Raw genomic sequence first — 144,179 nt, 5'->3', positions numbered from 1 at the left:
TCTCTCATTCTCTTTTTCCGCATAAGCTCCTTCTCTCATTCCGCATAAGCTCCTTCTCTATTTCCGCATGAGCATAAGCATGAGCTTATGCTTATGCTTATGCATAAGCATAAGCATAAGCTCATGCTTATGCTCATTCATGAGCATGAGCTTATGCGTAAGTTTCCGCAAGAGCTTATCCGCAAGTTTCCGCAAGTGCTCCTTCTCTTTTTCCGCATAAGCTCCCTCTCTTTTTCCGCATGAGCATAAGCATGAGCTTATGCTTATGCTTATGCATAAGCATAAGCATAAGCTCATGCTTATGCTCATTCTTCCGCATGAGCTTATGCGTAAGTTTCCGCAAGAGCTTATGCGGAAATAGAGAATGAGAGAAGCATATGCTTCTCTCATTCTCTTTTTCCGCATAAGCTCCTTCTCTCATTCCGCATAAGCTCCTTCTCTATTTCCGCATGAGCATAAGCATGAGCTTATGCTTATGCTTATGCTTATGCTTATGCATAAGCATAAGCATAAGCTCATGCTTATGCTCATTCATGAGCATGAGCTTATGCGTAAGTTTCCGCAAGAGCTTATGCGCAAGTTTCCGCAAGTGCTCCTTCTCTTTTTCCGCATAAGCTCCTTCTCTTTTTGCGCATAAGCTCCTTCTCTCATTCCGCATAAGCTCCTTCGCAAGTTTCCGCATGAGCATAAGCATGAGCTTATGCATGAGCTTATGCTTATGCTTATGCATAAGCATAAGCATAAGCTCATGCTTATGCTCATTCATGCTTATGCTTATGCTTATGCTTATGCTCATGCTTATGCTCCTTCTCTATTTCCGCATGAGCATAAGCATGAGTTTCCGCAAGTTTCCGCAAGTTTCCGCAAGCATAAGCATAAGCATAAGCATAAGCTATCCGCAAGTTTCCGCAAGAGCTTATCCGCAAGTTTCCGCAAGTGCTCCTTCTCTCTTTCCGCATAAGCTCCTTCTCTTTTTCCGCATGAGCATGAGCATGAGCATAAGCATAAGCTCATGCTTATGCTCATTCATGTCCATGAGCTTATGCGTAAGTTTCCGCAAGAGCTTATGCGGAAATAGAGAATGAGAGAAGCATATGCTTCTCTCATTCTCTTTTTCCGCATAAGCTCCTTCTCTTATTCCGCATGCAAGTTTCCGCAAGTTTCCGCATGAGCTCCTTCTCTTATTCCGCATAAGCTCCTTCTCTCATTCCGCATAAGCTCCTTCTCTCATTCCGCATAAGCTCCTTCTCTATTTCCGCATGAGCATAAGCATGAGCTTATGCTTATTCATGAGCATGAGCTTATGCGGAAGTTTCCGCAGGAGCTTATGCAGAAATAGAGAATGAGAGAAGCATATGCGGATCTCATTCTCTTTTTCCGCATAAGCTCTTTCTCTCTTTCCGCATAAGCTCTTTCTCTTTCTCTTTTGCGTGAGCATATGCGGAAATAGAGAATGAGAGAAGCTTATGCTTCTCTCCTCCTCTATTTTCGCGGAAAAAGAGAAGGAGCTTATGCAGAAATAGAGAATGAGAGATGCTTCTCTCCTTCTCTTTTTCTGCATAAGCTCCTTCTCTTTTTCCGCATGAGCATAAGCATGCGGAAACTCATTCTTCTCATGCTTATGCTCATGCATGTGCATGAGCTTATGCTTAAGTTTCCGCATAAGCTCATGCACATGCGTGAGCTTATGCGGAAATAGAGAATGAGAGAAGCATAAGCTCATTCTCTATTTCTGCATAAGCTCATTCTCTATTTCCCACTCTATTTCCCCCTTCTCTCATTTCCCCCTTCTCTCATTCTCTATTTTCCCTCATCTCTTTCCCTTTCTCTCATTCTCTATTTCCTCGTTCTCATTCTTTTCTTTCCTTTACATCTTCTTTCCCTCTTCTTTCCCTCTTTCCTTTCCCTCTTCTTTCCTTTCCCTCTTCTTTCTTCTTGCCTATGCCTATGCCTATGAGAATGCTCATGTTTGTTTATTTGTTTTCTGTTTTCGTGTTTGTGTCTATGTTAGACATGGGATCACGTCGCTCATCGGACGAGTACGGACAGCCTCGCAGGAGGAGAGCTCATGATCTATATGCTCCAGAGGACTTTGATTCCTCTCAGGCGACTACCCCGAGGACTACCCCTGGTCCGACTCCTCTCGGTCCTAGCACTGTGACTACCCCTGGTCCGACCCCTCTTCCACGTAGCACTGCGACTACCCCTCAGGGGACTCCTTTGCTGGCCGCGCATGGCTTTGTTGGGACTCCCGACGAGTTTGTAGCGCAGATGAGCGATGAGGAGGCAGCGAGATTCTTCTCTCTGCTCTCTCAGAGGACCTCCGCAATTCCTTCCCCTACACCGACGGGTGGACGTACAGCCCAGCCATCCCCTCGCGCCCCTTCGACCGCGGGATCATCACCTGCGCATGCCTCCCGCAAGGGAAGGAAGAGTAGGATGGGCGGCTCATGTTGTGCTGACTCAGGAGATGTAGACGAGTCAGCACACTCACGCTCCTTTAGGTCTCCACTTGGTCCGGAGACACAGTATCAGTCAGGTCCCTTTCCCTCTCCTACTCCCACAGCTACTCCTCGATCCGGAAGCGGTCGCGCAGCTTCCACTCCTTCAGACTCTGCTACCGTCAGTCCCCCTTACTCATCAGGGGATCTCTCCTATCAAATCACATCTGCCGGAGAGATAATAGAAGACAAAAAGGGCAAAGCAGTGATGGCCGCCATGAGGCGGTTGATGAGTCATCACTTCAAGAGCGGCATAAATATCGATTGGCGGTATCAAGATAGCCAAAAGAAGCAGGCGGTGATCGATGAGTTAAAACTCAGATTTCCTAATCCGCCAAATGTGGAGTTTAATAACAGTTATATGCTCGAGCGCATGGGTTTGGTCCTAAAGCATCGCAGATCAACCATGCGTACTTCCATTACAAAGGGGTTGTCTAAACCCAGCTGGGCAGACAAAGCTGATTGGAAGTTCTTGAAGAAGCAGAATAGGGACCATCCTGAAATGTTCGAGGGTCAGAGGAGGGCTGCGAAGAGACGGCTGGATGTCGTAGGGACTTCGCACTTTGGTGCAGGTGGACGGTATGCGTTCGAGGCAACCGTGGTAAGTTTACTTCTTTCCATTTAATGTATTGTTCTATTTGTTTTACTTACATATTACATGCACTTTAGCTAACTCTAACTCTCGTAAATTGGATCCACAGCAAGCTGCGATGGGTCGTCTTCCTACGGATGCAGAGACGCGGCGCGCATTTCGGATAGGAACCAAGCCGTGGTTCATTGAGCAAGAGGCAATGGGAGCGACAGTCGATTGGGCTGAGGTGGCTGCTCGCACGGTATAAGTTTACTCCTGCTTGTAATCTCACTTTTTAATTTAAGTTCCAATCTAATTTTCGATTTATATGGTTCAGTCTCAGGGTCAAAGCTCAAGCGTCCCATCATCAGAGACGAGCGATCAACAGGGGCAAGGATCGGACGCAGGTGCCGATGACGAAGGAGAAGACGCAGATGTCGGGGACGAGGGAGAAGATGCAGGTGCCGAGGACCAGGGAACAGCCCAACAAGACGATTCGGATTCGGATTCGGATTAGTAGTGGTAGTAGCATTTTTCATATCCACTCGTTAGAGCCATTTTGTATCGCCCTTTCACAGGGTAATTTTGTTTCAAACACAGTTGTATATGTATATGCATTTCTTCCTCATCGTTCACAAGAACAATTTTGTATCACCCTGCAAGCAAGGGAAATTTTGTTATAAAAAACTTTCTTTTGTAATTACAAAAAAAAAAAAAAGGTTAGTGGGGCTAAACAGGGCTTCCTTTTGGCCCTGTTTAGCCCCACTAACCATTTTTTTTACCTTCTGTTAATCGTCGCTATATAGCGACGTTTACCAGTGTCGCTATATAGCGACGATTAACAGAGTCGCTATATAGCGACGTTTATATCGTCGCTATATAGCGACGTTTACATCGTCGCTATATAGCGACGATTAACAGCGTCGCTATATAGCGACGGTTTATAGCGACGCTCCTTTTTCGACGATTTTAACGACTTTTATAGCGACCTTTGCGCCCGTGAAAAAAAAAAATTTTAATGTAAAAAGCGTCGGTATTTCCGTCGGAAAATGACCTATGCCTTGTAGTGATGTATGCAGAGAAAGGAAAATTCCTTGAAAAACACAATGAAAATTTAAGCCTGCCACCATGAGAGTTTCAAGTTCTCATATGAAATTGATTTATTAGAGGAAATTTCAAACTATGTGATGGTTAAGGGGATTGATGCAGAGCAATTTGAGGTAATGGGCAATGAGCCTTGGGAGAACCCATGTGTGTTCTTCTTTGATGAGCTACAAGATCTTCTAGTATGAGGGATGATTGAGATTATACGAGTTGTGAAACAAGGTCCTATGGCACATCAAGAAAGAGTAACACTATACAATTTCATCATAGATGCAATTGTATATCAATTTGAAATCTGCATTGACAAGACCAATGATGGAAATCGACAATGGAGAAGAAGAAGATGACGGAAGATATCACACTAGATTCCCCCGCCCACCACTTGGGGCTGCCAAAGGACAAGATTTGGGAGGTGACTATGATGTTGACATGGAAACATCAGACAAAGCTGATGGCCTTGACCCAACAGGATCATCGATCCCATCCAAAGTGGTATGCTGATGTGACTTTTGAGGACGCATTCCCCAAACTCCCCATTGAGAGAAATCTTGCAACTAACCTCCACCAGTCGAGCTTGAAAAGGGGCTCAAGGGAACTCAAACAAAGCAGAGTATCTCCCATCTTGAGAGAAACTTCACCACCTCAGGAAAAAGATGGACATTCCCCGTCAACCTTCAGAGCTGGGAGAGGGGGATCCACCGTATCTTACTTGATGGTTGCGCAAAAGGCTAGAGGAGGGTTCTTCTCCCTTCCAGTGAGAAAGGAGCTTACTACTCACTTTGCAAGCCTAGGGAGGAACAACAACAATGTCATTGAAGGACGCGCTTCTTCTGACCCCAAGCGACAAGAAGCCAGAGACCCCCAACGCAGAGCAAAGGAAGCCGAGCGAGGCGAAGGAGGTGAAAGAGGAGCCATTGGAAACACTCAAGGAAGTAAAGAAGGAGATAGAGGAACACCAAGAGCAACTGCACACCGAAAAACCCTTTGAAGCGAGAGCGACGGGCTCTAGGGAAGAGAAGAAAAAGGAACCAAAGAGCCCCTTCACTGTGAGAAGGAAAAGGATGACCCACAGTCCCCAGAAGACAACACCAAATCTACTGAAGAGGAAGAGACTACTTGTGGTCAGAGCCAAAAATCTCCAAGAGGTAAGCAGATTGTTGCCTTCATCAATGAAGACTTGCTTTCTGATTCCATTGAATGGCTTAGCACCCATGCCTTAATTGGATTCGTCCTAGGTCTTCGACCTCCTCTAGCCTTTATTGAGAACTAGGTGAGAGCAAATTGGGTTAGACAAGGTATTAGTGTTACCAATGTTAGATTTTTGAGGAAGGGGTTCTTTGTCTTCCTCTTTGAGTCTCCTAGCATGGCCTCCAAGGCTCTCAATTGTACCCTCTGTACTATCAGACATCAACCTCTCTACTTAGAGAAGTGGAAGCAGAACTTCAACCCTAATCTCCCTAGATCCACTATTACCCCTGTTTGGATTGAGCTCCTAGATTTGCCCCTCTCCCTCTGCAACCAATTAGCCTCTTTGTGCAGTGGTTTGGGTGAGGTAGTTGGTGTCGAGAAGGAAATATTCATTAATCCTAGAGCTAACCCTCAGGTCTGTATCAAAATGGATATTGTTGAGGACCTATCCAGCACACTAGTAATTGTGAAAAGGAATGGTAGTGTGTTTAGGGAACAAGCCATTCTCTATAAAAATCTTCCAAACTCTTGTTTCCTGTGTGGACTCTCTAGCCATGCAATGAAAAATTGCCCACAGAGGAGAGCCAAAGTTAAACCCAAGGATCCTGCAGCTACCAATAGTAAACAAACTGAAAAATGGATCCCCAAGGTCCCAATGTCCTCTGAAAAAATCCTTCTCCTGAAGGAAAACCCTGCCAAGCCCTTGCTCTCTCTAGACAAAGGCAAAGGGAAGCTTGATGACAGTATAGTTCTCTCAACAATGCCTTTGACTCCCTAGCAGAGAGTGAAACTAAGGAGTGGATAAAGAAAAATCAAAACTTGGATCTTGACTCTCAAAAAGAGCTAGGCTGGTCAAAAGATTTTGAAGAGGACATAAACAAAGAGGATGAATTGGCCTCTTCTAAAATTAGTGAAGAAGACCATTAGGGAAAAAGGGAACTCATTTTGGGGCCCTGTAAGAAATTCACTATTTTTTGATTTATTTCTCTCCTAAAAGACCTCAAAAATAGTAAAATACGGAAACGTGGCTCAGAACTGTCAGTAAGGACTACAAAACTGTCAATTCAAAAAGGAATAAGATAACCTTTTGTCTGACTAACACGATTTTGCATTAAATATCCTCTTAGATTTTTTTTTGTTTACCAAAGATTCCGCATCTCTTTGGCCGACGTGTGCAGGCCTTTCATAAAGAGTCCATCACTGAACTTAGTGATTGCAAGTTTTCAAAATATTCACATGGATACCGCCACACTTCCACGATTCATGTTACAAAATGACTATGAGATTGAAAAACAAACTTCGCAACCTGAGAAGCACAAAAAATGGCCGATACTAGTGAGTCACTATCTCAGAAGAAGCGATTACACCATCTTCACATTGACTTAGAAGAACAATATGCTCCAGCACAAAAAAGACGAAAGGATACGGTGCTGAATGCTCAACAGCGGGAAAATATGAGAAGAGAAGGGCTTCAACATATTGACTTATGGTGCGATGGAAGCATATATCCAAAATGTCAAGTAAAAAACTCTACACCTCCATTTGTCAATCCCACCACATTACTGAGGTTTGTCGGCGATGGACAAAATGGACTTCTTGGTTATATTTCAGCGCAGTCTGTATTTGCGGAAACGTATAAAATGATGTACCTACAAGAAAAGGGGGCCAAGATGGAGGAGATAGCCATTCGTGCAAAATTGGAGCAGCAGTTGCAGAATGAAATTGAGGAGCATTCAAAGAGTAAAAAAGAGTTGACAAGAGCAAGAAAGAAGAGAACCGTGCTTGGAGACAGACTACGTAGCAGGAAGATTAAAAACATTGCAAATTTGAAGGCTGGGACTGGTGGATGCAAGCGACGAATTTAGGAAGCAAGGTTAGATTGAAATTTATCATTTTGTATACTCAAAAAGGCTCTCTTCCAGACTATATCTATTTCGTCGATTGTCGCAAAATAAGAATGGAGGTGCTGAATGATATAGTCATATTGTGTTGTTACTACAGGAAATTATTGGAGCCTGCAAAAGAAAATATGGACCCGAACCTTCTTCCTGTTAAACAAATGAAAGGATTGCTTTCTTGCGGTGTAGCAAAAGGTTTGATTGAGGAAAAAAAATACAAAACAGTCAAACGCAATGTTGTAGAGGACTTTGTATCCAATAATCAAGTTGATGGCACTATAATCCAAGAGGCTCTTGATGTTAGTGGAGTTAGCAGGAAGGGATATAGTTCGATTTTCCATGCGATATCCTCAACTTTGAAAGATCAAAGGATTAAACGAGTTTTACTGCCAAATCCAGCAACCGTGTGGAGGATAAGAGGTCATTTGAATGAAAGTATAGATGAATTTATTGGGCAATATATCCATATTGAAGAAATATTTCATGGTGTTAAAGGAACCACTGTGTATGATCCTTGGAACAATATATTTTTAGATCTGCAACAACTTCAAAAAAGAATGGTCGAGTTTTATGGAATAACATTTGAGGAGTGCAAAGGCATTTTGAAATTTGTTATCAAACTGGATGAGTGTGAGGTTGTAAAGGAAAAGAAAATGGAAAGAGTTACTATTACATTGATGAATGGAGCAATTGATACATCATTGACTGAAGCGAGTTCGAAGTATTTTAGTGTGCAGCCAGAGAAACACATATGGTGGTTAGGCTCGTTCCAGGTATGATCATTTTTTGTTTTATACTTGATTTTGGTCATTGTTTTCAAATCTGATATAGTAATACTTTTGTTTTCTATAATCTCGTAGGTGAAGACCGAAGACCATGAAACACTAGATTGGGTGTTTCACCATACAGAAATACCAAGAATAATCAAAAGACAAGTGCAAGGCGAGAATCTCCATGTTGCAGGAAAAGGTGATTTTCAAGTAGAGTGGCACATGGCCGGCGATCTTAAAACACTTAAGTGCATGTATAACATTAGTAAAGGAGGCAACTCAAAGTCTCCTTGTCTTTACTGCAAAGAATCAGCTCAAGTAATGTATTCAAAATGGTGGAAGAGAGCACCTAATAGAGATAAAGTTGACCCTGACTTCAAGGCCATTCTGGACATTCCACTATGTAATGTTCACATCTGCACATTGCATGGTCTATGTCGAATTATTGAGAAATTGGTATTTTTATATATTGGATTTGCTTGGAAACTCCGTCCTGAAAAAAATAGAAAGGATGCTCTTCAAGCATTGGAAAAAGTGTTATCCGATATAGGTCTGCATGGAGGAGATGTTCAAATCACAAAGGATTTTAAAAAGTCTACCAATGGCAAGGAGGTACCAATCAAGCCCTCTATTGGTGGTGTTAAGGCAAGAAGATTCTTGTCTCGACCCAAACACAGTAAGCAAGTAAGGCAAGGTAGAACAGTTTCAAAGATTAATTATGGATTGTGGAAACAAGTCCATAATGCTGTGAAAGATCATGAGGCAGATGGGGAAGCACGAAATAGGAAGGCAGAGGTGTGGAGGTCTCTTGAACTCTTCATGTTCTGTGACAAAGTAACATGGACAAAGAGTGATTACAAGAACTTTGAGGAGGCAATTAAACATTTTGGAAAGTCAATGAAAGACGCGTGGACAGCCTGCAATATAACTCACTACATGGTAAGGTTATGTCTTTTTCTTTTACTTAAGTGTGATCCTTTTTTTTTAATTACTTACTATGCATTCTTATGTCTTACAGCATATCATATACAACCACCTTCCCTATTTTGTCAAAAAGTATGGATGCCCAGCTATTTGGTCTACCCAAGGCATGGAGAAGTCTCACTACATGGCACGTAATGCATTTTTTAGACACACACAACACTATAGAGGGAGTCAGAAGGCAAATAGTCTGAAGGAAGTCTTCCAATGGTTTTACCGAGGCATACTACAGAGGCTGCATGCTAAAAGAAAAGTTGCTAGCTCCAAAATCAAGCTTGCTTTTCTTCTAGCCCAAAAGCAAAGACAAAGACAAGCTTTAGACAATTCAATTGCAGCAAAGAGACATAGACAATGGAGGGAATCGAAGATATTTAGAAACCATAAATGGACAAGTAAACATGAATAGGACTCATTTGTAACTTATTGGTGTTATGTCCACATGTTTTCAAACTCATTCAATAGAAATTCTTTTAGTGGAACAAGTGACTCTTGGTGTTATGCATGAAAAGTATTTCTTTTCTGAAACATATGATCTAAACTTAATACAATTTGTTTACAATTTCAATATATTGTTCATTTAATATTTAACGACACCACTCTATGTAAATGTACAAATCATTTCATCATCAACTTATTAATCATTTATACAAGATCATACCAGATATCAAAGACTTTATACAAATCAATTCAAATTTAATATAATGTTTGTGCTATATTCGATGACTAAATCCTATTTCTCCCAAGGCCTGCCGATCGGAACTCTCTTTTTGATCTTGATTGGAGTCCTTTTCTTCTTTATTGGCTTGATGTCGACTGTCTCTTTATCCTTTTCTTCAGCTCTCTCCACCTGTTCCTCTTCTTGGACTGTGTGGCCTGATGCAATCATGGGTGGCTCTCGAAACCTTACGAGCTGGTGTTTTCCATAGCCCTCCAGATATTTGGGCTCCTTAACACCACATGCTAATGCATAAGAAGTGTAAGACAAAAAGTAAGCGGCCCTAGAGGCCTGCTTATTCACATAATCTCCAAATATATCTATGGCAGATAACCTCTCTATCAAAATGATCTTTTCCTTTTGCCATGAAAGAACATGTCCACCTAAAGCCCTGGACAAACATTTTAGGAAGTAAACAATGGCTTCTCCATTGTTGCTCAACTGCCTATGGTAAATCAAGATCTTGGCACTGCCTAGATTATGAATATAATGAGCTAGGCCTGACATTTTGCGAAACCCAACCTGCCTACTTCCACTTGATCTTTGGAGGAATGTGTCATCCTCAATTTGTAGCTGCCACATATCAAAGGATTGGAGTGAGACAATACACAACCTACAAAAACAAAGTTAAGCAGAAGTCAAAGTATTTGATTTGAAGTACCTTCTCATTTTCATCAGCAACAAGCAATTCATCTTTCCAAAGATTTATCCCTCTCCCCTCTTGTCCAGCCTCTTCTTTAGGCTTTTCTGTGTATAGTGCTAAGAGATTCATAGCTTCCTGTGTGAGCTGGAAGGCAGCTTCATCTGGCTCTTGGAACTTTTCAGCCTCTTTGAAACAAAATGAAAGGGCCTCTATAGGATCAAACATTGTTTCCAAAGCCAGTAGTGAATGGTCATCCTCTATGCCAACCTCCTTGTCAAGCCTTGAAGCCTGGGCAATAAGGAAAATGGCATAGTCCTCCCTCAAATCGAACATACACTCTATATCATGGAGGAAAACATAATCCTTTCCACCAATCAACACACCTGGAAGCATGGGCACTACATAGTTGCTGCTCTGAACATCAAAATCTTCAACAAGCTCTGCAAGCTCTGCTCCCCTCAGAGTTTTTGTCCTCAGTTGAACAAGGTCAAGAGCAGCCACTTGCAGCCCCTCATCCTGAAGGTTGATATCTTCTTCTTGCTCTGCCATTTCTGTGACCAAAGAAACATCCTCCTTTTCCTCTGCTTCAGATGTGTCTTCTTCTTCTATTTCCTGCCCTTGTTCATCCAAAGACTCCTAACTAAAGACAATGTACATAAGAAATGCCATGCTCTCCTCCAGCACTCTACACTTTCTGGTGTGCAAAGTACAGTTAAATTTATAGTGATCAGGCAGGCTGTCAAATCTTCTGTTCACATGGTACCTCAGCCTGTCATTGGAGACAATATGATTTATGTGCACAAAAACCTTTTCTCCTTCCACAATTCTTCCTGCCTCTGTCAGTTCTTTGAAGGTATCCCAATAGTCTGAAAGAAAATCTTTGTGCTGCTCCAGTACAGAGCTCATTGTGAACTCCATGTTGAAAATACTGTGGTATATATGGAAGTTACTCTGAGCCTTGCATTTGTGAAGAAACTCAAATAGGAGCAAATCTGGAGAATTGTCCTCTTCTGGTTCCATTTGTTTTTGATGGAAGAATCAGCACTCTGCTCCAGTCTCTTCTTTTTGCCTGTTCAAAAACTTATATACTATGAATTCTATATGCTGACATATGCAATCAGTGAATGCATTGTATATCACCAGATAATTCCTTCATGATATCTCATGACTCACCTGGTGATTGCTGTGGTCTAATAATAACAGCAGAAAAGTCCAGCTTCCTCTTGAAAGGTGGGGCCTGGGAGCCAGCTGTTCCAAAACAAAAACATTTCTCATCATCAAGGAAGATTTCCACAGGGCTAAAGATAGCAAATTAATGAGGTAGAAGTGAGAACCAAATCAGACACAGGAATTTGCAGCAAAATGCGATATGGGCTGTTTAGAGAATTATAAACCACTCTCCTCGCATTTTGTTGCAAATTCTCAAGTTCTGTTCATGTGCATGTCAAATCAAGCACTTGGTTCATCTAAGTGATTCCTGGACACTATGATCTCATATGCAAGAGAAATAATGGAATGAGTGAAACTTTTCATGAGAAATGTGTCAACAACAGGAATCTGCAGCAAAATGCAATATGGGCTATTTAGAAAATTATAAACCACTCTCCTCGCATTTTGTTGCAAATTCTCAAGTTCTGTTCATGTGCATGTCAAATCAAGCACTTGGTTCATCTCAGTGATTCCTGGACACTATGATCTCATATGCAAGAGAAATAATGGAATGAGTGAAACTATTCATGAGGAATGTGTCAATAACAGGAATTTGCAGCAAAATGCGATATGGGCTGTTTAGAGAATTATAAACCACCCTCCTCGCATTTTGTTGCAAATTCTCAAGTTCTGTTCATGTGCATGTCAAATCAAGCACTTGGTTCATCTCAGTGATTCCTGGACACTATCATTCTCATATGCAAGAGAAATAATGGAATGAGTGAAACTTTTCATGAGGAATGTGTCAACAACAGGAATTTGTAGCAAAATGCAATTTGGGCTGTTTAGAGAATTATAAACCACTCTCCTCGCATTTTGTTGCAAATTTCTAGTTTCTATTCATATCCAACTCCAATCTAATTTCTGGGTGATTTACCACATTCTTGAACAGTATAAATTGAAAATGTAACAAGAAGGATGGAGCTGAGTGAAGACATTGGGACATCAAAAATCCAATGGATGGAAGAAATAAATGTTAAAAAACATTGAAACCAATCTAGAATTCTGACCTTTTTTTTCCTTTTCCATGCTGATGGAGTTGCACTGGTAAATCTCCTGCTCTTTCTCTAGCTTGAACTTTGCACTCTAGGTAACCTCTGGAGATCTAGCAGTAGTAGTAGTCTTCAGGTAGGTTGCAGTCTGGATGGAGTGTGCTGGGTAGGAAAGGATCAGAGAGAAGGAAATGGAAGATGCGAGGGTCATGGCAGGGATGAAAGATTGGGAGATAGGGGAGGGAAAAGTGGTTGTGGTATTGATGATGAAATCATGAATGGCACAAGTTCCAAGGCATAAAGTGTACTTTCACACGTGCCAAATTTTAAACTCCAAGAGATTTGGGTCCCATCCACACGTGTGAAAAACGACTACATTCCACACGTGTGGGATTTAGAGATTCTTTATTTCTTTTTGCACTTATTTGTGGTATCCTGTTTTAGACCTCTTGCCCTCCAGTCTCTGCTCTCTTGCCTCCCTACCTCCATACTCTGCAACATCAGCATCCTGTCCAGCAGCACAGGTTCTCATCCTCAGCACAGGTTACTCCTCAGTAGCACAGCACATCCACAGATAGATTCCAGGTCAGTAACAATGGGTTCTCCCCTTAGTCTCTGCAATCTTCTTGCCTAAAATAGAAAAAATCCATCCTGCATGGAAATGCATAGACTCAAGTCAAGACAGAGAAATCACTGTAGGAATGCAGATCTTCAAGTGTGATATTTGCATGTGAGGGTAAAACTGTACTTATGGGTTCTCCCTTCAGTCTGTGCACACTTCTTGCCTTCCATAGACTCAATCCATCCTGTAGGGTTATGCAAACACCTTCAAATGACTGAAGGCATATTCCAGCATGCTGCCTCATGAATTTGCAGCAAAATGCGAGGAGAAGGCCTTAGGAATTTCAAACTGCTGAAATCGCGTTTTGTTGCAAATATTGAAATATTGCTTCATCAACCCCTGTCATTCTGGTTTTGTGACTTCCATAGCTGTAATCTTCTTGCATAAACTCCATTCATATTGTATTTAGTTGGAGAGACATAGAAATCAGTGTAGGAGTGCACCAGCATGTCATTTCAAAAATTTGCAGCAAAATGCGATGTGGACCTGTTTGAAATTCCAAACTGCTCATATCGCATTTTATTGCAAATTTCTCTATATGGCTTCATCCACCCCTGTGATTGCCTTTTCTTTGTTAGAACATGTTCTCCATGTCTGTGATCTCTTTCCAATCCTTTGTATGCAGTTTTTCAGAGTGATGGACAACTGCAAGGAAAGTTGGCAAAGGGCCAGGGCTTGCAGCAACAGCAGCTAGGGCAGGTACCAAGAAATTTAGTGTGCCTCCAAAGGGAAGAGCTGCACATGGCAGGAAGGGTAAGCCAATGAGCTTGCTCAAGCAAAAGGCCAAAAGATTGAATCAGGGTGCAGGTGTGCTAAGGGAGATCAGGAGGCAACAGAAAGCTATAGGCTTTGCAATACCCAAAGCACCCTTTCAAAGACTGGTGAGAGAAATTTGTGACAGTTGGAACCTTGGGTTCAGGTGGAATAGAACTGCCATTCTTTCCTTACAGGAAATGGCAGAGGATTACTTGGAGAAATATTTTGAAGATGCAATGCTTGTAGCAGCCCATGCTCATAGGGTGACTTTGATGGCCAAAGACTTCAACACTTTGTCCAGAGTGAGATGGAGGTATGACAAGCTTGTTCATCCTGTGGAATGGCAGGACATCAAAATGAGAGACATATTGCTAATTCAGTGAATGATTTTGACTTGACAAAACAATGCTTAGCAGCATTGGCTCATAAGAATGAGTATTGCTCAGATACTATCATTCTTGCAATGCTCTAGTAAGTGTCTATAAATTTTACATTTTTTGCAAATCAATCCTCCTTGTACCTCCTTTATAACCTACTCTAATTATTTTCTGATCCTATGCAGCATGATGAGCAGCTGGCTTCACCCCTCTGTACAGCATACAGTCCATATTGTTGATCCAGCCATTTCTTCTAAATTAAGAGATGCAAAGGAGACTCCCATGAGTATTTCCAGCTGGTTCAAACACCTGGTTCAAACACTGCAATTTTGAAGTAATTGATGTTTTGCTACTTCCATACCATAGCAGGTATGTGGGTGACTACTTCTTTTAAGATTCTTCTTTAAGATTGGGAACTCTTGTAGCCTTTGATTTTCTTATGCTTTTTTCCTTATGCAATGACCACTGGAGTTTTGTGTCTATTGACATCCAGCAGAAGCAATGCTTTCTATTCAACTCTCTAAAAAACACACACAGAGAGCTGAAATTGTAAGTGCTATGTGTGCTTTTTGAACTTAAAACTTCATTATTTTGATATCATACTAACTAAATTATACATATTGCAGTTGTATTAGAAGGCTTTTAGATGCATTGGATCACTGTCCTCCAAATGTCTCTCTTTTGGATTCAATAGAGCCAATAAGTCTAGAGGTAAAAAGTCTATTAAATGCTATGTCTTTGAACTTATTGAATAATTTTGTTTTGTGCTGATGCTAACAGTTTCTAACATATCTTTCTAACTGTACAGACACCACAACAAAATGATTCAAGTAGCTGTGGATGGAGGGTGCTGATCAATGCAAAATATATACTTTCAAGCTACTTTGAGAAGGAACAGCCAGACCTGGTAAGGAAAAATACTTTTCATTTAGCTTGAAGATAATTCATAATGATACAAAGTGTTCTAAATTATCCTCTGCCATTGCAGATGAAAGAGGATAGCTTCAGCTCCAACTATGTACATAATTTTAGAGCTCATACAATTTGGAGGTTTTTGAGCTATGCCTCCCCCAAACCTATTGTACCAGCTACTGTGGAGCTGGGTGAAAGCTCTAAAGTACAAGAAGGTGTCATACACCTTGATCCCACAAATGAAGCACCTAATGCTGAGGACCAGAAGCCACAGGAGCAATCACATAGTGCTGAGGAGGAGCAGACACAGGAGCAAAGACCTGCTGCTGATGTTGAGGAGAAGGTGGAGAAGCAGCAAAGAGAGGCTCCTGGGGCAGTGGAGGAGACAGGATGGTGGAGCATGGACAAGATGGAGCAGCAAAGAGAAGATCCTCCAGAAAATGTAGAGCAGCCTCTGGATCAAGCTGTACATAAATAGAAAATGGATGTCAAAAATATGTTCTACAAATTTAGCTAAACAGTTCTGTACAAAATCTTACTTGATTGAATACAAAACCTTTGTTTATGGAGTCTGTGTTATCTCAATTTTTAAATTTTTGATGTCTTTGCATTTTATTGAGCTCTCTCTTCTTTTGAGTAACTGCAAAAAAGCAATATGAATTAGAGTGGTAAATTAAACTAATAGCAATGCTTAATGAGACTAGGATAAATCAGATGGTGTACCTTTCTGTTGTTGTAGATAAATAAAAAGTCGTTTGAGATAGAACCTTCAGTCTCAAACAGAATGTCACTGCGCAATTGAGCTAGGGAGCAACATTCTCTTAATGAGATATTGACTAGCATATCACCATTCTCAACAACATCAATATCAATAAGTTTATTTTCTGCACCAAAAGACTCTTCATCTTGATCCATTGGGACAAGCTTTGTGCCTAGCATTCGACTGCGCTTGTAATAAAAAGAGAAAATAAAATTTTGTGATGCAACCATGTACTTCAGTTGCATAGAAGGTTGGACCACCTCACAAAACACTGAACTACATGTCTTCTTATCCCAACCTTTATCCAAAAATTATGGCATGCATGTCGAATTTGTTGCTTTAACTGTGAACATTGTTTTTGAAACCTTCACTGGAAAGGTATTAAACAAGTCCACAAAAACTGAGAGAGGCATGCACAAAGAAATTTTTACTATCCTAGTGGCAATATTGGGCCTCAGAGCTTTCTGTACTTCTGTAAAAAGCTTCGCCCTATATGCCTCTGTAACACTAGAATGTGGGTGAGGCCAATCCACTGAATTCCACGCCGGAAGGTCTTGTTTTATTAATACACCATGTGTGTTAGCTTTGTCCAGCAACTGATAAAAATGATCAATAAAAAATATACCCGATTGAGCTAGCTCTGTTGCACATCGACCTTGGTATTGTTGTTCTCCTATCGATCCATGCAGAACATCTATAAATCCTAGAATAATACAATCGATGTTTTGCCATGTCTCATATGATGAAGGATATAAATCTGAAATAAAACAACACAAGAATGTCAATAAGCTAAGAGAGAAAGCTTCATCTTAAAAATCCATACACCTCATGAAGAAAAAAACCACAATAGAAAAATATACAATTAGGCCTGTGTTGCGGAAGATTTTTTGGATAGTCTCGCAAGACAAGTTCTTTATGCATGTACACGTGCTGAATCAAAACTTCTTTCACGGATATCTTCCCTTTGGTGATTTTAAAATCTCGTACTCTTCCCTTCCATGACGCCAAGAAAATGTTTTTTGTCTAGGGTCTTTTCTTTTGCTAGGTTGCATGAGCACCCATGCTCCTTTCGAAACACTAAACCTTTCCCAAGTTCCTTCCGTTTTGACTGTACTTGAATTCTCTACCGACGAAATAGAAGAAGCAGGTCGACGGGGTAAGGATGTTTGGTATAATTCTGCCTTGGTAGCATTATCATCCACAGAGTGTCTTCCACAAGAACGGTCGTGGTTTTGGTTCACCATGGAGATTTTTTGAATATGTAACAATAGCAAAGTAATGTAACTAAGATAACAATTTGAAGTTTCAAGAAAGAGAAAGTGGGCAGACAGACAGTTGACGAGAAACATCTTACTCTACGCCAAACAGGATCAAGGGAGCAGTTTTGGAAAAGAAAGGCTGTTGCACAATGAGGCAATGGTGTAGAATGGTAGACCTTTTGCACGAAAGGCGGCACAACATTTGAAAGTTCAAAGGAAGGTGGAAGCGGGAAGGATCTTGTCAGATAAAATGTCAGTTTAGATTCTATCTTCTTGTCCAAAGATCTTCTGAGAATAAAAAACCAATCTCCACATTAAAGTAGCACGCTTGTACTTACATAAAGTATTGTTTCTTTTTTCTATTTTCTCTTATTTTCGTGAATTTTCAACGTTACGTTGGCCTTCTATTGATTGGTTGAGAGCTTATTTTTCCAAACCGTAAAAGGCCCCAAAATGAGCTCCCTTTTTTCCTAATGACCTAGAAGGTGATCAAGACATGGGTGTTGAAAAGGATAATGTTGACCAAGGTAAGGCCTTTACTCGGGTACAAAGCAAGAGAAAGCTCAACATAAAAATGCCTCCCTCTAGGTCAACAGCCCCTCTTTGGAGAAGAGAATTAATGATATTGACAAGAGAAGGAAATGGTTCTTCACTCAGCATGAGGAGGGAAAGGGTGATGTAGTAATTGGAATACTCTCTAACTATGCCCATGGAATACTTGATGTGGTATTGGACACACAGAACAGATGGACTATGATTAAAAGTAATATACATGGGCAGTCTTTCTTAGTGGTCTCCTTATATGCCTCTAACAGTACACATGAAAGAATGATGAGCTGGGAGTCACTACTTCTAGCAGGAAATAAATGTTTTATTGTTGGTGATTTTAACATGGTGGAAAGTTCCAATGACAGATGGATGGGAAAAGGGACAGTCGTCAGAGCCAGAGAACTAACCCTTTGGGAGGATTTAAAAGAAGACCTAAGTCTAGTGGACATGGGGATGAAGGGCACCTTCACTTGGTCAAATAGTTAAGTGGGTGACAATAGAAGAGAGGCTAGATTAGACCTATGCTTCACAAGAACTAGTTAGACAGACTAGCTCTTGCCAAACCCAGGTCTTCTCCTCCTTTTTTCTCTCTGATCACAAGCCAATCCTTCTCAAATGTGACTTTGGCTTGGGTCAAAAAACCACCTCATGGTTTAAGGCTGATCCTAAACTTTTTGACTTGAGGAGTGTCCAAGAAGGTGTTAAAGCTATTTGGCTCAAGGCCTTCACTGATTTTCCCTCAGCCAATGAGTCTTGGTGTATTGCAATGGACCAGACTCAAAGGCTATTCAGAAAAGTTAGAAGGGATAGAGCTAAAATTAGGGCCATGAGAATGGACAGCATCTAGAACATGATTACCTCCTTGGAGACCCTAGCCAAACAAGGGGACTCACAGGCACAGGCTGACCTGGTTCTCAAAAGAAATGAATTTATGATTCAAGAACAGATTCTTTTGAATGACTCCAAAATATACTATAGAGATTGGTGGGCTAGCAAAGCTAAAAGACCCACCAAGGAGTATTTCAAACTTATTAGAAGGAAAGGTCCAATGAAGACGTCCCCCTTCTTAGAAAAGCTGACAACTCTTTGGCTCTATCCTACTGAGGAGAACATTGACCTCATCCAGCTTCATTTTTAGAATTTACTGTCTTCCACCATTCAGGTAGACATTGAAGCCAGGGAACTGTGCAAGGACACTAGAAAAAACACTATTCTCAGCTTTGACAACAAGTACCTGAAAAACCTCTGACTATAGATGAGCTATTTGAAGTTGTCAAGGTGATGGATGATGGTAAAACACTAGGAGAGGATGGTCTACCAATTGAATTCTACAAAAAATTATGGTCCACTATAGGCCCTTACCTCCTTCTCTTATGGCAAGAAAGTGTTGAAATTGGGTACTTGCCTACACACATCAATGGGGGGTATCATTAAACTTATTCCTAAGGAAGGAGATAAGACTAAATTAAGGAATTGGAGACCTCTCACTATGCTCAACTACAGCTATAAAATCTTTGCTAAAGCTCTGGCTCTAAGGGTAAAAAACAGAATGGCCAAGTGGATACTCCCAGAGCAGAGAGGCTTCATAAAGGGCAGACATTTACTGGAAGCCATCATCAATATCTAGGAGGGTTGTGAGCTTGCCAGAGAAACAAAATAGGACATGTGTTTTTTGAAGGTTGACTTTGACAAGGCATATGATAGACTAGAATAGGATTTCATCATCCAAGCTCTGGCTGACATAGGCCTTGGCCCCCTGTTCATCTCTTTTATCAAACTCCTTCTCACTAATGCTTCAGCCAAGATATGTGTTAATGGGATCATGAACCAACCCTTTGAGTTTAAAAGATCTATAAGATAGGGATGCCCTATAGCCCCTCTACTCTTTGCAATCGCTGCAGACTCCTTGGGGTAGCTTATACAGCAACAAAGTCAAGAAGGCAAGTTGAAAGGTATTGAGTTACCTACTGGCAAGCACCTTATTTGCCAGCAGTTTGTTGATGATACAAGCTTAACCCTCAGGAATGAGGCCCAAGATATTAATGTGGCAATGGAGTCTTTAGAGATATTTTGCAAAGCCTCTAGATCCAAAATCAACCACTCTAAAACTAGATATGCCACCCTCAAAGGGGATGAAAAGCATGTTTTGGAAGAAATGGGATGCCAAAGAATTAAGCATGGTTCAGTTTTTAGATTACTGGGTATCCCCATGGGTTTTGATATTTCCCTCAAGCAAAGATGGGATTGGTTCCTGAACAGATTCCAAAACAAGATAGAGAAATGGAGAGGATTCCAAGCTAGTCTGGCTAGAAGAAGAACTGTTCTCAACCACTGCATATACCCTATTGTCATCTTCTACCTCTCAGCATGGTCCCCCTCCAAAGCTGGAATTAACAGATTCATAAAAATTTGCAGATCTTTTCTTTGGGGAGGCAAGATAGCCAAGGCCAGATGGGACTTTTGTATCAAACCCAAATAGGAGGGGGGTTAGGGGTTATTGACATAGAGCAGGCTGCTCTGAAACTCTCCTCAACCTGGATAATTAAGGCAATCCTACACCCTCTTGAGGATTGGGCTCAAATTCTCCTAAGGAATGTCAGCTTCCTAAGACCTCTTAGAGCCCTCAAGTGGAAAAATTACCCCATGTTGCCAGCTATTTGTAACCCAGAACCCTGCAAAGCTAAAGGCAGCCAGCTTTGGGTCTCTCTTTGGACAGCCTTTGAAGGGATCAAAAGCAAAATTGTCTTTTCAAGAAAAGGAGCTTTCATGACACTGGACTCAATTTGGATATCTGTTATCTTCAAAGTTGTGCTGTCTAATGAAGAATTAGCTAAGGCTGCTCTTCTCTTTAAAAAGGGTTTACAATGTTGGGGGCAGCTGTGGAACAAAGCTCAACTAAGGTGGAAATCCTGGGCAAAGATTAGGAAAGAGTTCAATCTAAACAACCAAAGCCAATCACTTGTTATGGATAAAATACAATTATGGAATAGCAATCAGCAATGGAAGGGTGGATCTTTCCTAGTCTATAGCAGAGAGTTCAGCTGGGTGGAGAGTACCTCTTTCTTCCCTATCCCCATACCAAGCAGAGACATGGGAGATCTCTGCAGGGTTCTTAATGACAGGTGGAAACTTCATGACTCCAAAGAGAAATGGAAATTCAAGTTCTATGCCATATGGTCATTTGCAATCGCAGACAAAATGTATGCCCTGATGTGGCTCATATTGCATAAAGCTGTGTGGACCAACATCAAAGGACTTAGGATTGGGAATGGTAATGGCAAATGCATGAACTGCCCCTCTTCCAATGAAGATATTTTCCATCTATTTGTTGCTTGCCCTGTGGACGTTGTGCAGAAGCGGCAAGAGACGGAGGAGCTCGAGAAAATTAGAGCAGACAAGAAATACAAAAATTGCCTTCAACTAAAGAAGATCTAATAAAGTTGTTTACTGAGATGTCTTACAAAAGAACTCGCTGCTGTCCATATACGAGAGACAAAGCACAAGTGATTTGGAATAGACATTCCACTTTGCCAGAAAGGATCTCAAATTCTTTGTTCCTCTTCTGTTATTATAATTATATTGATGACGAAGCAAAGGATGAAGCAGAGGATTCCATTGCTTCTGAGATAGTCATAATATGCATTGCCTCTGAGACACACAAGGTCATTACTTGCATGTATCCTTGAAACTATTGAAAGGTGTTTATTAATACCATAAGTACTTTGAGATTTTAGTAACTGCTTTTCATGTAATGAAAATTTTATGTTTCCCCCTCTCCCGCGTATGGCGTGCACCTCATGTTCCCTGCTCTCCCACTTATGGTTTTTGTAGTTAAGCTTTTGATGTAATGAAAATATTACGTTCCCCCCTCTCCCACATATGGCATGCACCTCATGCTCCTCCCTCTACTAAATATGGCTTTTGTAACTAAATTTTGTAATTCCATCCTTGTGTTATGTGTCTTTTTATTATTTTTCTTCCCTAAGATAGGTCAATCATAGCAAAATATTTGGTTAATCTTAAGGAGATAGTACAATAAATAATCATACAAAGCAATTTTATTGGTAATTTCACCAAACTTTGGTTTTAAAAGTTAGCTTTAAAAATCACATTAGCATAGTTACATTCATTATTTTCAAACTTTTCTTTAGTCCAGTTCTAAAATTGGACTTTATGCAAGACCAAAAATCTTGAATACAATGTTAGTGGTGGTTTGAACATGATTCATTGTTACAAGAGATCATGAACTATATACTAAAGAAACTCTCATTGATGTCAACAAGAAAGGCTTTATCGCCCTCATACATAATTCGCCTTCACAAATTTGTACTTTTGCAAAAGAATACTCTAGTGAATGCTCAAAGATGCCATTAGTCTATATGCACACACATCAACAATCATAGAATCTCCCTATTTGTAGTTTGTTAACTGGAACCAAAAATCTTTGTGATATCCTATGGTTACATACACCTATACGTTTCCCTAGTTCCCCTACAGCAATTGCTTTAGTATTTGCATCATTTACATATACACAATCTCTTACATTCTCACATTGTATTCATTATATAACAATGATACACAATCTCTTACATTCTCACATTGTATTCATTATATAATAATGATAACATAGATATGGCCATGCTGTATTCTAGATTAACATCGATTTATATCACATGACCATGGTCACATTTCAAAAAGGCATCAACCAAATTAACTCAGCTAGTACAATAAAACCAAGAAAAATCTTGCAAAATAAGGTTCTCACACACATCAAATGATAAAAAGAATACCAATCACAATAGCGTGTGTTTCATAACCAAAGACCGGCACATGAAGGCCTCAAAGCAACTAGACATCACTAATTTAAATATTCGCATTAGGTTGACGATTGTGCTTGAATGATTTATGAAAATAAACAATCTAGCAAATTTTCTGTTTACAATGAGGTCTCTCCTTCTAAAGAAGTTGTGCCAAATCTATCAAGAGTGCGATAGGAATGTCATCTCTTGTATGTGATGAATAGATAATGCATAGCCCAAAAGAAAGGACCTTGTTTTAGCACAATAGTTGGGAAGATCCACATCCTCAACACAAGGATCTTGTATGTGATGAATAGATAATGCATAGCCCAAAAGAAAGGACCTTGTTTTAGCACAATAGTTGGGAAGATCCACATCCTCAACACAAGGACATGTAGCTTCTCCAGAGAACCCCATACCTCCCTCTAAAGTGCGAAGAATCACTCACTAGGGTGACTAGGATTTCCTGAATTCATTTTCTAGGAAAGCACTGCATTCAAATAGACTACGAATGAAGTTAAAGAATACAAAAGTATGTAGACTCACGGGCAAAAAGATTGGCCAACCGTATGAGTTTAGTTTGCAAAGACAATAGCATTTCTAAAGAATCATAAATGTATTTTGCAAACATTGACTTTCTTGAATAGAAAAGTTTTAGCTATACACCACTCTTTCATCTTTTGTGAGTCCATTCTACTACCATGCCTACCCCTCTAATTACATATTACTAGCCAAATTTCTAATGACACTTTTCTCTTGCTAGATTGGATTATGTACTTGTACACAACGAAAGAAAGCTATGATGACTTCAATTGTGATCAAGGGAGACGTTATTGTAGTATGGAAACCTAACATCAAGCCCCACATTCCTCAAAAACTCTTATGTGGGACCATGTGGATCATTACATGAGACTCTCATTGTGGATACACATATATCCAAGACTACATTAAGAGATAAAAATCTATAACTTCCATAATCAAGACCACAAGATACGATACACATATTATCTATAATTACCACACTCATATTGATGTTCCATATATCTGTGAGTAGCAAACCACTCCTAGGTTCTATACCCACAGGCAAAGGGCTAATCCCCCCCCCCCCCCCCCAAAACACACACACACACACAAAGGGGGGGGGGAGAGGGTTTAACACTAGTAGGAGCTACCTACCATAAAACAATAAGATTGCAACAACCACAAAAGTGTAAGTAACACCACAACCAACGATCCACCAAGAACTCGAAGCACATGCGATAGAGTTCACACAGAACAGAGGCATGTATTCAAATAGAGCCTATACACGAAGATGGGTCTATATAAATAAGGCAGCAACTTTGCAGCTTGGCAAACTGACTATCCCAGAAGATTGGAAGTGCTTACTGTGCAAATCAAAGCAAAACTAAAGGCAGGCACAATGCTAAGGCACAACTACACACCTCAAAAGAATCTCATGTACCGATTACCAGCACGTCTTCTCATAAGATTTCAGCCCACAGACCTAACTTCTCAGGTGTACACCCTTATTACTCCGGTATCTAAATTAAAGGGTATTTTCTCTGCACTGATCTTGGTTTGTTGTCCAAGATAAAGTAAACAAATAAGAACGGAAGAAAGACAGGTCCCTTTCTTTGTAAAGGAATTGGAAAACCAATCAAAGTGTAACCATCCAAATCATTCGAAAATCTTAGTAATCCTTTGTGCTGATCCTACGCTTAAAACTGGGGAAACCATTGCAAGCTTCACGATGTTCCTGAGCCAAACTTTTTCCCCAAAAATCCAAGTCGCACTTTCAAGTCTGTATTTTGTACTCGACTTTCTTGAGACATGCATTCAGGCCACATTGGGGTGAAAACTCAAGCTGACAACCAATCAAATTGACCAATAATACAAAGAAAGAGACTGACATGTAAGCAATCATGGGGAAAAATCATCAACAAGTGAAAGAGCATTTACAACACTTTTATTTAAAATTTTTAAGGCCATCCAAGAATACTAGCTGACCATGATGGTGATAACCCATGAGGTTGTCTAGCTCTGCTGTCCGGCCATGTTTCTTCCACAATAAACCCTCTACTCACTTCTACCCATGCCCCTTTTACATCTGGACCCTCTGCACGATGATGCTTCCCAGGATCTTGTTTAATCTTAAATGGATTAATCAAACTGGTACATAACTCCGGTGCCCAACATACCTCAACTACCATAAATCGTCTCTTCCTGCATGGCTTGAACTCAACTGCCTCTTCAGCAATCTTGGCAGCGATAGTCATCAGACCAACTAAATTAAAGACCCGGGCACAACGGTGCTTTTGTGATGAGCTTATAATTACAGGTGAAAGCCATTCAGTTTTAGAAGCAACATACCACATACTCTTCTCACGAGAAGGGGACAGACCAAACTCTGCAAAATCACTAGCATACACCCACCATCCTATCCAATGATCTGGATTAAGACTTGAGGTTGAAATATTCTTCAACCAGTCAGAAACAGTTACCTCAGTTGGCTGCTTTGCCGATACACTACCACCATTTTGGGCCCTTTGTAAACTCAAAGCAAGCCACAATTTCCATTCGTAAAACAAATAGCCCTTGGTCATAGCTCTTGGTATAACCCTGATGATACTTGGATCCTGCCTATAATCTCCCCAATGAGACCCATGAAGAGCAATTTCCTCTTCATTTTTGACAGCCTTGGGTTCAATCATAGCAACGTGATTGCCATTAAAGGCACCATTTTCATGCTGATTTTCCTTACTTGCATTTACCCCATCATGCTTCTGTCCTACTGCAGCATAAAAAAGGTTACATATTTTTGCCGCTGAATTTGCATTGCGGGATAATTTGAGCTGGTTGTGCATCCTTTTTTTCCAGTGAAAAAAAGTCTCTCCAAAAACAGGCCCCACAAGGCATGTATCCAAAACTGAAATTGCATTGGTCTTTATGTCTCTGAGTGTCTCAAAGATTATACTTTTCTCGGTGTCACTCATATTACCTAAACCCTCCAACTCTGTAAAAATCTTCTTTCCACTCCTATTCCAGACAGAAGAACCCGGTGTGACCAAACCAAATGCTTCCCAAGGCCCAATATACAGTAGAAAATGGGCAGTAACTTCCCAATGGTGGACTTCTGTCCAAACATTATCCACCAAGCCTTCTGATGAAGTACTAGAGTTAGCTTTAAACAAAAAATCAAACTCACCCAGTATTTCAATCTTCTTATACTTGAGTTTTTTTTGCCTGCGGACAACTTGGACTGGTCTCGTTGATCGTTTGCTATTCACACTCGCTGGATTATTCCTTACTACAACCTTCGAAGGGTTGGAGGGAGCATAAATGTTTCTTTTGTTGCATTGTTGAGTACTTTCATAGCTGAGAATATGTTTATCTTCCGATGAGCTACTATGCCACTCTTCTTTGCCATGAGTTGAATATGGTAGCCTCCATATTTGTTTCTTTTTCTTTTGAAAGTCAAAGCCAATCATGTTGAAGAGATTATCACTTCCCTGGTACAATAAATCCAAATAACTGTGTTCAATCAGATGATTTTCTTGGGTAATTTCCTCTGTATGCAATTCCTCATAACCTTGATAAGGAAAAAAATGATCTTCAAAATGTGAACGTTTGAATTCATTTATAAGATTTTCCACTTCAGAATCAGCAACTTCCTTGAATGTGCCGTCTTTGTCAAAGGAAACTGTGCCGAAACGCCTCATTAGTACATCATTTCCAAACTGTTTCACAATGACTTTCGAAAGTACCCCTCCATCTTTTGTCGCAAAACATCCAAACATCCCCTTGGATTGGCTAAGCAGTCCAATGGAAGGCAGATGTGGCATATGAGTCTCCACTTGTTGTGAGATAAAGAGAGGATGTGCTAGCAAAACTGGCGAGAAGATCAAAATATACTCCATACAAGAAGCAAAGAGATCCTCTGCAAAGTTAAAATAGTAGAGAGTCATTAAAATTGCAAGTCAACAGATAAGTACGTGGTTGAAACACACGTTCATCACTTTTATATGCTCCCATACAAGAGTGTCAACAACACAATACTAAAAAGCTTTGGCCAGGCAAGTTACCATCCAACAAAAGATATTTACATATACCTTCATGAGAGTGGAATATATCCAATGTTACAACTTAAATTTTTTTATAGAACAAGCAAAGATCAAAGGAAAGGGAATTTGTAAGCGACTTTATACAAGATTAAGATTAATTAATAAACAATACAAACTTAGTAAGCAAAGCTACGCTTATGTTCTCATCAGTACCCAAGCATAAACTGCCATCTAGGTTTCAAAAGATTCCGGAATCTCTTGGATAAACCCAGTGCTTACTAAGCTTTGAAATCTCAACCAAACAACAAAAACTTTGGTAGCAAAAAGGAAGAAACAAAGCAGAAAATAAGATTAAGAAATGTGGAGAGAGAGAGAGAGAGAGAGTTATATCAGGTTAAATTTCCACCACAACACAACCTAATCGAAAAAACAGAAGAAAGAAAAGAAAGAAGCAGAAGAAGGAAGGAAGAAAAACAACTTATGCTAACACAAGGGAAAAAAGATAAGCTGATATACATATAAGAAAATAAATGAAACACCAACACAAACATAAGGAAGCAATTCTTATCGTTATTTTTTAGTTAGTTCGCTTGTTAATTGTTTACTTTTTAATTTAAAATAAGAATGAATTAAGAAGTGAGAGGGAAAATACAATAAACAACACTCACACTTTTTTTTGTGAAAAGCAGTATCTCATTTGTAAGAATGTACATTCATAGCTTCCCCAAAATGGAGTAGCTATTACTCAAAACTAAAAACAGAGATAAAACACTTTCAACTGGGCTAGAGGAAGATCTCCAAGAGAATGCGCATCTTGGAGAGACTAATGCAGGGAGGAACATAAGAAATGATAAACATCCACAGAAGAGTGCCCATACACATACACACACACACACTTTTTTTAAGTGAAAACTTATATTTCTCTGTGGGAAACCTCAGAAGAGGTGAAAACCCACCATGAAGTACAAAAGTTAAAAGATTATAGGAGGCGAAGTGAAAACTAGAAAATAAAAAAAGATCACAAGTCACCATGGGGAGTATCCAAAAGGATATCCTCCACGATGAGATTGTTTGCATGCAAAAACTGTTGTAAAGGAACCACATCACCATCAGTAAAGTGAAGGTGCTTTTTACCCTTGTGATTCTTCTTGAGATAAGCGGGCACCCAAAATTTTTGAATCACAGGGTCAAAAACCTGCTTCAACCAGGGATGGAAAGTGTCTAGGGAAAATGGAGAGGCAAGTGCAAGATCCGGCTCGGCATCTGTATTCAGTCCAGCAAAAGCATCCATAGTATCAACCCCAGTCTGAGTATCCTTGTCAACATTTAGTGCCATTACACTATTATGAACTGTATCCAAAGGAGAAAGATCCACTTGTAGCTCAATAGACTGTGTCTCAATAACCAAAGAAGCCCGCTGAATGTCAATTCCAACCAAAGAGGGCTGTTGAGTTGAAGAAGGCTCTTGAGAATTAGAAGCAGTGACACCAGAAGATTGAGGAGTTTCAGGCATAGGTGTATCCGGCATTGACAAGCCCTGGAAAGGATTTGACAAAGAAACCGAAGGAGACAGTGAGATGATCTATTTTCCGGGAAATGTACCCGTCTCCATTCTTTTCTTGCGGCCTTCAACTGTTGCATCTTGTCTGACTGAAGAGGCATAGAAGCATGAGGAACAGATAAAGAGCTGTTCACATTAGCAGATTGGCCTGATTGCAAAGGGCAGCTCCGAGCAAAATGACCAATTTGTCTACACCTGTAGCACACATTTGGGAAGGAAGAAAAAGATAAGGGAATGCGAGCATAATCTATATCCAAGCATGAAGGAACCGGCTGCTCCATATCCCATAAAATGCAAATTCAGATAACGAGCATCTGAAAGAATTATCACAATACCAACAGGCCGCAACTTGGACAAAAACTTCACAAGGTGAAATTTGCATGTCTACTAATACGGCAGAAGCATATACCTAGATGAATCCAGGAACATTCCCAAACTCATCCTTTAAAAACACAACAAAGTGCAGTTCCAATCTCACGATAGTCACTCATAAGATTGAAAACCATAAACTCCATTACGCATAGCAAGGACTAGCTACTATGACATCCCCACTGACATCAACAGCGCCCAACAGTATTATAGCCCCTCTTGAGAAGTGATAGGATCAAATTACTAAATTGAGAGATAAATGCACTCTTACTTGTGCAAAGATGAGAGAACCTATAAATTGGGTGGATGTCTGGGTCAATGTGATACAATTGTATGATATTCACCATAGCATACTCAAGTGCTTCTTCTTTATCATAGATAACAACTTCCGAACCTAAAGAACATTGAGTAGTGCTAAGATCCAAGAAACTATAGTAGCTTCCACTAGCTGTACAATTAAGTTCACAAAACTCTCGAGGTCAACAAAACAGTTCGGGTCTTTGTACATAAAATCTTTAAAATTGGAGCATTTGGACAAATAATTCACCTATGAATCTTCTAGCTTGAATAAGTTTATGAAGAACAACCAGACAAATCTCACAAGAGATCAATCGTTGCATAGACTCAAACTCATAAGTAAAAAGGTAGAAGTTTACTACAAAAAAAGTACAAATGTGCCCGTTGGAATACCAATGCTTTGTCGAAATAAAGAGTCTCCTTGTCACATGCACCCCCACACTTGGGTGCAAGGTGACAACTAGCTTCATCGACAAAGTGCAAATATTGGTACGATAGCATATTTTGTCGTATGCCGAGACCCCATTGTGAGCCCTTGTCTAGGGATAGTCAGGCAGCACGAGCTACGGAGGTCAGCCTCTCAGCCTTAGGTGAAGTCAGAAAGTCAGTCCTTGTTCACTAGTACCCACTGAAGAGCAATAGGTTAGTGTTTCCATCTTAGGGTTCCGAGTAGGTCTAGGTCTCAACCTAGGTTAGGAGCCCAGAAGGGCCCCCTCAGGGCTAGACCACTGAGCTCCCATCAAGGGATTACGAGCTGGGGAAGGGCTGCCTTCTATAGGCTGTGCCATGTACCCCTCCCTAGGCGGCTTTTTATGGGGCAAAGAGCCCAACCAGCCAGCCAAACCAACCGACCAGCTGGTCGGCCAGTTTAGGGCTGGTTGGCTCACCCCACAGCCCCCTATATAAAGGGGGGGCTGCAGCCCTCAATCCTCACTCAGCTCCAGCCTTCCTAGCAGCTCTACAAGCCCTCCAGTGTAGCCCATGTGCACCTCCAAAGATCCCCTGCACAGCAGCAAGAGTTAGCAGTGTAGATCAGCCTCTAAGGGAGGAGTACATGCAGCACTACAGCCAGGGTTTGGACCACAAACAGAAGAAGGTTTGGTGTCTATTTCAGCAGCTCTTTTTACAGTTTTCTCAGCTCCTCCCTCTAGCCGGCTGCTCCGCCATCCCACTGCCTCCTCCACCCAAGCAGTGCCACCCTCCCGCCTGGCCTCCCCCGCCTAGCCTTGCCACTCTCAGCCTCCTCCGCCTACCCTCAGCTAGCCTCACCACCCCTCAGCCCTCACCACCTCCACCTAGCCTCGCCACCCCTCAGCCCCCCCCCCAGCCCTATCCTATCCCCGCCCTATCCTACCCCGTCACCTGGCCACTCCTCCATTCCCCTCCACATTCACCCATTCTCCTCCATCCCGACCTACAGCCCCGCCTTCTGCCCCCTCCACAGCTCTCTGGGGGTACATCCCGTCATGGGGGAGGGGGGGGGGGCTCATGCTCCCACTCCCGCTTGTATCCCTTGTCTCATATCCGTAGGTAGACTCCCATGTATACCCACTGACTACTGGTAGTGGGCGCTTTGGACTCTGATGTATCTCTATATAAAAGACTTGTATAGGATTCCGAGAAGTTCCCTAGTTCTGACCATAATGTACCATTACAGTTTCAGATGGTGCAGGATAGGGTCTCCGATGTCTGAGTCTCATAGACCCTGCCTCCCTATGTGGAAGGAGAGGTGGGTGTGCAACGGGGGCCTGTAAGGAGTTTTCCATCTCGTACTACTGCCCACTTCCCCTCCTTGCAGGCCTGATCCCGCTACTGCAATAGAAAGCGCCTCTCCTTAACCCGCCATGCTCTCTCAATCCTGTGCTCAGTCGCCCTAGAGTAGTGGCCACGAAGACCGTCGCATCTGCCATCGGTGTAGCCTCAGTGCGTGGGATCCCACGTACTCTGATGTTGAGAGCCTTGTTGGCTCTCTGCTGCTGCTCCAGGAGGGTAGCCGAAACGGTTACCCTTGCAGGTTCTTCTTTGGCTACGTTGACCCATTTGGACGTCTCCTCGATGGAAGATTGCATGCTCGCAATCTGTGCCTCCACAGATGCTCCCTGGGATTATGCGTATAGCAGTGACCTCTTGTCGGAGCTGCGAGATCTCCTGTCTAAGCCCAGCCTAGTCTCGGATAGCCTGAGACTACTACTGTATGAGACGCGCTTGCTCCTCGGTGAAGCGTGTCTACTCTTGTGCGAAGCGTGACAACTCCCTCTCGTGCTCTCGGATGCTATGCACCTCCATCAGCAAGTTCTTCCAAGCCTCTAATGGGTCAGCTCGTCCATGCTCTAGTGGAAACGAAAAGGACTGTGGCATGAAAGTGATGAGACTGGAGGATGGGTGATGACTGGGTGAGATGGGTGCGGTATGGAGATGATAGTGGCCTGGAGGGGTGATCCCCGTAGGGTGTGGAAACGTGGGTTGACTAAGAGGCAGAGGGGAGAAAAAGGTCGAGTAGTGCGGAACGGTGTATGACCCCTCCAAAGTAGGTGTCATAATCGGAGAGAACTGTAGTGGGAGAAGAAGGGAGAGATTAAGAGATGGTGTCAGTGACAACCCCTCTATCCTAGGGGAGGGTGGAGCAATCGATGTCATGGGTAGGGGCATATCGGAGCCAGTAGCTGTAACTGTAGAGGCTGTGGATGGAAGTGGAGCTGAAACTGGAATTGGAGCTGATGTTGAGGCTGAAGCTGAGGATGAGGATGTAGCTGAGAGTGAAGCTGAGACTGAAGCTGAGGCAGAGGTGGACCTTGCCTTTGCTTTGCTGTCAACTCCAAGTCCACTGCGGTTGTAGCGTGTGTTCACATCCTCGAGTTTCAGCTGTGTTTGTTTCTTGGCTTTGTTGTCATCTTTCTTGGCGGCTTTATCCGTATCTTTGCCTCCTTTCCCCATTTCGTTTGGTTGATCCCGTGTTCGGTGCAGGTCTTAGTGCAAGACAGGAGGGGTTCCAGGATCAGGAGGAGTTGCAGTCCTTTACACATCCACACTTTTGGGAGCCATCTCAGTGGAGCAGAGAGATACACATTCCAGGTTTCTTTGGATCCGGATTCGGCACATGGACAACCGGGTTCTATTTATTGCAGTTTGCAACTTCCTCCCCGAGACCTCCCGCTTTGCCAGAGATATTCGAGGGGAGGATGAGACATCCCCATTTGCTACTCTTTATCAGTCCATTGTTTACTTCTCTAGCCGCGGAGAAGTCCTAGTTGGGGACTTCAACGCGAGGACAAGTGCTTGTCAAGCACCACCCCTCGACTTCAGGGATGATTCCACTCTACTGCAAGACATTGACCTTGAGGAGGCAGATATGCTACGAGTTTCGGCAGACAGACGAAGACCGTTCACATCTTATGGGCAGGCCCTATTAGACCTCGACAGGATGCATGATCTCATTATTTATAATGGTCTTGACAGATGGCCCGCATCGGGTGGCTTCGCGTGCTTTCCATATGGGGGAGGCTTCAGTGTTGTGGACTACATCATGGGATCCCCTACCTTCACATCTCGGATCACTGACTTTACCGTAGCACCTCTCCCTCCAGGGGCTGATCATACCTATCTTTTCTTTAGCATTTCTACCCCCCGCCGCACAGCACTTTCTACCCCATTTAGTTCTTACTCCACCTACGATTATATATGCTTTGATCGCGATCACTCACCTACTTACTCTAGCCGTCTGTACATACTTCTCGCATAAATTGACTTTATACCCCTATTAGAGGATTGTGCTGCCCTAAGCACTCACTCACTACACGAGGCTGCTCTTCACGCCTTTCTCCACACCACCCACCTACCACCACCTGGGATCGTACCCTGTAATAGCTAGTACGATGATGAGTGTAAGGCTTAACGCCGTCAACTCAGATTCGAAACCAAAAACAGTCTTCCGAGCGAACCAGGGACGCTACGCGAGTACCATCCACTGGTACGCAGGAAGAAACTTGACTTTGTTCGCCGGAACGAGGAGGAGCTACTGAACATTCTGTTTAGTAATAACTCTAAGGACTTTTGCCGGAGATTTCTAGAGGGACGGTCCCCCTCACCAATCACTGACGCTCAGGTGTGGTTTGATTATGCATGCACACTCTATGATATCCCAAATCAGCTAGTCCCTAACCTATCACATATGCCACGCCCCACATCTTGCACCCTCTTCATTAGGGAGGGGGTAAAGGATGCCGTAATGAAACTTCATAATGGCCGAGCGAAGGATCATGAGGGACTATACACTGAGTTCATTGCATATGGAATTAACCTCCTAGCCCCAATCTTAGCAAAGCTGTTTGCTTGGGGTTTCCACGCACCTGGGCCATTAACACTATCTCACCCATTCACAAGGCTTTTCAAGCAGAGTCCAGACAGGATCTGGATGGACAGACGAGATCATGAGCACTATCGGGCTCAAACAAAGGTGTCCATCATCACCTACCTTGTTTGGCCTCTACATTGACGAGCTCGAGACAGTGATGCAGACACAAGGGGGTAGGTTGCTCTCGCGGGCACGCTGATCCGGATATTGCTTTACGCAGATGACGTGGCTCTCTTGTCTTCCTGAGCAAAGGGGCTCCAGAGACACCTTGATGCACTACAGTCCTTTTGTGAGTCTCATGATTTGAAGGTCAACTTGGGTAAAACCAAGGTTATGATCTTCAATACATCTCGAGCGAGCCGTCATGCGCCAGGAGCAATTCGCAATTGATGGGTCCCCTGTTGAGGTAGTTTCATCATACACTTACCTTGGGGTCGTCTTTTCCGGAACCATCTTCACTATGAGACCCACAATGCATGCACACTTGAGCAGAGGATATGCTTCATTGGCTAGACTAGAGAGGTAGTGCTTCCGCTCTCACTTTCAGGATCCATGGACCAAAGGGTTGCTTTTTGACTCCTTGGTCCGCCAAACTTATCGGATACAGAGTGGGGGCCAAACTTATCGGATACAAAGTGGGTCAAGGTGGAGCAGTTACAGGTTCTCAAGTTATCACGGATGATCCGAAGTAAGCAATCCGTTCCTCACTAGATCATTTGGGCGAAGTTTGAGTCACCCCCATTACAGCTAGATGCTGCATTTCAGGTCATCACGTATCTGTACCGAGTCAAGGAGTATGGGGATTACACCTTTGGACGTAGCAAGATACCATGGCTAGCACTGTCCTCTTCTATGGCACTTGCAGAAGGGGGAGACCAGAGGTGCTGGTATGCACGCACAGAGAGATGGTTTGAGGGACTAGGGCTCCACATACAGACTACCTCCATTCCAGTACAACACGGATGCTCCGTTCTCTCCCCTCCTATCACACGAGGTCAACCAGGTTATCCATGAGGATCTACTACAGCTACACACATTCCGGACTTGGTTGGGCCCGAGTGATCTTCCAATGAAGCTGGGCTTCTACAGAGATCACTTCTTACATATCACAACAGAGGGTTTCATTGATCCACCAGGATACACGTAGCTTCACCTACCCCACTCGCTGAGGATCTCTCTTGGGCAATTCTAGGTCTCTTCACACAGACTTCGTATTGAGAGCGGCAGAGCAGAGCGGTTACCCACGGAGAGGCGCATATGTACACACTGTGATATGCAGGAGGTTGAGACAGAGGAGCATTTCATCTTCAGGTGTCATGTTTACTATGAGATCCGAGGGCGTTTCTACTACCTCTTCACAGATAGTTATAGGATTTTGGCCCGTTTCCTCTCCTACCCAGACCAGCGGTGTTTGGCTGGTTTCATTCATGAGGTGCTTAGACACCGCGACAGGATACTCCGAGCATGGAGACTGTGGCAGACTTCTTCCTCAGTTGATCCCTCTCAGAGCTCTATCACAGAGTTCTTTCAACCAAATCACATAGACCCCCATGAGACAAGACCTTGACATGACCGTGACCCGGAGCTTGTGACCCGACATCTCAGACAAAGGGTTGACACACTGATCATACTTGGGGACATCCCCTCCTTGTTTAGAGTCGAAGCCCGACCGACAGGGGTCACAGTGGCCCTGGTTAGACGCAGAGCTACAACAAGGAGACGTACCAGGACTGCACCTTTGAGGGGCCGACAGCGCTCTATCTCATTGTCTCCGGTTTTTCACAGTCTCATAGACCCATCGGTCTTCCGAAGACTTTAATAAACTTTCTTTCTTTCTTTCTTTCTTATCATTCAGCTCTGAGTTCACATCACAGCTCTCTCTTAGCTTCCATTACTCTCAGATTTCTGTCTTCCCTTCATCTCTCACAATCAAGCAGCTCCGATGCATGCCTAGGGACAGCACAAGCCTCTTCAATAGCCTTGCATAGTGGTCCACACCTACCGTGTGGGCAGCGTGGTCTTGGTCGAGATTTGGGTTGCTTCTTAGGCATTTGTGGATCAGCTCTCCGTATTGGGCCATCCTCAAAGAGGTCTCTCGAGCTCTCTGAAGGAGTGTCAGTTGTATTCGTTTTGCAATTCTCCAAGATATAAAGCAAATTCTTCCCCATTTGGGGAGGGGGGCCCTCAGTGGGTACAGGGATCCAATCTCGTGTCATCTACATTTTCTCTCTAACCTACTCTCTCTATGTCTCTTATGGTGCATACGCATACACCTCGCACAAAGGTTTAAAGAAGGTCTTGCTACGCATGACACGATCATTCACCGTTGCATGTTACATTGGCATCAGAGCTTCAGTCTGTAATCCAGCTTGACAACCGCGAGTGCATGGTCTTGTTGAGATCCGAAAAGGACACACAGGCCAGTATCAAGGCCAGCACCGACTACAATGTAGGACAAAGGGAGTTTCTTCACTATTTTCTTGTATTATAGCCCCTCTTGAGAAGTAATAGGATCAAATTACTAAATTGAGAAATAAATGCACTCTTACTTGTGCAAACGCGAGAGAACCTATAAATTGGGAGGATGTTTGGGTCAATGTGATACACGCGTATGATATTCAACACAGCATACTCAAGTGCTTCTTCTTTATCATAGATATCAACTTCCAAACCTAAAGAACATTGAGTAATGCTAAGATCCAAGAAACTATAGTAGCTTCCACTAGCTGTACAACCAAGTTCACAAAACTCTCAAGAAGAGTTCGGGTCTTTGTACATAAAATCTTTAAAGTTTGGAGCATTTGGAAAATACGTCATCTATGAATCTTCCAACCTAACTAATTTTATGAAAAACGACCAAACAAATCTCACAAGAGATCAATCATTACATAGACTCAAACTCATAAGTAGAGATCAATCATTACATAGACTCAAAGTCATAAGTAAAAAGGTAGAAGCTTGCTGCTGCAAAAACAATACAAATGTGCCCATCGGAATACCAATGCTTTGGCGAAATAAAGAGTCTCCTAGAGGAAGTCTAACCAACAAAGGACATCTTCAAGATCTACAACTTCCTTTTCTTTTTAAAATCAAAGTCTTGCTTTTTAGGTTTCATCTAACAAAGATCATAATGCAAGGCTGATTTTTCCCCCTCTATAATTTGGCATCTATCTTGTCCAATCTGTAATTGAAAACTTGTGAAACAAGCTTTCCTATTTGTGCCTTCAAATCTTCCAAATCTATCTTTGTATAGTGTAGAAAAATCAATTGTTTCAAGCAAGATTGGAGTACAATTCTCTTCTATAATTCGAGAGAGTTAAAAACCTTTATGATTGGTATAACTTCCACCAAATCATTCAAAATCCAACTTAGACCTACTGGAACATCAGCCTTCCTCAATAAGTTCCTCCAAATTTCATGGACAGTTGGTAATATGGCCTTGAAGCAATAACTCAAACCACTTCGAGACATCAGCTCGAGAAGTCTTACAAGCCACTGCTGTTGAAGAAATCATAGACAAAGAGTGTGTGTGGCGTGTTGTACTAGGAGTCTAGTAGTGGTTTTATGTGTGAGTATCACGTGTCACCTTGGGAGTTATCCCATATGCACTTCGTACTAGAGTGTGTATGCCTAGTCTATTAAAGGCTTGTACTTCACTTGTCACATCATATTGGATGAATGAATGAAAGCCTTTTCATGATGTCTTCATTTGAGTATCATTTTCTCTCACCCATCGCCATAGTTTCACGTACCGAGATGAGCCAATCGAGATAGTGTAGTCTTACACATATTTGGGGGTAGTGTTCACAGGACCACTTGAATCCTATCATTTAATGAAATTTTTTCAAAGAAAAAAAAAGGATGAGTAAAATAATGGATATGAGACACAACACAGGGTCCATTTAGGACCTAATCCTTCTTGCAAATGGCAAGGGTGACTTTGTAATGTCCACAGATTTGTGCCTTTTGGGAATTGAAGCCCAACAAAAACATGCATAAGGCTATGCTGACAAGAGCTTCATGACGACGCTTGCAGCTACAGCACGACTCACACGAGGACGGGGTGCTCTGGACCCACTAGAAAGGTAGTGCTTCCAGGCAAACTTCCAGGACCCTCCAACGAAGGGTTGACTGTTTGACACTCCAAGAAACTGACTACCATGTATGCAGCTCCTTTCTGGAGGAGTGACATTTCAACGACAGAGTGTAAGAGATTTGAGAGGCTACAAGTGATTATGGGATCCAGGATGATTCAAAGTAAGCCCTCGGTCCCCCATCAGATTATACAGGCAAAGTTCACCATGACTCCCCTCCAGGTTGATGCCATCTTTCAAACAGTGACTTTCCTCCATAGAGTTTGGGACTTACCCCACTAGAGACTACCGAGGCTAGCATTGGGGTCTTCCAGGCGACTGGCAAAGAGTGGTGTCGATATAGCATGGTATGCACAGGTATCCACATGGTTTGGTAGTCACGGCATTCAGATGGACAGACTTCCCCCCTTTCAGTACAGCATGGATGCACCACTCGAGATGATCCCACGAGATTTGAGCAACCGTATCATACAGTTGGACCTCCTTCACCTCCATATGTCTAGGGCTTGGGGGGGAGAGGAGTCCCCACCAAGATCCAATTCTACCATGCCCACTTCTTCAAGGTCTTGGAGTATGGTCTCGTCATCAGACCTCAGTACCTCGAGGATAGGAGAGTCTCACATGCATTGAGGATCACCAACGGGCAATTGCGAGTCTCGTCACATGAGCTAAAGATTGAGGCAGGAAGAGCTGCAAGCATACCCAAAGAGCAGAGGATCTGTAGACTATGCTGGATGGGGGAGGTCGAGACAAAGGATCTCCTCACGTCACATCAGAGAGCCACCAGGGTACCTGGATATATGGAACTTGATCATGTACTAGGAGTGTTAGCTTTGAGCACCTAATACTCTTTTGCTATCTTGCTACTCTACTATTTTGCTCACCAGTTTAGCACTTTAGCTTTCAGCAAGGGCCTTAGTGAGCCCTTTGCTTCAGCCCTTAGGAGCTTGTATGAATTACTTTTGGTTTTGTACTTTGTCGGCCTCCTGCAAGCATTAATACATCTCTCTCTCTCTCTCTCTCTCTCTCTCTCTCTCTCTTCACAATGTTTCCTTCATGGTATCAAAGCAGGTCGGCCCTGCCCGAATTCATCCTGCCACATCATCTCCCTCTTCAGCCCTGACCCTAACTCTGCTCAAACCTATCCTATGCTGTCTTCTCCTAGCCAGTTCACTTCACCTCTAGCCATCTCTGCTTTTCTGCTGTTTGCACCTGTTTCGAGTCTTCATTACCTGCCACCTTCATTCGGACTGTCTTGGAGCTGTAGCTAGGCCCGTGACAGCCTCTCCGATCACTGGTCGGCGCATTTTCTCCCTGTTAGCTTGCTGGTCCGCACTTCCTTCAAGACGCACCTGCACGCATGGAGTTTTCCATCGCCAAAATCAGGGTTTATGGTGTTGCTGTTGCATAGCCTCTTACATCAGAGCTGTTTTCGAGCAGTTTCAAGCCCTCCAGCACACCTATACTATCCGATTCTTAACATGGTGACCTGCTGCAGCATTTCGGTGTGCTTTGGACAGCCGCCTTGCATATTTTGAGACCTGCGCTTGCACTTTGGAGCACCTGAAGGCATCGACCAGTTGCTGCAAACACCTACAGGAGCACTTCCGTGCCCGCCTTGCACACATGGAGCCCAACAAGAGTCTCTCTATGATAGAAAATTTCAATGGAAGCAATTTTCCCACATGGCAAGCAAAGATTAGATTGCTTCTCATGCGCCATGGTGTGTGGAACATTACCAGAAGCATGGAGCCTCGTCCTCGTGGTGAAGACAAATCAGCACAAGTCCAAGCGTGGGATGCGAAGAATGACAAGGCACTAGCGCTTATTGGTTCGAGGCAATCTAATTCATCGTCTTGACCTCAATAGCTCAGCCAAGGAGACATGGAACAAGCTTCCAATCTTTTCGCTCCATCTACTGGACCTGAGGAGCAAGGTTTACCTGCTACATTGGATGATCTATCCCTCTCTGAGGTGGTAGATGATGCTTACATTAGATGATCTATCCCTCTCTGAGGTGGTAGATGATGCTTACTGCTACTAGTCCTTTTGTGTGTTTTTCAATTGAGTCAATAAAGGTTATCAGCCTTGAGTAGTCCCTCTAAAATGAATGTATTTCGAGTCAATAAGAGTACTCTGCCCTGGGTTGTCCCCCAAAAGTGATTGTATGGTTTTTTACTTTGGTACGATTTTATTGACCACCCAGATCAGAGTAAGGGGGGGTGACGAGTGATGGTCTACCCTTGCCGGTCGCAAGCTGACTGAAAAGTCACTATCACACGGGAGGTGTTGGATAGTTGGACTTGCTCTTTGCAGTATTACAGTGGAGGGGGGATCGGTCTACTCCTTATGTGTTGTGTCTCACACTCTTTGCTCTAAAGGGGGGTGTTGGAGGAATCATAGCCAAAGAGTGTGTGTGGTGTGTTGTACTAGGAGTTCTAGTAGTGGTTTTATGTGAGTGTCCCACATGTCACTTTGGGAGTTCTAGTAGTGTGTTGTACTAGGAGTTCTAGTAGTGGTTTTATGTGAGTGCCACGTGTCACCTTGGGAGTTATCCCATATGCACTTGGTACTAGAGTGTGTGTGCCTAGTCTACAAAGGCTTGTTCTTCACTTGTCACATCATATTGGATGAATGAATGAAAGCATTTTCATTATGTCTTCATTTGAGTATCATTTCCTCTCTCTCTCTCCACCATGTTTCCTTCATGGTATCAAAGCAAGTAGGCCGTGCCCTAATTCATCATGCCATGTCATCTCCCTCTTCAGCCCTAACCCTAACTCTGCTCAAACCTATCCTATGCTGTCTTCTCCTAGCCGGTTCACTTTGCCTCTAGCCATCTCTGGTTTTCTGCTGTTTGCACCCGTTTCGAGTCTTCATTACCTGCCGCCTTCATTCGGACTATCTTGGAGCTGTAGCTAGGCCCTTGACAGCCTCTCCGATAGCTGATCAGCGCATTTTCTCCCTGTTAGCTTGCTGGTCGGCACTTCCTTCAAGACGTGCCTGCACCCATCGCCAAAATCAGGGTTTATGGTGCTGCTGTTGCATAGCCACTTACATCAGAGCTGCTTTCGAGCTGTTTCAAGCCCTCCAGCAAACCTGAACTATCTGATTTTCACCTTGGTGACCTGCTGCAGCATTTCGGTGTGCTTTGGACAGCCGCCTTACATATCTTGAGACATGCTTGCACTTTGGAGCACCTGAAGGCATCGACCAGTTGCTGCAAACGCCTACAAGAGCACTTCCGTTAAAGTTCCGTACCCGCCTTGCACACATGGAGCTCAACAAGAGTCTCTCTATGATAGAAAAATTCAATGGAAGCAATTTTCCCACATGGCAAGCAAAGATTAGATTGCTTCTCATGCGCCATGGTGTGCGGAACATTGTCAGAAGCACGGAGCCTCATCCCCGTGGTGAAGACAAATCAGCACAAGTCAAAGCGTGGGATGCAAAGAATGACAAGGCACTGGCACTTATTGGTTTGAGGTAATCTAATTCATCATCTTGACCTTAATAGTCCAGCCAAGGAGACATGGGACAAGCTCCAGAATCTTTTCGCCCCATCTATAGGACCTGAGGAGCAAGCTTTTTTCCTACTACATTGGATTATCTATCCCTTCCTTTTGTGTGTTTTCCAGTTCAGTCTATAAAGGTTCTCAGCCTTGAGTAGTCCCTCTAAAATGAATGTATTTGGAGTCAATAAGGGTACTCTGGCTTCCTGTGTGATAGTGACTTCTCAGTCAGCTTGCGACCAGCAAGGGTAGACCATCACCCGTCAGCCCCCCTTACTCTGAACTGGGTGGTCAATACAATCATAACAAAGTAAAAAACCATACAATCATTTTTGGGGGACAACCCTTGGGATCAGTCTACTTATTACGTGTTGGGTCTCACACTCTTTGCTCTAAAGGGGGGTGTTGGAGAAATCATAGCCAAAGAGTGTGTGTGGTGTATTGTACTAGGAGTTCTAGTAGTTGTTTTATGTGTGAGTGCCACGTGTCACCTTGGAAGTTATCCCATATGTACTTGGTACTAGAGTGCGTGTGCCTAGTCTATAAAGGCTTGTACTTCACATGTCACATCATATTGGATGAATAAATGAGAGCCTTTTCATTATGTCTTCATTTGAGTATCATTTCCCCTCACTCTCGCCACTCTCTCGTCATCTCCGTTCCTCACCCAGTTCACCCAGTCACCGTCCAGTTTCCGAACTCAGTCCCACACTTTCATGCCACAGTCACCACAGTTTCAGCATGGACCTGGGTGGGCCGATACACCAGAGGCCCGTGAGACCTTGCTCATGGAGATACATAATTTCCATTGTGTGGATAAAAATGAAAAAATGTTTTTCACTTGTTGCATGTTGATGGGTGAGTGCATAGCTATGTACATAGCTAGTTGGTGGTGGCCTTGAACTATGGACACCCTCATGAAGGACTCCACACTGATGATATACTTTCTTGAGATGGTAGGTACTTCCACAGGGACTTCTGGGAGATAATGAAGTGCAGTGTAGGTGCAGACAATCCAGAGCATGGTATCCAGAGTGTGACGGAGTTTTGTTGTGGGATGACATGTACTCTTCATGATTGTCTCGAATCCTTTTTGTATGAGGGCATGAGCATTTTTTTGTCGTGGTTGTCTTGAAAATCCATTGTGTCGGGATGGTGTTTACCATATGTGGTAGTCTGGGCAACTAAATGCTAAGTGTTGGAGGCATGCAAGTGATTGAATGCCTAACTAGAACCATATGTGCTTTAAGTGCCTTGGTCTATGAATTTGAGGGAATCCTTGGGAGTGGTAAAAAAGGAACATGAGGTGACGTGGCTAATTTTAAGAAAAGCATGCATGTGGCTACGTAGAGAAGGAAAGGCAAGTCGACGAGCTAGATGGAGATGGAGATGACAGCTTGCAGGAGCATTCCAAAGGGGATCGTGGGCTCACGGAGAATAAGCATGTGAGCTTCGTGGCTCTGGAGAGGAGGAAGGCTTGCTGGAAGGGGACGATACGCTGGCAGGGAAGGAGTCCTGAGGTCGTGAGCTGCATGGTAGAAAGGGAGGCGAAATTCGAGGAGCGGAGGTCGATGGTTGCTCGGGGCAAAGCTTGGTTGGAGAGGCTTGTGTTCGAGAAGGAGCAGGTGGCGGAATCGCGACTGCACGTGGAGGATAGATGCGAGGGAGACAATGAGAGCAGGAGAGCTCCGGGAGGATCTTGGGCGATGGAGAGAACTGCATATGAGCCGAAGGTTGGTCCCAAGAAGAGAGACAGTATAAAGCACGGGCAAGAGAAGGAGATACGGGCCATGGGATAGTGCAGGTAATATAAGAGCGGTGGCTGTAGTTTAGTGGAAGAATTCCACGTTGTATGAGCAAGAGGAGAACCAGGAGCTGGGGGGGTCGCTAAGAGGTGCGCGATCAGTAGGAGAAGCCGAAAAGGAGCTCCGAGGTCCATTCTCATCTTATGGGCAGGCCCTATTAGACCTCGACAAGATACATAATCTCATTATCTGTAATGGTCTTGACAGATGGCCCGCTTCAGGTGGTTTCACATGCTTTCCACATGGGGGGGGCTCCAGTGTTGTTGATTACATCATGGGATCCCCTGTCTTCACATCTCGCATTACTAACTTCACTGTAGCACCTCTCCCCCAAGGGGCTGATCATACATACCTTTTCTTTAGCATCTCCACCTCCCTTCGCACAGCACCTTCCACCCCACTCAGTGCTTACTCCACCTACCACGATATACGCTTTGATCGGGATCACTCACCTTCTTACTTTGGCCGTCTGTACAAACTTCTCGCTTATATTGACTTTATACCCCTTTTAGAGGATCATGCTGCCCTTGTCACCCGCTCACTACACGAGGCTGCCATTCACGCTTTCCCCCACACCACCCGCTCCACCCACCCACCACCCTCTGGAACTATATCCTATAATAGTTGGTACGATGATGAGTGTAAGGCTTTACACCGTCAACTCAGATTCGAAACCAAAAACAGTCTTCCGAGCGCACCAAATACGCTACACGAGTACCGTAGACTGGTACGGAGGAAGAAACTAGACTTCGTTCGTCGGAACGAGGAGGAGCTACTGAACATTTTATTTAGTAACAACTCTAAGGACTTATGGCGGAGATTTCTAGAAGGACGGTCCCCTCCGCCACTCACTGGCACTCAGATCTTGTTTGATTATGCACGCACACTTTATGACATCCCAAATCAGCCAGTCCCTAACCTCTCACACATGCCTTGTCCCACATCCTGCACCCTCTTCACTAGAGGAGGGGTAAAGGATGCCGTAATGAAACTTCATAATGGCCGGGCGAAGGATCATGAGGGGCTATGCACTAAGTTCATTGCATATGGAATTAACCTCCTAGCCCCGATCTTAGCAAAGCTTTTTAATGAAGCTATTTGTTTGGGATTTCCAAACACTTGGACCATTAACACTATCTCACCCATCCACAAGGCAAGGGATCCCATGAGCCCGGAGAACTACAGGACCATTATGATTGGACATGTCATGTCCAAGATTTATGCATCAGTACTTGACTCCAAGGATAGCAGACTTGCAGAATGTCGAGGACTTAGAGCAACAGGACAGGCCGGATTCCGGCGTGATCATGGAACCATGGACCACATTCTCACGCTCAGATGTATCATCGAGGAGGCGAGCTCACGGAAGCAGAGGGTTTATTGTTGCTTTGTGGATTTCCGCAAGGCATTTGACACGGTTCTGAGAGCCCACCTCATACGATCCCTATTGGATTTGGGTTATGACCAGGAGATCATTTGGGCTGTCATAGCACTTTACGAGAGAGTTTCAGGCAGAGTTCGGGCAGGATCCGAATGGACAAACGAGATCATGAGCACCATCGGGGTCAAACAAGGGTGTCCTTTGTCGCCTACCTTGTTTGGCCTCTATATTGGAGACAGTGATGCAGACACAGGGGGGTGTAGGTTGCTCTCTTGCGGGCACACTGATCCAGATTTTGCTCTACACAGATGACGTGGCCCTCTTGTCTTCCTGAGCAGAGGGGCTTCAGAGACACCTAGACGCACTACAGTCCTTTTGTGAGTCTCATGATCTGAAGGTCAACTTGGGTAAAACCAAGGTCATGATCTTCAATACATCTCGAGCCATCATGCGTCATCACGGATGATTCGTGGTAAGTCATCCATTCCTCACCAGATCATTCAGGCTGAGTTTGGGTCACCCCCTTTACAGCTAGATGCTGCATTTCAGGTCATCACGTATCTGTACCGAGTTAGGGAATATGGGGATTATACCTCGGGGCATAGCAAGCTACCATGGATAGCCCTATCCTCTTCTATGGAACGTGCAGCAGGAGGAGACCAGAGGTGCTGGTATGCACCTACACAGAGATGGTTTGAGCGATTGGGGCTCCACATGGATAGACTACCTCCCTTCCAGTACAACATGGATGCTCCGTTTTCTCCCCTCTTATCACACGAGGACAACCAGGTTATCCGTGAGGATCTACGACAGCTACACACATTTCGGACCTGGTTGGGATCGAGTGAACTCCCAGTGAAGCTTAGCTTCTACAGAGATCACTTCTTACATATCACAGCGGAGGGTTTCATTGACCCACTTGGATACACGCAGATTCACCTACCCCACTCGCTGAGAATCTCTCTTGGGCAATTCCGGGTCTCTTTACACAGACTTCACATCGAGAGCGGCAGAGCCGAGCGACTACCCAAGGAGAGGCGCATATGTACACTGTGTGACATGCAGGAGGTTGAGACAGAGGATCATTTCATCTTCAGGTGTCCTGTGTACTATGAGATCCGAGGGCGTTTCCACTACCTCTTCAGGGATAGTTATGGGATTTTGGCATGTTTCCTCTCCTACTCAGACCAAGGGTGTTTGGCAAGTTTCATTCATGAGGCACTTACACACCGTGAGAGGATACTCCGAGCACAGAGACAGGAGCAGACTTCTTCCTCAGCTGATCCCTCTCAGAGCTCTATCACAAAGTTCTTTCAGCTAGATCACATAGACCCCCACGAGACGAGGCCTCCACATGATCGTGACCCGACAGCTCAAACAGAGGGTCAACACACAGATCACACTTGGGGACATCCCCTCCTTGTTTAGAGTCAGAGCCTAACCGACGGGGGTCACAATAGCCCTAGTCAGACGCAGAGCTACGACTAGGAGACGTGCCAGGACCGCACCTCTGAGTGGCCGACAGCACTCTATTGCCGACTTCATGCCTCCACTGCCTCATCCATCCTGATATCTTGCTGCTACCGATGATGATGATGATATTGATGACGATGCTAAGATTGATATATAGTCGACCATCGACATGACTATGTTGTACTTAGGACTTAGTACTGCCATTTTGCATTTTTGCATTTGGCATTGGTATGGACGCTCGTTTAGTAGCTCCACTACCACAGCTTGTTGTATCAGGATTTTCACAGTCTCATAGACCCATCGGTCTTCCGAAGACTTTAATAAACTCTCTCTCTCTCTCTCTCTCTCTCTCTCTTTCTCTCTCTCTTCACGATGTTTCCTTCAACTCCAATGAATCGAGGTTTCTTAGGATTTTTATGAAATTTCCAAGCTACATCGACATAAGGAAGACATAGGTTGCAAATGAACACAAAAGACTTACTGAGGTTTGATGTTTCAAAATAAAATCCTTTTGAGGTGTAGAACAACTAGCATATGTCTTTGCTGCAAAGGTAACCTCACCAAGCAAGGATTTCAAATAATACTTGTTGCGGGTGACGACAAAATTATTTGGGCATTTGTTGAAATAAGAATCACAAAACTTTTGCTGAAATTTACGCAAAGAGCTACCACTATCAAAGGTGCGAACCAAATGAACTTCTCTGAGTTTGGAAGCAACTAGATTCAAAACTGTATATTTCCAATGTGATAAGAAACATTGGAACCCTAAAGATTATTCTACCTCGATGGCAAAATTTGAGACTCCTTTCTCTATGCCTTCTAAGTTCTAATAGGCATGAATCCTTAGAAGAAGAAAGTCGAAATTTTGTGCCTTTTGAGAAAAGATCCCTTGGAAAGACAATAGGAAGGACAAAAGTATCAACCATAACAAAATGTCCTAAAGAACTAGGAACGAAAGGAGCAAACTTTTTACTTGTACATTAACAAGGGCTACTAAGAATGTCCTAAAAGTTTTTTTAACCTAATGATTTCACATATTTTCAACCAATCACAGAATGCTTCCAAACTCCTCTAGCCCATGAGGAAGCGCACTCATACCTTGTGTAATGAAGGCCAAAACTAGCCTAAGTTAGCGTGGGCTAGGACTAAGTAGTGAAGGACTATATAAGCCCACATCACTCCCATTGTACTAACCTTTTTGATATGCCATCTAATCCTATATACTCTCCCTCCTACTTGCTGCACACACTCTCTCTCTCTTTATCTCTTTCTCTCCCTCTCAGGGGTGTCATTGAGGCGGCCAAGGCACGGAGACAGAGGATATATTGTTGCTTTGTGGACTTTTGCAAAGCTTTTGATATGGTACCGAGAGCCCACCTTATCAAACGCTTGCAAGATTTGGGTTATGATCAGGAGATCATCTGGGCCATTATGGCACTCTAAGAGAGGGGTTTAGGCAAGGTCCGCACCAGCACAACATGGACAAAGGAGATCATGAGCACTATTGGAGTCGAACAAGGGTACCCATTGTCACCCACCTTGTTTGGCCTCTACATAGATGAGATTGAGAACTTTATGGTACACTTGGAGGGGCCGGTTGCTCTCTCGTTGGCACGTTGATTCAAATATGCATTTAAATTTTATACCCCTCACTTCTTCGAATGCAAATAAATTTCAAGTTTCTTGTGATGCTTGTCCCTTGCCGAAGGCTTCACTTAGCTTCCATCTATGACCTTCCATAATCTCTCAATGTCAAGAGACTCTTAACCTAACCTTCCACAAAGAATAGTTAGGTCCATCAACTTTACCCATCCCTCCCCCCCCCCCCAGCAAAAAAGTAGAGATTGGCAAATGCTTGGTTAATGCCATCTCAAGTTCATATACCAATTGTCGGAATGACAGATGCCTGATCCATAGCTGCATAAACATCTTTCATTGGTGCACTTGTTGGGTTCACCCAACCTAGGAAAATTGCATGGCCATATGCCATCTCCATACGTCAGCCAAAGACTATCCTACTGCTCTTTGCATTTTCCTCACATCGGGGCCTTTTTTAGCATCTACATCTACATGCATGTCAAGAGCACATAGCATTAATCCTCCATCCCTCCATCCATTACTAGGCTGGCATGCACCAACCCACTACCAAATGATAAAGGTGTGTATGCATGCACGCAATAGTGACACGTTACAATGGTAGGCGAGGTGACCATTTTAATCTGAAGTGCCCATGCCTGGAAATATAGGCCAAGGGCCTCAACTGGGTCATCTAGAGGCAATGAACTTTCCCAAGATGTGTCATGAAAGCATTGCCTAATGAGGTGAACATCATGAGCAAGAGTCGCTATAACATCACCCTCATGGAGAAGAGCTTTATGGCATGGGACACAAGTTCTTATTGTAGAAATCAGCTCAGCTTGGAATGGTCTAGATTCAAGCTCGTGGATCACTCGACGTACAAAGCCTATGGCTGGAGGCGAAGCCTCTAGCCCCATTGTTGTTTTCTTGATCATTTGAGATTGTAATTTTGCACGTATATTGTGTAGTGGCCCTATCCCACTTGGAAACGCAACCTGCCTATATATCTCGGTTCGCTACACCAATGGGCATATTGGTTGGTTCAATGGAGGTGTCAACAGCCCACACAGCATGGCTGTCTTGTTTCATTCACAGCTACATAGGATCATCCAATTGTTAGAATGTAGAAAAGATGCCAAATTCACACCCTCACAGCTATTGAATGTCAAAATCTGTTATTTTGCGGAAAGTATTTAGGAGACTCCGAACATGAAAGTAACAATCAGCACATTAAGAATTGACGCCTAACTATTAGTAAACCTAGCACAGCTATATTATGTATGTGGTAGTAAGGGAAAGGAGTTTCTCACCTAAACTTGTCGTATACCGTCTGGCTTCAAACCATTGAGCCACTTCATATGCATCTAAACCCTTAAGCCATTCTGCAGCAATTTGCCAAGTGCCAGATTCCCCGATCATTTCTTTGCTCACTAAAGGCAGCTTCAAGAGGATTCTCCAAGTCAGTCTTTTGGAGCTTAAACACTTAATGCCTTGTTTCAAGAAATTTGATGTTTATTCATAAAAACCAGGTGACAAATTTTCCCTCACCTCATTCGAGTCCATGATTATAGAAGGACATGCGATGGCAAATGCAACATCCCTAAGAAGCCTGCAATTCTAAGCATTCACACCGTTAGACAAACCTCCACTATTACGACACTCTCTCTCTCTCTCTCAGCTAATGGCAAAGCTTCAGATCACATGAAGATACATGCTGAATTTGTGAAATGGACAGGAGACCGAGCAAGAACATGGCTCTCGCACATCTTAACACATGCTTTACACCATGGTTTCCCTCAGGAAAGGCAAGAGAATTGGGTTCAGCCTTTATATAAGGGAGGAGATAAAATTTCAGTCACGAATTACAGAACTATAATGGTAAGCTCCACATTAGCCAAGCTCTTCAGCACAGTGCTTGAAATGAAAATCAGTTCATGGGCAGAACAAGCCCAGAAACGGGCCACTGGACAAGCAGGCTTTCGCAAGGAACACAGAACAAGAGATCACCTCATTACCTTGAGAGTCCTCATGGATGAGAGTAGACTAAGAGGACGTACTCTATTATGCTGCTTTGTCGATTCCAAGAAAGCATTTGACACAATGAGATTGAAAAAATGCAGAAAGCATTTCTACGCAGGCACCTTGGTGTCAAACCCACTACCCCATACTCAGTGCTTCTATTGGAAACAGGTAGGAGGCTGATCGAATTTCATGCATTGATCAGAGTTATGCAATATTTCCTAGAGGTGCAGCAAATGCCACCAAATAGACTACCTTACAGAGCATGGACTGCCAGCACAAAGCTTCAAAAGAATCACAAAAGTAAGATCATTTGTACAAGGTGTGCAACAGACATAAGGAAATGGTTCAGCTGATGGAAAGTAGATGCATACTTGATCATGCCACCTGAAAAGGTCAACATGCAAGAATTTCAAATGTCCCTACTGAGCACTTTGCAAACCCACTAGTTGACAAATGAAAAGAGGACAAAGCTGGAGTATTATCAAGACAACATAAACCCTTCATGTTGGTCTACATACATGTCCATGGAGGCCTCTGCTCAGCCCTACATTAGCACACCTATTCCCCTTCTCTATCGCAGAAATAATGCCAGGTTTAGCACCAGATCCCATACGCTTGCTATAGAGAAGGGAGCTTGGATGCATCTATTGGGTGTTGGAAGCAATGGAAGCTCAAAAATGGAAGCACAATGGATAAAAACGAGATGTTGTAATAGATTGCTGCAAAACTGAAGTGTGGAGGCTCAAGGGAGAGCCAACATAACAAAACCCTAGGGCTAACTGCCCTAGCTAGACTAAGTGTCCTAACTGACCTAGATGGTACATAAACTAACTGTACCAATAGTTACTGACTATAACTAGGCCTACAAGGCTCATACCAAGTAAAGTGGCATATATGGATAGCCCATGAGATAGCCTACAAACCCCCCTCCATGGTATGGGCTGAAGTATCCTGGACATGGCCCAAGATACCTAAATATCTAGTGTCATGGTTGCACATGTTCGTTCCGTAGGATATAGCAACCTATGACTATACAAAGTACAACAAATCAAGTTACAAAAGCTACTAAGTTTAGAGCTTGCCGAAAAGCCTCAAACTTAGGTCGAGGTAGAGCCTTCACGAAAAGATATGCCAAGTTGTCTTCAGTGGGAACATAAGATAACTCAATATCATCTGCTGATAATCGCTCTCTGACATAGTGATAGTGAACCTCAATGTGCTTTGTGCGAGCATGGAAAACTGGATTCCGTGCGACAGCCAAAGCACTCTGACTATCAGTGAAGATGATGGTAGGAGCAATCTGGCATGCACAAAGATCTACAAGTAGCTTCCGAAGCCAAACACACTCCACTGTAGCTGTAAAAGCCGCTCTGTACTCAGCTTCACAGCTAGAAGTAGCAACTGTACTCTGCTTCTTGCTGAACCAAGAAACACATGAAGTACAAAGCATAAAACAGTTGCCACTATGTGACACACAAGTGTCATAACAACCAGCCCAATCACTATCAGTGAACCCATGCATGACAAGTACTTGCCCTTTCCTTTGCCAACGTAATCCTTCGCCAACAGTGCCTTGTCGTCTTTGTCATCCTTGTAGAGCTTCTCCTGAGCTTCCTCCTGTAGCAGTAATCGACCCAACTCCTCAAACGTCAAAGGTTTGGTCCTCTGTCCTACTGTCACGGTCGCAACAAAGCTCTTGAAACTTTGAGGTAGCCTCCTCAATACCATTAAGGCCAAATGGCATGAGTCCACCTTCTGACCAACTGCCGCCAATTGATCCCTCACCACCTTGACCTTCGTCACGTGGCTATGTACCATATCTCCTTCCATATCAAGATCGTAGAGTTGATGCTGAAGAAACAAAATCCGGGAGGTATTGTCTATCTCGTACAGATCCTTCAGAGTGACCCACGTCTCTACTAACGTCTCGACCATCTAGATATGTGGAAGAATGAAGTCCGCTGTAGTCCCTATGATTAATGCCAGGGCATGGGCATCTCTGTCTTCCCAAGCTTCGAACTCCTCTCTGTCTACTGTCATGAGTATCTTCCCTTGCCTATCCACCATGTCCTCCGGCTTCGCCTCCATACCCGTTGTCAGTTTCCATAGCTTTCGAGCCACTAAATGACTCCATATCTTCACTTTCCAGATCGGGTAGTTGGTCCCGTCCAATCTTCTAGACTCTCCGAAGTTAGGGATAGTGAATAAGAGAAAACTGGGGGAGGAGAAAGGGAGAGTAGGGGCTGAAGAGGCTGTAGCGGTCGACATCTCTGCTGTTATACCACAAAGCAAAGTCAACCAAACTCAAATTTCAGAAGACCAAAACTCTGAACGCACCTGACTAAACCCAAGTCACCCTCCTTCTCGCAAGGGCACTATCCTCCAATCATGGAAGTCAATTCCCAAGAGCTTTTGAATCAGGGCCGTCCTTCAGCAAGGTCCCTGCCTTCAAGCTCCCACACCTATGAGCCTCCTACTTGGGCTCTGATACCATGTTAGAAATTACCCAACAGAGGGTACGCACAGCGGAAGACTGATAGTATTGCCCAGGAGCTCACACAATGTGCGTGTGCGGTATGGAATCACAGACTTCTTAACTTATTGTGCAAAGATGTGCAAGCCAATAAATAGACAATGCTCATAATCAAATATAGAAGCAACTCTTTATATTTCCGTCCGTCCACAAAGTAGGACAAGATACAATACCAAAAGGTTCTTCTACTAGATGTCAAGCACTTCTAGATCTCTAAGCCCGCGTGCTCCACCTCGAGCATATGTCGTCTCTGTCTAGATCCCTTCCACCTTGCTGTCCAAAAGCCAGCCTAGGTGGGCAGCACCTCTAGCTTAGTCTGCAGCTTGTTCTGGGTCATGTTCACCTCCCAAATGTAGGCCCAAAGTAGGTCCTTCTGCTGCTCCTATCTGCTGGTTGAGGGCTGCTCCAAGTGATGTGTTATGAGGCCAAATGCCTCTCCTTTTATAGGGCACAAGGGCTGCTCCAAAAAACTGACAAGCAGTCTCAATCTAGCAAACCCAAACAGGCCAACTAGGCTGCTGCAAAACCGCCCTAAAAGGGCTCTCATTACCAGGGCCCCTGGCCCACAAAACTAGGGCTTTGGCCCTCACTTCTGTTGGATGTTGAAAGCAATGGAAGCTCAAAAATGGAAGCACAATCGAGAAAAACGAGATACTGTAATAGATTGCTGCAAAACTGAAGTGTGGAGGCTCAAGGGTGAGCCAACATAACAAAACCCTAGGGCTAACTGCCCGAACTGGACTAAGTGTCCTAACTAACCTAGATGGTACATACACTAACTGTACCAATAGTCCTAACTAACTATAACTAGGCCTACAAGGCTCATACCAAGGTATAAGTGGCATCTATGGATAGCCCATGAGATAGCCTACAGCTCAAAAACGGAAGCACAATGGAGAAAACCGAGATGCTGTAATAGATTGCTGCAAAACTGAAGTATGGAGACTAAAGGGTGAGCCATCATAGCAAAACCCTAGGACTAACTGCCCTAACTGGACTAAGTGTCCTAACTGACCTAGATGGTGTTGGGATAAGTATGATCAAGGGCTTGCTCTATGGTGCATGTGTGCATCTAGGGGAGTCACATGTGTGTTTGTGTGTGTTGTAAAGGCACATCAAGTGCTATGATGTGTCTAGTGTGTGACCTAAGTGATGATGTAAGCCAAAGGCAATCCCACTGATGTAGGGACTGATTCCCACTGATGTAGGGGCAGATTGCCACTTATGTAGGGAAGGTATTACCTTCTCCCCCTTTCTATAAGAGAGAGTCCTCTCTCTCACAATCCATAATAGAGAACTACATTTTGTTTCATTGTGCTCTCACACCTCTTGCAACATGCATCTATTCTATCCTACGGGATTCTACACTTGGTATCAGAGCTTTAGGTTCTAGTTCTAGCCTAGCCTAGCATTAGATGCTTTCTCTAGCATAAACTACTAGTTTCTCAAAGCTTCTTTATCTTCTCCATTTTCCTCCTTCTTCCCCAAATCTGTGAGAGCTCTGTTCTCTACCTACAAGCGACCATTGCTCCCTACAAGCGACCATTGCTCAAACCCTTACTCCTCACGTACGGGCGACCTTCCAGCTGCAAGCAATTAGGGAAATTTCTTCTATACACGAAACGCCAACACGAAGATAGCTCGACGATAAATCGCACAATGCCGCCTCTGTGCTTACCTATCTGCAAATCCCTCTGAGCCCGAGCTGCACGACACTACAGGCAAGCTGCTGTTGAAATATGAGCTCGTTTGGTCAAGAAATGGAGGCGCAACAAACAAAAAACCAGTCGGTTTTCTCAAGCTTAGCTATGGCGACCTGGCGCAACATTGCGCCCTTCCTTGGTGGAGGACCTTCTCTGGTATAAGACCTTTCTTCCTGCATAAAAATCCCCTTGAATAGAGCTATGAGCTGTGAGAATTGCACCCTCCAAGTTCAGGCCTCTGTTTTGGACAGTTTTGACAATGTTGTGAGTTTGATGCTACATTAGATGCTACTTTAGCATTTCTGATGTTTTAAAGTGTTGAATAGCATCAGTACAACTGTGGCTACAGCTTTCCTTTAAGTTGCTATACCTGGATTTGCTTGGAATACTTTCATTTAGCCACCTTTATGAAGCATGCAAGTTGAAGCATCATTTCCATTATGATTTGTAGTATGGAATTTGTTTACAAGTCTGTGCTACACTAAATGCTTGTACTTTGAAGTTTTTCAACTCTTTCTAGCCTTGTAAGAGAGTAGACACTGCCCATTTTGGGTTAGACCCTCTCGTGGCTACCTTATTGGACATGGATAAGTTCAATGGTAAAGGCTTTCACACATGGCAGATGAAGGTTAAGTTTGCATTGATGAGGGAAAACCTCTGGGGGCTTGTCAAACCTGCTTCAACTTCTTCTTCAACAACCTCTAATGCTGGAGAATCCTCAGCTCCGACACGCCCGGCACAAGATCCTGCTAGAGAGAAGAAAGCCTATGGCATCATTGCTCTTGGCTTAGGAGATGACTATATTCATCACATTTCTGATTTGGAGTCTCCTTCTGAAGCTTGGCAGAAGCTTGATATTATTTTTTGTGCTAGCTCTCACATCTCAAAATTGTCACTTAAGATTGCTTTCTTTGAATTGAAGATGGCTAGTGGCACTCCCTTGGCTGCCCATGTCAATCACATGCGGAGTCTCATGACTCAACTTGCTTCTATCAACTCTCCAATCACTACAGATGATGCAATGGCAGTGTTGCTCAAAAGTATGCCTGAAGATTATGATCATGTTGTTACCACTTTGAAACATCTTCCTAATCCTACTCTTGAAGGTCTTATTACTGCTCTTCAAGAAGAAGAAAGGCACATGGAACTCCGGAGAGGCAATGCCACAGCCTATGCCATAAAAACTCATAAGGGCAAGTTTTCACCTTGCAGACATTGTGCAAAGACTAATCATCTCTCCAAAGATTGCTTCAAGATCAATCCTTGCAAACATTGTGGCAAAAACAATCACCATGAAAAGTATTGTAAAGCCCAAAAGGAAGCAACTACAAAGTCAGAAACTGCCAATCTACTTTCACTTGATGTGCCTCCACAAGATGAGGCCTCCTATGAAGACTGCTTTTTAAGCACTTCGTCATTTTTTATTTATCATCACTTGGTCAAATTTTGAGGTTCTCTGCCTGGAGTAGTACTCCAAAAAGAATATCATATGTTATGTCTTTTGTAAATCACCTCTGGTCACCATATGATGTAGACCATGTGATATGTGTTTTGACTATCCCATTTCTATGAACTTCACACCCTTGGGAACCCTTGCTAGCATGAGATCCTAGCCATAGATTTATCCTTGACCACCATGAGATGGCATGAGAAACTATGAGACTAGATGTATCCTTCACACTGCAAGAGGCAACCCCTTGAGGGGGGGTATGTTGGGATAAGTATGATCAAGGGCTTGCTCTATGGTGCATGTGTGCATGTAGGGGAGTCACATGTGTGTTTGTGTGTGTTGTAAAGGCACATCAAGTGCTATGATGTGTCTAGTGTGTGACCTAAGTGATGATGTAAGCCAAAGGCAATCCCACTGATGTAGGGACTGATTCCCACTGATGTAGGGGCAGATTGCCACTTATGTAGGGAAGGTATTACCTTCTCCCCCTTTCTATAAGAAAGAGTCCTCTCTCTCACAATCCATAATAGAGAACTACATTTTGTTTCATCGTGCTCTCACACCTCTTGCAAGATGCATCTATTCTATCCTACAGGATTCTACAAATGGTACATAAACTAACTGTACCAATAGTCCTAACTGACTATAACTAGGCCTACAAGACTCATACCAAGGTATAAGTGGCATCTATGGATAGCCCATGAGATAGCCTACAAACCCCCTTCCATGGTATGGACTGAAGTATCTTGGATATGGCTTAGGATACCTAAATATCTAGTGTCATGGTTGCACATGTTCGTCCCGTAGGATATAGCAACCTATGACTATACAGAGTACAACAAATCAAGTTACAAAAGCTACTAAGTTTAAAGCTTGCCGAAAAGCCTCAAACTTAGGTCGAGATAGAGCTTTCGTGAAAAGATATGCCAAGTTGTCTTCAGTGGGAACATAAGATAACTCAATATCACCTGCTGATAATCGCTCTCTAACATAGTGATAGTGAACCTCAATGTGCTTTGTGCAAGCATGGAAAACTGGATTCCGTGCGACAGCCAAAGCACTCTGACTATCAGTGAAGATGACGGTAGGAGCAATCTGACATGCACAAAGATCTACAAGTAGCTTCCGAAGCCAAACACACTCCACTGTAGTTGTAAAAGCTGCTCTGTACTCAGCTTCACAGTTAGAAGTAGCAATTGTACTCTGCTTCTTGCTGAACCAAGAAACACATGAAGTACCAAGCATAAAACAGTTGCCACTATGTGACACACGAGTGTCAAAACAACCAACCCAATCACTATCAGTGAACCCATGCATGACAAGTGAAGAATCAGACCCATAAAGCAGGCCTAAATGCTGAGTGCCTTTAAGATATCTGAAAACACGCTTCACAACATGCCAATGGTGCATAGATGGGCTGTGCATATATTTGCTCAACTGTGAGACAGCATACTGTAGATCAGGTCTCGTCTGGCATAGGTTAATCAAACAACCAACAACCTGCTGATAGACAGTGACATCACATGTACCGCTCTCATCCTCAGAAGAGAAGTAAAAACCAGTCTCTAATGGTGTGGATACTAGCTTGCAATCCTCAAACTGAAAACGCTGCAAAAGCTGTCCAATGTACTTGGATTGTGACATCAAAATGCCCCCATCACTGCTAGCAAATTGAATGCCCAGATAGTAGTGCAGAAGACCAAGATCAGACATAGCAAATGTTTGCTACAAATCAATTTTAAAATCTGCAATTTGCTAACCATGTGTCCCAGTTACAAGCATGCCATCCACATAAAGAACTAAAATCAGCAAATCAGTCCAACACTTGCGGATGTAAAGAGTAGCCTCTATAGGGCTGTTCTGAAAGCCAAGTGTGAGCAAATGAGAATGAATTCTTGAATACCAAGCCCAAGGTGCCTGCTTCAATCCATAGACACCCTTTTTCAAACGGCACACCTTGCTTTCAGAACCTTCAACCACAACGCCAGGAGGTTGGGAAACATAGACCTCTTCCTGCAAATGCCCATGAAAGAAAGCTGTCTTAATATCAAGCTGACGTATAATGGCAGTGATCCTGGAAGTGGGAGCAAAAGTCTCCTCAAAGTCAATGCCATGCTGCTGAGCATAGCCCTTAGCAACAGGACGGCTTTGTTACAGTCCACTAAACCATCAGCTTTCCGTTTGATCTTGTAAACCCACTTAGTTCCAATGACATTTTTGCCATAAGGCAAATCACACAACTCCCAAGTGTCATTCTGATGGATAGAATCCAATTCAGCTTGCATGGCCTTCATCCAACAATCATTCTGAAAGGCATCTTGATGACATAATGGCTCTTCATTGCATGTTGTAGCAACCAAACTAGCATGCTCTTTCCACACAGCTACTCTCGTACGGGCTGGAAATGGAGTGTCTTGTTCGCTGTCTTTTAATGTGTCAAGTAGCCAACGGGGTACTTTTTTAGGCTTCTAAATTTCTGCTCTTTCCTGGTCAAGAGCCCGGTGCAAATGATCCTGATCAATGATAGGCATATCAGGCTGACTTTCTGCATGCACATGCTGCTGTAAATGACCAACAGATAGAGGAGGGACAGCCTCAGATAGAACATTATCTTGAGCATCGGATGGAAACAAAGGCATCAAGTGGTCAAACATGTCTGGGGCATCAACAACGGGCTGTTTTTCACAGTCCAGCAAATGCATAGTGGAAGATTAATCAAGATTAATCAAACACAACATCCTGACTGACAAAACACTTGCCCGTGCGGGGCTGATATAGCCTATAGCCCCTGCTCTCTGAACTATAACCAAGAAAAATGCATTTAACAGCTTTATCATCCAACTTAGTACGTCTCTGTGAAGACACATGAGCATAAGCTAAGCATCCAAAAGTCCTCATGTGGGAAATGCGAGGCTTACGACCCGTCCAAGCCTCATAAGGTGTGATAGTCTGCAATGCCTTTGTAGGACATCTATTCAAGATGTAATTTGCACACATGACTGCATCCAACCACAACTGATTAGGCAAATGTTTGCCTTTCAACATGCATCTAGCCATTTCCATCACTGATCTATTCTTCCCCTCAGCCACGGGATTCTGTTGAGGAGTATAAGGCACCGTGCATCGATGATTAATGCCATGAGAAGCCAAAAAAACAGCAAACTCCTTCGACATGTATTCACCCCCCCTGTCTATATTAATGTGAGCAATGTGCAGCCCACTCTCATTCTCAGCCAAGGCAATAAAGTGCTTGAAGCATGAAGAAACATCAGACTCGGATTTCAATGCAAAAATCCAAGTATACCTGGTGAAATCATTAATAAAAGTAACAAAATAGTAGAACCCCCTAAGAGCTGCAACCATCATGGGTCCACAAACATCACTATGAACTAGATAAAGCTTAAGTGAAGCACCAACTCTCCCATCCTTGGGAAACGCAGCACGGTGCATCTTAACAAGTAAGCATGGTTCACAAACAAGTTTGGTAGGCATATGCATTTTGGGAAGATCCACAACCATATCTTCCTTATATAACTTCACCAGGGCTCCAAAATTGAGGTGTCCAAACGTCTAGAATCAATAGCAAAGGCATGTGCATCGGCAAGTATAGCATCATCATTTGAACATCTGTCATAAGCATCAAGTCTGTAAAGACCGCTAGACAATGTGCCAATCAAAACCAGGGTAGAGACATGTGTAATATCATACAGTGCACACCTCACACCATCAAAAATAACCTGAAAGCCACATGTAGCAATGGCTGAAATAGAAATGAGGTTCTTAGGAATGCCTGGAACATAAAGCACATGCTCTAGAGTGACAATACCGCCAGAGACAGAAGTAAGAGCAACTTGCCCAATACCTTTCACGATATATGATGCATTATTGGCACATGTGACACTGCCCCCCTTAGATGTAAGCTCCAATGAGCTGAATAACTTCCTGCAAGAAGTGATGTGCTTGCTAGCACCGCTATCAAAGAACCAGGCATCACGAACATTTGAAACTACCATACAAGCATCATGAACATCAAGATTATACTGACATGTAACCAAGAAAGCCCAATGGTGCTCTTGTGCGAAATTAGCAAACTCATGTCGATCTTCTACACTAGAAGAACCAGATACTGCAAGACCAGACTCTTTCTTTTTCTTTTCAGATGCTATGCGTTTCCTGCATTCAAAAATATCATGCCCAGGTTTCCTCCAATAGTTACATCTCTTCTTTTTGTTATCCCCTGAAGAAGAGGCACAACGTGAATGATCAGCATGGGAATGAGAGGGCTTTCCAGCTGAAACCTTGCCTTTACCTTTGTGTTTATGATGGGCAGCAAATGCTTGATCACTAGCCATAGTAGCATTGCAATTCACACAACTCTGCTCCTCCTGAAGAAGAAGAGCAACAAGCTGGTCAAATGAGAAATGATTAGCATCACCCCCTGCAACCAATCTCAATGTAGTAGCAAAGCCTTGATATGAATCAGGCAACCCATCAAGGGTATTAGAAACCAGCTGAGAATCAAGCATAATCTCATCAATGTTGGCCAACTGCACTTTCAAATCCTTCACATTAGTGAGATAGGCATCCATGTTGCCACCCTCGTCAAGCTTTAAATCTTTCAACTGCCTGCGCAGATAGGCAACCCTCGCCTCATTCCGCACCTGATACAAAGATGCAAGCTGATCCCATGCTTACTTAGCTGTCTTGCAAGACCGAATATGAGGGATAATAACATGTTTCACTGAAAGAGCAATCGAGGCATGTGCTTTGGCATCACGACCATCCCACTGAATTTGCTCTTGTGAAGGAGGCAAAGCACCTGGAGCAAGAGGTGCAGGAGTACTGGCTGTAGCAGTAGAACCATCACTTGAAGAAGCAGAGACTGCAAGTGTAGCACTAGTAACAGTGCGTGTAGGCCTGGCCTCAAAACCTGAAACAATATGCCATAGATTCTTGGCAACCAAAACATGTCCCATCATGTATGACCACATGGGGTAATTGGTGCTATCAAGCTTGTCATCGGCCCCAATCAGCCCAAACAAATCATCTTTGCCACCAGACATGGTGCTGAAATACAAGGCAAATGCACCAACTGGCAAAGCAAATGAGAGAGAGGCAACTTCTCAGAATCAAGTGCCAAAAAACTGCCCAAGCTTCAAAGCTTATGTCTACAAAAGACTCTGCTGTCCCAAAGTGTACCTGTTGCAAGAAAAATCCCCAAAGGCAACAGGAGGCCTTCCAAGGCAACATGAGGCCTTCCCAAAATGCAAATGAAGCAGAAATTGGAAAAAGCCAATGCAACAACGGCTTACCCAATGATGAACAGCAATGACAAGCTCTGAAAGCGAGCAAATGAGGGCTGATGAATAGCAGCGACAAGCTCTGAAAGCGAGCAAATGAGGGCTGAAAATGAGAATTACAGCAAAAGAAGTGCTCCCATGAAGAGAAGAGCACGTAGAAATGGAGTGAAAGAGTTCCAATGGAGAGAAGCTCGCAGCCCGAGGCAAAGGGATGCCAAATGAGGAGGGAAGGGCTCAAAGAGAAGTCTCCGGATCAATTCAACAGCTCCAAATGGCTCGAAACGCCAGCACGCAGCTCGAGCCAGCTCTGAAATGCTGGCACGTAGGTTAAGGCAGCTCCGAAATGCTGAGAAACCTGAAAAATGAATGGCGTGCACCCCGAGGCAGCTCCCGTACTGCATCAAATGCTTGCTGATGCAGTGTACGGATTTCTGGCGCAATTGTATGGATTTCTGACGCAGATGTACGGAATTGTACGGATTTTGACATGCGCACGGATTTCCATACAGTTGTAGGAAAATTTTGACAGTGTCCGTACAGCTATACAGATTTTCTGACAGGTCCATACAGTTAGGTTTTTGCTGCAGAAGAGTGCTCGGATTTGCTCCAAAATGCGTTTCCTTCGCGGTAGCTGCAACAAAATGCAATCTTCTTGCGTCAGAATGAGGTTTTTCGCGACAAAAGTGCTTGGAAAGGCCTCAAACACTCGTGGGAGTGTGAAAACCAGCAAGACCAGCAGGAATGAGAGCTCCAGAGACTGCCAAACAGCTTGGGAAAGCTATCAATGGCTGAGGGAATGAATTCCTGACCTACTCTGATACCACTGTTGGGTGTTCGAAGCAATGGAAGCACAATGGAGAAAAACGAGATGCTCTAATAGATTGCTGCAAAATTGAAGTGCGTAGGCTCAAGGGTGAGCCAACATAACAAAACCCTAGGGCTAATTGTCCTAACTGGACTAAGTGTCCTAACTGACCTAGATGGTACATAAACTAACTGTACCAATAGTCCTAACTAACTATAACTAGGCCTACAAGGCTCATACCAAGGTATAAGTGGCATCTATGGATAGCCCATGAGATAGCCTACAACTTCAAGGTAGGGTCCCAGCCCCTATGCAGGCCTACCTGTCTGTCCCATATGGGCTATAAATATGCCCTCCCAGGGTCGGTCCCTTGCAGCCCTATTTGCTGCTGCTCCTACCCTCCTGGGTGCCCATTCTCCAGCCCTAACCAGGGCCTCCAAACAGGCCCAAAACATGCTCCACATCTTCGCCTGCACATCCCGCCATAACTGCGCCTCTGCCAAGCCTTTTCCAGCACCGTACAAAGCCGTATACCCTATAGATGTCAACGCCATGTGATCGCCTCTTATTCTGGGTTCCTTGTTCTGGCTACTGCTTCGCCTTTTGCTGCTGCAGATCCATCCTAGCTCCAAGTCAACATATCTGACCTTGGTAACACTCGGTGATGTCACCAGGAACAACTCTTCGCTTACCACATTTGCTTTGGCCTTTGTATCTCCCTCTGAATCCGAGTCGGACTCCTTCCTTTTCTTTTTCTAATCTGCCTTTTCCTTTCTGCAGTCCTTTGCAAAATGTCCTAGCGTATCACAGTAAAAGCACTTCTTCTACTTCCTCTTGGAAGTCTCCTCGTCATCCGAGCCGTCTTTCTTGGACTTCCCACCATTAGGCTTGCCCTTTCCTTTGCCAACATCATCCTTCGCCAACAGCGCCTTGTCGTCTTTGTCATCGTTGTAGAGATTCTCTCGAGCTTCCTCCTGTAGCAGTCATCGACCCAACTCCTCAAACGTCAGAGGTTTGGTCCTCTGTCCTGCTGTCACGGTCGCAACAAAGCTCTTGAAACTCCAAGGTAGCCTCCTCGATACCATTAAGGCCAAAGGGCATGAGTCTACCTTCTGACCAACTGCCGCCAGTTAATCCCTCACCACCTTGACCTTCGTCAAGTGGCTATGTACCGTATCTCCTTCCATATCAAGATTGTAGAGTTGATGCTGAAGAAGCAAAATCCGGGAGGTATTGTCTATCTCGTACAGATCCTTCAGAGTGACCCACATCTCTACTAACGTCTCGGCCATCTAGATATGTGGAAGAATGGAGTCCGCGGTAGTCCCTATGATTAATGCCGGGGCATAGGCATCTCTCTCTTCCCAAGCTTCGAGCTCCTCTCTGTCTACTGCCATGAGTATCTTCCCTTGCCTATCCACCATGTCCTCCGGCTTCGCCTCCACTCCCGTTGTCAGTTTCCATAGCTTTCGAGCCACTAAATGACTCCGGATCTTCACTTTCCACATCGGGTAGTTGATCCCGTCCAGTCTCCTAGACTCTCCGAAGTTAGGGATAGTGAATGAGAGAAAACTGGGGGAGGAGGAAGGGAGAGTAGGGGCTGAAGAGGCTGTAGCGGTCCACATCTCTACTGTTATATCACACAACAAAGTCAACCAGAGTCAAATTTCAGTAGACCAGAACTCTAAACGCACCTGAGTGAACCCAAGTCACCCTCCTTCTCGCAAGGGCACTGTCCTCCAGTCGTGGAATTCGATTCCCAAGAGCTTCTGAATCAAGGTCGTGCTTCAGCAAGGTCCCTGCCTTCAGGCCCCACACCTGTGAGCCTCCTACTTGGGCTCTGATACCATGTTAGAAATTACCCAACAGAGGATACGCACATTGGAAGACTGATAGTATTGCCTAGGAGCTCACACAATGTGTGTGTGGGGAATGGAATCACAGACTTCTTAACTTAATGTGCAAAGATGTGCAAGCCAGTAAATAGACAATGCTCAGAAACAAATATAGAAGCAACTCTTTATATTTCCGTCCGTCCACAAAGTAGAACAGGATACAATACAGTCCCTTGCAGCCCTATTTGCTGACACGGTCATAACAAAGCTCTTGAAACTCCAAGGTAGCCTCCTCAATACCATTAAGGCCAAATGGCATGAGTCCACGTTCTGACCAACTGCCACCAATTGATCCCTCACCACCTTGACCTTTGTCAAGTGGCTATGTACTATCTCCTTCCATATCAAGATTGTAGAATCGATGCTGAAGAAGCAAAATCCGGGAGGTATTGTCTGTCTCGTACAAATCCTTCAGAGTGACCCACACCTCGACTGACGTCTCGGCCATCTGGATATGTGGAAGAACGGAGTCCGCGGTAGTCCCTATGATTAATGCCAGGGCATGGGCATCTCTGCCTTCCCAAGCTTTGAGCTCCTCTCTGTCTACTGCCATAAGTATCTTCCCTTGCCTATCCACCATGTCCTCCGGCTTCGCCTCCACTCCCGTTGTCAGTTTCCATAGCTTTCGAGCCACTAAATGACTCCAGATCTTCACTTTCTAGATCGGGTAGTTGATCCCGTCCAGTGTCCTAGACTCTCCAAAGTTAGGGATAGTAAATGAGAGAAAACTGGGGGAGGAGGAAGGGAGAGCATGAGCTGAAGAGGCTGTAGCGGTCGACATCTCTACTGTTATACCACACAACAAAGTCAACCAAACTCAAATTTCAGTAGACCAGAACTCTGAACGCACCTGACTGAACCCAAGTCACCCTCCTTCTCGCAAGGGCACTGTCTTCCAGTCGTGGAAGTCGATTCCCAAGAGCTTATGAATCAGGGTCGTGCTTCAGCAAGGTCCCTGCCTTCAGGCCCCACACCTGTGAGCCTCCTACTTGGGCTCTGATACCATGTTAGAAATTACCCAACAGAGGGTACGCACATTGGAAGACTAATAGTATTGCCCAGGAGCTCACACAATGTGCGTGTGGGGAATGGAATCACAGACTTCTTAACTTAATGTGCAAAGATGTGCAAGCCAGTAAATAGACAATGCTCAGAAACAAATATAGAAGCAACTCTTTATATTTCCGTCCGTCCACAAAGTAGGACAGGATATAAACAGTCCCTTGTAGCCCTATTTGCTGACACGGTCATAACAAAGCTCTTGAAACTCCAAGGTAGCCTCCTCAATACCATTAAGGCTAAATGGCATGAGTCCACCTTCTGACCATCTGCCGCCAATTGATCCCTCACCACCTTGCCTTCGTCAAGTGGCTATGTACTATCTCCTTCCATATCAAGATTGTAGAATCGATGCTGAAGAAGCAAAATCCGGGAGGTATTGTCTCTCTCGTACAAATCCTTCACAGTGACCCACACCTTGACTGACATCTCGGCCATCTGGATATGTAGAAGAACGGAGTCCGCCGTAGTCCCTATGATTAATGCCAGGGCATGGGCAGCTCTGTCTTCCCAAGCTTCGAGCTCCTCTCTGTCTACTGCCATGAGTATCTTCCCTTGCCTATCCACCATGTCCTCCAACTTCGCCTCCACTCCTGTTGTCAGTTTCCATAGCTTCTGAGTGACTAAATATCTCCGAATCTTCACTTTCCATATCGGGTAGTTGGTCCCGTCCAGATTCCCAGACTCTCCGAAGTTAGGAATAGTAAATGAGACAAAACTAGGGGAGGAGGAAGGGAGAGCACGGGCTGAAGAGGCTGTAGCGGTCGACATCTCTGCTGTTATACCACACAGCAAAGTCAACCAAACTCAAATTTCAGTAGACCAGAACTTTGAACGCACCTGGCTGAACCCAAGTCACCCTCCTTCTCGCAAGGGCACTGTCCTCCAGTCGTGGAAGTCGATTCCCAAGAGCTTATGAATCAGGGTCGTGCTTCAACAAGGTCCCTGCCTTCAAGCCCCACACCTATGAGCCTCCTACTTGGGCTCTGATACCATGTTAGAAATTACCCAACAGAGGGTACACACATTGGAAGACTGATAGTATTGCCCAAGAGTGCGTGTGGGGTATGGAATCACAGACTTCTTAACTTAATGTGCAAAGATGTGCAAGCCAGTAAATAGACAATGCTCAGAAACAAATATAGAAGCAACTCTTTATATTTCCGTCCGTCGACAAAGTAGGACAGGATACAATACAGTCCCTTGAAGCCCTATTTGCTGACACGGTCGTAACAAAGCTCTTGAAACTCCAAGGTAGCCTCCTCGATACCATTAAGGCCAAATGGCATGAGTCCACCTTCTGACCAACTGCCGCCAATTGATCCCTCACCACCTTGACCTTCGTCAAGTGGCTATGTACTATCTCCTTCCATATCAAGATTGTAGAATTGATGCTGAAGAAGCAAAATCCAGGAGGTATTGTCTCTCTTGTACAGATCCTTCAGAGTGACCCACACCTCGACTGACGTCTCGGCCATCTGGATATGTGGAAGAACAGAGTCCACCGTAGTCCCTATGATTAATGCCAGGGCATGGGCAGCTCTGTCTTCCCAAGCTTCGAGCTCCTCTTTGTCTACTGCAATGAGTATCTTCCCTTGCCTATCCACCATGTCCTCTGGCTTCGCATCCACTCCTGTTGTCAATTTCCATAGCTTCCGAGCCACTAAATGACTCCGAATCTTCACTTTCCATATCGGGTAGTTGGTCCTGTCCAGATTCCCAGACTCTCCGAAGTTAGGGATAGTGAATGAGAGAAAACTGGGGGAGGAGGAAGGGAGAGCAGGGGCATCAAGAGGACGAGTCTCCTCTCCCATCAAGAGCCCCACACCTATGAGCCGCCTACTTGGGCTCTGATACCATGTTAGAAATTACCCAACAGAGCGTACGCATAGCGGAAGACTAATAGTATTGCTTAGGAGCTCACACAATGTACGTGTGGGGTATGGAATCACAGACTTCTTAACTTAATGTGCAAAGATGTGCAAGCCAATAAATAGACAATGTTCAGAAACAAATATAGAAGCAACTCTTTATATTTCCGTCCGTCCACAAAGAAGGACAGGATACAATACCAAAAAGTTCTCCTACTAGATGTCAAGATCTCTGCGCCCATGTGCTCCACCTCGAGCATATGTAGACTCTCTGTCTAGATCCCTTCCACCTTGCTGTCCGGAAACCAGCCTAGGTGGGCAGCACCTCTAGCTTAGTCTGCAGCTTGTTCTGGGTCACCTTCACCTCCTGAATGTAGGCCCAAGGTAGGTCCTGCTACTGCTCCTATCTGCTAGTTGAGGGCTGCTCCAAGTGATGTGTTATGAGGCCAAATGCCTCTCCTTTTATAGGGCACAAGGGCTGCCCCAAAAAACCGACCAGCAGCCTCAATCTGGCCAACCCAAACAGGCCGACCAGGCTGCTGCAAAACCGCCCTAAAAGGGCTCTCATAACCAGGTCATGCTGCTGCTCCTATCTGCTGGTTGAGGGCTGCTCCAAGTGATGTGTTATGAGGCCAAATGCCTCTCCTTTTATAGGGCACAAGGGCTGCCCCAAAAAACCGACCAGCAGCCTCAATCTGGCCAACCCAAACAGACCAACCAGGCTGCTGCAAAACCGCCCTAAAAGGGCTCTCATAACCAGGGCCCCTGGCCCACAAAACTAGGGGTTTGGTCCTCACTTCAAGGCAGGGTCCCAGCCCCTTGGCTGCCTGTCTGTCCCATATGGGCTATAAATATGCCCTCCCAGGGTCAGTCCCTTGCAGCCCTATTTGCTGCTGCTCCTGCCCTCCTGGGTGCCCATTCTCCAGCCCTAACCAGGGCCTCCAAACAGGCCCAAAACCTGCTCCACATCTGCGCCTGCACATCCCGTCATAACTGCGCCTCTGCCAGGCCTTTTCCAGCACCGTACAAAGCCGTACACCTTGTAGATGTCAGTGCCATGTGATCGCCTCTTAATCCGGGCTCCTTGTGCTGGCTACTGCTTCGCCTTTTGCTGCTGCAGATCAATCCTAGCTCTGGGTACCCTCCATCTCTTTGATTCTTGCACACATGGCAGCCATGCTGCTGCTCATGTGTCAGTGTCTCAAAGCCTAGGTTCACCTCCCCCATGCTCTCCTCATATGGGGGCTCACAGATGGGGAGGTGACCTTTCCAACACCAACGGTGTAGAAACTGGCGTGCAACTTGGAAACTGGAAGCGGTCTAAGAGCTGTCCACTGTACTTGCACTGACTCATCATTATACCCCCTTCAACATATGCAAACTGGATGCGCAAGTAATAATGCAACCGACCTATATCTGTCATGGCAAAAGATTTTTGCAAACCTGCCTTGAAATCTGCAATTTTCTGCAAGTCTGGCCCAATTTTTTGTGAGTCATCCACATATAGAATCAAAATCAGAAATTCTGATTCACTCTTCCGGACATAAAAAGTGGCCTCCATAGGGCTATTATGAAACCCAAGGCACAGCAAAAAAGAGTGTATCTTGTAATACCATGCCCGTGGTACCTGCTTCAAACCATAAAAAGCCTTTTTAAGCCGGCATACCTTAGTTTCGGACCTTGGAAGTTCAAATCCTGGAGGCTGAGTGACATAGACCTCTTCCACTAAATCCCCATAAAGGAAGGCGGTCTTGATGTCCAACTGATGGACCTCCCAATGCCTGTGAGATGCAAGAGCAATGACACAGCGAATGGTCGAGATGCGTGAAGTGGGAACAAATGTCTCTTCAAAGTCAATACCATGCTGCTGGGCATAACCTTTCGCAACAAGGTGAGCTTTGTAACTATCAACATCGCCATTAGCTTTGCGCTTCAATTTGTAAACCCACTTTGTGCCGATGGCAATCTTGCCTGCAGGCAAATCACACAAGTCCCATAAGCCATTTGCTTGACTGGAATCAAGTTCAGCTCTCATGGCCTGCATCCATTCATGGCTTTCAAATGCATCTTTGTGACATAGAGGCTCCTCATTACAGGCAGTGGCAATCAAAGCTACAATCAAAAAATTGCCTTGCATCTATTTGTGTACACCCCTAGTGCGGTCAGTCTGCTTCCTATCCCTGACAGTATCCAAAAGCCATCGAGGGACTGATTTTTGCTGTCTCATGACAACCCTCTCCTCTTGAGCTGCTTTCTCGATAGCATGCCCATCTGGTGGTAAAAAATCAGGCTGAGTAGGAGCAACGGAAGGAGGATTGGAGCTGCTAGAAGCATGTGGCATGGTGCTGTGCACTATGTCATCTGTGTCATGACGAGAAATGATTATTTAGTTAATTAATAGTCATTAGAACCCTATCATTGTTATGCGCCAATTTGATGGTGCGGTTATATGTTTGTATTTATGATCGATCCAGCGGTCTAAATAATACCGCTAAACTATGTAACATTGGCCAATGATTGGTAATAAAGATGTGCACACACGTGTCTAGGTCCTAGGGGCAATAGGAAAGAGAAGGGTGCATTAGAGTGCATTAAATGGGTGTGTGGGTTATAGGATAAGGGTAAGTGTAAATGGGAAGATGGAACTTGAGTGATCTCAAGGGACATTAATGAAAGGGTATCACCCTTCATTGTAAATCTCACGTAGCATTCTCTCTACCACATTGCATTCATCCGCCTTCTCTCTCCCACCTTGCATGTAGATCTAAATAGAAACAAGTACTCTCACGAGAGCACTCTTCCCCATTGGAGGGCCAATTGGCATTCAAATTCTGCCACACGTTTGCATTCTCGAGAAGTCTGGTTTTTCACATTTGGTATCAGAGCGGTGACAGTCAACGACCGGGGCGAGAAGCGGGAGAGAAAGGCAAAGGACGGCACGAAGAAGAGTGTGGCAGACAAAGACTAAGGAACGTGACAGTGGAAAGACAAGTGCGATCGGCTAGCATAATAGATGGGTTGCATTCTACCTACATCTCCTTTTTGTAGTAATACAGCACAGGGCAACACGGTGCACGAAGGCATTTGACGACGCACGACGCGCGACCAATGACAAGCAATCTGAAACTGCAGCGGAGTGACGAATCAGGAAAAGAATGCTTCTCTAATATGTATTTCCAGCAAGCAGCCTTTCGTTCTTGCAAACTGTCTTTCTAGAGACCCTTGAACATTGTGTTGTAGGCAAACTTTTTCTGTCTTTCTGAGGTGTCTCAGACAAGGGCTTTCTTTGAAATTTGTTGCTCTTGGACGGGGAATGGGGTGTCCTAACGGGGTGACTCCCCCCGTGTGAATGTACCCTTAAAACCCTTAAACCGTAAGGAAAAGAGACCCCCCATTCTCCCCAACGGAAAGTCGGATCGGAACAAGATTTTAGGGGGTGATCTACCCACCAAGTACCCCCTATAACAGTATCTAGAGCTCCAGTCAAATCAAAATAAGTAGCCCAAACGGAGCGTACCGGTTTACAGCAAAAATACAAGAAGAAAAGCCTAAAAGAGAGGGAAAAAAGAGGTCATTTGAAGTGGTTCTTGGACACAAGAGAAGCGGAAGTCGGATAAGTACCACCAACTCTACAACACTTGACTTTTGCTGTAAAATAAACCCCTTCTCTGAAATTACAGCAAGTCGTTTTCTCTCTCGTATTACTATAAGGAAAGAATGGAAGGGGCGAAGGGAGATATAACAATGAACTTATTCCTTTTCCTCCATTACCCGAAGGAGAGAGAGAAAGAACACCTTCACCCCTCCTGAAGAGGATGGATTAGGTGAGAGTTACACACACCTTAAGTATATTGTATGATAACTAACAAATAGATTTATAGCAGTCTCTCCTTCAAGAACCTCTTGATAGGGAGTTCTCCTTTCGTAATGAAAGAAGAAATGAGACCAGCCAAGAACAAGGTCATGAGTTTACACCTTCAACTCTAAACCCAACACACATGGATTATAATCCAAGTGCAAGAGAAATAGAGAAGACTCCCGTTGATACTCTGATTTTCCAGCTTAACAATTTGATTGAACAGTCCATTATGACAAGATTAGGGACTAAGAGAACTCTGAACTTTAGGGATGAAGAGTTGAGTACGCCTTCTAAGAGATCCAAATTCCAACCGCGAGAGAGATGAGTTCCCCAAATATGATGGGACAAGGGAGGCTGACAAAGCCCTCAATTGGATTTGCCATTTTGAGCTATACTTTGCCCATCAAGACAAGACCGAGCAATAGAAGCTTGCTCTTGCCACATTGCATCTGCAAAAGGATGCTCTAATGTGGTGGTCTTTGTCACAAACAAGAAAAGAGCCTATTCATGAATGGGCTAAGTTTGTGGAGCAATTGAAAGCCACTTTCATGCCATCAAGGCATGAAGAGAACCTAACCTTTCGTTGGGAGAGGTTTAGGCAGTTCGATAATGAGAGTAATGCACATTTTACAGCCACGTTTTGGAAATTCTCTTTAGAGTTACCCGAAAAGAGTGAGGAAGATAGAAGAAAGATGTATTTAGCAGCCTTGAGCCCAAAAGTAAGATACGAGGTTGAAATGTTTAACCCAACCACGCTTAAGGACCTCACTAAGTTGGCTGAAATAGCTGAGAGGAAATTGAATCCTCGTAAGCCCTTCAATAAGGGGGGTGTTAAAAATTACCCAACAGAGGATACGCACAGCAGAAGACTGATAGTATTGCCCAAGAGCTCACACAGTGTGGTGTGGGGTGTGGAATCACAAACTTCTTAACTTAATGTGCATAGATGTACAAGCCTCAGTAAGTAGACAATGCTCACAGACAAATATAGAAGCAACACTTTATATTTATGTCCGTCCAGAAACTAGGACAGGATACAATACCAAAAGGTTCTCCTACTAGATGTCAAGCGCTTCTAGATCTCTGAGCCCGCGTGCTCCACCTCGAGCAAATGTAGACTCTCTGTCTAGAGTGTTCTTCTCCACCTTACTGCCTGTGAATCAGCCTAGGTGGGCAGCACCTTGCTAGCTCAGTCTGCAGCTCTCTGTAGGTCTTCTTCACCTCCTGGGAGTAGGTCCAAGAATGCCTTAACTGCTGCTCCTGTTTGCTGCAGGTTTGCTGCTCCAGATGATATGGAATGAGGGCATGGAGACCCTCCTTTTATAGGCCCCCAAGGGGCTGTCATAGAACCGACCAGCCAGCCTCATCCTGGCCGACCAGTCTGCTTGCTGGCCAACTTGGTTGGCTGGTCCAACCAGCCCTATATAAGGGCCCTAGCCAGGCACTTTTGGGCTGCTGCTACGCTGTCCTTTGTTGCTGCTGGAGGCCCTCCTGCAGGCTGTACACCTGCCCACAGACCCCCGCCATGCTGCAGCTCTTTGCCGGCACTATGTCCTGCCCGTACACCTCCATACTACTGTTGACGTCATCGCGCCTCCTACCTACGACACCCCGCCACGTCTAATGTTCCAGATCCACCTCTTCGAGGCTAGATCCTGATGCCGAATGCCTCGCCATGTGCTCCTGTTGTTGGCGCCATCTGTTGCAGCCACCTTTGGTCCAGGTGTGTTCCCTTTGCTTGCTACCCACTCCTCATATGGGGGCTTACAAATGGGGAGGTGACCATTCCAACAAGGGGTGGGTCAACATCTAAGACCAACAACATACCCACTTTTAGGAAACCAAACCGGTTTAAAAATAATAAAGGGAAGGTAAAGCTCTTGTAAGTAATGTGAACAGCCAATCACGTCCTGGATGGGTGCCATTTTCTTCTATGACGGACGAAGAGAAGAAGAAGTTGATTAAGGAAGGAAAATGTTTCGGGTGTAAGAAACATAAGCCAGGGCATGTATGGTATACGTGTCCCGTTCTCTTGGCTAAAACTCCCAAGACGAATTCGGTAAAAGGGAAAGCCAAGGCATCCAAGCAGGAGGGTGAGGCTTCTACCTCGTCATCCTCGAAATCTACCGTGACTATTGAGCCAATAGTGAATGCTGTCCATTCAGCCAATACCTTTGGGCCTCATTAATCTATACACATAGGATATGATCCATCCTTCTTCTTGACCAATAATACAGGTGCTCCAAATGGAGAACTGCTTGGTCGAATCAGGCCTTTTTGCAATAGATCTTCAATTTGTTTTTCTACCTCCTCTATTTCTATCTTGTTCATCTTGTATGGGGCTCTACATGGAGGAGAAGCTCCTGGCTCTAAGTTTATGGCATGATCATCTTCTCTCTCCATAGGCAATTCAAATGAGTCATCTCTTGAAAATCAATCCTCATAAGCTCTAAGGAACTCATTTCTCTCCTGATCTTCTTTTGAGATATGAAGATCTTGTGAATCTCGTATATACACAAGATTACCATCTACCCCTCTTTTTACCAATCTTTTCGCTTGGGTAGCAATAATCAATGGAATCATATTCACGTCTTGATCCCATATGATCCTTATGTACAAAGAAACATGATGAGTATGAGAATGAATAGCAGGGTTAAAATCATACTGTGATGGTTTACCTAGAATCATGGCAACGTCTTGTAAAGGAGCTACTAGAAAATCCCTTCAATCTCTATATTTTTGTATACGAAAAGGGATATTCCCTACTATGGATGTGTCTTCTTCATTTATGTCCCCTAAAAGCTCCTGAGAGTGACATGTTTTTTTAAGGTTCTTGTTTACGATGGAGTAATTTTACCAATCTATCACTCACTAAGTCATAATTACATCCATCATCTACGAGAACCACTATTCTCCGTCCACCCGTGCTTTGAATAAACTTACGATTAAGAACCGGTATCCGATTCCAAGAGTGGACGATTCATTGGATATGCTTAAAGGTGCTAAAGTTTTTAGCAAATTGGATTTGAAATCTGATTATCATGAACTTCGGATGAAAGCTGGAGATGAACATAAGACTGCTTTTCGCACTCTCACTAGACATTATAAGTTTTTGGTCATGCCTTTTGGCCTAACTAATGCTCCAGCCACTTTTAGTAGGCTGATGAGAAGGGTTTTGCAACCCTACTTGGAAAAATTTATCATAGTCTTCTTTGACGATATTTTAGTTTTCAACTAGATTAAGGAAGAGCGTAAGGATCGCCTTGCTAAGATGATGGAGCTCCTAAGGAAGGATTGATTGTTCCTAAATACCAACAAGAGTGAGTTCTTAATACCAACAAGAGTGAGTTCTTCAAGAATATTTGGGAGGCATTGTGTCTGCTGAGGGAATTCAGGTTGACCCTAAAAAAGATCAAGGCCATAATTGAATGGCCAATACCCAAAAATAGACATGAGCTCAGATCCTTCCTACAGATGTGTAGTTATTATCGCAGATTCATTAAGAACTTTGCACGTCTTGCTTCTCCACTAACATATTTGTTGAAGCAGAATCCTTGTATGAGTGGGGACAGGTTCACTAAGTAGCTTTTGAGGAGCTTAAGAGAACATTGGTCACTACGCCAGTGTTAACATTTTCGGATAAAGAGTTCTTTGTTGTATATACAGATGTGAGTGGTACCTCGATTGGGGGAAATGTTGATGGAAGGAGGGCATCCCATTACTTATGAGAGTAGAAAGCTTCAAGGGGCTGAATTGAAATATATCATGTATGAGAAGGAGTTACTGGCAGTCATTCATGCTTTGAAGTTATGGAAACATTATCTATATGGTTCTGCTTTCAAGATTAAGACTGGCCATCAAAGTATCAAGCACTTGTTTTCTCAACCCATTGTTTCTTCAAGACAAATCAAATGGGCTGAATATATTCAATCCTTTGGGCAACCAAATATTGAATATCAGCCAGGAAAGGAGAATTTAGTAGCTGATGCTTTGAGTAGACGGCCCTGAGTTAAAACATTTCTGTGATTAAGGAGAAATCATTAGGAGCAATGGTTGAAGCTTATCCTTTACATGAGGACTTCGCTGAAATTTATGGGAAGATTCAGCGTAACGAGGTCGGGGGTTTAAAGGCCTATTCCATCGTGGATGGATACCTATTGTTGGGGCGTGCCATATGTGTACCCAAAACATTTCGGTATCTAGTCATGAGTGAGTTACATGCGAATCCATATTCTGGACATAGAGGCATTAGAGGGACCATTGATAATATTGAGAGATACTTCCATTGGCCTAAACTTCGCAAAGAAGTTTCAGCCTTCGTTCAACAATGTGACGTATGTTAGAGCTATAAATCTGACACAAGTAAGACTGCTAGTCTTTTGCAGCCTCTGCCTATTCCCTCTGAAAGGTGAGAACACATTACAATGGATTTTGTGTCAGGTTTCCCCAAGGTTGGTTACTTTTGGAAGATTTTCATTGTTATAGATTGGCAGAGTAAGCATGCTCATTTTATTCCCTATAAAAAGGAGTTGTCTGCTCCTGAAACAGCAAGATTATTCGTTAGGAAAATCTTTAGGTTACATGGGTTACCAAAATCTATTGGATCCGATAATGATGGCCATGTCATTAGCAACTTTCGGGACAGCCCTATTAGAGAATCTCGGAACCAAACTTACTAGAGCCTTCCATCCTCAAGGAGATGGACAAAGTGAGAATGCCAATCAAACCATAATTACTTTACTTTGAGCTTATGTCCATGACAACCTAGAAGGTGGCCAAAATTCTTGCCTATATTAGAGTTTGCTTGTAATAACACTGTACACACTTCCACCAAGAAAGCCCCATTCGAAATCATGTATGGGCAATGTTTACCCACTCCAATAACACTATCGGGGGAGCAAATTTTTGCTGCTGACCAGTTTGCTGAGGATATGTCATAGGTTATTGAGCAGGTCAAAGAACATATTAAGAAGGCCCAGGTTCAACAATCCAAGGCAGCCAATAAGAAAAGAAAAGAAGTTTATTACAACGAGGATGACTGGGTTTTATTGAAGATTGATAAAAGAAGAATCAAGTCAGTGAGAGGAATACAAAACATGTCAAGTTAGCACCAAAACCATTTCGAATTTCAGCAGCTTTATATCCAGGAGAAGGATCCAGAGCATATGAGTTGAAATTACCAGCCCACTGGCGTATAAGAAGAATATCTTTCATGTGAGCAATTTGAAGAGATACCATGGCGATACTTCTGCGTTTTTGGATACTCAGCATCAAGAAGAACCTGAACTTGAAGATGGGACTGAAGTTCTTACTTCGGACCAAATTGTGTACCATAAAGAGAACAGTACTCGTGGAACGAAGAGAGATATGTATTTACTGAAGTTTAAAAACCAGCCAGCTAGTGATGCACAATGGATGGAAGAAGATTTCTTTACAAATTTTCCCCAAATACTTGTAGATTATAAAGAGGCGATGCAATTGCAGAAGTAACAAGAGAAAGTGCACATAAGAGCAAGAGACAAGCAATAATCCAGAAGAGGACTTCTGCTCATTCAAGCAGGAGGGAGTGTCATGACAAGAGAAATGATTATTTAGTTAATTAATAGTCATTAGAACCCTATTATTGTTAGGCGCCAATTTGATGGTGTGGTTATATGTTTGTATTTATGATCGATCAAGCTATGTAAATAGTACCACTAAACTATGTAACATTGGCCAATAATTAGTAATAAAGATTCGCACACACGTGTCTAGGTCCTAGGGGCAATAGAAAAGGGAAGGGTGCATTAAATGGTAGGTGCATGAGTCGTAGGATAAGGGTAGGTGTAAATGGGAAGATGGAACTTGAGTGAATCTCAAGGGACATTAATGAAAGGGTATCACCCTTCATTGTAAATCTCACGTAGCATTCTCTCTACCACATTGCATTCATCCGCCTTCTCTCTCCCACCTTGCATGTAGGTCTAAATAGAAACAAGTACTCTCACGAGGGCACTCATCCCCATTGGAGGGCCAATTGGCATTCAAATTATGCATGCATTGCACACATTTGCATTCTCAAGAAGTCTGGTTTTTCACAATCTGTATCTGTGAAAGGTGGAATAGAATCAAACACATCAAAGGCTTCCCCTAAAGGCTGTGTTTTACAGTCCAGCCGAGGTAAAGGGGCATGCTCGGTAAAAACCACGTCCCTACTGACAATCACATTGCCTGTGCTAAGCTGAAACAATTTGTAACCTTTGCTTTGTGAGCTGTAGCCAATGAAGATGCATTTGGCAGCCTTATCATCAAGCTTACGCCCCAACTGAGAGGGTACATGCACATACGCAAGAGACACAAACACCCGCATGTGAGAAATGACAAACCTCCGACCTGTCCATGCTTCATAGGGAGTCATGGTCTTCAATGCCGGAGTGGGTGCTCGGTTGAGCACATAGTTGGCACACATGATCGCATCCAGCCAGAATTTATTGGGCAAAGACTTTCCCTTAAGGATGAACCTGTCTGTTCTATTCTTTCGCTCGGCAAGTCCATTTTGTTGCGGAGAGTAGGCTAAAAAATCAGAAAATTCCCCAGACAAGTACTCACCCCCCCTGCCAATGCGGAAGGTCAAGAGTTTCTCCCCACTCTCATTCTCTGCCAAGGCAATCCAATGCTGGGAAATGGAATCCTATGCATTTTGCCCAACGAGCAGCCCTTGCATACATGTTTTTTAAGTGCATGCATAGGTGCAACATCTACAACCATGTCATGTGAATGCATCTTCACCAAAATGTTGAAGTTGATATGTCCCAATCTCTCATGCCATAGATGTGTATCAAAAATTACAGATTCAGCCACTGCATTAGCTTCTATAGCAGCTGTTGTGCATATATGTCAAGATGATATAGTCTCTATCAAGTGTTCCAGTAAGTACAATATAGTTGTCATATCGATTATCATAAACGGCACAACGATAACCATCAAAAAGAACTCTGAAGCCATGTGTGGATATGGCTGAGATAGAAATCATATTCTTTTTTATAACTGGAACATATAAAACTTCCACAAGTGGAATGGTATCACCTGACACTGTAGTGAGAGCCCTTTCACCGGATATGCTGCATTATTTGCACAAGTGACAGTGCCCCCCTTTGGAACACCACTCAATGTGTGAACGAGACTTTTGCAGGAAGTGACGTGCTTGGAAGCACCACTATCAAAGTATCAGTCCGAGGCAAAATTTGAGGCTGGAACAACTTAATCATCCAGAGTAGGATAATAATGACACTCCACACTAAACGCCCATTCGTCATGAGCAAGATTGGTTGCCTCTGTATTTGTGACATTAGCAGCTGGAGTATTTGTGACAACAAGACCTTGTTATCCTAGTTGTCCCTGCTTCTTCTTCTTGGAAACAATACGCTTCCGGCACTCAGAGATGTCATGACCTGGTTTCTTGAAATAATAGCAGAGCGTTTCTTCTTCTTCCCATCAGCAAGAGAGGAAGAGGATGAGGTACTAGATGTAGGTTTGGGCTTGCTGTAATTTTTCCCCCGTTTTCCTTTGCCTTGCGATCAGTAGCAGAGGCTTGATCTGCATGAGTGGAGGCAACCCTGTTTTGACGACTCTGCTCCTCCTGCAGGAATAGGAAACAAGCTGATCAAAAGAATAGTGGTTGGGGTTACCCATGGCCACTAGTCAAAGTGTTGTAGCAAATCCCTAAAACCAATCAGGAAGCCAATCAAGTGTGGTACACACAACCTTTGAATTTGGCACAATCTCATCAGTATTAATGAGCTGCTCTCTGAAGTCGTTGACCTGTGTCAAATAGGCGTCCATGCTGCCACCCTCATTCATCTTAACATGGTCAAGCTGCCTACGCAAATAAGCAACTCTGGCCTCATTGCGTATCCAATAAAAACTGGCCAAAGTGTCCCATGCATCCTTGGCTGTTTTGCAAGATCAATTGTGAAGTATAACAACTCTCTTGCAATTCATGGCAATCACTGGATGTGCATGTGCATCGCGCTGATCCCAACAAATCAATGCAAATCTGAGCTGAATCTGTCCTAAATGGTAGCTGAATGCCACAAATGTCAAAGGACAAATAGCCCAAATCAAAGGGCAAATGTAAATAGAATTCAAATTTGGCTGTGTCACGCATAGAATGCTGCAAATATATCAGCAAATTTGGCAAAGGCCCCAAATTTGAAGAGGGCAATTATGCCAAAAAGAGGGCAAATTGGTAAAAGCCCCAAAATACACTCTAATTTTGCAAATGTGACCAAATCTGCTGCAATTTCTTGCCAATGTCACTGAAAAACCCCCAATTTCACATATCAAAGCAACAAAATGTCACTGCTATTTAGGCAAATGTGACAAAATAACCTGCAAAACTAAAAATAACCCGCAATTTGCCAGCAATAGATCCAAAATCCCCAACGTTGGACTTGAAATGGAGTCAAAATAGGGCAAATACTGCAAAAGCGACCAAAAGGAGCAAATGTCACTGCAAAATCTGCAAATGTGACACAAAAGCCCCAATTTCTAGAGCAAAATCACCTCAATGTCACTGCAATGTGTGCAAATGTGACATAAAAGAGGGTGAAAAGCTTCAAATCCAATTGTACCAGACAGATCTGAGTCAAGAGGGAGCAAATCCTACATGGTGCTAGAGCAGGTTGGAGTAGCTAGAGGAAGGCCCGAAGGACTGAAAAGAGTCCAAATCTGAGCAAAAACAGCCCAAAAAAGCTCAAAATCAACTTTTGACAAGTACAAATTTCTGACAGCATCATGCACGTGTCCGTACAAGTTTGTACGGCCATGCAGACGTCCGTACAACTATATGGACAAAAAAAAATTCGCCCAAATGGTGAGGGACAGGATCGTTTGTATGCGGGCAGGTCAAAAATTTCGAGAATGATTGAAATCGGACCTCAGAAAGTCAAAAAACAGCCACTGGACTATTTTTCTGCTCCAAAACAGGTTTTTGGGACAAAATGAGACACGTGACTGAACTGGAGCAAAATGGCAGATAGGAGCAATGGGAGGCTGAGTAGTGAGCACCGGGGGAGACAAATAGGAACAAGAGAACCCGCTCTGATACCACTGTTGGGTGCAGGAACCAATGGAAACGGAGTGGAATGCAAGGGAGTAAACAACAAGCTGAAGCAAACGTGAGTACTTGCAAATGGATAATGAGAAGGTACAGAAGGGGTAGCCTATATGGCCCCGAAGTCAACCATATGGTTGACCAATGAAGTCAACCTAAGGGTTGACTGGGCCCTAGGACTAGCCTACAAGGCCATACCAGGGCTAAGCGCTAGCAACAGAGACGCCATCATCTTCCTCGCAAGCGCTTGTCGAGTTGCAAATCAAATTGTGAAGGATGTAATGCTTTAGAGTGCCTGGACAGAAGAGAGCTTGCCGTCATTTGCACCAGCAGCTGATTTCCAAACAGCTTGTTTAAAAGAGGACTGCTTTTCCGAGCGACGTTCAGCACCTGCCCACATGCTCCCTTCACTTCGGAGCTCAGGCAAGAGCAACAATTGAGCAACCTTGTGGGTGATGTTGTTGAGACCAAGTGCACAGTCTAATTTCTTGTCAAAGCCTCAATTGTTGGGCTGAGCAATCGTAGTAGTTGGGTGTAGGATTGTTTGTAGGTACTTCCACAATCATGTCACAGGAGAATTTCTTTCCATTTTTCAGAGTCTAACAAATTGGATGGTATGAATTATGCCATCTGGGCATTCATGGTCAAGCACATTTTAATTGGCAAAGGCCTTTGGGAGATTGTAATGGGAGAGGAGACTCGTCCTCTTGATGTGCCTGCAACTCCTATGCAAGGAGATTCATCTGGTTTCTCCAATACCAATTCTGTTATCTCAGCAAAGGAGCAGAAGAACTTTGACAAGCGCAATGGACAAGCCATGTTAGTGATAGTGAATTCAGACAAGATGCATACACTAAAATCTTGCAAATTGGCAAAGGATGCATGGGATAATTAGCAAACATGTTCAATGTCAAGAATGAGGCCAAATTGTTGCCCTTGGAAACTTAACTCAAGGAGTGAAAATGCAAAACAATCACACCATTCTTGAGCATATCACCAAATTGATTGATCTGTATGATCAATTTCCAACTATTGATGAGAGCATTGGGGATAAGAAAATGATTTCAGTCACTCTAAATAGTCTTGCCCCCTGCTATCACAGATTTCTTACAATATTACACTGCCTGTTGCACCTATATCGTTTGATGATGTGGTATGGCCATTATTGCAAGAAGTGCAGTGAATGTGCAACTTTGCGAGAGGGTCAGATGCTTCTGAACAGGCTTATGCTGTCACACATTTGTAGCCTCGCTGGGTATTACAATGTGTGTTGCACCTGTATCTTTTGATGATGTGATAGGGCTGTTATTGCAAAGAAGAGCAGCGAATGGACAACTTTGCGAGAGGGTCAAATGCTTCTGAGCAGGCTTATGCTTTCCAAGACAAAGAAAAAGGGGAAAAAATGTATCACATCACAACAACAACCACAGAAGGTGCCAGGTAAATGGCAGCCAAAGGCCTCAAAGATAGAGCCATCCAAGGCTTCATCTAATACAAAACATTTTAAAGGTAAATTGTCATTATTGTGGGCTGCCTGGTCATGTTGCTTCCCAATGTCACAAAAAGTATGCTGATTCACTCAAGAAAGGCAAGGCAAATATTGCCACAGCATCCTAGATACATAATCCATGGGAAAATTGAGTCCCAAATCATCATTAGGCCTGACCTGAGTGCCACACCTAGCCTCAATCCTATACTAAACCCCTCATATTAACTCGTACAGTCTTGTTATGGCTAATATGGAGCCATTACTTCCCAATTCTATAGATTCTCTCGTCTTTGCACAATTTCTCAATATAGGAATTTCATCATATTAGCTCTTTGAAAAAAGAACAATAATGAAAATAACTCTAGTTTGTGCTACATTGTATATCTAGATGAATATATCTAGTTTGTCCACTAATATGGCAGAAGCATGTATCTAGATGAATACAGGAACATGCCCAAACTCATCCTCTAAAAACACAACACAGTGTGTAGTTAGTCAGGTGTGTTAAGAATCCTTGAACAAGGGTAAGCTTCAAATACAATTTTCCTCTTAGTCCTTAGCTGTACAATTTTTGAAGATCATTCGCTCTTAGGTGCTATTTTTATTTGGTACATCTCTGCCCCCTTCCCCTTAACTATTTATTTAACTTCTTAGAAGAACTAGTCTACCTTAAGGCTTCGACATGTTGTTTTAATTTCAACTTCCTTTAAAAGGTTTATTACGAGATTCAAGGGAAGCAGAAACGTGTTTAAGCACATATGGCCTTCCCACAAAGCAACATGACGAGTAAGATGGAAGTTTCGGCACCTATGCATACGTTGTTACGTTGTAGTTAGGCACGTTAAACTTTCTTTGCCTCCTCCCTTACTACAGGTAAGCCAATGCAGTCTTATCATCTCATTCAACTACAACCATCGGAAAAACCACACTTTCACACTTCTCCATGTTCACGATTAATCATACATTTTGTGGAAACGACAAACGGGTACATCTTCTGTAAAGCAATGTAGATCACCCATTGAAATAAGTCTCTGGGAAATAAACATTTTTTTAAAGTTCAAAGACAATAATGCAAGAGTTCTAATCAGCTGCAACAGAATTGGGAACATATGTACTCATAGCCTGAATTACAATGCATTCAAACATTTACTGCATAATTGGAACTATCAAAGCTTGAAAAAAATACTTTTAGATTAGGAAAGTCAAGCTTTACTGGTGAGGTAGTTGCTTCAAAAATTCCCATTTCTCTGATTGGTAAAGATTGTTGACCACAGCTTTCTTCTTTCTCGTCGACCTCTTCTTCGGTTGGGTAAACGGGCAGCCTACGAGACGAGAATCCCAAGGAGGGCCTAGATCGAGGGCTGAAGCTGACCCATCTTTTTTTTTCCTTTTAGGAAGGGGGGCTTCATCTGGCTTGTCGACGGGCAGGGAAACTTTCCTCCTATCCTCTACGAAAGGGTTGCGAACCGAGACGGTGAGGGCCGAGCTACTTGGGGAGTCTATGAACTGGAAGAGCTGAGAAGACGAGAGGGTACATTGCGTAAGCCAAGCAGAGTTCTGAGGAAATGGAAAGCTGCACGAGGTGGAAGAGAAGGTACTGCAGAATGAGATGCTTTGGAGGGTTCCTCGAGACGGGAGGAGACAGGAGGTAAGATCAGTGGAAGCCATAGCTATGGATAGCTCTTTGGATGGCAAGGCCCAAGAAATGTATGCAGAACAATGTGAACAATGGATAGCTCTTTGGATGGCAAGGCTCAAGAAATGTATGCCCCCTAGAACAATTTCACTCGGGAAATTCTATGTGGGTATTGGGTGTTGCGGATGACAACCTAATTGCCCACATGGGTGGACTCCACGAGCGTCCATAAGTGCTTCAGTGGTCTGACTGTTGCCGTCAATGCTTGGTGATGAGAATGTAAGTGCTCCATTTGGTCGGACCAGTAGTTCCTGTGATGCAGTTTTATGTGTTGATGCTTGTCGTCGAATATGGATTGGTAAATTGTTAGCGGTTCGTTGATCCTCAAAGAAATGCATGCGCCAAGAGAACTAGGTGAACAATTTCACTCGGGGAATTGTGGGCGGGTATGGCGATTTGTATATTCCAATCACAGGCATTTTGTTAAATGTTTAGTTTTTGAAGGTGGTGCTTATTAGCTCTATTCCTTTTTTGGCTATAGTGCTTGCAATTAGTCATTGTGTTTCTCCATGTAGAAGCGAAAGTCTATATCCATCAACGCAACTTAGGTTGGTGAAGCCAAGTAAGAGAGGGTGCATTGTCTGGCTGTTTCTTATCTCTTGCAAACATTAAGGTTGTTGTCTGCTAGTATGTCTTCTTTGTGTGCAGTTAATGAGATAGTATTCTACGATTCGATTATGATGTGGGATTATATTTACTTTTGGAGGCATTCCCATTTTGTTGTTGTTTATAGCCATGATACTTCTTTGAGAACTTTGGTATCAAATTTTGTGTGCATGTTCTCCAGCTTGTTCAACAAGAATAGGCACTCCGTGGATGCAATTCGAGAAACAGCTGTAGATGCGAGTCTATGGGTTCAAATGTACTTGCCGAATCTGTGAGCCAGAAGAGCTAGGTTAACAAGAGGGTACATTGCATAAGCCAAGGAGAATACTGAGGAAATGGAAAGTTGCAAGAGGTGGAAGAGAAGGTACAATAGAATGAGATGTTTTGGAGGTTCCTTTGGACAGGAGGAGACATGAACTAATATCAGTGGCACCCGTAGCTATGGGTATCTCTTTGGCTGGCCACACTCAAGAAATACATACCCCTAGGAGTGTGTCGACTACCTGCAAGCTACTCCCCCCCCACCTCCTCTTCTCCGCCCAGGCTTTAGGCAACGCACATCCCAAGACAGCCCTTAGGGTGTTGCCTCGCGACCCTCTCCCCACAAATTCTCTGTGCCATAGCCCAACATACGTCAACTTGTGTGCAAGGCAGAGGTGCACCATTTTGTGTCCCCCCTTATAGCGTGCCATTCACTTGAAGACCATCAACCACCAACCCCTTGTGGGCTTGCAGCAAGCACTCCAAACTCGAATAACTTGAAGACTTCTTGGCGCATTCAACAAAGGACAGCAGCCCGCCCATGGTGCCCAAGGTTGGCCAAGCGTGACCAACCAACAAGTATCATCTCTCGAAGATCTCGCCAATCCTCAAGGCTGCAAACCTGGTGAAGGCATCTCCCAGTTCATTGCTTCATGAGATTGTTGGTGGCTAGCTCTCCTCCTTGGCAGCTTTCTTGTGTGCTTTTCTCATCATCTTCCCCAAGGTTGATAGCTAGCTCATGGAAGAACTCCAGGGCTATTTCTCATCTTCAACATGACCTTCCATACTGGATCTTGATCAAGCCTTCACAATTATGCTGCAAACTGGTGGGCTTCTCCCTTCGTGGGCTCTTCTTCTTCTCTTTCCCTTTAGTTTCCACTTTTTTGTTCTAGGGGAAGGTGCAGTTGATTGCTCACTTCCGACGATTGGGACTCTTGGTGGCGACCTTTGGTCTAGCCAGAGGGGCTCTATGGCAACACCCTCGACATCTCTAGCTATCAAAGTTCTTCTTTCACCGGCGAACAAGCAAGAGGTATAGCAGGTAATGAATCTACTATAGGACAAGGCAATCGTGGGCAGGGTAGTCGGCCTCACTCCCTCGAGGAGATAGATTAGGCACTAAATCCAAGCCATCTTGGCATTAGATGGAGACCACATCCAGGAGGTCACCATCAACTAAAGAGGCATGTTTCTCCTCTAGCTTGGCTCCCCGAATACTGATCTGGCTCTCATGGAAAGGAGTCCCATCCTCTTGGGCCCACAATTGGTGTACCTTTTCCCCTGATATCACAAATTTATGGTAGAGGACATGGACTCGAGTCACCATGTTTCCTATTTTCCAGAGATGGTTCGCTTCCCTAGGCTCCCAAGGGAGTATAGGGCCATCCTTCCTTACATTAGACGTGCATTTGGCACTGTACTAGAGTATCCTTTGGAGTCAACCGCATAGATAGTGTTAAATGATGGGGTTCCTTGTCTTCAGTTGGTTGTGGAGAGCCCGAAAGCACTCCAGAGATGGTCGTCTTATAGACTCTTGAGGGAGGTACAATTCGTCAGAGACTGGAGGTCTCCGGGTTACCAGGTCAGTGTTTGAGATGCAAACGGATGGGACATTTAGCCCAGGATTGTATGCAAGGCCTGAGCCGCCGGCCCCCTCCCTCTCTTCATGAGACACAAGGACCGCATAGAGACATTTGGGAGGATGGGAACCAGTGGCCCACCAGGCAGCCTAATCGATAGCAGCATGAGTCCCAGACCCCTGGGTTGAGCCTTTTGAGGGAAGGTGGACAAGGGTGGGGAAGAAGAAGCAGGTAAGTGGGACAAAAATAACCAAGCACAATGTGCCAACCGTAAGCGGAGAGAAGATCCCAAGGAGATTAGTTGGTGGCCCCCACGCAAATGGACCACGAGCTTTGGAGAGGGGTCTCTCACATCAGGCCTCTCTGTAGGGCCCCCCAAAAGAGGGAATCCGTGCCCGCCATAGTCAGTAGGCAGCAGCAGCACCAACAGACTGAGAGGGGTGAGAAGAGGAAGAGGAGCAAGAGAGTGAGAGTGAGAGAGAGTGACACTCAAGTGCGGGTGTGAAGAATGATGAGCCACACCACAAACTCACTTGTGTTTTATTAGGATTAGGTTTACCCTATGACTGTCTTAAGACAGTCATAGGTGTCCTATCTTTTAATGAAGGGTTGGCAATGTGCCTTTACCCCAACAACCTCCCACCTAAAGGCCAATGTGCCTAAAGGGGAGAAAAGAATAAAAAATTACAGCAATATACAGTTATTGTATACAAGACCATAAAGTAAGAATGGTCCCATCCTAATCCCATGATGTGGCGGCAATGTGCAAACCGCTCTGTAGACAAGCTCTTAGTGAGCAAATCTGCAGGATTATCATCAGTATGCACTTTCACAAGCTCAAGTCGCTTGTCTTCCAGTACCTCCCTGCTGATGAAATGATATTTCACTTCTATGTGCTTGGTCTTTTGATGAAAGACCGGATTCTTTGCCAACATGATAGCACTCTGACTATCACAATGCAAAACTGGCATATCTCCTGTAATGCCCAAATCTCCCACCAGCCGAGTAAGCCATATTGCTTCCTTGCAGGCCTCAGTGGCTGCAACATATTCAGCTTCTGTGGTTGACAGTGCAACGCATTTCTGCAACCGAGACACCCATGATATAGCACCTCCTGCAAATGTGAAAATATAACCGGTAGTAGACTTCCGGTTATCTGCATTGCCTGCATAGTCTGAATCTGTAAAACCATGCACCAATGCATCCTGCCTACCATAGCATATGCACAAGTCTTTGGTACCTTTGAGATACCTCAAGACACCTTTCATTGCTTCCCAATGCCGCTTGCCTGGATTTGCCATATACCTGTTGATGACTCCCACCGCAAAAGCAATATCCGGACGAGTGGCAACCATGGCATACATCAAAGATCCAACTGCAGATGCATATGGAACCTTGGCCATTTCAGCCTTATCATCATCTGATTTGGGGTCCTTACTGCTGAGTTTTAAATGTGGAGGCAACCGGGTACTAATAGACTTCCCCCCCTCCATTTTAAACCTCCGCAGTACTTTGTCAATATACTCTTTCTGTGACAGAAACAAAAGTCCCTTGGACCTGTCACGAGTAATACACATGCCAAGAATATGATTTGCATCACCCAAGTCTTTCATGTCAAAAGACTTATGCAGTTGTTTCTTCAAAGCACTAATCTCATGCTGAGATTTACTGGCAATAAGCATGTCATCCACATATAGAATGAGTAGCATCAAACTGCCATCCTTTGCCCGTTTGGTGTACAAGCAATGTATCGGTCTCACACCGATGATACCCTTGGGACTGCATGAAGGCATCAAACTTCTTGTACCATTCCCTTGGCGCCTGCTTGAGTCCATACAAGCTCCTCTTGAGCTTACACACAAGCTGCTCTTTCCCTTTAACAGCATATCCCTTTGGCTGACTCATATAGATCTCATCATGAAGATCTCCGTGAAGAAAGGCTGTCTTCACATCCATCTGACATAAATCCATGTCGTCATGAGCAACAAGAGCTAACACTGCTCTCAAAGTAGTCATCTTTACTACAGGGGAAAAGATCTCATCAAAGTCAATGCCCTTTTCCTGCTTAAATCCCTTGGCAACCAATCTGGCCTTATACCGAGGTAAAGCATTTGAATCCACTTTGACTTTGTAAACCCACTTGCATGGCAAAACCTTTCTGCCTGCAGGTAACTGCACCAAGTCCCATGTATCATTCTAAAGTAGGGAGTCCATTTCTGACTGCATGGCTTTCTCCCACTTCTTTTTCTCTGTTCTTCCCATAGCTTCCTTGAAGCTGGAAGGCTCACCACAATCTGTCAGCATGATAAAATCAGCCACATTATTGGCTCATGGAACAAACCTGGCAGGAGGCCGTTGTGCACGGGTGCTCCTCCTCACAAAATGTTCCGGATTAGGCTGCTGTCCAGCCTGTTCTTCATGCATGACGGGTGGCTGTACCACCATATCTGGCTGTTCTACAGCCCCATCTGTTGGCACATCCAGTGGTGCATCATTGGCAAAATTATCTGGCTGATTTTCAGCCTGTATACCCTCTTGAACAGGGTGATCTGCAGCAGCTTGCTGCTGCATATAAATGGGCATTCTTTGCTGTCCAACATCATCATAAATAACCCTCCTGTATTCCACAGGTTGCACGGGTTCCTTGTGTACACTATCTTCTTTAAAGATGACATCATTGCTGCGTATAATCTTCCGTTTAACGGGATCCCATAACCTGTACCCCATTTCACCTTCGTCACCATAACCCATAAAGATGCATCTGATAGACTTTGGATCCAGTTTGGTGCGTAGTTCTTTGCGTACATGAGCAAAGCACTTGCAGCCAAATACACGTAAGTGCTTATATGAGGGTGGCTTGCCAGACCACACCTCCTCTGGCACTTTCAACTCCAAAGCCTTGTTTGGCGACCTGTTAATAATGTGAACTGCTGTTTGCACGGCTTCTGCCCAAAAGCCATGGGGTAATGCAGCATAAGACAACATACATCAAACCTTCTCCTGAATAGTTCGATTCATCCGCTCACTTGCACCATTTTGAGATGCATTATGAGGGGCTGTGAGTTCCTGTTTGATGCCCTTAGCTTGGCAAAACTGCACAAAAGCATGTGACACATACTCACCCCCATTATCGGATCTGAGGCATTTCAGCCTATGACCTGTCCGATTCTCAACTTGAGCGACAAACTTCTTGAAAGCATCTAAGGCATCTCCCTTATGCTTCAAGAAATAGACCCACACCTTACGTGTGGCATCATCAATGAAAGTAATAAAATATTTTGCACCCCCTAGTGATAACTGTGGCATTTCACACAAATCAGTGTGCACTAGATCAAGTGGTGCTCTATTCTGGGGAGTTCTCCTCTTATGAGGAGTGACAGAGTGCTTGCCAAATATACAATGATCACAAGTAGGCAAATCTGAAAAAGAGAGAGGCAGCAGATAACCCAAACGTGACAGTTCTTGCATTCCTTTAACAGACATGTGTCCCAACCGGCTATGCCACAATGAAACCTTTGGCAGCTCAGTTATGGCAACAACATGATTACCCACACTGGAAACATAAAGAGGGTACAAGGTATCACTCTTAAAACCCTCAGCCACTATAGTCTGGCCATCAGTAATCACCCATTTGGAATCCCCAAATGTGGTGTGGTAACCACTGTCATCCAATAAGCCAGTGCTAATCAGATTTTTCTTGATTTGCGGCACATGGCGAACACCATCAAGCATAAATGACTGTCCATCAGGAAATACTATCTGTATACTGCCAATCCCTGCAATCTGACATGCATAGTTGTTCCCAAGATGAACAACTCCATGAGTACCTGTGTAGGAAGTAAACCACTCCCTATGAGGAGTAACATGAAAAGAGGCACCTGAATCCAAGAGCCAGGTGTGCATGTCATGGCCATCAATAACCAAAGCATGTGCTATTACAGTAGAAGAGCATAAAACATCATGTATGTCACTGTCACTGTCCTCTGCTGCAACATTCACTGCATCCAAGTCATCTGCCTTGGCCTTGCCTTTGCCTTTGCTTGCATTTTCTGCATCCTTTGTTTCAGCCTTCTTGGCTTTCTGATCCCGTATGAACTTGAAGCACTTCGACTTCACATGTCCCTTCTTGCCACAATAAAAGCATTCAATGTCCTTTTTGCCACGGGACTGCTGACTGCGGGATTTGGACTTACTAGCAGATCTGCCCTTCTGCTGAGTCCTGCCTCTGTCCTGTACATGCAAAGCATTTGAAGACTTGCTGCCCGCATTATTCTTCCTGCTCATCTCCTCCATAAGGAGAGAGCTCTCTACATCAGCATAAATAAGAGTGGCATTCGAGTTTGACAGGGTGGTCTTGAAAGTGTCCCAACTCTCGGGGAGGGTACACAGCAAGAAAGTAGCCTTGAACTCCTCATCAAGGTTCAACCCCTATGCAATCAGCTGTGTAAAGATAGCATTGAACTCACTCAAGTGTGAGGTCATAGGTGTACCTTCCTTCATGCGAAGATCGACCAGCTTCTTCAACCAATAAACCTTACTGGCTGAGCTCTTTTGGGCATTCAATTCTTCTAGTCTTTGCCATAGACCATAAGAGGTCTTTTCAGCCTGTACATTGAACACAAGAGTGTCTGAAATAGTGAGCATGATAGCTGCCCTCGCAGACAAATCAAGCTCTTCCCAGTCATCAGCTGCCATGTCAGATGGCTTGACACCCTTCACCCTTATGGGCTTAGCAATCTTCTTTAACAGAAGTACATTCAAGCACTGTTCTGCCCATAATGCATAGTTGTGTGCTCCTTCCAGTTTCTTTATGTTCAGAATTGAAGAATCACCTCCCCCTGATGCCATATCAGATGAGGAAAGTACCTGACTCCCTGGAAGTAAAAAAACTGAATAAAAATTTTGATTTCTCAGAAAAAACCTGCTCTATTCAAGAGCCAGAAGCACTTTCAATGGTGCTGTTTTTACTGTCAGTAAAATCTGCAGCAAAACAGTAAATGACCCTGCAAATACTGTACCTTCTGACACACTGTTCTAAGCTCAAAGAGGCATAAAAACAGTAATTTCAGACTGCTGCTGCTGCTCAACAAGTGCTCAACATTGCATAATCATCTGACAAAACCACCAACACTGCTGTACTGACTGTATTGATCACTTCTCCCACCTCAGATGAGGTATTGCACTGAGTTAAATTGCAGAAACCACTTGACAAACACCCAAAAAATAGTAAATGATCCTTCAGCCTGTCACAAAACCTGCAACAGTAAATGGGATAAATCCCAAGCAATCACCCTTATACCAAGGGGAGAAAATGCATCTGAAGATCTCTGTCGGTAACCCAAGTGCTATCAAACAAAGTCTGGGCAAAAGCCCCTTGATCTGACACCTGAATCAAGTGGAGAACACCTCAACACTGAGGTAGCATGCAATATAAAAATCTCTCTGACACTTGTACCTGACAATGTGCAATGCATAGACTGCCCCTGTGTACTCAGTAACAACACAAATCACAAAGTACAAACACCAAGAAGAAAATCTTTTGAGCACTGTCAACGATGGGCAGTTGGGGACCGAGTAAACTCGATGCGCCCTGACCAAGCGTGGCTCAACTGAGATTTTCAAAGTGTGTACAAAGAATGTGACCTGCAACAAATGTCACCAAATGCACTGCGGAAACAAAGCAAATGTGTGCTCCCTGGCTGCACACTGCCTCAAGGCATATACTGCAAACACATCCAGGCAAAAGCCCTTTGAAATGGTCACCCAAAACTGAGAATTGCACTCAGTAAATGCATAGAAGCTTCTGCAAAACAAGCATCTGACCTTCCTGAAAGACAAGTAAGTGCGCAAACACCACCATTGCGGCACAAGTCACCACAAGCGTGAGTGACACGAGAGTACCTGCTGTACCTCAACAAATGCACAGTATACAGCTGAAATGCTTCAGGAATGCATCGGAATGCTTCATGTACTGCGCGTACATGCACAAAACAGAGTGCTTCAGCACTATTCCTCTTCCAAAAGTGTGTGCCTGCTGTACTTTTCTGTACCTGTAGAGTACCTGCTGTACTTTCTATCCCTGCAGAGGCACGCTTCCCCCCAAAAAAAAATCGAGTCTTTGTAGCAAGAAAACGAGTCCTGCTGTACTTTACTGTACCTGCAGGTGGGTGAAGGACTGCAGGTGAGGCATCCGTACAGTTGTACGACAGTCCGTACGACTGTACGGACAGTCCGTACGGCTGCCGTGGAGTAGCTGCGCCGAGCAGCTATGCAGCTGCCTGATGCAGCTTCGCATTGCTGCGTACAGCAGCTGCTGTTGTACAGCCGCAACCTGACGACGCCCACGCCCGCGCTGTCACCCTGCAGCCCACGCCCGCGATACGCTCTAGCCAACGCCCGTGCTATCGCCCTCTGCAGGCGGAATGCGCCGCCGTACCGTTCGCTGCCCTGCGCAAATCTGTAGGGGTCCGTCCGTACGGTTGTACGGACGACATACGGCCGTACGGATCTGTCCGTACGTCCGTACGGAAAGGGTAGGCTAGGGAGAGGAGGCTAGGTAGGCAAGGGGAAGCTAGGTAGGCTCTGATACCAGTTGAGAGGGGTGAGAAGAGGAAGAGGAGCAAGAGAGTGAGAGTGAGAGAGAGTGACACTCAAGTGCGGGTGTGAAGAATGATGAGCCACACCACAAACTCACTTGTGTTTTATTAGGATTAGGTTTACCCTATGACTGTCTTAAGACAGTCATAGGTGTCCTATCTTTTAATGAAGGGTTGGCAATGTGCCTTTACCCCAACACAGACTCCAATGGTTTCTAGGGGCTTGGGGACTTGTGCTTCCGGATGTGCCCCCCCTCAACCTCAAAGGATGAGACGTTGAGACCTCAAGCACCTATGTTGTTGTAGCATCCCGTGATCTCAATAGCAATAGGTCCTTATCACCCCCCCGCCACATCCGAACCTTTCCCCCCAACCCCGCTTGAACCCGTCCCCCCCTCGCCTTCCCATCCCCCTCCCCCTTCTCCTGACTCCCATATTGTGATTTCCCTTACCACTCACTCCCCTCCCCCTCTACCCCATTCCCCTCGATGGCAACCAACTTGCCCAGTGCCTTTCCTTGCACACCCCATCCAAATCGGTTGCTAAAACCCCACCCTTGAGCAAGGGTAAGGCTAAGGCCACCTCGCTGTTCTCTCCACAATAGCAAACCAACTCTAATGGTACACAGGACACAACGTTCTCATAGGCCTATGGGGAAGAGGAAGCAGTTGTCCAGACCTCATGTCACCACCTACGAGCTGGGCTGCCTTTACCAAGGGAATTTCGGTGATTGGGATTTTGGGATTATTTGGAGATCCTAGACATGTATCACATGCCCTTGGAGCTGACCATCCTACTGTTGTAGTCCCAAAAGGGGGGGATTAGCATGGTAGGATCTAGCACCCATCCGAATTGGGTCCTTTGGTTCGCCTCCACAGGTGTGGAGAAGTGGACTCTAGAACTATACGACACGATGATGGAGCATCAGGTGTACTAGATGATGAATGAGTATATGGGACCACAGGCCTATTCCCAAACTTTAAGCGAGATTTTTTGAGCGAAACCTACTAAAACAAACATGCATATGCATCATCACCATCATTGAATTCGAGGCCTCTTAGTTGTATCATAAATTCTTGAATGTTTAGGGTGTGTGCTTGAAGATGTGTCCCTGAATAATTTCTCACACATGCTCTAGTCCTTAGCAGTTTTTTAAATTATGTTAAAATGATGAAACAAGAGCACCCATGCCGAGAACAACAACAAGTAACTAGCGCGGGAAAAGCGTACTGACTATATTCACAAGCAATAAATACGTCAAGGCATGCATCATCACCATCATTGAGTTTGAAAACTCTTAGTTGTCTCATAAATTTTTAAATTTTTAGGGTGTGTGCTTAACATGTGCATTATCCTCTCTCTTTGGGGCTTGTCTCCTCATTTTAGGCGCAAACAAATGCAAAATTTATTGGCTTGAATAGAGGTTGCATGAGACAAGTGGCTAAAGCATGAGAGAGGGCCAAAGCATGAAAACTAACCATTAGAATGAGGATTAGTCTGTGCATTTCTCTCAAGCTTTAACCATAATGGGTCCAAAATTTGGATATTCCAGCATCACCAATGCATCTGGAGTGCCCCAAGACCCTCAAAACGACTTTTGAATCACCAAAATGGGACTTCAGATGAGGGATGTCATTTCTCCCTCATCTAAAGTCCCATTTTGGTGATTCAAAAGACGTTTTGGGGCACTCCGGATGCATTGGTGATGTTGCAATATCCAAATTTTGCATCAAAATTTTTGGGGGTTTGAGGCCACTCTGGATGCATTAGTGTGGCCTGATGTATGTAAAACAATTTGCCCAAAACTGCATCAGTGTTAACATCATCATAATGTTTCCTTGAGACTTTACCCTTCTCATATTACCATTTATAAGCAACTACATTCAATTCCTCCTAAACATCACCACAACATGTAGCATTATAGCATTTCTAGGAAAGTTACATGTTGCGCTAACATGACTTGTTATTGGAAAACATTTTCCTAACATGGAGAGAAAAATTGGTGTAGAATTTGGATATTCTGACATCACCAATGCATCCAGAGTGCCCTAAAACCCCCAAAATAACTTTTGAATCAACAAAATCAAACTTTAATGAGGGAGAAATGACATTTTTAGGCAAATTTTTTTGCCTAGAGCAGGTGCGGTTTGATCTAGGCAAAACAATTTGCCTCAATAGGTGCCCCTAACATTCAAAAAATCATATTTATTGATTAGTTGGTGGAATGGGGGAGAGGGAAGTGGTATATGATGGCAAAATGTCATTTCTCCCTCATCTAAAGTCCGATTTTGGTGATTCAAAAGTTGTTTTGGGCCACTCTGCATCAAAAGTTTTTTGGGGGGGGGGGGGGGGGGTTTCAGCTACTTTGGATGCAGTGGTGTGGCCTTGATTTATGAAAAAAAATTGCCCGAAATTGCATCAACATTAACATCATCATAATATTTCCCTGATACTCTACCATTCGCATGTTACCATTCATAAGCAACTACATTCAATTCCTCCTAAACATCACCAAAACATGTAGCATTCCATACCATTTCTAAGAAAAAATTTCTATAGGCTAGAACATGTTGGCTAGCATGACTTGTTTCTGGGCTTTTTTTTCCTAACATGGAGCAAAACATTGGTGCAGATTTTGGATATTTTGACATTACATATGCATCTAGAGTGCCCCAAAACCCCCAAAATGACTTTTGAATCACCAAAATCAGACTTCAAATGAGGGAGAAATAATCTACAAATTGTTTATCAAAAATTTTGGGGGGTTTTGGGCCACTCTAAATGCATTGGCTTGGCTGGATTTACGCAAAAAAAAATTGCCCAAAACTACATCATCATTGACATCACCCTTTTAATGAGAAGCTATGAAAATGGTACAAAGGGAGCTCTTCAGACCACAATCAATACTTTACTACTTAAACCTCCTACTCCAAAAGAGGTGTACTTATGCTACTGAGACTACACAAATACCACTGCTATTATTAAACTTGATTTCCACTTGAGAAAATGGCAAATTTTTATGATGATGAGCATTTTTTCCCTAAACCAAATGCCCTCTATAGACTAATGTTAGTTATCCTCTATTCAATAATGTCGTTTTAGTGGGTTTTGCTTGGTTTCTTCTCTGCTCAAAAATCTCGCTCAAACTTTAGGGGGATTTGATTGCAGGGGATGGACTTGTTGCTCGCCCATGGTGCATCAACACATTTCCATCTTGGCTCCTCTCTAGCAAAACCAGGAACATGCTTACCAGTAGGAGCAATCCATTTGCCACCTAAGGTTGTACTCACCTAGCCTTATTATTGGACGCTCCAGCTACGTGTTGACCTGTTCGGCGTAGATGTTTCCTTCATGATGCAATGGACGTGGAAGGTAGGGATTGAGCTAGTGGCGACCTTAGTTTGATGGCGCACAGATACAAATTACTTGCCCTCCAAACCTCTTGCCCACATGCGAGCCTTATTCTCTACAACCCCATCCTCATGAGCTTGACTTTGGTGAGTTGGAGCATGCATGGGCTCCAAGACTATGTGCACAGTCAGCTGCCCACAGTATCTGATTTTCTGTCAAGAATTGCAGCGGGCATTGGTAGGTTGTCCAATTGACTTTCTCTTGATTCAAGAACATATGTTCTCACCATCAGACATCACACATTGACACCACCTCCTCCCTAGAGAGCCCCAAAGGTTGGTCTCCCATAGTTGGTAGGAGTGGTGGAGTATGTATTTTGGCTTCTTAGGCGATGGCCTCAAAGATATTTGCTCTAAGGGAGCTTATACCTAGTCATGCAATGTGGATTCATATCCAAACAAGTGAGGCCCATATTGGTATCATGAATGTGTATGCACCCACTTGCAGACAACACCGGCCTGCTTTTTGGCAGTAGCTCACAAAGTGCCTCCTAGAGGTTGACTCTTGTTGGAGGTGACTTCAGTAACCTAGAGTTTATGGAGGACAAGCAAGGACGAACCTCTTCTGCAGAGATGCCAACTACGGAGAGGAGCATTTGGGAGTAGTTTGTTTTTGTGATCAATGGTAGGGACCCATGGTGACAACCTAAGTTTTCCAGACTTTTAGGTAGCCTACAGTTCTCCTTTGGACAGTGGTGGTGACATGATGGCCTGCTAGAGTGCCTCAATAGATTTTAGATAGGGGATTGGGCACGTCTTAGAGGAGGCTCCACTGGCATCTGAACAGGGACCATGATGTCGGCGGGGATGGCATCATTCACTTGGAGTAGCCTCATCATGGACTCCCCTTAAAGGGGGTCTGTATACTGGATCATCTTCTACAGGAGATGGTGGTAAACAAGTGATAGTGGAGATTTGGAGACGGATTGAGGAGGGACCAAGAGTTGGCAATTTGGGTGCCTGAGATAATTTAGAGTACTCAGGAGCTCAGTCCCAGGCCCTTAGATGGACACTGGCTCTTCAAGAGTGAGAGAGCACTTTGTCAAGACCTAGCATCCATAGAGAAACTCAGGGAGCAAGATTTGGGATTTTAGTGGCTCATGGACTACTTGTAGTGTGCATGGTTGGGAGCTACATGACTTGGAGACTTGTAGAACAGAGTTTTTGTATCACTCATCAAGCGCCAAATAAGTCCAACAAGGGGATAGGATGACTAGGCAATACTTTCAGACCACAAGACCACAGTCAACAGGGTTTTAGATTCACCGACTCTAGGACTTATAGGGTCATATGCACATGGACCCATAGGAAATACTTGAGATGACCATGGACTTCTATCGCCACCTATTCTAGTCGGAGGAGGAGTCACCCATGACTCTCCTAGATAGAGAGGTGGTATGGGAGCAAGTTCCTTTAGTTGTCACACAGAGTTTAAGCAGATGCTTAGAGGTGCAATTTTTTGATGAGGAGCTTTGGGAGGCCTTGCAAGCCTTATCGATCTAGAAGTGCTCTAGAGAATATGAGCTTCTTCATGTGCTTCTGGGAGCAAATCTCTACCCCACTCAGGTTAGCCTATTGGGTGATTTTTGACTCGGGCTCCCTTCCACACTCTTTGAGCAAAGGCTGAATTTGTTTGGTTTCGGAGGCAGGAGATAGATTAGATATTTGTCAGTGGAGACCGATCACCTTCCTCGACATGGATTACAAGATCTTGGCCAAGATCTTGGGCCTATGGTTGAGACCCTACCTATCGGACATCATCCATGAGACATAGACAGGATTTGTTCTGATCCTAAACAACATCTTCACTTTTTGGGAGGCAGTGCACTAGTCCAAGGAGGAGTCATAGCCTCTTGCCATTCTTCTTCTAGGTTTTGAGAAGGCATATGATAGATTAGAGTGGTCCTTTTTGGAGGGTACCATGCAGAGACTTGGCTTCTCAAGGAGATGGGTCAGAGGGGTTTCAACTCGTTATGCGGGCAGCCCTAGCTAGAAGATCATTGGGGGACACATAGAAGAGGCCTTTCCTCTTTCTCGTTCGGTGAGATAGGGCTGCCTCTTGCCCCCTACCAGTTCCTCTTCATAGGAGGAGGACCTATGTTACTTTCAATGCTCTCAGGCACTTGGCCTCATAGGGACGAGGCTTCTAATCTAGTAGGAGGAGGAGCTTCTTGACTCCAAGTTTGTAGATGATACAACCCTTTATATTAAGGGCTCGAAATCCAATCTAGAGAGGGTCAGAGAAGCCTTGTCCATTTATTACATGGCTTGCTTGTAGGGATCAAATCTATTTGTTTCTTCATAGGTCTAGAGGAGATCCAAGAGGTTCAAGACTAGGGGGCTAATTTTGGCTTTTGGTGGATCCCGATGGGGGATGGCAAGGTATTTGGGCTTCTAGGTTGGCAATGACATTTTGATAGAGGAGCAGCTCAGCCCAATCCTAGAGAGTGTTGCAATGCAAGCTCTTGTATTGGAACTTAGCCAAACTCTCAATAGTAGGTAGAGCATTGGTGGGGTTAACCAAGTCCTACTTGCCACAACCTGGTATATTACCTCTTGTTGGTGTTTCCACCGAGGTTGCATAGGGCAGTTACAACACAATGTGCAGAACATTCTATGGGTAGCATCGGATGGGACGCATAACACTAGAGCTAAGGTGGCTTTGTAAATGGTGATTATGCCACAGGAACACGATGGATTGGGCATAGTGATACAGAGTAGAGCCTTGATGGGAAAGCTAGTGTAGAGCCCTAAAAGCTCCTCCTTTAGTGGGGGCTTCTTGGGAACACTCCTTGCACAGGAGGTCAGTGGCAGCAAACTTATAGGCGGATTTTCTTCGAGGCTCCCTTGAAATGGAAGGGCTCTCTCACTCATATGGCACCTAGAGGTTAAAGATGTGGAGGAATGCATGCTAGGTTAGTGGACTCACATTGCACAGTGGAATAGTGGGCCAGCCAAATCCTTCGAGGTTGGGAGGTGACTTTCCAGAGAGCTAGAGACCAAAGTGCATGCCCTCTCTCATCTTCAAGGGGTAGGCACTCGGATGATAGAGATTGAGGCAGTGATCCCTGATTCGTGGTGGGAGGGATAATGGAGTCCTTAAACCTCGCACTATTGGTCAAGACAATTTATGTGGACCGGGGTACCTCTTAGGATATGCTTCTTTTGAGAGTCTCTTGGATCTTGTCATTATCAGTTTTATAGAGTGGGGCCCAGAGGCTCATTGTTGCAGGTGGATACAGAGCTAGATGATGAGACTGAGGCATCCTTGGAGGGTCTAGAGTAGCAAAGGGTTATGATAGTGGGCTACTTGGGCAGGACCTCATTTATAGGACCCACCATAGACTTATCAACCCTAGAGCGAGCAATTTGGCACTTGTGAATTTGGGAGGGTAGACCCCTATCCTAGATAGTGGTTTTGTTCAGCCCGTGTAGGGCATTGGGTGGAGGAGGTGTCCTTCTTTTCTTACATGACTTGCATTGGGCACCGCTTACAAATCGAGGAAGTAGTGTGGACTCCCTTAAGGGAACGACATTGGTTGGTGGAGCAGGATGTCCTAAGGGAGGTTATTTCCTGCTGGCTTTAGCCTCACCTCTAGACGAGCCTACACCCATGTAAGATTTCCTACTTTTTTTGGATGATGGTGTGGGGGTTAAAGGCCACTGTACCTTAACCTCGGTTATGTACAATACTCAAATACATATATATATATATATATATATATATATATGACATAGAAGACTAGGGTGTTCTGCATATATGTATACATACATATACATATATATATATATATATATATATATATATATATGTATTTGAGTATGACATAGAAGACTAGGGTGTTCTGCATATATGTATATATGTATAGATGACATATATATATATACATATACGTATATATGTATATATATACATATATACATACATACATATACATACATACATATATATATATATATATATATAGATGACATAGAAGACTAGGGTGTTCTGCACCACCAAAACTTGTGTGGCTCTCTCCTTTGGCTCTCCCTTTCTCTCACCTTCTTCTGTTCCACTTCCGTTGTTGAGATCTCTCAACTGGTATCAAAGTACAAGTGTTCTAGGTGAGCCCGGGTGTGAGCTGGAGCTCGAAGTCTGCTACTTGTAGCTCCATGGGAGGAAGGAGAAGATCTGTTGGGTGACTTTACCTGCATCCTGGTGTGTAGAGACTCTTGCATAAACCTTTGGAAAGTTCTATGAGTTTCTAGAGCAAAAAAAAGACGTCTTTTGACAATTCCCCTGTTCCTTTTGATGTGACAGAGTTCGAAATGACCTATAGAGGCAACCATTGCCTGCTTTTGGTGTCCATTACACTTCGAGAGCTCGAAAACAGTTTCATTCTTGAATTTGGCATCATTTTGTTGGATTTCTAACTTGTTGGAACTCGAGTTTGAAGCAACCATTCACAGATCTGTCAGTTTTAGTGGACTCAGGAGTCCTAAAACTTCTATGTTGCTCATCATTTGCACTCCGATGGTGTTTACAAACAAGTCTATTTGCAAAAACGTTTTTTGGTCTGTGTGTTGGACCCAGTGATTCGGACCACGGTTTCCAAAACCATCTGTTCCATTGTGTTCCAGAGGCCCAAAAACCTCTACCTGCCGGCTCTTGTGTGATCCCATGGAGATTTGGAGAAGTTTCATCTCTCTGAGGTGCCAAATCATCAGTTTCTTTGTCAAAAATCCATTCAAAGTTCAAACCTTTGATTTTTGGATTATAGGTTAATTGCAAGGCTTGACTCCCCATTTTCCATTCATTGGTTGGGATTTGGGAGTTCCAGCAGAAGAGAGATATTTGTAGATTATCTTGCTGGGTCTGATTATGTAGTGACACCCATATTTTGAGATATCTGATCTATTTTCACTAGTGGTCATTGCTATGGGGCCGTGATTTCTTGGATATACCTTATATAGATCACTCTGGTTGCACTTTGAGCCATGTCTAATAGGCCCAAATTTCCTTGTGGAATGCTTTATTGATGGACATTTAACACAGAGATGCTAATTTATGCTGAGGGATAGCTTTGACATATTGCACTGGATGCATAGGTTGTGCTATGATCTCTTGGATGAGATTTTGTTGATGCATATGCTCATGGTGGACAACATTTATGCGTGAGGCATATTGGCACTTATTAGCATTGGGTGTGCCATTGTTTTGTCAATGCAGTTTGACATTTTCTATTTGGGCAAGATTTGCTCATATGGATGCATAGTATATGCTTTGAGCCTTTGAGGTTGGTGATATTACCTTCATTTTGGCATATACATTTGGGTGTACCTGGTATTTGGTGTGATTCTTTTTTACAGGCACTAACATTTGGGATTTTGATTTATTTGCATCATGGCATCCTCTTCCATTTTTGAAAAGGAGTTTTTCAGCATTAAAAAGTTTTATGGGACAAACTTTTCTTTGTGGAAAGAACAGATAAGGAATGTGCTTATTCAAAAGAAGCAGATTAAACCCTTGGTAGGGGTTGGAGCTAAGCCTGCAGATATGTATGAGGATGATTGGAATGAGTTGGATGCATTAGCAAAGTCTACTGTTAGACTTTATCTTGCACAGTCAATTTATTTCACAGTAGTAAATGAGCAGACTATGGAAGATTTGTGGAAGAAATTATTTGCCACTTATGAGAAGGAAACTGCCTCTAATAAAGTTTACCTCATGAAGAGGTTGTTTGAGCTGCAGATGAAGAAAGGGGTCTCTATTGCTTATCACTTGAATGAATTCAATATTATTTTCAGCCAGCTTCAAGCTCAGAAGATGAATTTTGATGCGGAGACTAAGGCAATATTTCTCTTATGTTCATTGCCATCCTCATGGGATACCTTCTGTATAGCTGTTAGTAACTCTGCACTTAGGGGAGTACTAAAGTTTGATGATGTTGTGGGTAGCTTGTTGGTCTAGGAGATTAGATAGAAGTCTATGGATGGCAACAAGCAGGATGCAACCTTAAATGTGCAAAGGGGTAGATCATAGTTTAGGGGTAAGTCCCAAGAAATAGGGAAGTCTTGTGGCAAATCCAGGGCACAGAACATTGGAGTGTTACCATTGTGGCAAGAAGGGCCACATGAAAAAGGATTGCTACAAGCTAAAAAGAGAGCAAAGGATAAGAAAAAGAATGCAAATTGGGGTGAAAATAAGAAGGAAGAGAGTCCAAGGAAGGACAAAGGAAAAATGAAGATCGATGAGATCAATGCAATCACTAATAATAGTGACAATGACATTCTCTTCATGTCTAGTCTACCTACCTACAAACTTGCTTACCACTTCAGATGATGCATATTCCCAGGATTGAATTTTGGATTCCGGTGCTTCATTCCATGTTACTTCCCATAGGGAATGGTTCTCCACTTATGACAGTGGAAAGATAGGTTGTGTGCATCTTGGAAATAACTATGCATGTGACAGTGGGAGTAGGTGACACAAAGTTTTCTTTTGCAAATGAGTCTACGTTTATTTTGAAAAATGTGAGACATGTTCTTAAGTTGACCAAGATTCTTATTTCAGCGGATCAGCTAGATGATGCTGGTTTTCAAACCACCTTTGGTTTTCAGAGTTGGAAAATTCAAAAGGGCTCTATGGTGTTGGCAAGAGGTTCCAAGTGTGGGACATTGTATCCCTTACATGTATCAGTTTGATCATGTTGTTGCCATAACCGAGTAGCCAAGTACTTCTTTATGGCATTTCCTATTGGGACACATGAGCCAAAATGGAATGAAACTTCTATGCCATTTGGGTTATGTACCGTATTTCAGTTTTTCTGACTTTGAATTTTGTGAGCATTGTCTCTATGGGAGGTAGACAAAAGCGTTAATGCAGTTTGGTCTTCAGCCTTCCATAGCACAATATTTTGAGTAGAGACAGGAGGTCCATGCAAAATCAATGAATGGGATCAGCTTGTTTTGTATGAGAAAATCTAGAGGGAAGCCTCTCAAGCCTATTGGTATAGGGGGTAGTCTGGTTCCATGTTCATTGTCATCAATGACGGACTTCATTGAGGCTTTGTTAATTTATTGGTGTAGTAACCATAGCTTTGGACGACAGATAGTGGTTTGCTTTGAGGAGCAGGGTTAGGAGAAGTCATTGGTGCCATGTTGTTAGCTGAAGCATTGTGATAAGGTTCTCTATGATAGAACTCGAGAAGGTGACTCGTAGAAAGCCATCACATGTTCTTTTACTGGGTTGGCCACATATGAGCAGAGGTTCAGTTTCAGAGAGGAGCCACCAACTTAGGTGATATTGTAGATCTAGTTTGAATATTTATTTTGTGGCATAGCTTAATTGTTAAAAGACGTATGTGAAGTAGCTACAACCTCTCATATGTGAATAGTGCTACTGCTGATAGTAGTAGGTAGTCTTACTCGTGACTATAAGAAGCATTGGCTGTGTATAAGTTGGAAGGTGGAGTCTAAGATAGAAGGTAATAGCTTACTCGTAGATCTGATAGCTCTATTCACGGGTGGTGGAAGGACAATGCCTCTTATTATGGCATTTGTTGGCTACATAGCCTGATAGAAGGTAATGGTTGTTTTGGCTCCAAAGGTAGTTACTGTGCAAACTACAGCAGTATAAGCATCAAATATAACATTAAAAGAAGAGGTCATAATAGAGAAGAGGGTGCCTTGATATGACTCAGTGTTCTTTGGCTAGCTTTTTTTTTTCTCGGGTGTGGATAAAGTAAAGAAAGGTTCTCTTTGTTGATATTCTGAAGGCTTCAAAGAAGTAGAGGGAAATCACAAGCCCAAGTAAGTAGTGCAAGATCCAAGGCCCATATCCAAGCTCCAATGGCTATCCAATCATCTCATTGGCATCAAAGTCTCATCATCATTTCCTGCAATCAGGGTTCTCTTACAATCTTGTGTTGAAAGGCTAGGCTTTGAGCTAAGCAGAGTCATTTTGACCTCCCCCAAACTGCTAAAGCATGCACCTGCTCAGCATCACATATCCTTGTTTTTTTTGTTGTCATTCTGGGTCAAAAGGAAAAGATGAACTCGACCATTGCTTGAGCTTGATACAAAAGGTGGCTCCTCCAAGATCAAAGACCTGCTTGCTCCCCTTAACACTTTTCTTCTTCCAACGCTGGTATACATTTCGTAAGAAACAAAGAAGCAGCTAGAAAGTTATGGGCAGTTTACTAGATGAGGGTAAAAACTATCATGAAAACAGATTGTTAGACACAGAGACTCATAACTTTTTGCTATAGTATTTGATTCAAGGTCTAATCAAATAGAGATATGTGCCTTGAAGAGAACTTTGTTGATATATGTTTCGTAAGAAACAAAGAAGCGGTCGGAAAGTTATGGGTAGTTTACTAGACAAGGGTAAAAACTATCATGAAAATAGACTATCAAACACAGAGACTCATAACTTTTTGCTGTAGTATTTGATTCAACGTCTAATTACATAGAGACATGAAAGCTTCATGCTGATATAAGTTTCATCAAAATTGAACTACCAACTGGAAAGTTATGAGCAAAACACTAAAAGGGGGTCAAACTGTCATAAAAACTGCCCTCCACCCATGCTAATTTCGCTTGAACAAGATGCTCCCTCAAGACTCCACCTTCATCAACAATCCACCACTCATAGATTTTGCCTAAAAGAGGGTAAGTAACTCCCTTGGTGGCTTGGGACCATGTGTGTGCAATGAGCAGCCGAATAGAAAGAACTTTTAAGGCTTTGAAAGAAAGAAAAGGGAAGAGAGACTCAAGAGAGGGAATACGAAGTGATGTTCATTGTCAATAGAGTGAGACTCCACTCCAATGCAACTCAAAATACTACAAACACAAGGGAGAAGAAGAGGTTTCATATGTACAAGAGGGAGCACAAGCTCCAAGACTACTCATAGAGAGAGAATGAACTAGAGAGAGATGGACTCAAGAGTCTACATAAATGAATATCTACAAGAGCTACAAGAGGGAGAGAAGGCTCATGGAAGAGGCTTGAGGAGACTAGAGCTACAACAACGTGAGGCCTAATGGAAGAGCTACAAGAGGGAGAGAAGGCTCATGGAAGAGGGAGAGAAGGCTCATGGAAGAGGCTTGAGGAGACTAGAGCTACAACAACATGAGGCCTAATGGTGGAAGAGATGTTGAGCAAGGGAGAGGAGGGCTCCTTTTATAGAGATTTTTCACCCTCCTTCACCCATTTACAATTGCTGCCTATAGATTCCTTTCCCCATCAATCACATAAGCCTGTATGTCACCATCCATGTCCTTTTTGGCTACTCTTGCCATGTGTCCCATCAAAAGATGATCAAGACTCTTAAAATATTGAGAAAGTCAAGAGTCTCCCCACATGGAGCCCATAGGGACCCTCTCTTTTCCATATGTCCACATATTCCACATAGGAATTCTAAAAGGATTCCTCTTGACTCTACACTCCTCCACATGCCTTCCACACACTTGGCATGTGATCTCTCTTATATTATTGGAACACATGGACATGAGCCCACCTCTTTATATGACTCACTCTTCCTATTTTCTAAAAACCCCATAATATCCCATACACAAATAACCTTCACTCCATACCAAGGTATTTATCATTCATACACATGGTATTTACAATGATCCATTCCACTTATCCTCTCAATCCCATACAATATCTTAGAAAATAAAAATAAGTGAGAGCTGCTAGGCTATCACTTGATACTAAAACTCTTATCAAACATAGAGAAAAACAATACCAATGCCAAATAAAAAATATCAATTTTTGGTGTCACATCTTCCCCCCCCCCCCAACAGATCCTCTTTAGTGATAGAGAGGGTCTGCTGGCCCTCAAGGTGGTCGAGCATAAAAGAATTTAAGGTGATACTCATTGGTGTGTCTAGGTATCACCATGCCATCAACATCCTCAAGCTAATAGGTTCCATTGATGAACTTCTTCTTGACTCAATATGGTCCCTCCCATCGGCTGATAAACTTTTTTCCTAGCCACTTGTTCAAATGGCTATCAAATCTCATGACCGAATTGCCTTCTGCAATATCTTTCTTCTTGCATAATTTGATGTCAAAACGGGCCTTGTGCCTTTTTTGAGAAGCTTCCAAGTTTTGTAAGTCTTGTAATCTGCATTCATCCAAGGCTTCTAGTTGTACCAAGCAGTTGTACCAAGCATTAAGCATAGGTATCCTCCTATCCTTCTATTCTTGCAACAATAGTGCGAAGACTATGTATCTCCAATTCAATAGGCAAAATGGCTTCTATCCCATACACTAGTTGGAATGGTGTAAACCCAATAGCTAGCTTGTGTGTGGTTTTGTAAGCCCATAAAACTTTTGCCAAGTGCCTATCCCAATGCCTTTTCTTGGTGTCTACAAGCTTTCCCATTGAATTGCACAATAATCCATTTGTTTTCTTAGCCAAGCCATTACATTGGGGATAGTATGGCATGGACATGCTATGATTTATCTTTAGCTTATGCACCACATCTTCAATTAGTTCATTTCTAAAAGAGGTTCCTCCATCAGTGAGAATTTCCAAAGGACAACCAAAGAGGACAACCAAAGAGGACAACCAAAGCGTGAACAAATTTGAACAAAGAGAAATTTTGCAATTGTGCTTGCCTTGCTATTGATTATGGCCTTGGCCTCTGCCATCGAGTCGCATAATCTATGGCCACTAATAAATAATGCTTTCCCTGAGATGAGCGAGGGAGTGGTCCAACAAAGTCCAACCCCCACTTCTTAAAAGGTCCATATGCTGGAATAGGCTTCAAGGGCCCAAGAATCACAACCATCGCCTTCCAAACTTTTGGCATACTGTACAACTTCGACACCATTCATATACATCCTGATGGAGGCATGGCCAAAAGTAACCTGCATTAAGAATTCTCCTAGCTGTGCTCACTGAAGCAAAATGACCAGAGCATTCATGACACATTTCTAGCATTCTCCTAGTCTCCATGGGATGGACCACCCGATGGAGAACCTTATCTTTTTCCAATTTATAAAGAATGTCATCAACAATAGTATAGGGACAAGCCTTCCTTACCAATCTCTACTTTTGTTGTGGAGTTAACCCTTGAGGAAACATGGCTTCTTCCACATATTGCTGAACATCTTGCGGTTCTGGCCATCCAATGTCTACCAAAGAAACCACCCGCTGGTCTTGTACTACATTGGCTTGAGTAGCTAACTCATCTGCCCTTTGATTTTTTTTTCTGTTTATATGAACAAACTTGCAAAAATCAAGCTGACTACATAGTGCCATAGCCTTTTGATTAAGCCCCTTCAAATGAGGACTTCTTGTCTTGTAATACCCTTGCATTTGCTTTATAATAAGCTGAGAATCTCTTGTTACTTCCAATTCTTTAACTTGACTTTGAAGACAACCCTCCAAACCAAGAGTCAAAGCTTTATACTCAGCTGCATTATTAGTTGTGATACCTTGAAGCTCTTGTCCTCTAGCCCATACTTCTTGACCTTCATAATTCATCAAGACCATCCCCCTGGCTCCTTGTTGGTGTGAAGGACTAAAAGCCCCATCAAAATACAAGACAAAAGCTGTTGGTGGTCTCTCCCTTTCATCATTATTGTCCTCCGTATATTTCTTTTCTTCTCTTAGATCCTCCCGTCCTGTGAGCAAATCTGCCATAGTGGACCTAGTGGTATTTTCAGTGATAAAAGAGAAACACAACTCTTGAAGCTCTGACAACCATTTTGCAAATCTTCCCCCAGAATTAGGCTTGCGAACTAGATATGCTAATACAAACTGAGAGGTAAAGAAGAAAAATGGTCGAGGTAATAAATAGGAGTGAAACTTTCTGACTGAAAACACCAAAGAGAGAGCTTGCTGCTCCATTTCTTCATACCTTTTTTCCACCTCTATAAGCTATCGGTTGGCATAATAGATGGGTTGCATTCTACTTGCCTCTCCTTTTTGTAGCAATACAGTACCAATTGAATGCAAAGATACACTTGGATTTACATAAAAGTCTTGAGACCAATTAGGGGCTTCAATATTCGGCCCTTACTCATGGCCTCCTTGAGTTGCTGAAAAGACTCTTGTTGCTCCACACCCCATTAAAAAGAAACTCCTTTTCTTGTCAACAAGTTCATGGGATGCACTATCTCTGTGAAATCATCACAAAAGTGTTGATAATACTTGCTTTTTCCTAGAATTTTGTGAACACTACTGACACTCTCAGACTTGGCAATGCCATGATTGCTTAAACCTTGTCAGGATCCATTTGCAGGCCTTCTTCAGACACAATATGCCCCAATAAGACTACTTTTGTTTGAGCCAAATGACACTTGCTAGGATTTAGATACCCTTTTGCTTTATCAATTCTAGCTAAGGCCATCTTTAACTTCTCCATGTGATCTATGCACCGAGAATAAATGCAAAAATCATCCAAAAACACCCTTATGAACTTTTCCAAGTAAGGCTCAAGCACTTGACTCATGAACTTTTGAAATGTAGCTAGTGCATTGGTAACCTAAAAGGCATTACTCTATAAGTAAAAACTCCCCAAGGTGAGACAAATAATGTTTTCTTTTGATCTTCCTCCCGAATACAAATTTGAAAGTACCCAGAATACCCATCACATACAGAATAAATCTCATGCCCTGCTACTTGGTCTAGTATTTCATCTTGGAATGGCAAAGGAAAATGATCCCTCTTAGTGCATGCATTCAAAGGACGGAAGTCCACACAAACCCGCCACTTATGTCCTTTCTTTGTTATGACAACTACAAGAGATATCCATTCTGAATCATCAATAAGAAAGATGAATCCCACCTCAAGTAGTTGTGTTACCTCTTTCTTTAGTGCCTCAACTTGGATCACTCCCAATCGCCTTAAGCGTTGCACAATTGGCTTGCTTTCTGGCTTCAATTCAATCTTGTGCTCCACAAGAGAGACTGGTCGAACCTGTGAACAGCTTGTTGCAAAGAGATATGGAAAATCATCTAACATATCCAAGTACTGGAGCTTCTCACTACCTGATAGAGAATCACCAAGAAGGTCTTCATTGCATTGGTGTCATTTAGTGTGCTCCACATCCTCCACATGAAGTGTCTCTATAGGATCTTCTTGTACCACCACCTTGTTCCTTCCTGACTCCATCCTGATCAGCACCAAGACAAAGACCAAAGGCCACTTCCTCCACCTCACCCTCTGAGCTAGTCTCCTCGGAGCTACACCCTGTCTCTTCTTCTTCATCGGTTACGTCATTGAACTCTCTGATGTTGAAGACTCCTCCTTGACAACTTCCTTTTTGTGGCTTCTGATGTTGTAGTGCACCTTCTTATCATTTCCCTGCAAAATCAATTCTCTAATATTCCACTTTTGAACAGCCTTCACCTTGCGTAGCTAGGGCCTTCCCAAAATCAATGGATAGGCACGTGCATCTGGCTTGGTAGGGATCATCTGAAAAGTAGTCGGCACAGAAATTCCACATACATCCACTTCTAGATTCTTCACAACTCCCAAGGTCTTTACCCTAGTGTTGTCAGCCAATTTGATGCAATAAGGAGATGTAATACTAGAGTATTTTAAATCAGCATCTATCATGGTCTTCTCACTCATGACATTAATCGATGCACCCCCATCAATGTACACATTAGAAATCACTTGACCATCAATGATCACATCAACCACAGGTACATCATCACCAACATCTATATCTACCTTTTGAACAATAGAAATAGCACTTTTCTTCTTTGACACTCTTGTACTTGTTGCTAGCTTTCCCCATTCCTTCCATAGTTTTGGAGACAAAGCAAGTAATTGACCAAAGGTGATATGAGCTTCTTTTTCTTTAAGGTCGGACAACAAGTCATAGCTTCCAATGCCTTGTCCTAAAGGAAAATCTGACTAGCTAATTCTCGTTCTAGATGCCTTCTTTTTCTTACTACAGCATTCCTCTTCCTGATGTTCCTCATCTACTTCTTCCTTACTTTCTTCTTCTTCTTTTGCTTTACCACGCCCTCGTTTAGCCATCATTACTCTCTTTTCTCATTCCTTGAAGAAGCTTCTAACAAGGATACTTGCTTTTCTTCTTTCTTTCTCAATGTAGGATAATCGGGGCAATAGTGACCTTTTTCATTACATTCATAGCAAGTGACCCCACTCTTATCTCGAGGCCTATCTTCAATCTTTAGTGCTCTAGGTTGTCGTGCATTAACTAAATGCAATTTTAAATCAGCAAACTCTACCATCAATTGGGAGATATTATGATCTAACTCTGAGGACTTTGGTATTGAGGAGTGCCCATTACCTCCACCTTAGAAGTTGAAGCTGTTGAAGACACAAAAGAGGATTCGATTTTAGAGAAGCTTCTTTCTTGGTCGCAATACGAAGTGCCTCCACGTATATTGTTGAATCTTTACTCATTACTTTCGAGCAAAGACGAGGCTCCAAAGCCATAACAAATTTGCTCATCTTTAAGTGCTCCATCCCTACGAGACTTTGAGGGGCTGATGATGCAGATGCCATAGCTCGCAAAGCTACCCTTTCATACTTCGTCTTTAAAGTTTCATATCAGATTGCCAACATAGAGACCATCTCACCCTCTCCTTTGATAGAATAGGTCCAACTGCAACATCAAAGCATTTGGTGACTCCACTGCCCCAAATCTCTACTTCATTGTAGCCACCACTTGGTCCCAGTCCTCCTTGGTAGAGTCTGGCAAGGCCTCATGCCAACTGAAGGCTACACCTTCAAGAAAATCAGGCAAAATCTCTACCCTATCCTTCATGGACCATCCAGAAAGCTGGCATCCTCGAACAAAATCCCAAAGATAAGACTCTGGGTCTTCCCCTTGGGTCCCTCGAAACACTGGAATCTTTACCATGATGAAACACAAAAAGGAAACACCAAGATACAAATAATATCCCAAACAAGATCCCACAGAGCCTTAGTATACCAAGACCAACTTATTATGCATAATGACTTGTTGAAAACCCTCCACAATGTGATCCTCAACCAAATATTAAAAAATAAGTGACCAACCAGCATCATGAAAACATTGTGTATACATGCATTCAAGAATCACCCTTGTCACAATTGGAAATGCACATAATAGCTTCAAGATATTGTACTCTTCATCATTTGCATAGCAAAAGAAGTTGAAAGCATTGAGAATCACCACTCCACTGTTATAGTAAAAAACTACCCAAAGACTCAACTCTTCTTCACATCAAGCTGCCAGAGCATGAAACAATACCCAATCTATCATTGTGCTTGCTGACGGCATTGTTGATTCACCAACATATTCAAGAGTGCAAACATAAAGGATATGATCATGATGACCGTGTGAATAGCTTGAGCATCACCTTCACAATCTTCTAGTTCTCTTAAACGGGTTGCAATCTCTTCTAACGGAGTTCTTCCAGGTATCTTCTTTATCACATCAGAAAACACATGCCTATACTAGGCATAACATGCAATCTAGTACAACCAAGACTGTTTAGTAAGGTGGGATGAATCCAATACCAATTGTATCCAGCGTCTCCACGAAAAGATGTGACATGAAGTTGGGGATAATAAACTTCACGCACCTCTTCACTTCCTACTGCTTTTGAACTGAGTGACAAAGATATTTATCATTGAGAAAGGGACATTAAAAGCAGCTTTTATGCCAAGATACCACACCATACTTTCCTCTCTTAGATGAGAATGAAGATGGTAACATCCCAAGTGATGTTGTACTCAAGCATAGGGAGAAGGAAAGGATCAGCAGAGGCCATAATCTCATCAACCTGGTCTACACCAAAGAGAAGGGCGATACGTTGTTGAAAGAAGATCTTGCAGCTCAACATGATATGAACTGATATATATCGAGGAGTTTGAAGGGGCTGATTGGGTTGGATGGGTAGGTTTCGACTAAACATTGCACCTCCTTCATAGATACCTTTACAATTAGCTCAAAACACTCTACAAACTATCATTAGACACAGAGGCCTATAACTTTCAATAAAGACATGATATTAAAGACTCAAACACATATAGAGATGCTCTTGAGATGGGCTTCGTGCTGGTATATGTTTCGTAAGGAACAAAGAAGCGGCTAGAAAGTTATGGGCGGTTTACTAGACGGGGGTAGAAACTATCATGAAAACAGCCTGTCAGACACAGAGACTCATAACTTTTTGCTGTAGTATCTGATTAACAAAAAGACATGCATCTTGAAGAGACTTTGTGCTGATATACATTTCGTAAGAAACAAAGAAGCGGTCAGAAAGTTATGGGCAATTTACTAGACGGGGGTAAAAACTATCATGAAAATAGATTGTCAAACACAGAGACTCCTAACTTTTTGCTGTAGTATTTGATTTAAGGTCTAATCACATAGAGACATGAGCCTTGAAGAGAGCTTCATGCTGATATAAGTTTCATCAAAATCAAACTATCGAGCGGAAAGTTATGAGCAAAACACTAACAGGGGGTCAAACTGTCGTAAAAACTGCCCTCCACCCATGCTAATTTCGCCCGAGCAGGATGCTCCCTCAAGACTCCACCTTCATCAACAATCCACCACTTATAGATTTTGCCTAGAAGAGGGTAAGTAACTCCTTTGGTGGCTCGGGAAATGGATGGACAATGTGTGTGCAACGAGTGGCCGAATAGAAAGAACTTTTAAGGCTTTAAAAGAAAGAAAAGGGAAGAGAAACTCAAGAGAGGGAATACGAAGTGATCTTCATTGTCAATAAAGTGAGACTCCACTCTAATGCAACTCAAAATACTACAAACACAAGGGAGAAGAAGAGGTTTCATATGTACAAGAGGGAGCAGAAGCTCCAAGACCACTCATAGAGAGAGAATGAGCTAGAGAGAGATGGACTCAAGAGTCTACATAAACGAATATCTATAAGAGGGAGAGAAGGCTCATGGAAGACGCTTGAGGAGACTAGAGCTACAGCAACATGAGGCCTAATGGTGGAAGAGATGTTAAACAAGGGAGAGGAGGGCTCCTTTCATAGAGATTTTTTCACCCTCCTTCACCCATTTACAATTGCTGCCTGTAGATTCCTTTCCCCATTAATCACATAAGCCTGTATGTCACCATCCATGTCCTTTTTGGATACTCTTGCCATGTGTCCCATCAAAAGATGATCAAGACTCTTAAAATATTGAGAAAGTCAAATTCTAGAAGGATTCCTCTTGACTCCACACTCCTCCACATGCCTTCCACACACTTGGCATGTGATCTCTCTTATATTATTGGAACACATGGACATGAGCCCACCTCTTTATATGACTCACTCTTCCTATTTTCTAAAAACCCCATAATATCCCATACACAAATAACTCTCACTCCATACCAAGGTATTTATCATTCATACACATGGTATTTACAATGATCCATTCCACTCATCCTCTCAATCCCATACAATATCTTAGAAAATAGAAATAAGTGAGAGTTGCTAGGCTATCACTTGATACTAAAACTCTTATCAAACATAGAGAAAAACAGTACCAATGCCAAATAAAAAATATCAAATTTTGGCATCACAACACGTAAGCTCCACCATCAACATAAGCTTCACCTACTAATGGTTGCCCTTTAGGCCAGGCATCATTGACAAGGCATATGTGTGGTAATTCTGCCAAAGATTAAATCCTCACTGTCTTCTTCTTCTCTTGCTTGGGCCGCTTGACCAGTCTCTTCCAATCTCTCCTTAGTCGAGGGCAAAACTCCATAAATTGGCCATATGAAATGTCCACCTTCTTGTTTATCAAGTCCTTTTGCAAAGTGTAGTTCTCCTGAGTTCCCCCAAGTGGTAGATCTTCTGTTTGGAGGTGCCTTCATGGTCTTTTTCTCTAGCCCTTTTCATTGGCATCAATTCAGGATCTTCTAGATGTATCGGTGAGACATCATGCTGCTTTTCATCTATCTTTCCCTTCCCTTTTTCCTCAGGTGTCAAACCACTTGTTCGAGGCATTCCCTTTATTTTCTATTCCAAAGTCATTTGTAGGAATGTTTAAATTGCTCGGCAAGGGGACATATCTCCTCCTCTACAGGGATGCTTATCACAATTTGGACTAGTGTGGCCCCAATCTCCATAATTATAACAGTGATAGGGTTCAAACCTTCTTTGCTTTGCTCCTCTACCTGCTCCTGGATCCTGTCTATGGATTCTGATATGGTGGCCTTGGTCCTCTACCTTATCCTCTTCCTGCTCCACCTGAGAGATTCAAACTAAGATTCTTGAACATGTCAAATACCTCATGCATTTCTTTACGCAACCTATCATGCTCAGTATTCCTTGCTTCTGCTTGTGGGAGTTTATAGAAGGCGACTCCTCTCTCCTAGGCTTTTGTTGAACTCCCATGGCCAGCTGATCCATTTTGATCATTTTCCATTCTTTTGCATTTGCCAAATCAACTGCTTCCTGGAAAGTGGCTACTAGCTTCAATTCCAGCTTCATCCATAGAGAGTCTCTAAGTCCCAGCTATGAATTTCTCCATTTTTAGCATGGAAGGTGGTTGCTCATTCCCTAGTGCCACAGACCATCGATCCCACAAGCAACTGAATTCCTGAATGTAGGAATCAAGGGGACCCTTTTGCACAAAATTTTGGATCTCATGCCATAATTTGTATGGGTCTTCTACCCTCCTATAATGTTTCAAAAAGGCGGTCCTTGCCAAATAAAAGGTCCCCTCCACTAGTGGATTACTAGCTACCTAAGTGGCCTCATAAGCATGAAAAGCATCTCCTAGCTTCATCTTGTACATAGTATATAAAAATCCATAGCATAAATGGTGGATCCTGTCGATTCTTAACTAAGCACGTGATCTCCAATTTCTCCATGAACTTTTAGCATCCTCACTAGGTGTCCCTTGAAACAAGGGAAAATCTTGAGCCATGATTCCTATAAATTGACACCAATGACTACGGTCTTGTAAACTGAAGGTCCAGATAGAGACCGTTCCTCTGTGGAGGCACCAAAAACGTGTTGAGACTAGTAGAGCCAACCTAAAATGCCTTTATAGCTGGGACAATAGTCATGTTCACAACTTGATCAAGAAGAAACACAATCGCATGACCAACTAAAAACACCATAACTGAAAATACCATATGCTAATAACTATAAATAATTGCTTGGAAATACAAGGATGACTGGAGCATAGAGCAAACATAGCCACCTTAAAGTAATAAGCTTGTAAGAAGAACCCACTGTAGGATAAAAAAGAACCTTGCTTCCAAAATGATAGCCTGGATGCCCATGCCCTAGAGCTCCGGATGTAACCTTGGACCTTTGCATAACTTACTTGGGCTGTGATTTCCCTCTACTTCTTTGAAGCCTTCAGAATATCAAAGAAAACCTTTTTTTACTTTATGCACACCTTGGGAAAAAAATAGCTAGTCAAAGGACACTAACTCCCAATGAGCATCAAATGGAGGCACCCTCTTCTCTATTATGACCTCTTCTTTAAGTGTTATATTTCATGCTTATGCTACTATAGTTTTCGCATTAACTACCTTTAGAGCCAAAAAAACCATTACCTTCTATCTTGTTGTGCACCCAACAAATGCCACAATAAGAGATGGTGTCCTTCCACCAACCATGAATAGAGCTATTAGATCTACAGGTAAGCTATCACCTTCTATCTTAGACTCCATCTTCCGACTTATACATAGCCAATGCTTCTTATAGTCATGAGCAAGACTACCTGCTATCAACAGTAGCATCCTTCACATATGAGAGGTCGCAATCGCTCCACATATGTCTCTTAACGATAGAGCTATGCCACCAAATATATATCTGAAACAACACCTAAGCTGGTGGCTCCTCTCTGAAACTGAACCTCTACTCATATGTGGCCAACCCAATAAAAGAACATGTGATGGCTTTCTATGAGTCACCTCCCCGAGTTCTATCACAGAGAACCTTAGCAGATGAAGGCTTTTAGCAATTCAACTAGCAACATTGCACCAATGAGATTGCTCCTAGGCCGGCTCCTCAAAGCAAACCATTATATGTCTTCCGGTCAACCAGAGCTCCAGCTACTACACCAGTAAATTAACAAAGCCTCAATGAAGTCCATCACTGATGACAATGAACATGAACCAAGATGCTTCCTATACTAGTAGGCGCGAGAGGCTTCCCTCTGGCTTTTCTTGTACAAAACAAGCCGAGCCCATTCATTGATTTTGCATGGACCTCCTATCTCTACTCAGAATATTGTGCTATGGAAGCTTGAAGACCAAACTGCATTTATGCTATCAAAGGTAGATCCTCGAGATCGCATACAACACCCAAGGTCATCGACAAGCAATCAACTCATGCTACTGTGAGAATCACCATGAACTTTTGAGCAAAATCTCTGTTGCTTTTTGTACTATGTTCTTCCATGTAAATATCTCCTCTCCAACCTGCCTTCAAACTAAAGACGTTTGTGATCACATACGTGATTCTTTATGTTCTGTGAACAAGCTGTTGCCCATCCTGTGCTATGACACTATTAGTTCCTTCCACACGACCATTAAAAGAACATAGGGTGAAGCTGACCCACCGTATTTGCTTGACATATATGCTTTCCACAAACTTCAAAATCAACCATAAGCCTTTTTTATCAAATCGACCACCCACACTATAGATGGCGCAACTCATGATCACTAAAAATGAGCAATAACTGAATCAAAACAAAAAGCTGCTAAAAACAAGATCCGCCTCTTGTGATCTTTTACGAACCACTGGAGTGTGCAAGCTCCCCTTATTGACCCGACCACCTTGTAGATCTGAGTGCGCAACCATAGGCTTACTTGAATCAAACTAAAACTCCTCTACAATGAGCATAAGCTCATGAAACCATCGACACAATTGATGGCTCCCTTAATAAGATAAATTGAAAATGAGCCCAAAGCTCATGAAATCTCTAATCAACTTCCATGTACCTTACAAGACGAGTGAGAAGATGCCCATGAACCGAGGCTAGCCGCCCTTCTTATGGATGACCAACTAGTAGTTGCTTTTCACTTCCTTTACTTCTCATCCCTTGCTTTTCCATGCAAAACTTTGGCCATTGATTGGCTATTTTCATCCACCAATGGGAGCCATCCCTTAATTCCTTTCTTTATGGTCGTCTCTTTATGCAAAGTACTCCTTACCTATAGTCTCCTCAAGAAAAGTATGGGTCCTTCTTTCAGTGCATAAGTGACCACTCCCTTCGCAGACCTTTCACCATGAGTTTTTTTGAGAGCGCACAATCTTCACTCACTTTACCATTCATTCCATGTGCCGATGCCAGACCCAAGGGCCGTATCCAAGCTCCAATGATTATCCAATCATCACATTGGTGTCAAATTCTGGTCATCATTTCCTACAATCAGGTCTCTCATACATGCAAATTTATTTATGAAATATATAGTCAATACAAAACATTGTTTCCAAGAAATAGAAGAGGCCAATGCCATGCTATTTACTAGCTATCATCTCCTACCTAGCTACATGTGTGCCTATCAGTGCTAGTTTCTCCTACACATGAGTGCTCTTATACATGACCTATATAGCATTTTCCTTTTTTCCAAAAAGATATCGGCGGACAAAAAAAGCCCATCCCACAGTCGAGTGAGGGGAGGCCAGCTAGTCTCCCTGATGGCTACCTTAGTTGCCATTTGGCAGACATCATCTTTACTTTGCGTGCCATTTTTGAGCACAATACTCAAGATTCGAGAGCGACAGTGGAAAGGTGAGAGCCTTTCTGCAAGGCTTGGCTTGTAAGAATCTTTTGCACCCTTTGGGGTATTCACCGGACGTATAGACCACCACTGTGGTTGCTAGCTCTTGTTTTGGAATCTCTATAGGTAGTGAGCCAGAGATCCAAAAACATGCTAGCTATTCTATAGCTGGCAACTTGTCTATTTTGTATCTACATTCTACAGCTCATGTCGAAAGCTATTTGTACGGTGATTCTGAGCATTTCTAGAAGTTTCTTTTACTTGGGAAAAAAAAAAAAAAAACATACCCCTTGAGAAAAAGGATATAAACCTAGGGGTGTGTGTATGTATTGGTCATGAGTTCAAGCTCTAGGGGCAGCTTAGGGTTTTATCTTGGTCACCTCATATGGGGGCGCTGCTGGCACTTTCAAGTTTCGTTCAACACCCCCCCCCAAAAAAGGGAGATAAACCTAGGAAAATTCAAGGTTTATGAACTTTCTACCACCCTTCTTTACGCCATGGTTGCTCTCTCTCTCCCTCTCTCTCTCTCTCTCTCTCTCTCTCTCTCATATTGTATTGTTGCTCTAGACATTCATTCTCCATTATGATTACTAGATGGTGCAAATGTGTGGCCCACAAATGAAAACGATGGATGCATTGGTTTTCTAATCTACATGCTTGTCAATTGCAACTAGTGATCAAAGAACAATAGCACCCTAAAAGTTAGATGATTGAGCAAACAAGATTAACAACTTAAAGGCTTATTCAATAGTGTTTATACATCAAACTATTCTAAAAATATTGTATAATCCCTTGATTTGATGCTCCTTGCTTATTCTATGTTCCATGATAACTTGCTTACTACCTTTGAAGGCCATATATTTGGGAATGCCACTCAAGGGCAAGGAGAGTGAAAATGCTTTCAAATTTAGCAATGTATGCTTGAATTCTACAATGAAGTCTTGTTAAAATTTGTGCTTTACCACTATGTTGCTCTAATGAATCATTTAGGCCAAGAAATTGGCATAGAATTAAAGAGCTCATAATTTTGAGCAATTATTCTTTTTACAGCTCAGCTTCTGCTGCTGCTAACATACTAATCAAAAGTTTGAGCATGTTAATTATAAGCCACAAATCCTTCAATCCTCCTCCACAAGCTATATAACCGTCCCCCTCAGCACTATTGCTTCCTCTTTCATATTTTGCACCCTTTTATTTTTGAATCTCTTGCACACGTCCCATTCTTCATCCTCCACCATCCATTCACCACCTCACCACCATTCCTCCTCTGTTGCTAACTCTACCATCCCTCCACCAACTCACCATCATTCCTCCTCCCATTTCCTTTTTTCTTCCACCATCCCAATTCCACTTTTATTTCCTCCACTACCTTTTCCTCCATCATCCCACCACCAACTATCCACTCCCTCTATGACCACATCCTTCTCATTATTCCTCCTCCCCCTCCACTGTTTCACCACCAAAACCACTCCTTCCATCTCCATCACCACCTACACAACTCTTTCCACCTCCAACCCCCCCTCCCCAAAAAAAAAAAGGTATATGTCCCTCTTCTCTCCTTCCTCCATCCTCTCCTCCCCTCTGTTTCCTCCTCCTATTTCTTCCTCCCTCCATCCTCTTTCCCACCCTCCCCTCTCTTTTTCTTCCCTCTTCTGCCCCTTCTCTCTTCCCTCATTTTTCTCATCCTTTCTTTCTCTTTTTCCTCCTTCCCCCTCCTTTTTCTTTTCCCATCTCTCCTCCCCACCTTCTCTCTTCCCACACTCCTTCCTCTCCCTCTTCCCTTCTCTTTCCCCCACTCCTTCCTATCTTGCTTTCCCTTCCCATATGTTCCACCCCACTCCTACTTCCGTTTGCTACCCTATATGTTCACACCCCTTGTCTCTCCCCTACCCTTTCTATCTGCCTTCCTTTCTTGTCCTACCTTCCCTTCCCCAAGTGTTCCCACCCACCCCACTCCTGCCAATGTTTGCTTCTCCATATGTTCCCAACCCTCGCCTCCTCCTACATGACCCCTCCCCTATGCTCCCCCTCCTTTTTTCTATTTTCCTTGCCTTCCCTCTTACCCTATCCCTTCCTCTCCTGCCTTCCCTTCCCGTCTTGCCTTCACTTCCCCATACATTCTAACCCCTACCCTCCCTACATTTCCTTTCCCATCTATTCCCAGATCTACGCTCCTCCCTACATTCTCGCTCACCTTCCTTGGACATTCCCCTTCCCTCATTTTTCCACTTTTACATTGAAAAATTCCCACGCATGCCTTTTATCCCCCCTTCCCTTGCCTTCATGATGTTGGCAGAAGCACATGTTACTCCCTCCCCTCACCCCCCCCCCTTTCACTTAGTTTCTTCCATCCTACATGCATAGTCTTCCATCTCCTCATAGTTCCATGAATCCATCCCTATCTCATAATCTTTCCTCCTCTCCCACTAGGCCACTGTGTCGCAATGGCAATGGTGACTTGGAACTCCCCTCCTGCCTTTTTATCCCTCCTTCCCTCTCCCATCACACTAGCAATGGCACAACCTACCCCATCCCCTTGATTAGCCCCCCTTGCATAGTCTATTGCCTCATGTCACAAAGTCTACCATTCCCCTCACTGTCCCATGAATCTATCCCCTTTCATAACCTTTCCCTCTCTCTTGCTTAGGCCATTGCACCCCTATGGTGGTGACCTAGAACTCCCCCCCCACCCCTAGTTTCTCATTATGCCCTTTTCATGTGTTTCCTTCCTTTTCCTCCTCCCCTTCCCCCTCACTCTGTCCTCTACACCTTTCACTCAGCAATTGAGAAAAACATAAAGAAGTGGCAATCAATAAAATTCCATTTGGACACCAAATTATGCAAAACTACATGGTTCCACAACCATGGAGCCAATGGATGAAATTATGGGCAAGGATTTGTCAAACTTGCTTAGTAAGTCTAGATTGTGCACAACTATGCACATAGGTTAGGTCCATAAGTACACAAGATTTTAACATATAGACAAGGTAGATGCACAAATAAATCCTAAATTTTTTCAAAGGGCACAAAAATATTATGTATAGTCCTTATGCAAATAAGTGACCATATTGAAAAGTCTACTTTAGGCAACACAAGGTACCCACCAAACTCCAAGAGTGCATATGCACATTCCATAGGTGAGAATAGGAATTTAGAGTAAAATAATGCCACTAATACAAATCAATACAAAAAGGCACATAGCTAAAAGATATTGACATTTTCAATACAACTAAGCCAAGGTCACCAATTGGATCTAAGACCACTGATAAGATCTAATATCATCGACTAGATTTAAGACAATGTCAAAGATATTAAAACTATCAATATGATTAAGCCAAGATCACCAATTTGATCTAAGATAATAAATTAAAATCATGAACCACATCATCGATATTCTTATACTTGTCTCTCTAACAAACACCCTAAGACTTAGCCACAACAATCTCTACATTATACAAATAGAATATATCAGGTAACAACAAACTTTATATGATTCGTCATTGATATCAAATAAGGAAAAGCAAGCACAAGACCTATCGCCATGAGCATCGTCATGCCAGGAAAAAGTAAAGAGGGGATTCTAATGATCATTATCAACATGCACAATCTTTTACCCACCACCATGGTTCAGTACCAACATTATGTGACATTACTAACTCATTTGTCTATAATAAAAAACATATGAGGAACTTTGGAATCATTCATCAAAATAAAACAACAATAGGACACTAAATTCAATAGGACATTTGGATTCTTTGACCAAAAAAAAAAGTAGCCCGATTGAGACCAAAGCCACCTAGCAGCAAGAACTATTCTAACAACAACAAGTTCCACATCAAACAGAAAGTTAAGATCAATTGTGGAACTATTTGATTCCAATTACCAAACAAGAACATGGAAAGTAAGAGATGAAAATAGTTCTATTCCAAAGCATTGGTACCCAAGGATGGGTAATCAAATTGATTTAAAGGATTTGATAATGCTGTGTTGATAAGAAGTAAGAGCACAATCAAGTGTAGCCAACATGATATCAATGTGTGTGTAGAGTAGCAATAGAGATCCACTTTTAATATGTTGAGTTTGAATCATATTTGATCGATCTACTAAGATAGGTATAGCCAAAATAATCTCTATGAAAGTTCTATACATACTTGTAAAATCATGGCCTGTAGAAAGACTAGAATTAGTGGGAGAAAGATGTTCACTATGAGACCACTCGGCACTCCCCGTTCCTTTGCCTCAAGTGCGCAATTCTTTGCTCGCCCTATCTAGCAAATCTTTAGTTTCATAGAGCTAGAAGACCAACACAGCATGCTCTGCTTGCACCTCTTCATGATTTTCTGCTATTCAGGTGAAGGCCACCTTCAAAACATCATGCTCCATCTGGAGCTACGTCTGAATAGCTTGCTACACTTGGTACTAAGCGACAAACTCTCTTTGGACCATTTAAACAAATTGAGGGGGCACCCAATACCGAACAATTTGGCAACCTGACAAATTGAGGGGGCACCCAATACTTGAAAATATGAAAGTAAGAGATGAAAATACTTCTATTCCAATGCATTGTTACCAAAGGATGGGTAATCAAATTGATTTGAAGGACTTGATAACCTTGTGTTGATAAGGACCAAGTGCACAATCAAATGTATTCAACATGACATCAATGTGTGTGTGGATTAGTGATAGAGATCCACTTGTAATATCTTGAGTTTGAATCATATTTGATAAATCTATTAGGATAGGTATAGCCAAAACACTCTCTATAAAAGATCTAGACATACTTGTAAAATCATGGCCTGCAGAGAGACTAGAATTAGTGGGAGAAAGATGTTCACTATGAGACCACTTAGCGCTCCCTATTCCTTTGCCTCAACTACACAATTCTTTGCTTGGCGTACCTAGCAAATCTTTATTTTCATACAGCTCTAGAAGACCAATGCAACATGCTCTACCTGCACCTCTTCATGATTTTATGCTAATGAGGGAAGGCCACCTTCAAAGCATCATGCTCCATCTATAGCTATGTCTGAATAGCTTGCTACACTTGGTCCTAAGCAACAAACTCTATTTGGACCATTTAGATAAATTGAGGGGGCACCCAATACCTGACAATTTGATTTAGGTATTGCTCTGTTCTCTACTGAGCTATCAGTGGATCTCTAAGTATTGGTCCATGGTTACACCAGTATCATAAAAGAAGAGGAGTTCATTAATTTCATGTCATTCTAGAGCACTTAGGGGTGGAAATAGGGGCTAGTCCCACCATAAAATTCTTCGAGAAACAGTTGGACCTACATTTGACGGAGTCTCCCCGGGGTATACTTTATGGTGGCGAGTTTTTCCACAATGACTTCATGAGTTTTTCTATCATAAAAGGTTGTGTGTGTGTGTGTGTGTCCACGTGTGTGTGTGTGTGCGTGCGTGTGTGTGTGTGTGTGTGTGTGTGAGAGAGAGAGAGAGAGAGAGAGAGAGAGAGAGAGAGAGATCCACTTCATTAACAAAAAATTTAGTGGTACCAAAACACTTGTTTCAAAAAACACATTACATAAAATCCAAGCCTTTAATAAAGTGCTCCTCTAGAAATTGTAATGCCTACTGTAGTGTTTACTTGCTTTGATTTTAAAAACTGGTTCAAGTTTCAAGGAAGGCCCTCAAGTACTAATGTAAGAAATGATTTGATGTGCAGCATATTGCCAATCTATTTAGAGGAACAAGCTTCTACTTTCATATTGCGAGGAGATTTCAGCACTCTTAAGATGACAATCATTGTCATCTTGCGAAGAGATTTCAGCCCTCCCAATATCAACCTAATGAAATACGATATCTCAATGAATAAGGTAGTGGATCCCAATGAACCATTCTAATATGAACACAAGATGACAAGGTAGTGGATCCCAATGAACTATAAGGGTATATTTGAATAACATATAAGGAAATAACATTGGGTATATTTTAACTATAGAATATATGTTCTATCTATGTTCTATATAAATGTACCAATTCTCCCCTTATTTATTCTATGGAATTGGAACAAACTTCTACACCAACAAGAATGCGAGGTATATCTTTGTGAACTTACTTTTATTGGTGATTTTATTTCTACTGCATCTGAAAAAGAGTAAATTTTCTTTGATGTTGTTAAAAAGTATATATATATATTTTTAATGATTGATTTTAATTATGTTTTTTAATGTGATTTTTCTGGTGATTTACCCTCTAAGAGAGAAATAGATCATAAGATAGACATAACTCCTAGGTCTGCCTCTATTTGTAAACCACCATATAGACTTAGTCAAATGGAAGAACATGAGGTTGAAAGACAATTAACCAAATAGGAAAGGCCAAATTCAACCTAACACCTCACCTTGGTCTTCACTAGTTCTAATAGTAAAGAAAAAAGATGGTGCTATGCAGTTATGCATAGATTACTAGGATTTAATTGAAATCACAATAAAAAATAAGTATCCTCTACAGTTATTGGTACTACGTGGTTATGCATCGATTACGAGGATTTAAATGATATATTTAGATTTTTGGGATGGTGCACCTCTTGTATACCAAGTTGTTTAAATGTAATGCTATATGGCTTTATGGCATGTGAATATTCTATGTAGAATTATGGTATTTGAATCATGGTCATATCAACTATATTGTGGTGGCTTATAGTTATCCAAATCCCAATAGATTTGAAACTGATCTGAGATAATATTCACAAGATTTGGGCTGAGATTGTAGGACTTATTTTAGTAGGGTTTATTCCTCTAGTTTGCCCATTACTTGGGATTCAATGGACGATTTTGATTATGCCCCAGGTATTTTATGGTCTTCTTGGGCTATCACAATTTGGTATCATATTATAGAGTTTTTTCAACTTGACATTGTTCCTCCCTCTTATGAATAGAGGCTTGCACATGCATCAATGATTTGGGAGATTATTGCAAGCTGCACTACCTATCACATTATGAGATTGAGATGTGTATAGGCATTACACAATTCCCAAGTCCATAACATGGCTAGCAAATTCAGATAGGTATTTTACATGCCATAATGTCCATCTGATCGAGGATGCAAGGGACTTTTAGGTTTGCATCGATGGAGGGTGATTTTGTCTGGAGCAATCATTTCTTCTTTGAGTATCTTACTACCATGGTGTGGCAAATTTAGCCATAGTCTTGGTTTCTCTAAGGATTTGCATATGCATCAATATTTTGAGTGGCACTTTACCACATGCTTTGTATGATGTATTTACGCCTTGAGTGCTTTGTTCTTGGCTATTTCTTTCATTCTCAATAGAAGTCCATTTTTGGAACAAAATAATTTGCAAGAGATTTTGTGGGATGATTCTTGCATGAAAGTGTGATCGAGATTTAGATTGAGATTGTGATTAGGATTGAGATTGAGAGTGAGATCAAGATTTTAGTTACAATGAGATTGAGGTTCCATACTAGTAGAGGTTTATATTTGCACAATATTTTGGACAAAAAGAGTAGGGAAATAGGGTGTTGCTTCTTACATGGAAGATGCAATTCTGTCGGTTTGAAACAAATCTACCTCTTGTAAACATAAAAAAGTCCAACATCACATGTCTACAATGATAGAAACTTGGATGGATTTTCATTAGTATGATGCCCAAGCTATGCAAAGGGACCTTGACATTACATAACAATGGTAGAATGCCATTTGTCGCTATACAGATGCCCTTAGCAAATCACCAACATCTAGGACATCATAAACCTGATCCAAGTCGGAACTCTGGCTTTAATCTTATTAGCTTGAGTTAATCTGGCTTGGTTATTCCTTTACAAAACAAGCCTAAGTTTAGTCACACTATCATGCTCTAGTTTCCACATTGACACTATCCTCCAATTTCCAATGCCCAAAAATTTAAACATTCAAAAGCTATATAAAGAAGGACCAATACCTAGCCATCTTTGAAATCTATGTCTATGGAGGTCAATATCTTTTTTGTTATGGGGATCATATCTTTTTTGTTTTGGAAGTAATTTCATACCTTCACCTTGAATTGTATCAAGCATAGATACACTCTATAATATATTTGCAAAAATATGAAAATTTGCACAAACATTTGAATGTGCTTGTGCACATTCAAACATTTGAATGTAATGAAGCATCTAGAAGCCAATTGAGTTGAAACCTATCTTAACACTCTACAATATTATTGTAAATATATGAATATGTGCATAAATATTTGAATGTAATGAAGGATCTAGAAGCCAAATTCAATCAAACCTAAATATGTTGAAGAAGAGTCCAAGAGAGGGATGAAAACAAGTAAAACCATGGTTGGATTAGTGAGGCTATAATACTTCTTGATGATTGAAATACTAGTGGACATCCTCATGTTTGATCACAATAATTAGCACGTTGGAAGTGCTTGGTGAAGCATCTGTTAGTTGAAAAAACCATAAGCTTGGATTAAAGACAAGGTAAGGTAAAAACAAGAAGGCACTAAAAGATTGACATATGATGAGAACAATCATAATCAACTAATATTTTTTCTATGTGACATGAGAAGATACACAAGGACATGGACACAAGACACACATGGACTCACCTCTTAGCATTTTTAAAAGAAAAAATAATGGTTAACAAAACATAATTAGAGCAATAACTATCGCACATAAAAGTGGAGGAGGAGTAGGAAATTTGTACCATATGACCATCCTCATAAATTTGAACTAATGATTCATTTAAAACTGATGTGGTACTTTACTTTCCTGCTAAGGTCAACATTACATGATTAATACTTTTCATGATTGATGATTTATATTCCATATGCTATGATCTTGTAGGTATCTTATATAGTGGTGAAAAGTTTAAATGAGACAAGCTTCAAATAATGTAATATAGTTTGTTGTACTTGTTGCATAATACATGTACTTCAATTCTTTGTATAAAATTTTAAAACATGTGTGAAAGAAAAACTGATTGTGCAAGAAGGGGATGAGGTATATTTGTATCTAGTTTTGGCCTGCCGCAAGAGGGGAAAGGCTTAGTGATGATTTTCTCCTCAAAGGGAATTGTATCCATTGTTTGATGCTCAACTTACTATTTTTTTCATCCTCACTTATTTTGCAGGACTTCAGCTTACTTTACTCTCTCTCTCTCTCTCTCTCTTTCCCTTAGTCCTTACCTCCATGCCTGCATCTTTTGTGATGCATCTTCAAAAATTTCTCCACCAACTTTTGGGCAGCCATGAATACACCCTGCAGGAGTGCTTCCATTGAATTTGGTTGGCAGGCCTGATTCATCTTGTTTGATCCTTACAAGGAAACCACCTATGCCCCGGCCGAGAGGCTTCAATCAAGTATTACAATAAGATTTTTAATTCCATTAAGTGTTACATCGTGAGTCGTTGTAGTATAGTGGTAAGTATTCCCGCCTGTCACGCGGGTGACCCGGGTTCGATCCCCGGCAGCGGCGCCCTTTTGTTGCGAATCACTGACGTTTTGTGCAAACGTTTAAATTCTCACTGTTTCAAATCTGTTGCGTGTGTTGCGTTTTGGGCAAACGTTTAAATTAGATTTATAGTCACTGTTGCGGAAAGCGAAGACGACAGAAATGAAGAACTTGCATCACGCTTTTGCTTGCGTTTTCAAAAACCACAGAGCAGGAGGATTGGGGTTCAACCACACGCCATTGCTGTTTCTTCAGCTTACACATTTCGCACGGACTTTTGTGACGGGAGCTGTTTGGACATGCAGACATCCGATCCATTATGCATGGAATGGGGCTACAAATTATTCAGCTCAATGCTTTGAAAAATCATAGTAAGCGAAGTAATCAGGAGGATTGGGGTTCAACCACACGCCATTGCTGCTACTGTCGTTACGTCTTCAGCTTACACATTTCGCACGGACTTTTGTGACAGGAGCTGTTTGGGGCTACAAATTATTCAGCTCAATGCTTTGAAAAATCATAGTAAGCGAACTACTTTCGCGGGCGATGAAAGTTGGAAAAGGATTTTGCGCACGCAACTCAGGACTAAAAGAAAAGGACAAATAATGATGCTAGTTTTTGTGATTTTCCACTATTTATTAGGGCCTTATGTCATGAAAGAGAAATAAGTAAGAAATAGCTATTTTTGTTATGCTGTGCAAATGCAACATGGGAAAAAAAAAATGTGTGTCTCCTATTCTGCCTGACTGCCCAATCAAAATAAGTCTTTATGTCTTCCTAAACCTTGAAGCGTTAGTTGTTGTGTTAACCGAAAAGTAGCGACTCAGGAAGTCACTGTGTTAGCAATATAGCAACGACTCAATATAGCAATGACTAAATAAAGCAATGACTCAATAAAGCAGCGGGTGAATAAAGCAATGACTCAATACAACAATGGGTGTTATAGCAACGATTGCTTATAGCAGTGGGTCACGAGTCGCTATAGTACCAATAAAGCGATGAGTCCTCAATCGCTGTGCTAGTCATTAAGCGAGGGTTGACCTCTGAAGTGATAGTTGTGAGTTCTTTAACTGCCACATGGAGTTAGGTGAGGTGGGTGGGGGTGGGTGTCCAACTGCCAGTCCATATGTTAGTTGCTACATTATAGAGCAACGATTGACTAAGTCACACCTTTAAATTTATAGTAGTGACTCCAAGTCTTGCACAGTCACCGACTGGTTTTTGATGCTCTCTGGAGATTTTGAAGTTTTTGTTCAAGGTTTGAGAGCACAAATGTAGAAGCTACAGTACCTATTCTACCTAATCCAAACAAAAAGCACAAAAAACAACCAATTGAAAGCATCAAAATTAGGATTTTTAAAGATGGTGGCTGAGAACACACTCCTTTGCCAATTTAAACTCATTCAAAAGAATTTTTTGGTGTTTTTAAGTGAAATGTGATGCCATACACACCTTAGCAATCATCCCTACTAGCTACTCCTACAATGTGGCAACAAAAAGCACAAAAAAAACAAGCTCAAATGAGCAAAAAACACACTACGGATGGAAATGGCAATATCTACTCTTCTGACACCAAAACCACACTTATCTCCATCTAACCCAGCCTATACTCCACTAAAAACAACTCTAGATAAGCTAGAATCATTGTGCAATGGGTGGATATTGATAGAAAGCTTGTGCATTACAAAAGCATACCTCAAACTCCCTGGCAAGGTGCCGATAATGTGTAGTCTCTGCCAGCAGTGACTCACATGTTGTGGGGATCTTGGGGAATGCCATCGAAGCCTCCACTCTTGAACAACTCCTTGTGGGAGCTCCATATGCACAAACAACCCACTTGTGTCACCCAAGCATGTACTGGATCATGTGCAAGTGATTCCACGGGGAAAGGGGAAGTGAGGGGAGAGGGGGAGAGAAGGGAGAGAAGAGCATGAGGGAGGGGGATTGGAGTGAGGGAGTATGGCAATCACAAGACAACTCACAAGGAAGAACAAAGAAACTCAATGCAAGAGAATGAGAGAAAAGAGAGCTTCTATTCCATTCCTTGAAAGTAGACAATGAAGACCAAAGTCAAACACTTAGCCTTTTATATAAGTCACCTTTTGAAGGGAGGGCCAACCCTATTCCTTGTACCGGTCTCTCTAGACTCTTGTTACAACCACTTGGGCCCATATGGTGCCAAGGCATATGCTAATTCTCTCAACCTTTTCTTTATCTCCAAATGGCTCTTGTGTTATCCATATACAGGATCCAAATGGCTCGTGTGTTATCCTTGCCAATTTGGGTGATCCTGGGGCGACTACTTCAAAATGGAGTGATTTGTGGCTCAAAGCCCTTGCAGCTTGGATGGGCCAGATCTGCTAACATGCTCAATGGCTGTTAACAAACTCGTGCTAAAAAATTTCCCTTAAAAAAGCCATTTGTTGCTGAACCTTCTACAATACCCTCCACCAATAGACGAAGGGTCATGCGTTGATGACCTCTTTGCATCATCAAAATCTACTTGTGCTATTGTGGTGGTCAGGGGCACGATGGTCAAAAGCTGGAGGAGGCGAAGGTGGAGCTACAAGTGGGGCTACACAACTTGGTTCCAAGCATGGTCTACGTGAATTAGGACAAGACTAGATACCATGGATGTTGAGGCATCTTTTCTTGTGTGGCTAGTTGGGTGAGGTGATGAATGCCAAGTCATACATCTCAAACAACCTAATTTCAAAATATGAGGCACTATTGGGCACTTGCCCCATAGTTGCCAATTCATGTTGCAAGTTTTTCCACTCTGACAGAGGTCCTAGGTGCCCACATGTAAATGAATCACCTTTGTGGTGAACTTGGCCTTCTCGTAGGTGAGCTATAGCCACCACTCCAACATGTTCTTTTGGTCGTGAGTCATTGGCATGGGTGGGGTCGGAGGTGTTTGGCCCATGCTAGGATTGAGAGCGTGGCTATGTCTTTCAATAACTGCATCCATCCTTGCAACCCGTGTTGCACCTCCTTGAGGAACAAGACCTCCTTGTTCAACTTGTGCTCTTGCTTGCTCCAAGCCTTACCCTCAAAGTCAAAATGGAGTCTAGCCACCTCAAGCTCCATGTTTGTCATGTCCCAGTTGTGCTAGAATGCCCAAATATGCTGCTTCAAGAGCACAATCCATGAGGACTCTGTAGAGAATCCTTGGACCAAGTTTGTAAGGAGGGTAAGAGAATCAAGGCATGGTAGCTCAATTGTCATGGCTGCCTTACCCTTATCAAGAATTCTAGCTGCAATTAGGGTGGTGGCCATTTGGGTGTTGCCAGTCAGCGGGGCACCATCACTATGTGCCATTTGTTAAAAGCTGGGGCTAGCAAAGTCAATGTTGAATTACTAATTCAATGCACGTTGAATTAGCTTTGGCATGTTGACTTAGCAAAGTTAATGCTAAATTAGAAAAGTCCATGTTGAATTACTAATTTAGCACATGTTGAAATAGCCAGCCCCACCTACCCCTAACAATTTCCACCTAACTGCCAACTAGACATTAAATGCTAACAGCTGGCATGTCAGCACTTGGTTAACACTGAATTAGCAAAAGTCTTGAGTTACTAATTCATCCCTGCATGCTCAATTAGCTCTGCCAAGTTGAACTAGCACTTTGTCAATGTTGAAGTAGCACAAGTCAATGATGAATTCCTAATGCATACCAAATTACTAATTCAATGCACACTGAATTAGCTCCTAAATTGAAGGTTGGCTAGTTGCAGATTTTGACAAAATTGATGAAAATTGCATGTAAATTACATTGAAATAAACCCCATTTTTCCAAAAAATCATGTTCCTTGACACCACATCAAAGCGAAATCAACCTAGAATTAGGGCCTCAACTGTGCCATATAACACATGCGCTTGAGATCAAGAAAAGTTCTAGGAGTACCCTGAGCCTGAGGATAGTGCCTCAAATACCCTCTTGTTGACCTACACACCTAGCTTTGTATTCTTAAGTTCAATAAGCTCAGAATCAATTGTTACACCATGCATGAGCTACCGCAAGATGACTTGTACAGCTTGGAAGAGTCCATGAGCCTGGATGGAGATGTGGGAGAACCCTCCAATGTTAGAGCCTCACTGGGTCTGAACTCTAGCTTTATTGATCCCTGGTCTCCTACCCCATCTACAATAGCTAGAGTAAGGGAAACCTTTTCCCACATGATGGGTAGGCTTGTACTAACTGAACCCATGGACATGTTGAACCCATTTGCTAGGCAAAATAGAGAAATGGTAGAACCTTAGGTGTTAGCCCAACCAATAGTATTGGGAAGTAATATTTAGGGAGCCAAGTCCCATTGTAGCTACTTGCAACAATCAACCACCACCACATCCATTATTTAATGAAAGCTAGTCATATAGGGGTGAATTTGGCCCTAGACTTCCCCAAGAGTTTCAAATGCTAGAACATAATGGATAAAGGAGAACATAATGGATAAAGGAGTAGTCTAGAAGGTCCAAAAATAAGGCTCCTCACATCCAAAGCTTTTTTGATTCCTACTTGGCCACAAAACATGGGAGATATGCTATTCCCAACAATAGCCCCTTATAGGCCTACCTGGGGTGGATATGCCACTTTCTAGAAGACCTCCAACCCAACCTATTCGGCCCAACCAACCTTAAGTCATAATACAAATTACCAGTGGGTCACAGTCCTCAAATCCTACATTTGTACATCCACCAAATACATGGAACCCTCCACCAAGACTACCAATGTACAAAGCAAGGTCACCATTCCTCAAGTTTTACCTACTTCACAAATGGTACCAATGAGGTAATAAGGATCCTAGTGCAATCACTAAGAAGGAGGGCCACCCTCCAACATTTATAGGAAGAGACCAAAACACTTTTAGAAGTAAACCTATCACAAACTCCAAGCTAATCACCAAGTTCCTAGGAGAAGGAAATCCAGTTTTCCATGTAGAGAATTTTGAATAAATCTGCAAGACATTTGGTGACATTTGTATCCTAGAAAAAGTCAATATCTTCAGACTAAGTATTGATGGCAAGGTGGGCCAGTGATTTAGATCCTTGAACCCTGAGGAGAAGATAAATTGGGACACCTTGCGCAAGACATTCGTAATAGGGTTTGCCCCAAGTCAACCAAAATGGAGTCCTATCAACCAATTATATGAGGTCAAGCAAAAGGAAACAGAGTCTCTTAGAGACTACATTGCTAGGATAAAACACTTAGACTCATGCTCATGAGAGGAACACAACTATTACCACACTTCCTCATAGGTCTATGGGACTCTAAGCTTCATGATCATCTATTCGTGATCAATCCCACATGGTTTGAGCTATGCATTAAGACTACAATACATCTAGGTGATAATATCAAGGAAAAGTATCAAGGGAAGAAGACTTGATCCACCTCATCTGAGGGGTCACAAAGCTTGAAGGCCACAATTTTGGTGAAGCCAAAGAGGTAGCCACAACCACTAAAGGCATGGACATGGAGGTGTTGGCTATCAACTTGTTAAATCAGCTAAGACAATAATTAAAAGGAGGGGTGGCTAAACGAACCCCTAGAAATCCTCACTTATTTCTAGGATGTGGACTTTGTATGGGAAATCCCCACACAAACAAGTTCCTCTACCTTAGGGCAATGCCAACACTCTATTGTGCCCATTGTTCATGATGGGAGAATAATAAGGCATCACAATGTCAATATCCTAAGACGAGCCCCTAGCCCATGTACCAACCAAGGCCACCACTAACATTATCGATGCCTCTAAATGCATCCAACTAGGGAAAATTAACAATACAAGGAGCCACTCTTGCCAACTAAAAGAAATTTAAGACTCAAAATATCTCATTACCCCCACCTATACTAGGCCCTCGACCACCTCCACAACGAATCACTCCTATGAACCAAGTGTTCATGGAGGAACTACCTAGTGATCGGGAAGAACTAGATCACATCCTTAGTGGGAGTGATTACTTGCAATACAATAACACTATGAGTCAATCCACCTATATAAGTCATTATGTTATGTAGAACGACCAATATATTCCCATCTATCAAATGGCTCCTATGTGTCAAAAGGTGAGAGATATAAACACCTTGACAAGGAGACCACTAATTCAATGCTATACATTAGAGCTAATGAGTGTCCATACAATGGAGTGGCTAATCTACTAGTGTCATGTTTTAAATAAGCACCGTGAACCCCTTAGGGTTAGGGTCTACTAATTTCCTAGAGGTATGGTGCAATTTACACCATCCTTAACACCCCCTCTTAAATTGCAATGGGTAAGTAGAGGGTGCATGTACAATACCTTTTTGTGGATTTCATTTTGTGCATATGATAGCATCCAAAACTAGAAAAGAAAACTAAAAAGAAATCAGAGTAGTATGTGCATGTGTGAGCATAGTGACTACATATTAGAAGCATGTACAATGAGTACAACTTACGATCCTGTACATAACGTGCATTTCGCCCTCTTAAGTTGTGGGTCATCCTTTGCCTTTGGGAATAAAACCCAGAAGATAGGCCACTTCCAATAACATCATAACCAGTCCAACTAGTGCCGCACTATCAATACCGTTTGGGATCTCAACCTTAAGCTCATACTCGATGCAAGGTCCTGCACACATTGAGTCCTCAATCTTAGAGGGATCTATGAGCTTTAACACTGAGATGGGGGAAAACATGAACCCAAATATGGGGGCCTCCATGGCTCCCAAATCTAGCTCGATAAGGCCCCCCACTCCTTCTACCATAGCCGAGCCACAGCCTCAGAAATAAGGGAGTCATTCATCAACCTCATGGGATGATTCAGCTTGGTTGATTTTGACTAAATCAATGCATTTGCCAAGCAAAATGGGGTGGTTGAGGAGCAAGAAGACCCACCACCAGCTACAGTATCCGGCAATGCACCAAGCAACCACGTACCCATATCAGTTGAGGGATCCTTAGGGCTGCACGTATAGTTCTATGAGAGTGAACCCTCCTTCATAAGGACTTTTGAACCTTGGGTACCTAGGTATTGGCCCGAAGGATGAAGGACCAATCAGATGGACTTTGGGGATGATACCTTCCGAGTATCAATGGCTCCTCATCCCAATCTATTTGCAACTTTGGGGGGAGCTCTAGAGAGCACTTCCTTCCCCACAGCTTTATCCTATAGGTTAGTTTCAAACGTGAATATACCTGTACCAATGCCCATACCAATAAACGGTGTATGCCGGCTCTAGGTCCCACAAGGCCAAGACAATCCACCAATTCCTATTAGGCTAACAAACGTTTATAATTGACCCCAAGGACCGACCAACTTTATTATTGTGCCAGTCCCTCAAGCACCTCTACTCACGCCATAGAGTACTCACTGATGAGGTGATGAGGATCCTAGTGCAAGTACTAGGGAGGGGGGCGGGGCCACTAGGGTTAGGGTTTCTAACCCTTTCCTTCATAGCACTCTATTGGGTTAGTGCTATGCACATATCAAACATATGATGTTGAGATGGTTCCTCAACACCTTTTCTCAAGATCAACATCATGAAGGAGGCCTTCCCTCAAGATGATGATTATGGGGAATTGTAGTGTGATGTTACCAAGTAACACTCTTTCTTTGGCGAAGTGCTCTCTGACATCAATGTGCTTGGCTCTAGAGTGATATAGATTCTTGGCCAATGCTTGAGCTGATTAATTATCACAGTATATTGTTGTTGGCTTTGATTCATCAAAGTAATTTGTTTTTGACATTAGTCTTCTGATCCATATAGCCTTACATGCACCTATTATGAGTGCCCTATATTCTGCTTCAGTTGAAGACAAAGAAACAGTTGGCTGTTTGTTTGACAACCATGATATAGCACCTTGACCAAGGTGGATCTCTTGGTCTCATGATCTCCTGCATAGTCACTATCACAGTATCCATGCGACCTTGGATGACTTCCTCTGTATTCTATCCCAAACTATCTTGTACCTCTAATGTACCTTAAGACTCTTTTGGTTGCATTCCAGTGAGAGTCTTTCAGATTTGCCATGAACTGTGCTAGTGAGCTTACTGCATAACAAATATCTGGCCATGTGATAGTCAGATATATAAGAGATCTGATGAGTTGCCAATACTGTCTATCATTGACTATAGGCTTGTCTGGATCTTTAGTAAGTTTCAAACTCTGTTCCATGGGAGTGCTTGCAATCTTGCAATATGCCATATGAAACTTCTTCAGGAGACTGTCAGACTCATGAAGGTGCTGTTCAAGTCTCTCCAAAACTCAATACCAAGACAGTAGTGCATAAGTCCAAGATCTTTCATGTCGAACTCTGTATAGACAAGTCTTGTTTTAGCTTTTTTATGAAGCTATCATTGCTTCCGATCACAATCAGATCATGTGTGTACAAAAGTGCAATAGTAATGTCTTCCTCTTGAACTTTTTAGTAGAGAGTATGATCTGCATTGGATTCATGTATTCCAGATTAGCAAACTACTTGTTGATTTGGCTATACCAACTTTTGGGTGATTGCTTTAAGTCATAGAGACTTTTGTTTAGATGGCAAACCTGAATCTCTTTCCTTGGTTCAACATAACCTACTGGTTGTTGCATGTAGATTTCCTCATCTAGGCAACCATTAAGAAAAGCATTCTTGACATTGAGGTGGTACACATTCCATCTACTAAGTGTCACTAGTGATATCGAGAACCGTATGGAATCCATCTTTGCTACTAGAGCATAAGTCTCATCATAGTCTTGACCATATTGTTGTGCAAATCCTTTTGCAACTAGTCTGGCTTTGTATCTTTCGATGCTTCCATCTCGATTGTACTTCACTTTGTAAACCATTTGTTTGCTATGGCCTTCTTTCCTAGTGGAAGGTCTTATAATTCCCAAGTATTTTTCTTGTACAAAGCTTCCATTTCTTCATTCATAGTAGTTTGCCATTCTGGCTTGTCAACTGCATCTTTGAAGTACGCTGGATCTTCTGTAGCTAGGATGGTAGTCATAAGAGCATAGTTGATAGTTTCAACCTAAATTGCTTTTTCTTTATGAGCATATGTCGATCTGACTGGTGTTCTGCTTTCCCTAATAGACCGCTTGAGTTGTTGTTGCTCTTCTCGGGGTGTCTCTGGCAATAATTGTTGTTCTTCATCAACCTTTTTTGTAGATGACTGTATAATTGGTGTGTCTATATCCTGAGAATATGATGTTTTCCATTATGATTCTTCATTAAAGATTACATCTCTGGAGATGATGACCTTTAGATTGATGGGATCATATAACTTGTATGCTTTGCTTTCTTCACTATAGCCAACCATGATGCCTTGATGTGACTTCACATCCATTTTTCTGCAAAATGATCGTCATATATGTGGGCATATACTATGCAACCGAATATGCGGAGATGCCCAATGCATGGTTTGTGTCCAGTGAATGATTCATAAGGTGTCATACCCTGAATTGGTTTGGTCGGAAGCCGATTAAGCAAGTAGTTTGCAGTGGTAATTGCTTCTACCCAATACTAATTCGAAAGATGCTTCTCACTGAGCATTGCACACTATTTGCTAAAGTCTTGTTCTTCCTTTCAGCTCTCGCATTCTTCTAAGGAGTATCTGCACAAGTGAATTGTCTTCAAATGCCATTACTTCTGCAAAAATTCATGAATCATGGACATATATTCACCTCCTTTGTTTGATATCATTGACTTTGATTTTATTGCCTGTTTGGTTTTCTACCATGGCTTTGAATTCTTGAAATTTGGAAAAAACTTTAGATTTCTCTTTTAGAAAGTAGACCCAACAATATCTATAGTAGTCGTCAATGAAAGTCACAAGTAGTAAACTGAACCATTGATGATGTGGGTTTGGGCATAACCCCATACATCTATGTGAATCAAATCAAGAATACCTCATGCTTGAGAGGTGATTCTATCAAAATTGGTTCGCTTTTGTTTACTGAAGCAACATGCTTTGCAAAATTTTTCAAGAAACTGAAGTTTCGGAATTCCAATTGCCATTCTGATTTCTTAGCTGAATCAAGCTTTTGAAATTGACATGTCCATATCTCTTGTGCCATAATGCAAAAGGTGGCATCAGTTGCGATTGAGCTGACATGGCATACAAATCTGGTATGAAGCTAGCATTTTGAACAAGCGTCCTTCCTTGACTACGTTTCCTACTAGCTGATATCCTCTAGATTTGTCTCTGATAGTGCATTCATCTCCATCGGAGATGTCTTTAGTTGTGTTCTGTCATTTTCCCAACTGACAAGAGGTTCTTGCTAAGATTCAGGACATAGAGTACATATTTCACTGATCCTTTCATACTAGTGAAATTGTTCATAGGGACAATGCATTTCCCTTCAATTAGATTTGGTGTGTTATTTGCAATGTAGATAAGGTTCTTCTATCCTTCTAATGGTTTCATCTCTGTGAACCATTCCTGATACTTTATCATATGTGATGATTGACTGTTGTTGATGTACCAAGGATCCTGATTTGCTTGATCAACTTGATAACTACATTCCCCTTTTAAATTACAATCTATGTCAAGATACACTGTTTCAGTATTCTACAAATCCTCGCTTGCAGGAAATGTATTCTCAGGTTCATTAGCATAATGATTGTGACTTGAATTTCCACCACATGGCAAAGGAGCCACCTATTGAAGGAGCTTGTGAGTGTTGGAGGTCATTGTGGTGCTGTGCAAGGATGATCCATTCAAGGAGTTCTATGGTGTTGTGCTAAGCCTATTACTGGTCCGAGTAGACCTTGGTATAGGACGTAGGGTGTTGCAGAGGTTGTAGTAGGATTTGGTGAAGCTTAGGAACTTGTAGTTGCAGTAGAGGAGTCGTCGACTAGAACATTGTAACTAGATGCTTTTTCTTTGTAGAAGAAATTCCCCTTATGCTGTAGTAAAGAACAATGCACACATAGATCCAAGAAAAGATCTATATCTCTCTTTCTCTCACAGAGGAGATCTCTCAACAAGACTCCACAAGAACTCTCTCTCTCAAGTCTCTCAATGAATTCTCATGATTCTAAGTCTCTCTCACAATGAAACCTCACAAAGAACTCTCAAGAATCACTTGAGAAATGGAGAAGAAAATCTCTCTTAAAGAATTAAGAAACCACTCATTCTCATGGAAGAATGAACGGAAAAAGAAATGGATGGAATTCAGTCAAGCGAAAGAGAAAACTTAATTACTAAATCTCTCATGCTCGAATATCTATGCCTCAATGACCAGGGATCTCTGATACCATGAACAAATATGGAGCTAGAAGAGGAGAAGAGTGGAGATGAGGAGAGAGGGCATAGCTAGAGAGCACACCACTGCGACTAACTATACACTAGATTTAGTTGAAAATGTAGAATATATACAAACCCCTTTAGGGTTAGGGTTAGGGTTTCTAACCCTTCCCTTTATAGCACTCTATTGGGTTAGTGCTATGCACATATCAAACATACGATGTTGAGATTGTTCCTCAATATGCCATGCTCTTGGATGATAAAGGCACAGTCTGAGAAGTCATCGATTGCTCCTTCAATAGTGTCTCATTTCGGTAGGACCATTAGCTCTATCAAGGGTAAGGATGCCACCCAAGTGACTAAGGGCACAAACATGGATGAAGTAGCCATGGACCTTTTGAATCGAGTAGTCCATCAGCTCAAGGGTGGGCTAGGCAGAGAATCCACACTTGTTTCCAAGGCGAGACAATGTGTGGTGTGGGATATGCATAGGCAACCACCCAATGAATGAGTGCCCTTGCCTAAGGGCAAGGCCAACACTCTACTACACTCATTATGCTAGGTGGGGAAATCATGAAACTTCACAATGCCATTACTCTAAGCTAATGCCCCCACCCATGTATCAAAAATAGCAACCAATGTCCTTATCGACACCACCTAATCCATATAATCAGGGCCAGTTAGCCTTTAAGGAGCCCCGTAGGCCAAGCAAGGGCCAATTTGGGCTCAAAATTTGCCATTTCCACCACCAGTTCTAGATCCACAACCCCCACCCTTGCTAATTTACCACATGAACCATAAAGAATTTTAGATAGATAATAATAAGAACAAGACATATAGTATATCAAAAATTTTGGTTAAGTGGAAAGGTAGACCTAAAGAGAGTTCAACATGGGAAAGGTATGCAATCTCTAAAGGAGGTTTCCCAAATTTTTTTTCAAGGATGTAAGCCATTCTCAAGGGAAAGGGAATGTTATGTCAACATAATCGTGGAAGCCCATGGCTTGGTTATGGTGAGTTGGGAAACCAGAGGGTTCAACAATGCATATGTGGGATTAGAGAGCCAGGTTCTAGGGGCATTCCTAGGCCTAGACATTAATTGAAAGGTTTATATGGAAGGCCCTTAAGAGGACATTAGTGAAGGGTCCATTCAAGGGCACATGGCACCTTGTGAGAAGAAGCCACATGGCAGGCATTGGGCTAGGTGGGAGAATCCTAGAGAGAGCTCCAAAAAGGAAGAAGATCTCGAGACAAAAGAACACGCATGAATACTTAGAGAAGATATTAATTGGAAGGTGCATATGGAAGGCCCTCAAGAGCGCATTAGTGAAGGGTCCATTCAAGGGCACATGGCACCTTGAGAAGAGGCCACATGGTAGGCATTGGGCTAGGTGGGAGAATTCTAGAGAGAGCTCCAAAAACATAGGAAGTTTCGAGACAAAAGAGCACAAGTGAGTACTCAAAGAAGATATAGAAGGTAGAATGGAGCACTGGGATTCATGGTTGGGTGGAGAACTAGATTTGAGCCCTCATAGTTTGCTTTCATACCATACACACTGTAAGCATTTTCTTAGTTCCCCTCTTCCTCTCTTCTCTCGACTCGAAATTAAATGTAGGTAATGCATTTGACTTGTAAGAAAAATGCATTGTGTCTTGGCAATGCTTTTGTATCACATGCACACAACTAGAGTAGATTTATGCCATTACAAATAGATGGAGAAGGGGATTGCAGCTTGTAGGAACATGGTATAGATAGGACCAAAGGTGGCAATGGCTCACAGAAGAGTAAAGGATGGATCATAGAACATAAGACATGGTTTTGAGCAATGCTAGGAGGCATTGGGTAGCAACGTGTGGGTGATAGAGGTATAGTAGGAGTAGGTAGTAGGAGTAGGCAGCATACATCTTTGTTGCTCATGAGAGTGCTCTCAATGGAAGTGGAACGGAAGAGGGTGAGAGAGAGAGGGAGAGAGAGAGCCAGAGCCACACAAGTTTTGGTGGGTGCAGAACACCCTAATCTTCTATGTCATTTATATATATATATATGTGTGTGTCTAAGTATTGTACATAATTGGGGTTAAGGCATAGTGGCCTTTAATCCCCACAACCTCCCACTTAAAGGCCAATGTGCCTTTAAGGAGAACAGCTAGTGAGCATACTATATAATGCCCATTAATACATGATAATACTCAAACTGCTAACTAGGTAGACTCTTCATCAGCATATCTGTAGGGTTATCATATGTATGGACCTTGACAATCTCTATGCGCTTGTCCTCAAGTACCTCCCTGATGAAATGGTACCTAACCTCAATGTGTTTGTCTTTGTATATGAAAGATGGCATTCTGTGCTAGCTGAATAGCACTTATGGAATCACTATGCAATGTCGTTACACCTGTATGAATCCTCAAAGCTCCCACTAGTAGCTGATCAAGCCATATATGCTCCTTGCAACCCTCTGTGGCTGCAACATACTCGGCCTCTGTGGTAGAGAAAGCAACACACTTTTGTATGCGAGACATCCATGACACTGCACCGCCTGCAAAGGTGAACACATAGCTAGAAGTGGATCTCCTGCCACATGCCCTGCATAGTCTCAATCGGTGTACCCAAGTACACACATCTCTCCTTTTCCAAAGCAAATGCACATCTCCTTGGTACCCTTCATGTACACCTCATGATGCACTTAACTGCCTCCCAATGCCTCTTTCTGGGATTAGCCATATACCAACTAACAATTTCGACTACAAATGCAATGTATGGTCTAGTAGCTATCATAGCATACATAAGACTCCCAATTGCCACTGATGCATAAGGAACCTTGGCCATCATGGCGCTCTCCTCATCTAATTCGGGACTACCTTCCTGACTCAGTTTCAGATATGGAGGCAATGGAGTATTTCCTGCCTTTCCCCCCTCCATATTGAAATGTTGCAATATTTTTGTAGCATACTCCTTCTGTGAAAGCCAAAGGAGTTTCCTACTCTGGTCACGCATGATGCGCATACCAAGAATATGACCTGCAGGTCCCAAATCCTTCATGTCAAAGGCCTCATGAAACTTAGCCTTCAATGCATCTAGCTCATAAGTGTTCTTGATAGCCAATAGCATATCATCCACATAAAGTGCTAGGAGTACCAGGCTATTATCCTTAGCCCTTAGACCTTTTAGTGTAGAGGCAATGATCAATCTCACTTCTTTAGAAACCTTGGGACTGAATGAAAGCATCAAACTTTTCATACCATTCTCTAGGCACCTGCTTAAGGCCATAGAGACTCGTTTTCAGCTTGCAAACCAAATGCTCCTTGCCCTTTTCTTCAAATATTTATGGCCGTACCATGTAAATTTCCTCATGTAGATCCCCATGCAAGAGACCTGTCTTGACATCCATCTACATAAGCTCCATATCCTCTGTTGCCACAAGTCCAAGTACATATCTAAGTGTGGTCATCTTCACAACCAAAGAGAAGATCTCATCAAAGTCCACACCCTTCTCTTTCTTGAACCCTTTAGCAACCAAACAAGCCTTGTACTTAGGCACAGCATCACCTATGACCTTTATCTTATAGACCCATTTACATGGCAATGCCTTCTTTCCATGTGGCAAATAAACCAAGTCCCACGTCTTATTCTTTATGAGTGAACTCATCTCTGATTGCATAGCATACTCCCACTTGCACTGATCCTCGCACATCATAGCCTCCCTATAGCAAGAAGGCTCCCTACAATCAATAAGCATCACATAGTCTACCCTTGGAACAAATCTCTCAAGCGGTCTAAACATTCTAGTTAATCTTCTCAAGGGCATTTTAGCTTGCTGTCCTGACTGCATATCAGCCATATTTGGCTCATCATTTCCACCAGTAGATGATCCATCATTTGTCCTTGATTGTGTACCTATGGGAGTACCTGGTGTCACCATTTCCTACACATTTGGTGCATGTACAACTTGCTGTCTATCAACATATGCAGGTGAATTCACATCTTGGAAAGTGATTCTCCTCATTTCCACATCCCTCATGGGTGTCTTATGCATCTTCTTCTCATTGAAGACCACATCATGGCTTCGTATGATCTTCTTTCCATCTGGATCCTAGAGACGATAGCCCATCTCTCCACTTTCACCATAACCTAGAAAGATGCATTTCCTAGACTTAGGATCTAGCTTCTTCCAAAGCTCTTTTGGCACATGTGCATATGCCTCACGCCAAATATATGCAAATGAGAGTAAGAGGGCTTCTTGCCACTCCATGCCTATTCAGGAATACCACCATCCTAACTCTTACTAGATGATCTATTGATCACATGCACTGCAGTCTTCATTGCCTTAGCCCAAATACCACTAGAAAGACTTGCATTGGAAAGCATACATTGCAACCTTTCCTGAATAGTGTGGTTCATCTTTTCTGCAATTAGATTTTGCTCTGGAGTAGGAGGGGATGTGAGCTCCCTCTTGATCCCACGTGTATCACAGAAATGTTGACAGTCATGAGAGAGATACTCTCCACCAAGCATAGAGCCCTTTTGAATTTTCCAACTCCCAAAACAAAGATGGTCTAAAAACCAGCATCATCTAGCTGGCCCACTAAAATGAGACTAAAATGAGACTCTTGGTCAGCTTAGACACATGTCTCATATTTTTCAAAACAAATGCAGACCCATTTGCAAAAGAAAAATTTATGTCACTTACTCCCACTATCACATGCATAGTTATTCTAATATGCACACAACCTGTCTTTCCACTGTCATAAGTGGAGAACCATTCCCTATGGGGAGTAACATGGAATGAAGCACCAGAATCCAAAATCCAATCCTAGGAATATGCATTATCTGAAGTGGTAAGCAACTCTTCAGGTAGACTAGACATGAAGAGATTGTCATTGTCACTATCATCAATAACCGCATTGATCTCCTCAATCTTAACTTTTCCTTTGTCCCCCCTTGGATGCTCTTCCTTCTTATTTGCACCCCAATTTGCATTCTTTTCTTATCCTTTTGCTTGCTTTTCAGCTTGTAGCAACCCTTTTTCATGTGACCCTTTTTGCCACAATGGTAACACTCAATGTTCCGTGCCATGGATTTGCTACGAGACTTCTGTTTTTCTTGGGACTTTCCCATGAACTATGATTTGCCCCTTTGCACATGTAAGGCTGCAGCCTACTTGTTGCCATCCATAGACTTTCATCTAATCTCCTTGGCCAACAAGCTATCCACAACATCATCAAACTTTAGTACTCCACCACGTGTAGTTTTACTGACAGCTGTACCGAAGGTATCCCAGAGGATGGCAATGAAAACGAGAGGAAAACTGTCTTAGTCTTTGCATCAAAATTCATCTTTTGAGCCTGAAGATGACTGAAAATAATGTTAAATTCATTCAAGTGAGAAGCAATGGAGACCCCTTCCTTCATCTGCAGCTCAAACAACCTCTTCACGAGGTAAACTTTATTAGAGGCAGTTCCTTCTCATAAGTGGCACATAATTTCTTCTACAAATCTTCTGTAGTCTGCTCATTTACTATTGTGAAATAAACTGACTCTGCAAGATGAAGTCTAACAATAGATTTTGCTAATGCATCCAAACTCATTCCAATAATCCTCAAACATAGCTACACGCCTAGCTGCAATCCCTTCCAAGGGTTTAATTTGATTTTTTTGAGTAAGCACATCCCTTATCTGTTCTTTCCTCAGAGAAAAGTTTGTACCATCAAACTTTTTTATCATGAAAAACTCCTTTTCAGAAATGGAAGAGGATGCCATGATGCAAATAAAGCAAAATCCCAAATGCTAGTGCCTGCAAGAAAGAATCACAGCAAATACCAGGTGCACCCAAATATGTATGCCACAATGGAAGGTAATATCACCAACCTCAAGGACTCGAAGCATCCAAATGCAATAGACTCATGTGCATATACTATGCAGCCATATGAGCAAATCTTGCCCAAAAGAAAATGCCACCTGCAATGACAAACCCAATGCTAATAAGAGCTAAATGCCTCAAGCATAAACACCATCCATGGGCATAAGAATCAATAATGTCTCATCCAAGAGAGCATAGCACTATCAATGCATCAATTGCAATGTGTCAAAGCTGTCCCTCAGCATAAAAAAGCACCTATATGCTAAATGTCCATCAATAAAGCATCCCACAAGGCAATGTGGGTCTATCAATGCATCCAACAAGGATTGCAATGCACCCAAATGGCTTGTAAAGCATCCATTGCAACCCAATGCAAAAAACGAATGAGCACTCAGATTGCAACCAGAGTGATTTGCATAAGGTATGTCCCAAAAATCATGGCCCCATGACAATGACCACTACTGAAAATAGGCCCTGAGATGCCTCAAAACATGTGCATCACTACAATCTTTGCATACATGGCATCAATGACATGACCTACACTTTTCACATCTCAAAGAATACTTCAAATACCCTCTTTGGACGTGAAGTAAACCCAAGTCAAAGCTTGCAATTGACCTGTAAATGACACCTTAGAAGCCTAAGGTTTAATAAAAAAATGCCACGTGCCAAAAAATCAAAGGTTTGAACCTTTGAATGGCTTTTTGACAAAGAAACATACGATTCAACGTCATAGAGAGACGAAATTTCTCCAAATCTCTACGAAATCACTTAAAGCTGACAGATAGGGGTTTTTAAGCCTATGGAATGCAATGGAATAGATGGTCTTGAAAATTGTGGTCTCAATCATCGAGTCTAACACACAGATTGAAAAATATTTTAGCAAACCGATTTGTTTGTGAACATCATGGGAGTGCGAATGATGAGCAACACATAAGTTTTAGGACCTCTTGAGTCCACCAAAAATGACAGATCTGTGAATGGTTGCTTCAAACTTGAGTTTCAACACACTGGCTGAAAAACGTTGGAGTAGAGACAATGAGTCACAAATCCAACGAAATGATCCCAAATTCAAGAATGAAGGGGTTTTCGAACTCCCGAAGTGCAATGGATACCAAAAACAAACAATGGTTGCCCCTGCAAGTCATTCCGAAATCTCAGTCCTGGAAAGGAATAGGGGAATCATCCAAAAACGTCTTTTTGCTCCAAAACCAGAGAATAGCTTGGAAAACATACTATTTAGAAAATCAAAAGTAGGGGGAAAACACCTCTAAAGCAAATACATCTAAGTCATTCTCATGACAAGCATCATTCTCATGACAAGCATCATACAGAGATTGCCGTAATGATGCTCTAAAATACTCATACGGTTGAAGCAATGGATTGCCTAGTGAAAAAAGAGAGAATACACACTTTTTTTTTGTGAAACCAGTGACTATAAAATCAACATAAAATCAATGTACATGACATTAGACTCCAAAAGAGAGCCTAATGGAAGCACTCAAAAACAGTGAGAAAACACTTCAAGGCTAGTAGCATCCAAATCCCTCACAACATAACCATCATATAAAGATTGCTTGAGGGACATTATGAAGAAAGCGTATGCCTGAGGGAACTGTCGTCCCATCCTAAAATGCCATCTCTGTGTCCAAATAGTCCATAGTACCCAAAAACGAGCCCAGTGAAAGAAAAGG

At 42.9% G+C, this 144,179-nt stretch overlaps 1 protein-coding gene and 1 non-coding gene across 3 annotated transcripts; one reads left to right on the top strand and one right to left on the bottom strand.

The window, feature by feature from the left end:
• Positions 1–24,575: 24,575 nt before the first annotated feature.
• On the bottom strand, positions 24,576–81,936 carry LOC147884230 (uncharacterized). Of its 2 annotated transcripts, none has more exons than XM_087398576.1 (4): positions 81,382–81,936; positions 48,637–48,697; positions 48,399–48,528; positions 24,576–26,543 (listed from the first exon to the last, which is right to left on the bottom strand). In XM_087398576.1, the coding sequence occupies exons 1-4, from the start codon at positions 81,834–81,836 to the stop codon at positions 24,586–24,588; spliced, it is 2,604 nt and encodes an 867-aa protein (XP_087254702.1). In that variant the 5' UTR covers positions 81,837–81,936; the 3' UTR covers positions 24,576–24,585. The 2 variants fall into 2 exon arrangements, with proteins under 2 accessions (XP_087254702.1, XP_087254703.1); XM_087398577.1 differs by having other exon boundaries at positions 81,355–81,457.
• A 43,428-nt stretch (positions 81,937–125,364) lies between these two features.
• Positions 125,365–125,436, top strand: TRNAD-GUC (transfer RNA aspartic acid (anticodon GUC)). The gene has a single exon. It is a non-coding gene; the product is annotated as a tRNA-Asp (tRNA).
• Positions 125,437–144,179: the final 18,743 nt, after the last annotated feature.

This window comes from Dipteris shenzhenensis, chromosome 27 (assembly GCF_047967505.1).
Source record: "Dipteris shenzhenensis isolate YYH24624 ecotype China chromosome 27, Dip_SZ_1.0, whole genome shotgun sequence".
Classification (NCBI taxonomy): Eukaryota; Viridiplantae; Streptophyta; class Polypodiopsida; order Gleicheniales; family Dipteridaceae; genus Dipteris; species Dipteris shenzhenensis.
This window is presented reverse-complemented; position numbering and strand designations above follow the sequence as displayed.

Excerpts from the sequence above, each read along its gene's own strand:
- LOC147884230 (XM_087398576.1), bottom strand. The coding sequence starts at position 81,836 with ATGGCTTCCACTGATCTTACCTCCTGTCTCCTCCCGTCTCGAGGAACC. Across the intron at positions 48,698-81,381 it reads TTGAAGCAACTACCTCACCA|GCTTCTTAGGGATGTTGCAT; the intron begins GTAAAGCTTGAC and ends TTAGAATTGCAG. Across the intron at positions 26,544-48,398 it reads ACGGTATACGACAAGTTTAG|AGGATCTCTTTGCTTCTTGT; the intron begins GTGAGAAACTCC and ends TTAACTTTGCAG.